The sequence below is a fragment of the Nicotiana tomentosiformis genome, chromosome 8, assembly GCF_000390325.3.
Source record: "Nicotiana tomentosiformis chromosome 8, ASM39032v3, whole genome shotgun sequence".
Taxonomy (NCBI): Eukaryota; Viridiplantae; Streptophyta; class Magnoliopsida; order Solanales; family Solanaceae; genus Nicotiana; species Nicotiana tomentosiformis.
The window spans coordinates 98,447,408-98,591,586 of NC_090819.1; the positions used below are offsets into that span (position 1 = coordinate 98,447,408).

The window sequence follows — 144,179 nt, forward strand, 5'->3', positions numbered from 1 at the left end:
TCTCCGCTAACCAAGGACGAACTGCATCCCCAAGTTCACACTTTTCCAGGTATTCTTTTGGCTCGACATCATCAAAGCTCAAGTATGTGTTCAGTGTGCTGATCAAATCGCACTTTGAGGTTTCGCACTTTTGTCACCTTTTTCCCCTTTTTGATATGCGCAAAATTAGCGTAGAATTCCCGGATAAGGTATTCCTTAGCATCCACCACACTTTGGGTAAACTATGTCCACCCTTTGCGTTCTCTAAACTGCCTCAGCACGGCCGGGTTGTACCTCTATAAATCTGTTAGTAAGAACTGTCGCTCAAGTGTTAGCGACCTTACTGGCCACCATGTACAGAAACTAGTGAAAACTGCTAGGCTGATGAATCGGTCCTCCCAAGCCTCTTTCTTCTTTGTTCTCTCAATCCCAACAGTTGTGGCATCTCCCCCTCTACCATCATAGGGTATGTCCTGAATGGGTGTATCTTATGTCATAGGGGCTGGTGCTGATGAAGGCTCAGAAACCTGACCAGCACTTTCCGATCTCTCGGAGGTGCTGTGTGATGAGGACGGCTCATCCCTAAGTTGAAATCTCCCTGACGGCCTGGACTGTACTGTCAGTTGTTCCTCAACAGATGCTGAGTTGCCCTTTGATACGTCCTTAGAAGGGGCGTATGAACTCGTCTCGGAGAGATCTGCACCTCTCCATCTCCTGGTTGTTGTCTTTTTTATGATTTACTGTTGTTGGGCAATAGGTAAAGCTCTTTTGCCTCATCCCCGAGAAGGTTCACCCCTCCCTTTGGAAGTGTCGCCTCTGCCTCTAGATCGAACCATTGTTTGTATCAAGCAAATGCGGTTGTTAGTTTTAATTCAATGTTAAGGCATACACAGGAAATAGGCAAGAATACACCAAAACATACAGTGAGGGTCACAGACACAGTATGCTTGCATGGTAAGGATCTGCGGTCCGCACAATTTTATTGCGGTCGCAGATGAGGCCCTATGGAACACACATTTTAGCTTTGTGGCCGCAAAAGTGAAGTGCGGTCCGCATAATTTCACTTGCAGTCGCATTTCAGAAACCCAAAATATGCCAACTCTCTAATGATAGAGAATTGGCAGATGTGCGGCCGCAACATGATTTCTGTGGTCCGCACAATTTGACCTGTGGCCGCACATTTGAGTCACAAAATGTAGACTCTCTGAAGATAGTGAAAGGGTTGTTCTACGGCTGCAATGGGAATTCTGTGGTCCGCACAATTTTGTTGCGGCCATAGACCCATTCTTAACTAAAGTTGTCCTAGAGTCAACTTCTGCGGACCGCACAATTTCAGGTGTGGCTGCAGAATTTAAAATATACGAACAATCCAGTTATTTCAATCTAGGGTTTGCAATTTTTTTGTGCAAAATTTGATATGGTAACAGTATAAAGGCATGAAAATACGTTTACCCGGTCCCCATAGAACAAGTACTAGTTATCCCAATACTGATTTACCCCCACATGTATGTACAATTGAATTATATTGACAAATGGCCTAAAATTGACTAAAAATCTACAAATTAAAAGAAAAAGGTTAACAAGACATTGAAGCATACCAAATGAATGAGTGTGATGAGTGATTGATCAAAGATGTTGTATGAGTGCAGAGGTAGATTCAGCAAGAAACTTCAAAAAATTACTGTGATTTTGCTCATAGAGGGAAAAAACATAACAGTAGTCCCTAGCCTTCTATTTATAGTACTTGGTTTCTTCAAGGGCAAGAGAGGCGAGTGTGGTCGCACAATATCATGTGCGGTCGGCACTCTGTTACCTGAGGCTTCAATTGTGGTTCTCCATCTGCGGTCCAAAAAATTCAACGTATGGCCGCCGATTTCTTGTTGTGGCCGCAAATTTCCTCTTGCAGTCGCACATTGACCTTTTCTCTAACAGACTAACTTCAGAGAGTTTGTATTTTGGCACCCTTTATTTGTGCGGTCCGCAAGGAAATTGTGCGGCCGCAGTGTTTTTTTTATAACAGCAGTCCAGATTATGCGGTCTGCATAAATCAATTGCGGTCCGCACTTCTTTCAATACTTAGCCTCATTTTTGTCCACAGTCCCTATAAGTCACAGTCAGCCCTGCAGCACACTTCAAATCAAGTTAGCACAAAAAATAACACCTAACTACAAAAGCAAAATAGGCGAAAGGAATAGAAACATGGGTTGCCACCCAAGAAGCGCCTGATTTAACATTGCGGCACGATGCAGAATACCATCAATTGAAATGAATGACTGCCACGATGTGACCATCTCCAACTTTTCTCAAATATTGCTTCACCCAGTGATCATTGACTCGGAATACCTCATTGTTTTTGTTCTTCAAGTCCAATGCACCCAAAGGCGTCACACCCACAATTTCAAAAGGACCCCTCCATTTGGACTTTAACTTCCCGAAAAACATCCTCAACCTTGAGTTAAACAACAACACAAGATCACCCACCTTGAACTCTTTGTTCCAAATGTATTTGTCAAGAAGATATTTCATATTTTCTTTGTACAAGAACGAACTTGCATAAGCATGATACCATAACTCATCCAATTCATTCAAATGTGCAACCCTCAAGTTAGCGGCTACATCCCAATCAAGATTCAACTTATTTAGAGCCCACATACCTTTGTGCTCAAGTTCCACCAGAAGATGATAAACTTTTACGAACACCAACTGGTATGGCGACATACCGATAGATGTTTTGTAAATCATCTGATAAGCTCATAATGCATAATCAAGCTTCTTGGACCAATCAGTCCGATTAGCATTCATTGTTTTGGAAATAATACACTTTATCTCCCGGTTGGAGACTTCCACTTGACCGCGAGCTTGTGGATGATAGGGAGTTGTGACTTTATAAGTAACACCATACTTGATAAGTAAAGTGTCGAAAGCCTTGTTGAAAAAATGTGACCTCTCATTGCTTATAATAGCCCGCGGAGTACCAAACCTTGTGAAAATATTCTTCTTCAAGAACTCCACCACACTTATCGCTTCATTGTTGGGTAGAGCAATGGCCTCTACCCATTTGGACACATAATCCACCGCGAACAATATGTAGGTGTGTCCACAACAACTCACAAAAGGATCCATGAAGTCAATACCCCACACATCAGAAATATCAATCTCCAAAATGGTGTTGAGGGGCATTTTATATTTCTTTGAGATTCTACCGGCCCTTTGACATTCATCACATCTTTTCACTAATTCACTTGCATCCTTGTAAAGAGTGGGCCAATAAAAACTACAACTAAGCACTTTGGTTGTCTTTCTTGCTCCACCATGATGACCATCATATGGCGAAGAATGACAAGCCCCAAGAATTTCACCTTGATCTTATGCTGGTACACATCTTCTAATCACCATATCCGTATAAATCCGGAAAAGGTATGGTTCATCCTAATAATTCTCTTGATAATCCTGTTTGAGTTTCTTTCTTTAGTTTGAAGAGAACTCATCCGTGATGATTCCACATACAAGGAAATTTGCTAGATCCGCAAACAATGGCACCTCTTTCATTGAAATAGCCAAGAGTTGCTCATCAGGGAAGGAGTCATTGATTTCAAGGCCATCATGCGGCCTCCCCTCATCCTCCAAACGAGACAAGTGGTCTGCCACTTGATTTTCACTCCCTTTTCTATCTTGGATGTCAATATCAAACTCTTGCAACAAAATCACCCATCTCATCAACCGAGCTTTGGAATCTTTCTTGCTCATAAGATAACGAAGTGCGCATGATCCGTGTGGACAATAACTTTTGCACCCATCAAGTACGAGCGTAACTTCTCAATTGCAAACACAATGGCAATGAGCTCTTTCTCCGTAACGGTATAGTTGACTTGGGAACCATTCATGGTCTTACTAGCATAGTAGACCGGATGAAAAATCTTGCTGATGCGTTGCCCCAAAACAACCCCAACCACTACGTCACTTGCATCACACGTGAGTTCAAAAGGGATGCTCCAATTTGGAGCGGTGATGATGGGAGTAATTGTCAACTTGAACTTTAACAATTCAAAGTCTCTCATGCAATCATCATTGAAGTTAAACTTATCCTTTTTCTCAAGCAGCTTGTACAACGGGTTTACCACCTTAGATAAATCTTTGAAGAAACGCCGGTAAAAACCTGCGTGGCCTAAGAAACTCCGCACACCCTTCACCGAAGTTGGAGTTCAAAGTTTAGAAATTACCTCAATCTTTGCCTTGTCAACTTCAATTCCATTCTTTGATATTTTGTGGCCAAGGATAATGCCTTCCTCGACTATGAAATGACACTTCTCCCAATTGAGCACCAAATTTGTTTCTTCACATCTTGCCAATACTTTATCTAAATTTGCAAGACAATCATCAAAAGAATATCCAACCACAGAGAAGTCATCCATGAAAACTTCAAGGTAGTCCTCCACCATGTCCGTGAACATAGACATCATACACCTTTGAAAAGTCGTTGGTGCATTGCACAAACTAAATGACATCCGCTTGAAGGTGAAAGTACCATAGGGACATGTAAAGGTTATTGTTTTCTTGGTCTTCCGGAGCAATAAGGATTTGGTTGTAGCCCGAATACCCATCAAGAAAGCAATAGAAGCACGGCCGGCCAATCTATCAAGTATTTGATCTAAGAAAGAAAGTGGGAAATGATCCTTCTTTGTGACTTTGTTAAGATTGCGATAATCCATACACACTCTCCAACCAGTCACCTTTCTTGTAGGAATCAACTCATTCTTGTCATTGGTGACCACCATCATGCCCCCTTCTTCGACACACATTGAACCGGAAAAGTCCACAAACTATAAGAAATGGGTTAGACAACCTCGGCATCAACCACGTGATAATCTCCTTTTTAACTTCTTGCATAGACTCATTGAGTCTCCTTTGATGTTCAATAGATGGTTTGGCGCCTTCCTCCAAGTTGATCTTATACATGCAAAATGCGGGGCTTATCCCCCGAATATCCGCCAATGTCCACCCAATAGCCTTCTTCTTCTTATGTAGCACCGCCAATGTAGAATCTACATGCACGTTAGTCAAATAAGAGGAATGAATAACCGGTAAATTAGAACAAGGGCCAAGAAATTCATATCGAAGATGTGAAGGCAATGGCTTCAACTCCAAGGTAGGAGGCTCTTCAATGGAAGTCTTTGTGGAAGGAGTTGTCCTATTTTTAAGATCCAAAGATAGTTTCTGTGGTGCATAATTGTACGACCCCATTCTGTGCAAGGAGTTCACATATTCCATGAAGCCATCCATCTCATCATTATCAAAGTTGAGAAAGACGACCTCCAACATATCACCAACATTGATTGTGGCACTTGTATCATCAACAATAACATCGATCACCAAGTCCACAAAAGAGCACACCTCGTTGCTATTTAGTTGTCGCATGGACTTACACACATGGAATACCATTTTTTCATCACCTACCCTGAAGGTGAGTTCTCTCGCTTCAACATCACAAAGAGCCTTCCCCGTAGCAAGGAAAGGTCGTCCAAGAATAATCGGCACCTCATAATCAACTTCACAATCTAGAATGACAAAATTCGCCGGAAGAATGAATTTATCAACACGAACCAAGACATCTTCAATCACTCCAAAAGGTCTCTTCATGGTACGATCGGCCATTTTCAATCTCATAGAGGTGGGTCTTGGTTTCCCAATTCCCAAGGTCTTAGAAACCTAATAGGCCATCAAATTGATATTTTCCCAAGATCACAAAGATCTTTAGCAAACTCCACACTTCCAATTGTACAAGGAATTGTGAAAGCATTGGGATCCTCCAACTTAGGAGCCATTGAATGCACAATTGAACTCACTTGATGAGTGACTTTGATAGTTTCAAAATTCATTGACCGTTTTTTCATTACGAGATCTTTCATAAACTTTGCATAACGGGGTATTTGTTCCAAAGCTTCAACTAATGGCACATTGATTGAGAGACTCTTCATCATTTGAATGAACTTTTTGAATTGATTCTCGCCATTTTGTTTGGCAAGTCTTTGAGGGTATGGAGGTGGAGTATTAGGCAATGGTGCCTTAGCCTTTTGCACTATCGGCTCCGGTATGTCAATAATGTGATCCCTAGACGGGTTCACCTCCTCTTGAGTCTCTTCCACACTATCATCAATATCAATCCGAACATCATCATTTGATTGCACCACATTGTTCAGGACGTCTTCTTCTTTTACCACTTTCTCATCATCTACAAGTTGCTTTTGACTTGAGGTGGGTGCATTCCCACCTCTTCCACTTCTTGTAGTAACGTCCATGGCATGTCCCGTGTTGTTTCCACCCTTTGGGTTTACCATAGGGTCACTTGGTAGTGCCCCCTTAGGACGGGAATTTAGAGCTTGATAGATTTTCCCCATTTGAACTTCTAAATTGCGAATCGGCATTCTTTTCCATCATTTGCTTGAACATGTTCTCAAATTGCCACATCTCATTGTTTGAAGAACTAGTACCATGGGAAGTATAAGGAGGCGGGTTGCTCGGTTATTGATACATCGTGGGCCTTTGAAAACCCGACCCCCGATTGCCTTGATTATTGTTCCATCCGTCTTGATTGCTACCCCCCCCCCAATTTCCTTGATTATTGCCACTCCAATTTTCTTGATTGTTGTTGTTATTCCAATTACCTTGATTATTTCCACCATTCCAGTTTCCTTGATTGTTAGAATTTCAATTGTCTTGATTGTTTTGAGGTCGCCATTGTTGTTGGTTTGGGCCTTGGAAGTTGTTTCGATGCCCTTGAAAGTTGCTCACATATTACACCTCTTCTTCTTGTTCATTGTAAGAATCATCTTGATCAAAACCACTATTCTCTTGCACATAATTCTCCACTCTATGTTGCACTTATGGACCCTTGGTCCTCCTTTTGCTCACCATTATGTTCACTCCCTCCATGGCATTGACTTGCTTAGGATTTTGCACTTTTTGAAGTTGAGCCTTTGCTAATTGATTCATGGTGGTAGTGAATTCGGCAATGGCTTGCCCATGGTCATTCAACTCTTTTTGAAGGTGGATCATGTTGGGATCACCTTGTGGAATATTAGCCCGGGATTGCCATGCCAATGATGTTTCCCCCATTTCATCTAAAATCTCATACGCCTCAGCATAAGGCATAGTCATGAAGTTCTCACCAACAAGTTGATTCACTACTCATTGGTTGGTTGTGTTGATCCCATGATAAAAAGTTTTTTGAATCATATTCTTCTTCATATCGTTGTTGGGACATTCCTTAACCATTATTCTATAGCGTTCCCATATCTCGTGTAGGGGTTTATTTGGATCTTGCTTGAATGCCAAAATCTCATCCCAAAGTGTAGCCATATGCCTCGGAGAGAAGAATTTAGAAATAAACGTTTCTGCTATCTCATCCCAAGTGTGAATGGAATGGTTCGGCAACCGTTCCAACCAATCTAAAGCTTTCCCTCGTAGAGAGAAGGGAAATGGCCTTAGCCTCAATGCATCCTCAAAGACATTTATTTGTTTGCTCCCCCAACAAGTGTCCACAAACCCCTTCAAATGTTTGTATGCATTTTGACTTGGAGCACCGGTGAAGAAACCTCGTTGCTCTAGCAAAGTGAGCATCACATTGGTGATTTAAAAGTTGCTCGCCTTAATACGAGGAGGGACTATTACACTATCATATCCTTCATTAGGTAACACCCGGTGTTGAGCCGCTCGTGGTGGAGGTGGGGGTGGAACGGGGACATTGTCATGAGGCACTCGGCCTTTTCTATTGGCTTGAGGTTCAAGAGGAACCTCATCCACTTGCTCTTCCTCAACGTCCACATACCCCAAAGCAATATTTTCGAGCTCATTGTTTTCCATGTTATAGCTACGATTTCTCAAACAAGTTAGTAACACGGAAGAAAAAGAAGATATTCCAAATATACACACAAATATATAGCTAATACCGTTTTTAACTCCCCGGCAATGGCGCCAAAAATTACGCCCAAAGCACACCTCAATAGAGATATAAAACGGTCTTATGCAATAATCAAAACCCAACTAAGAGTCGGGGTCGAATCCACAGGGATCTAAGATGTGAGTTAGGGGTATATATTACAATTTGCGCAATTGGATTATCTAGATTGAACTTCCACACAAAATTTTGTTTTCAATTTCTAATTTTACTCTAATGATTGCAAAATAAAGGAATAAGACTAGAGAAAATTATTTTTTAAGGTTTTTCCAAATGGATAAAAATCCTAGGGATGTGACCTTGACCTAGATGGTTGCCTAATGAGATAAAGACTTTAATACTTATTTTGTTGATTGGGGTGTATTATAGCTATCAACTCTAAATTACCCACTCATTACCTCTCGGTCAGAGAGTGGTTTTACCCACTTTGGCTTTCTCAAGACCAAATGAGTATCCCCCAAAACAGTTGATAAATGCTTAAGTCGAGTTATTACTATCTCTAGGTTGAACCCTTTAATTGGGTTAATCAATATCTTGATTGACCCAATTCCTTGTTAGCTAAGTTATCCTAGACTAGGTTTCTCATTCTCAAGTAGAGACTAAGTCAAATAGGCATGAATCAATTTTTGCAACCATTAATTCTAAAATTAAGCATGAACTAAGCTAAATAATCAACACCCAATCATAAACAAGCAATAAATTAGATACCCATAAGGTTTACACTCTAGGGTTGGGTCACAACCCTAGTAAAAATCTAGCTACTCATAATTGGGTTTGAAGAAAATAAAGAAGAAAGATTAATTAAACTCATAATGGAAGCTTAAAATGATTAAATCTATTGTAAATATACCAAAGCAAAGTAAAACCGCCTAAAATAGTAAAGAAAACGGCTACAACAACTTCAGAGGTTCAAACTTAACCTAATTTTATAAAACTCGTCAATTTATACAAGGCTGAAAATCTCAGACAAAAATCCCCCTCAGGAGGTTCTACGGCCGCACATTTCCATGTGCGGTCCACAACATTCTTCATCTTGCAAGAGCTGGAGTTTTACGACCGCACGTTTTTGAACTGCGACCGCAAGGTAACCTTTCTGCGGTCCGCAAATTTAGAACTGTGGCCGCAAGGCACTCTTCTGCGGTACGCAGATTTAGGACTGCAGCCGTACAATTCTTGTGCGGTTCACACTTTGCGTAAATGTCTTCTACATTTTTTCTCTTTGTTTGTGGCCGCGGATGGAATTCTACGGTCCGCAATTTTTTCTGCAACGGCAGAATTCCTTCTGCAGACCGCACATTTGTGTTTTCGCGGCCTTTATTGCCTTATGCTTCGGATTACTCCTTTTTTAGTCGGGTTTCATCTCGGGAGACCAACTTCCAGCATTCCTGCAATTTTGCATAATTTCATTAGTTTCGGGAACACAATTCAATGTTTTTAGACTAAACCTAAAGCTAAAAGGTGTTAGTAAGCAGTCAAAATTCCCACTTATCAGGAGCAAGCAAACTAATGTTTCCGAGGATGCATTGAAGCTAAGGCTATTTTACTTCTCTCTATGGGAAAAAGCTTTAGATTGGTTGGAACGATTGCCGAACCACTCAATTCAAATTTGGGATGAGTTGGCAGAAACGTTCATTGCTAAGTTTTTCTCTCCCGGGTACATAGCTACACTTCGAGATGAGATCTTGGCATTCAAGCAAGAGCCGAATGAACCACTACACGAAATATGGGAGCGCTATAGAACAATGGTTAAGGAATGTCCTAACAACGATATGACGGAAAACATGATTCAAAATACCTTCTATCGTGTGATTAACACAACCAACCAATGTGTAGTGAATCAACTAGCTCGTGGGAACTTTATGACTACGCCTTATGCGGAGGCATGTGAAATTTTGATTGAGATGGCAGAAATATAGTAGGCTTGGCAATCCCGTGCAAAGAATTGCAAGACCGTGGGCAAGCCATTGTCGAATTGACCACTACCATGACTCAACTAGCAAAGGCCCAACTAAATCAAGTGCAAGCTCCTAATCAAGTTAATGCTATGAAGGGGGTGAACATGATGGTAAACAAGAGAAGGACCAAGGGTCCACAAGTGCAAACTCGAGTAGAGAACTATGTGCAAGATGATGGTGGTTTTGAGCAAGATGATTCCTATAATGAACAAAAGGAGAAAGTGCAATATGTGAACAATTTTCAAAGGCAAAAAAATAACTTCCAAGGCCCAAACCAACAACAATGGTGATCACAAACAATCATGGCAATTGGAATTATAACAATCAAGGGAATTGGAGTAACAACAATCAAGAAAATTGGAGTGGAAAGAACCAAAGAAATTGGGGAGGCAACAATCAAGGTGGATGGAGTAACAATCAAGGCAACCGGGGTCGGGTTTTCAAAATCCCCCGATGTACCAACAACCACGCAATTCACCTTCTTATCCTTCCCATAGTTCAAGTTCATCAAACAATAAAATGGGACGTATTGAAAGTATATTCAAGCAAATGATGGAAAAGAGTGCTGATTCGGATGCCCAACTTTCCTCACACAACATATCAATCCGCAACATAGAAGTTCAAATGGGGAAAATCTCTCAAGCTCTAAATTATCGTCCTAAAGGGGCACTACCAAGTGACACGGTGGTAAACCCAAAGGGTGGTAACAATACGGGGCATACCATTGCGGTTATCACAAAAAGTGGTAGAGCCGGGAATGCACCCACCTTAAGTGGAAGGCGACTTGTTGATGATGATCAAGTGATGCAAGAATAAGAGATCCCGAACAATGTTGTGCAACCTAATGAGGAAGTTCGGATTGATATTGATGATAGTGTGGAAGAGACGCACAAGGAGGTGAGCCTTTCTAGGGAACACATTATTGACATACCAAAGCCGATAGTGCAAAAGGCTAAGTCACCATAGCCTAAGCCTACACCTCCATACCCTCAAATACTTGCCAAGTAAAATGGTGAGAATCAATTCAAGAAGTTCATTCAAATGATGAAGAGTCTTTCAATAAATGTGCCATTGGTCGAAGCTTTGGAACAAATGACCCATTATGCAAAGTTTATGAAAGATCTTGTGAAAAAGAAGCGTTCAATAAATTTTGAGACTATCAAAGTCACTCATCAAGTGAGTGCAATTGTTCATTCAATGGATCCTAAGTTAGAGGATCCCGGTGCTTTCACGATTCCTTGTACAATATTGGAAGTGCCGAGTTTGCTAAAACTCTCTGTGATCTTGGGGAAAGTATAAATTTGATTCCCTATTCAATTTTCAAGACTTTGGGAATTGGGCAACCAAGACCCATCTCCATGAGATTGCAAATGGCCGATCGTACCATGAAAAGGTTGTTGGGTGTGATTGAAGATGTTTTGGTCCGGGTTGATAAATTCATTCTTCTGATGGATTTTGTCATTCTAGATTGTGAGGTTGATTATGAAGTGCCACTTATTCTTGGGAAAACTTTCCTTGCTACGGGTAAGGCTCTTTGTAATGTTGAAGCCGGAGAACTCACTTTCTGGGTTGGTGATGAAAACGTGGTATTCCATGTGTGTAATTCCATACGGCAACCAAATAGCAATGAGGTGTGTTTTTTGTGGATTTGGTGACCGATGTTATTGTTGATGATACAATTGCTACAATCAATGTTGGTGATATGTTAGAGGCTATCTTGCTCAACTTTGATGATGATGAGATGGATGGCTTCATGGAATGTGTGAACTCTTTGCAAGGAATGGGGTCATACAACTATGCACCCCAGAAATTATCCTTGGATATTGAAGAGCCACCTAACTTGGAGTTGAATCCATTGCCTTTACATCTTTGGTATGAATTTCTTGGCCCTTGTTCTACTTTACCCGTTATTCTTTCCTTTTGTTTGATTAACGTGCAAGTAGATTCCACCTTGGCGATGCTACAAAAGATGAAGAAGGCTATTGGGTGGACCTTGACGGATATTCGGGGTGTAAGCTCTGCCTTTTGCATGTATAAAATCAAGTTGAAGGATGGAGCTAAACCATCTATTGAACATCAAAGGATACTTAATGAGGCTATGCAAGAAGTTGTCAAGAAGGAGATTATCAAGTGGTTGGATGTCAGGGTTGTCTACCCCATCTCTGATAGTTCATGGACTTCTCCGGTTCAATGTATCCCAAAGAAGGGGGCATGACGGTGGTCACCAACAACAAGATTGAATTGATTCCTACAAGAACGGTGACCGGTTGGAGGGTGTGTATGGACTATCGCAAGCTCAAAAAAGCCACAAGGAAAGATCACTTTCCACTTCCTTTACAAGATCAAATGCTCGATAGATTGGCCGGTCGTGCTTTCTATTGCTTTCTTAATGGGTACTCGGGCTACAACCAAATTCTCATTGCTCCGAAAAATCAAAAGAAGACAACCTTTACATGTCCCTATGGTACTTTTGCTTTCAAGCGGATGCCATTTGGTTTGTGCAATGCACGGGCGACTTTTCAAAGGTGTATGATGGATATTTTTCACGGACATGGTAGAGGACTATCTTGAAGTTTTCATGGATGACTTATCAGTGGTTGGAGATTCTTTTGATGATTGTCTTGCAAATTTGGACAAATTGTTGGCAAGATGTGAAGAAACCAATAAGATGCTCAATTGGGAGAAATGCCATTTCATGGTCGAGGAAGGTATTGTCCGTGGCCACAAAATCTCAAGGAATGAAATTGAAGTTGACAAGGCAAAGATTGAGGTGATTTCTAAGCTTCCATCACAAACTTCAGTGAAGGGTGTGCGGAGTTTCTTAGGCCATGCGGGTTTTTACCGGTGCTTCATCAAAGATTTCTCTAAGGTGGTGAACCCGTCGTGCAAGCTTCTTGAGAAGGATGCTAAGTTTAATTTCAATGATGATTGCATGAGATCTTTTGAATTGTTGAAGCTCAAGTTGACAACTACTCCATCATCACAGCTCCAAATTGGAGTATGCCTTTTGAACTCATATGTGATGCAAGTGACGTAGCAGTTGGGGCTGTTTTAGGGCAACGTATCAACAAGATTTTCCATCCGGTCTAATATGCTAGCAAGACCATAAATAGTGCTCAAGTCAAATATACCGTTATAGAGAAAGAGCTCTTTGCTATTGTGTTTGTAATTGAGAAGTTCCGCTCGTACTTGATGGGTGCAAAAGTTATTGTCCACACAGATCATGCGGTGCTTTGTTATCTTATGAGAAAAAAGGACTCCAAAGCTCGGTTGATGATATTGGTGCTCTTGTTACAAGAATTTGATATTGACCCACAAGCTAGTGGGCAAGTGGAAGTTCCAACCAGGAGATAAAGAGTATCTTGTCTAAAACGGTGAATGTTAATTGGACGGATTGGTCCAAGAAGCTTGATGATGCATTATGGGCTTATTGGATGGCTTACAAAACCCCTATCGGAATGTCGCCATACTGGTTGGTGTTCAGAAAATCTTGTCATCTTCCGGTGGAACTAGAGCACAAGGAAATGCGGGCTCTAAAGAAGTTGAATCATGATTGGGATGTAGCCTCTAATTTAAGGGTTGCACATTTGAATGAACTGGATGAGTTCCGGTACCATGCTTATGCGAGTTCGTCCTTGTACAAAGAAAAGATAAAATATCTTCATGACAAATACATTCGGAACAAAGAATTCAAGGTAGGCGATCTTATATTATTGTTTAACTCAAGATTGAGGATATTTCTCGGGAAGCTAAAATCCAAGTGGAGTGGTCCTTTTGAAATTGTTGGTGTGACATCTTTTGGTGCATTAGACTTGAAGAACAAAAATAATGAAGTATTGTGAATCAACGATCACCGAGTGAAGCATTATTTGGTCAAGGTTGGAGATAGCCACGTGGTGGCGGTTATTCATTTCACTTGAGGGTATTTTGCATCGTGCCGCTACGTTAAATCAGGAGCTTCTTGGGAGGCAACCCATGTTCTTTTCCTTTTTCTTTTGTAGTTAGGTGTTATTTATGTTCTAACTTGATTTGAAGTGTGCTACAGGGATGAGTGTGACTTACAAAAAAGTGGGAAAAATATGGCTAAGTGTTCAAGATTGTGCGTACCACACTATATTTGTGCGGACCGCACTTTTCTATGTGCCATAGCAGAAGAGCATTGTGGCCGCACATTTCTTTTGCGAGCCACAGATTTGAAATGTCAAAATACCAACTCTCTGAAGTTTAAGCTTGTCAGTGCAGAAGTCGATCTGCGGCCGCACGTGAAATCTATGGTTGCACCTGAAAATGTGCGAACCACAGATTAAGTTCTAAGACGAGACAACCCAGGTGATAGGTTGCGGACCGCACATGAAAATGTGTGGCCGCACTCGTCTCTTTTCCCTTCTCAAAATGGTTGGTATAAATATAATAGTAGATCTCATTTTACCTTTTTCCCTCTCTGAATAAAACATTGTTGCTCTGTTGATTTTCTTGGAGATTTCTAACTATCCTCACACACCACTACCTTGATAATTCACTCATTACACTCACTCTATCTGGTATGCTTCAATTTCATGTTAAATTTTTTGTGTTAGTTTAATTTTTAGAGTTTTAGTTCTTTTTAGGCCATTTGTTATTAGAGTTCAATGTGTTCGTGTGGGGTAGATCTGAACTGGGTAAACATAATACGTGCTCTAATGGGGTTGGGTTAGTGTAATTTCATGTTTTAACCATGTTGCCATGCCTATTTGGGAAAAAAATGAAAAAACTAAGTAGAAAAAAATAGTTTGCTCGTAACTTTTTAAAATCTGCGGCCACACTTGAATTTGTGCGGTCTGCAAATGTTGAAATTGGGAAACGTAGTGAAGAAGGAATATGCGGCCGCAAGTGAGTGTGGACCGCACTTCCATTCTGCGGCCGCACACACCAGACTTTTACGGACCGCAACCCACTTTTGCGGCCACACATCAAAAATATGCGGACCGCATATCCCTTTTACCTACAGACATGTATTGCATGCATAACCCCACTGTGTACAATTGTCTTTCCTTTTCCTACAATAGTCCTGAATATGTTGAACAATGAATTGCAACTAACAATCTTCTTTGCTTTGATACAGACAATGGTTCGATCAAGAGGCTGAGGCGACACTTCAAAGGGAAGAGGTGAATTTTCTCAGGGTCGAGGTAAAGGTACCTTGCCCTTGGCCAGCCTAAGACAATCAGGAAGAAAACCACATCCGGCAGAGAGAGAGGTGTAGACCTCTCCGAGTCTAGCTCCTATGTCCCGTCTAGGGAGGTGTCATACGACAACTCAACCTCTATTCAGGAGAAGCAGACGGCCACACAATCGAGGCCACATGGGAGATACCAGCTCAGGGATGAGCCTTCTTTATCTCACAGCAACTCCGAGGGATCGGAGAGTGCTAGCCAGGCTTCTGAGCCATCATCCATACCAGTCCCTGTGGCACAGGTTATACATGACATCCCAGATGATGGTAGAGGGGGAGATGCTACATCTACAAGTCTGGAGAGATCAAAGAAGAAGGAGGTCTGGGAGTATCAATTTGTCAGCTTGGCCGCCTTCACTAATTTTTGTATGTGGTGGCCAGTGAGGTCGTTGACTCTTGAGCACCAGTTCTTATTGAAAGATTTAGAGAGATACAACCCGGCAATCTTGAGTCAGTTCAGAGCACGAAAGGGTTAGATGTGGTTCACCAAGAAAGTGGAGGATGCCAAAGAATACCTCGTCCGAGAGTTCTACGCCAATGTTGCTCATAGAAAAATGGGACGAAGGTGACCAAAGTGCGCAACCTTAAGGTGAGGTTTGATTAGCATACGCTAAATACGTACTTAGGTTTCGAGGATGTTGAGCCAAAGGAGTATCTAGAGAAGTGCGCAATGAAGGAGGAAGTCCGACCTTGGATGGCTGAGATCTTAGCACCACCAGGTCCACCACCACTATGGATTACCGCTGGGGTTCCCTTTCAGCGAAACACTTTGAGTTTTGAGGCAATGGGGCATACCTTTGTTTGTAGCAAATTGGATGCATGCCAGAACGAGACTCGCCTTCCTATTCCTCGGGCAGTTAATTGTGGCTTCCATCATGGACAGGTACCCAATTAATGTGGGTGCCATGATGTCGGCCAACATTTCATTTATAGCACGGCAAGATATCTCGGCCTACCCTTATCCCAACACTATCACAGAGTACCTCACTGATGCAAAGGTAGAGCTGAGAGATTTTGTCACCAAGGTGAATCCGAAGAATTCATTCGGCTGGTATTCGCTGATGGATATGAGCAACCCAAAGAAGAAAGTCCAGCCTTTTGTCACCACAGGCCAGTCTGATGAGCCAACAGTGGTAGTTTCTGAGACAGCTAATCTTCCATCCGCCTCTACTGAGCCTTCTTCCAGTGCCACTGCTATGCCTCCGCCATCATCCTCATCCCCTACCACAACCCCTAGAGCAGCTCTGAATCCAGTGTCCATGCCAACAGTTCCACTATCTGCTCTGCGAGTCTCCCAGACATTGGCGAGTCTTAACAACTGGATGCAGACAGCTACTTCTAAGTTGTCTGACTTGTCTAGTATTGTTGCAGCGCAGTCCACTACTCAGGCACCACATGCTCTTTCTGATATTGATGAGACACTGAAGAATATTCTAGAAAATCAAAAGACAATCATGGGCACCTTGGTACAACACGGGTCAGTTATTGAGGAGCTGCGAAAGGAAGTGAAGAAGATGAGGAAGTCTCACGCAAACAAGAAATCAATGGACAAGCTCCGAAAGGAGGTGACTAGACTTGCCACAGCTGGAGACCTCCCCTTTAATATGCTGCTTGACCCGCACCAGTCCTCCCCAAATCCTTCAGCACTATTAGCACCGGTAGCACCAACTGGCCAGTCTGAGGAGCCACACCTTGCTGCCGACACTACCGAGGCAGTGCGTGCGATGTTTGCCACTCCATCCACGCCTAGATATGATGATGATGAGATTCAGTTGGCTGACACTGAGGGAGATGATGTTGTTGGGGACACTGAGATGTCGAAGGATCCTTAGGGATTTTTCTTCACCCTCTCTTATTTTACTCTTATTTTGCTAAGCATTGGGGATAATGCTTACTTTTATTTGGGGGTGGAGTTTATTTGATACATTGACACACTTTGGATACATTTGGTCTGTAATAATTTGATGATTCTCTCTCTCTTTTCTTATTTGTATTTATCTATCTTCTCTCTCTTTTCTTATGTGTATTTATCTATATTTAGTAGTTATTATTCATTAGCTTCTTTATTTTTTCCATCTTAGTTTTTGTTTTGTTAAGTAGCTTCTTTTTTGTGCTTTCGTAGATAATAAGCCTTTGGTTTTCTTAATGCCACAATTGTTTTCAAAGGTAGTTTTTGTATTAACCGAGTGACTCGTCCCAACGATGGATGGCGTGACAACCTTCTTAAGGTAATGAGTCCGTTTTTGTGTTTAAATAATAATAGTAGTAGTAGTAGTAGTAGTAGTAGTAGTAGTAGTAATGAATAAAAAGGCCTAATCAAGTCATTCTCGAAGATTAATCATGCTTCATTTGGTACTAACACACTTAACTACGGGCTTATGGTTAGAGACAAAGTTTTTGAAAGAAATAGCTTTAGTTAGTGACTTTGTGACTCTTGAGTTGACTTTGGTAATCATTGAGTGATTTATTGGACCATAGTGATCTTAAAACTTAAATGTGGTCGTTGTAGGATCTCGACTCTATCCTCTTTTACAATCTAGTTGCGTGAAGTGTGAGATGAATTGTTGCTAGTCCAAGTATCCGTGCGAATGGTCTAGCACTTGCCCCGAATGTGTTTCACGGTGAAATCCTAAGTTTTGCTTGATTTAAGAAGTGATCGTAGGCTTTCCTTGGTCCGTTTGAGCTTTTTATTACCAACCAATGTCATTATCTCTAGTAAAACCCCTTTGAGCCTCTAGCCTTTCTCATTTGATAACCATGTGATAAGCCTTTACCCGTTTTGTCGTGGCCTTCTCTTGGCACCAGGACTTTTCTTGACACTCTTGTGAAATAAGTGGCTTAAAGCATAAGTTTGGGGGAGAGATGAGGAATTTGAAAAAGATATCAAGGCACAAAAAGAAAAAATAAATTATCTCTATGAAAAGAGAAGAAAATAAAAAGAATAAAATGCAAAAACAAAAAAGAATAAATGGAAGGGTTGATGGACTCAAAAAGAGGTAATGATCCCTTAACATGAGCATCAAGAAGGGAGAAAAAGAATGAAATGAACAAGAAATAGTGATGTCAAGTCTCTCTAGCCCTTAATGAAAAGAAAATGCATCTAAGAATTGGTAATTGTGAGCCGAGAAATGAAAATGTGGAGTGCTTAAGAAAAGGTGTAACCACTTACCCATATGGTATCCTACCCTAATCCAAAAGCCTTCATTACAACCCAAAAGAAGTCCTACTTGATTTTGAATCGAGTGAGCTTACATTAGTGTTGATCTACATGAGGAGTGAGCCTATGATACTTGAAGCCGCACTTGTGAGATATGAGAGATGAGTGAACCTTTCATGAATCTTAAGATTGAGTGCTAACTTTTTAAGTGAGCTTGGCAAATGGAAAGTAGAGGAGGAAGAGTTTGGAGTCCACCGTGACCTACATGATAGAACAAGAGTCTTTGATGAGTAAAGTCAATTCTTGAATCTCAAATGTCACATTAGAACTATATGTGCATGAATATTTGACTTGTCACCTTGTTGATAATGCATGAGTAGTGTGGGTAATTGTTAGTCCTATATGATGTATGAATAGCTCACCATTGACTCGTTGAAATTACCTTTAACTTTGAAGAGGTGGGAACTAATTTATTTGCTTGAGGATAAGCAAAGACTTAAGTTTGGGTGAGTTGATAAGTGTGGATTTTGACCACTTATTAGCACCTTTTTGCTTCTGTTTTAGTCCAAAAGTATTGATTTGTGTTCCCAACACTAATGAAAGTGTGCAAATTGCAGGAATATTGGAAATTCGGGCTCCCATGATGAAATCCTACTCAAAAATGAGTGTTCCAACTCACAAGACAAGAAGGGGCACAAGACACAAGAAGTGCGGTCCATAGAGGTATTTCTGCGGTCGCAGAAGAAAGTGCGGACCGCAAAATTTTCTTTGTGGCCGCAGAACAAGTGGAGAAGCCCATCAGACTTTTAGCAAATGTGTAGAATGCAAATTAATTGTGCGACCGCACAACAAGGTCCGTACCGATAAAGAATTCAAAGTTTAGAGAGTGTGCAAATGACCAAGACTTGAAGCATTTCCTGAAGTGCGGACCGCACTAAGAATTGTGCGGCCACAGAAGATGCATTGCAGCCACAGACCAAATTGTGCGGTTGCAAAATCCAAGTCCTTGCAAGCTGAAGCAATCTGCGGACCGCACATGAAATTGTGCGGCCGCAGAACCTCCCAAGGGTCATTTCTGTCAGCGAATTTTGGGTCACTATAAATAGATGAGAATCATATTTTTAGGTTAAGTTTCGAAGTTTGAGTTGTTGTAGTCATTGTATTTTGTATTTTAGGAAGTTTGTGACTATTTTGGGATTTAAACATTATATTTTATCATTTTAATCTTAGATTATGAGTTGAATTAGCATTTTTTTTTTATTTTCTTCATTTCTCACTATAAGTAGCTCGATTCTTACTAGGGTTATGACCCAACCCTAGTGTGTAAACCTTATGGGTATTTAATTTAATGTTTGTTTGTGATTGGGTGTTGATTATTTAGCCTAGTTTATGATTTAATTTTAGAATTAATGGTTGCAAACATTGATTCATGCCTTTTTGACTTGGTCTTTGCTTAAGAAAGAGAGACCTAATCTAGGAAAACTTGGCTAACAAGAAATTGGTTTAGTTAAGAGTTTGATTAGCCTAATTAAAGGGTTTAAACTAGAGATAGTGAAAACCCGACTTGAGCTCATATCAACTATTTAGCTCGATACCCATTTGTGCTTGAGAAAGCCAAATTGGACAAAATACACTCCGATCAATAAAATAATTATTAATGTATTTAACCCATTAGGCGAACACCTAGGTTAAGGTCACATCTCTATGCTTTTTAACCATTTGGAAAAACAACAAAAACAATCATTTGCTTTCTAGTTTCTTCTCTTAGCTTATAATTATTAGAGTTAATTTAGAAGTAGAAATCAAAATCCTTTGTTGGAAGTGTAATTTAGTTCTTCCATTTGCTCTCATCAAGTGTATACCCTGAACACCCATATTAAACTCCCTGTGAAAATCGACCCCGACTCTTGTTGGGTACTATTCTTCCAACGACCATTTCCACTCACTACTGAGTGTGGATTGGACGTGGATCAGGTATGCTACAACAGAGTTCTCGTGCCATGGTTTCGGCACCAGTTGCTTCACCGCCTGCTCAGACAATTAGAGGCGGGGGTTAGGATGTCAGAGGTGGAGGTCAGGCCATTAGAGGTGGAGGTCAGGCCGTTAGAGGTGGAGGCCAGCCAGATAGAGGTCGTCCGAGAGGCGGAGGTCAGAGTGGCCAGGGCCAGCCCTATTTTCATGCATTCCCAGCTAGACCTGAGGCTGAGTCATCTGACGTTGTTATCACAGGTATTGTTCTAGTTTGCCATAGAGATGCTTTCGTTCTATTTTATCTGGGCTCTACTTATTCCTACGTGCCATCCTATTTTGATTCATAGTTGTTTGTGCCTCGTGATTCTTTGAGTGCTCTTGTGTATGTGTCCACGCATGTGGAAGATTATATTATTGTAGATCATGTTTATCGATCGTGTATGATTACTATTGGGAGTCATGATACTAGTGCAGACCTCCTGCTTCTTGATATGGTAGACTTTGATGTTATTTTGTGCATGGATTGTTTGTCACCTTATCATGCTATATTGGAATGTCACGCTAAGACGGTGACCTTCGCCATGCTGAGGTTGCCTCAATTAGAGTGGAGAGGGACTCCTGGCCATTCTACCAACAGGTTTATTTCTTATAAATGCTCGGTGCATGGTCGAGAAGGGATGTCTAGCTTATTTGACTTATATTCATGATTCTAGTGCGGAGGTTCCTTCCATGGATTCAATACCAGTTATGCGTGAGTTTCTAGAGATATTTCCTACAGATCTGGCGGGGATGCTACCCGATAGAGATATTGACTTCTTATTGACTTGGCTCTGGGCACTCAACCCATTTCTATTCTACCATATCATATGGCCTTGCCTAAATTGAAGGAACCGAAGCAACAGTTGCAGGATTTGCTTGATAAATGATTCATTATACCTAGTGTCTTACCTTGGGGTGCGCTCGTGTTGTTCGTGAAGAAGAAGGATGGTTCGATGAGAATGTGTATAGACTATCGGCAGTTGAACAAAGTCACCATCAAGAATAAGTATCCGTTGCCGAGAATTGATGACTTATTTGATCATCTTCAAGGTTCCAAGTGTTTTAGAAGATTGATTTGAGATTTGGCTACCATCAGTTGAAGATAAGGGCATCGGATGTCACTAAGATAACTTTTCGGACTCAGTATAGGCATTATGAGTTCCTAGTTATGTCATTTGGGTTGGCAAATACCCCAACAGCATTTATGGATTTGATGAACCGGGTATTTAAGACCTATTTGAATTCTTTTGTGATCGTATTCATTGATGATATCTTTATGCACTACCGCAGTCGAGAGTAGCATGAGCAGCATCTTCAAGTTGTACTTCAGACTCTGAGAGATAGTCAGTTATATGCCAAGTTTTCAAAGCGTGAGTTTTGGTTGGATTCAGTCGCCTTTTTGGGACATGTTGTATCAGTCGAGGGAATTAAAGTGGATCCTAAGAAGATTGAGATAGTTCAGAACTTGCCTAGACCTACTTCAGCTACAGAGATTCGAAGTTTCCTAAGTTCAGCAGGTTATTATCGCCGGTTCGTAGAGGGATTTTTATCCATAGCATCCTCATTGACTAGATTGACCCAGAAGTGTGCCTCATTCAGATGGTCCGATGAGTATTATTTGAGCTTTCAAAAGCTCAAGATTGTTTCCCACAGGTTCGGGATCCTACACGGTGTATTGTGATGCATCACGTATTGGGCTCAGTGTATTATTGATCCAGGATGGCAGGGTGATTGCATACACATCGCGGCAGTTGAAGGTTTATGAGAAGACTTACCCTATTCACGACTTAGAGTTGGCATACATTGTTCATGCATTGAAGATTTGGAGGCATTACCTATACAGCATGTCGTACGAGGTATTCATGGATCATCGGAGTCTATAGTATTTGTTCAAGCAAAAGGATATCAATTTGAGGCAGCGGAGGTGGTTGAACATGTTAAAAGACTATGATATCACCATTTTGTATCATCTCGGGAAGGACAATATGGTGGTCGATGCCTTGAGTAGAAAGTTTGTAAGTATGGGTAGCCTTTCGTATATTCCAGTTGGTGAGAGACTGCTAACATCAGAAGTTCAGGCCTTGGCCAGTCAGTTCGTGAGGTTAGATGTTTCGGAGCCTAGTCGGGTCCTAGCTTGCACGGTCTCTCGGTCCTCTTTATATGAGCGTATTAGAGAGCGTTAGTATGAAGACCCCCATTTACTTGTACGTAAGGGAACAGTGAGGCACAATGATGTCAAGTAGGTTGCTATTGAAGATGATGGGGTGTTACGGATGCAGGGTTAGATTTGTGTGCCCAACGTGGATGGGCTTCGTGAGTTGATTCTTTAGGAGGCCCACAGTTCGCGGTATTCCATTCATCCTGGTGCTGCTAAGATGCATCAGGATTTGAGGTAGTATTATTGGAAGAGAAGAATGAAGAAAGATATAGTTGCATATGTGGCTCAGTATTTGAATTGCCAGCAGGTAAAGTTTGAGCATCAAAGGCCTGGCGGTTTGCTTCAGAGGCTTGAGATTCTCGAGTGGAAGTGGGAGCATATTACCATGGATTTTGTTATTGGGCTCCCATGGACTTCGAAGATATTCAATGCAATATGGGTCATTGTGGACAGGTTGACCAAGTCGGCACATTTCATTCCAGTAGAAGTTACCTATTTTTCAGAGCGGTTGGATGAGATCTATATCCGTGAGATCGTTCGTCTTCACAGTGTGGCAGTGTCCATTATTTTTGATCGGGGTACGCAGTTCACATCGCACTTCTGGAGGGCCGTACAACGTGAGTTAGGCACACGGGTTAAGTTGAGTATAGCATTTCACCCCCAGACAGACGGACAGTCCGAGCGCACTATTCAGATATTAGAGGATATGTTTTGTGCCTAGGTTATGGATTTCGGGGGTTCTTGGGATCAGTTCTTTCCACTTGCGCAATTTGCCTACAACAATATCTACCAATTGAGCATTCAGATGGCTCCTTATGAGGCAATATATAGGAGGCGGTATCATTTGCTAGTTTGTTGGTTTAAGCTGGGAGAGGCCCAGTTTTGGGTACCGATTTGGTTCAAGATGCCTTGGAAAAGGTCAAGATGATTCAGAATCGACTTCGCACAGCTCAGTCTAGGTAGAAGAATTGTGTCGATCGTAGAGTTCGTGATGTTAAATTCATGATTGGAGAGAGGGTTTTACTCCGGGTTTCACCCATGAAGGGTGTGATGAGGTTCATAAAGAAGGGCAAGTTGAGCCCTAAGTATATCAGACCCTTTGATATTCTTGAGAGAGTTGGTGAGGTGGCCTGCAAGCTTGCATTGCCAACTAGCTTATCAGCAGTTCACCCGGTGTTCCATGTCATGCTCCGAAAGAACCACGGTGATCCGTCCCATGTATTAGATTTCAGCTCGGTCCAATTGGACAAGGATTTGACTTACGAGGAGGAGCCGGTGGCCATTCTAACACGGCAGGTCAGGAAGTTGAGGTCTAAGAGTTATTCTTCTGTTAGAGTGCAATGGAGAGGTTGTCCGATCGAGGCAGCTACATGGGAGTCTGAATCCAAAATCACCATAGGAAGTTATTGGAACCATCAAAACTTCATTCTGAAGTCGTCTACATATAAGTCAAACTCCGGTCAACATTTTCGATTTAAGCTTCCAACCTTGGGACTAAGTGTCCCAATTCACCCCAAAACTTTTTCGAAGCCAATCCAAACCACCCCAGCAAGTTACATAACAATAAATGAACATAGAAGAGGCAATAGATAGGGGAACGTGGATACAATATTCAAAATAACCAGCCAAATCGTTACATCATAGGAAATCCAAATGATGGAATGAAAATCAGAGGAGCTCTTAAGAAAAAGGCTAACATTGCACTTATTTCTCAAGTTGAACCAAAAAAGGTTTACGAATCCTTAAAATACTCATATTGGGTACAAGCTATGCAAGATGAACTTGATCAATTTGACAAAAATCAAGTATAGAAACTAGTGCCTAAGCCATCAAATGCCACAATCGTTGGAGCCAAATAGGTATTCAAAAACAAGTTAAATGAGGATGGAAAGGTGATTAGGAACAAAGCCAGATTAGTGGCTCAAGGCTACTCACAGCAAGAAGAAGTCGACTATGATGAAACATTCGCTCTGGTAGCCGGTTAGAATCAACTAGTATATTGCTTGCATATGCATCTTCTAAAGGTTTCAACCTTTTTCAAATTGACGTTAAGAGTGCTTTGATAAATGGTTTTATTGATGATGAGTTAAATGTAAAATAACCTCCTGGATTCGAGAACTCACAATTACCTTATCATGTGTATAAGTTGACTAAAGCCCTCTATGGACTTAAGCAAGCCCCTCGAGCCTGGTATGAAATCTTGAGTTCATTTCTATCTAATCATGGATTTACCAGAGGTAAAGTAGATACTACATTATTTATCAAAAGATCCTCTAAAGGTAATCTCATTATTCAGATTTACATTGATGATATTATTTTTGGTAGCACAAGCTCTCTTTTGTGCAAGGACTTCTCAAACCTCATGCAGAGTGAGTTTGAAATGAGTATGATGGGAGAACGGAATTCATTCAAAACGTTTGACATGAGCAATGCTATAGCAATTGGAATACCCATGAGTCCTTCAACAATTCTTGATAAAATGAGAAGGGAATCCAGTGGACGAAACTAAGTATCGTGGAATGATTGGATCTCTACTATACTTAACTGCTAATCGACCATATATTATGTTCAGTGTGTGCAAATGTGACAGGTTTCAGTTAGATCCTAAGGAGTCGCACTTAACTGTAGTAAAGCGAATGATTCGTTATCTTATTGGAACTACTTCTCATGGACTATGGCATCCGCGTTCTAACAAATTTAAACTTGAAAGATTTTCATATGTTGATCTTGCAAGTGACAAAGAGGATAGGAAAGGTACTAGTGGAACGTGTCAATTACTGGGAAGGGCATTAATCTCATGGAACAATAAGAAACAAGGATCGGTGGCCTTGTCCACAACCGAAGCAGAATACATTCCCATTGACAATGTTGTGCTCAACTACTATGTATGTCGCGTCATTTGGGTGACTATGAATTATTCCTTAAACCCATTCAAATATTTTATGATAACTCTAGTGCTATATGTCGCTCAAAAAAATCCCGTACATCATTCTAGGGCCAGGCACATAGATATCAAGCATCATTTTATTAGAGAACATATCCTTAAAGAAAATATATAATTAATGTTGTGAGCACTATTGATAAATTAGCAGATATTTTTACAAAGCCCTTACTTGAAGACAGATTTTGTGCTTTGCGGGACTCTCTAAGTATTATTTTTATTAATCCCAAAAATTAGGATCTATGTGACATTATTTACTTTTACAACCACATTATCTGCATGTTTCTTTATGTGTGTAAGTGTCATTAATGATGTGCCTCCTGTTTTTCCTTTTTTCACACCTTTTCATAACTCTTCAGAAGGCAGTCAATCATCACATCGTATCTCTGACGCCTTTTACCTTGTACACTCAACTGTCTAATTCGTTTCTTTTTAGTCTCTTTCCACCACTCTATTTCTCTCATGTTGTTTCTATCACCAAACCCTTTCCTTCATCCCAACAATGGCAAAACACTCAAAAAACCCTTCTGCTTCAACCCGAAAAAGCACTCATTCCAGAACAAAATCCTTTTCACAACCTCCTGAACTAGTCAATCTAGGGTCGAACCACTCTGAAGAATTTGCCTCCTCTCAAGCAGAACTCTCCGATGATGAGGGTAGTCTAAATGAAAAAGACCTAGGAAAGCATCCAATGGAAGACAACCTTGAGTCACTCACTCCCAAAAAGTCCAAAGCAGATCTCTCAGGTTCCGTAGACACAGACATCAACTTCTGGGACACCCCAAATAGAGATGCCTTCATCGCCTTCAAAGACAAACTCGTTGCCCATGGTAGAGTCATTGATCTGAACAACATGGAAAGCCTCAATTGCAAGGTTAAGGAACTCTTCGGCTTCCAGGGATGGAACTCTTTGAATATCTTGTCAAGATGTTTTATGCTAATCTTCGCTCTCCAAAACTTGACAAATTAGAGTCTCTAGTTCTTGGTAAGCACATTGTTCTAGATTGTGCCCTGTTTGATTCTATTTTTTAGTGTAAGTGTTCTGGTTTTTCTATATTGTTCAAAAATACCTGGCCAAAAGATTTTGAGATTTCTTTTTGATCAAGCGAAAATATGTATTGATGAGTCACCCACTAAGCCTCTTACCGGTCAGTTAGGACCTATTAATGTTAGTTTTGAAACTCGTGTTCAAGCGCACATTATGGCAACCACTCTTCTCCCGCGTACATGATCTTTTTCTACCTTCTCCCATAGGGATACCGTCCTTGTTTACTGCCTTCTTACAAAGCATAAGGTCAAATTGTGTTCATGTGTAATCAATTTCATGATTGAGAATGTCGATGATCCCACAAGTCATCCCTATGGAATAGTCATTACCCACCTGTTAGAAGCCTACAACATCTCCATTTCTAACTGTCCCTATGTCACTGTCACAAATTCCTTCAACTCTAGAGCTTTTGCTAGCATGGGATACGTTGTCGTGAAAGGCATATGGATAAAGAAGCAGGAAGGTGAAGCCAGAACCGCTCCAACAGACTCTAAAGCCAAAGCCTTTATTTCTCTTCCTGGTGTATGTGACCCTGATCGCATGGGAAAGCTAACCTCCATCAATGATATATTGATTGTATTGGTCTGCACACAAACCGCAATTGAAGACATCCATGGTGTGTCAAAGGAGACAGGCTCTGATGTGTCCAAGATAAGAGTTCAGATCCTAAGGACAGCAGAGAACGTGGTAAAGGCCTTCAATGAGGTGCATGACAGGATCGATGGGATATCAGTCATTGTTAATGCTAGCTTTGATCGCCTCAAGGAGGCTATTTGCAACACCCTTACTTATATTCGGTGTCGTTGATGAATGGTTCTTTAAGATAATTTTTTTTTTTTTTTTGGGACTGATTTTCAGTCGTAGAGTTGTACTGTTAAGATAATTACTTGCTTTTGCATGCTTAACTAGCTACTTATATCTTGTTTACTCCTATTGTTTTCCTATATGATGCCTTTTTGTTGATGCCAAAAGGGGAGAAAGATTAGGTAAAATTTCAGGAACAGAAGAAGCCTGCAGGTAAATTTGAAGGGGAGTCGACTACAATAGATGAAGAGTCGACTAATATACAAGGAAGTGCGCTAATGATTAATTGAGGGGGAGTCAACTACAATAGACGAAAAGTTGACTGACATATAGGGAAGTAAACTGATTTTATTCTTTTTTGTTATTTTGTCATCATAAAAAAGAGGGAGATTGTTAGATTCATGGTTTAATGATAAAAAATAGCATATCTTTGTTTGCATAAACACTCCAGAAGCAAAGGAAAGGAAGGGGAGAAAGGAAAAGAAGATCTTCAAGTATTAGCAATTGAAGACAAGAAAGGAAGAAGTAACGAAGAATAAGAGAAAAGATCTTCTTAAGACATGACATCCGATCGAAGGAAGTTATTAAAGGAAGGACCAAAATCAAAGGAAGACGAGACTGCTCGAAATCCGTTGTGTTTGTCTATCAGCGCACTGTAGATTGTTCTATCAAAGGAAAGTGGTTAACTTTCGAAATTAAGGGATCAACCTTAGGTTGTTCGAGTAATTGAAGGATTTCAAAGAAGGAAAGCTCTATCAACGACAACAAGTCAAGGCATATTAACGGAAGCTTCACACTTATTCTTGGAAAGAATCAATCTATGATTCATTCCAAGGATTAATTTCTTTGGGTCCGCAATCTCTCAAGATCTCCATCATCAAGAATCAAGGAAGCATCCTTGAAGTATATATATCAAGAGATGACCAAGAAAAGGGACACTTTGATCGAACCAACTTCGTGCTCTTTGTTCTACTCTAAACGAACATTGTAATTTGAGTGTAGTTTACTTTGTAACTAGTGGAGAGAAGAAAGAGAGAGAAATATTAGTGAAGCATTGTATCAAAACTACAACGAGTGTACTTAGAACCAAAAGGCAGTTAGTAATCGCTGTAACATCGACATATTGTACGATGTATTTCAAAAAGCTTTTAAGAGATAACACTCTTACAACCCAAGGGGACTGGAGGGATTCACATTGAATCCGAACAAGTATAAAATTTTTGGTGTCATTTAATTTCTGCACTTTACATTATCTTTAACTTTTACCGCAATTCTATCCTCAGTAGACTAATTGGAAAACTAGTCAACTACTTAGCTATAAAAAGAAAAATCGACAATCCCCTCCCCTTGCACTTTCAAATAGTTTCTATCTTAAGTCAACTATTTCCATATTTGATGACTTTTGGAACACGAATAACGAAAACGTAAAATTACTACTCATGAGTCATGATGAAATCGCTCTACAGATGTACCGGTCTGTAGGTGCGAAACTATGATGAATGAAAGTGTTAAAGGAGATGAATTAAACCTAAAATCATATGGAATGAAGTTATCTCGAAAGACCTACAAATCCTTACAATCAATGCGGACTTAACTAAAGATAGGACATAATGGAAGAAAAAAATCCATATATGTGATACTTACTAGTGAGGAATCGGGGCAATAAATAGGAAACATGGAAAGAGAATTGCTGAAAGGTTATATTCTAAAAGTGACCATTACCATAGTGGAACTATCTAGAATAGCAACACTATATGAATGTAGTTAGATTTTGCTCTATACACGCGATCATGTATGCATGAGGGTGGGGAGGAGTGTGTCTATTTTCGAGAACTAGTTTAGATTCATGCCGGGGCGATCGACCATGGAGGTCATTCATCCTGCAAGGAGATTGGTGGAGCGGTAAAGGGAGAGGAAGAGGAACTTGCACATGGTATTCATTGATTTGGAGAAAACATACGACAAAGCCCCAATAAAGATTTTATAGCGGTGTTTGGAGGCTAGAGGTGTTCATGTAGCATACATTAGGGAAATTAAGGACATGTATAATGGAGCTAAAATACGGGTAACGACAGTGGGAGGAGACTCGGCACACTCTCCAGTCGTGATGGGGTTGCACCAGGGGTCGGCTCTTAGCCCATACTTATTCACCTTGGCGATGGATGAATTGACATGACACATCCAAGGGGAGGTGTCATGGTGCATGTTATTTGCAGATGACATAGTGTTGATTGAGCAAGGTAAAGTTAGCGCTAGGTTGGAAGTTTGAAGACAGACCCTAGGGTCTAAAGGTTTCAAGTTTAGCATGATTTAAGCCGAATACTTGGAATGCAAGTTCAGTAATGTAACCCATAAAGCTGACGTAGAAGTGAGACTTGATACACAAGTCATCCCCAATATAGGAAGTTTTAAGCACTGTTTTAAAAGGCATTTTCGGGACGAGCCCCGGGGGGATGGTGTGGGAAAAAAGTCTCAAGAGGCGTACGCCCAGCAATTTGGGGCGTACGCCCGGGCGTTCGAGGCACGATTTTTAGTGAGGAGTAAACTCCAAAGACTTTTTCAAATTTAAACAAATTTGTTGAATAAGTCCTTCATATAATACCCAAATTCTCAAAAGTCGGTTTGGTAATTACTCAAAAGGTTTAAAAAGGAACTCAAAAGTATTAAATATAAAAGTCAAAACGTTTTTTTATTGATTGAAGCCATAATTCATGGTCTTTCCCAATTTTTTATCTTGTCCGCTAGTCTACTAATATCTCCCAAAAGCAACGAATATTTAATTTTTTTTACAAATATAAAGAGAACTACATTCTCCTTCATAGCAACAAGTTCAAAGTTCAAATTGCAGATTAATCATCATTTTTGTTCCTCCATATAGAAAACTTTATTCTTTTAGACTCAAATTACTTGTGCTTGTAAGTAGCGTATAATAGATTGTTTTGATTAGTTTTTTTGCGGGGATGGAGCACATGTATGTGTGTGTGTGTGTGTGTATGTATATATATATACAAGTAACGTATAATAGATTGTTTTGATTAATTTTTTGTGGGGATGGAACACACATATATATAGTTTTCTTCAATTTTTATGCAATTTTACCTGTTTATAAATATTTATTGTCATTATATTATTTTATAAAATATTAAAAATTAAATATCTATGGGGATTACGCCTCGTGCCTCAGGGTTTACGCCTCGTTGAGTCATATATAAAACGCCTCACCTTATACCCGCGCCTTTTAAAACACTGGTTTTAAGTAACTTGGATCAATAATCCAGGGTAAATAAGGAGATTGACGATGAGTCACACAATTTATTGGAGTCGGGTAAATAAAATGGAGTCTAGCGTCCGATATTTTATGTGATAAGAATATGCCACCAAGGCTTAAAGGTAAGTGCTACATAGTGGTAGTTACACCGACTATATTGTATGGGATGATATGTTGGCCAGTCAAGAACTCTCATATCCAAAAGATAAAGGTAGCGGAAATGAGGATGCTGAGATGGATGTATGCGCATACTATGAGAGATGGGTTCAGGAATGAAGATATCCGGACTAAGGTGGGGTTCCTGTGGAGGATAAGATGTGAGAAGTGAGACTGAAATGTTTGGGGATGTGAATAGAAGATGTGTAGATGCCCTAGTGAGGAAGTGTGACATGTTGAATATGGTGGGTCTAAGGAGAGGTAGAGGAAGGTCGAAGAAGTGTTGGGAGAGAGGTGATTAGGCACTACATGGCACATCTTCAGCTTACCAAGAACACTGGTTTTAGTAACTTGGATCAATAATCCAAGGTAAATAAGGAGATTGACGATGAGTCACACAATTTATTGGAGTCGGGTAAATGAAATGGAGTCTAGCGTCCGGTATCTTATGTGATAAGAATATGCCACCAAGGCTTAAAGGTAAGTACTACATAGTGGTAGTTACACTGACTATATTGTATGGGATGATATGTTGGCCAGTCAAGAACTCTCATATCCAAAAGATAAAGGTAGCGGAAATGAGGATGCTGAGATGGATGTCTGCGCATACTATGAGAGATGGGGTCAGGAATAAAGATATCCGGACTAAGATGGGGGTTCCTGTGGAGGATAAGATGCGAGAAGTAAGACTGAAATGTTTGGGCATGTGAATAAAAGATGTGTAGATCCCCTAGTGAGGGAGTGTGACATGTTGAATATGGTGGGTCTAAAGAGAGATAAAGGAAGGTCGAAGAAGTGTTGGGAGAGAGATGATTAGGCACTACATGGCACATCTTCAGCTTACCGAGAACACTGGTTTTAAGTAACTCGGGTCAATAATCCAAGGTAAATAAGGAGATTGACGATGAGTCACACAATTTATTGGAGTCGGGTAAATGAAATGGAGTCTAGCGTCCGGTATCTTATGTGATAAGAATATGCCACCAAGGCTTAAAGATAAGTGCTACATAGTGGTGGTTACACCGACTATATTGTATGGGATGATATGTTGGCCAGTCAAGAACTCTCATGTCCAAAAGATAAAGGTAGCAGAAATAAGAATGTTGAGATGGATGTATGCGCATACTATGAGACATGGGGTCAGGAATGAAGATATCTGGAATAAGGTGGGAGTTCCTATGGAGGATAAGATGCGAGAAGTGAGACTGAAATGTTTGGGCATGTGAATAGAAGATGTGTAGATGCCCTAGCGAGGAAGTGTGACATGTTGAATATGATGGGTCTAAGGAGAGGTAAAGGAAGGTCGAAGAAGTGTTGGGAGAGAGGTGATTAGGCACTACATGGCACATCTTCAGCTTACCGAGAACATAACCCTTGATAGGAGGTTGTGGAGGTCGAAAATTATGGCAAAAGATAAGTAAAGTGCAGAGCACGATTCCTTTCCATACCAGTAGTTTTAGTATTATTCTTATTTTATCTTATTCTTAGATTTCTATTACTACACCTAATGTTGCTTCAATGTTGGTTTTGTTGCTATCTTGATATTATTACAGCTTCTTTTCGTGACCTTCACTACTATGTTTCTTTTCCTTATTGCTGTGATTGTGCATGCCTTAAGCCGATGGTCTATCGTAAACATCCTCTCTACCTGCTCTAGGAAAGGGTAAAGCTGCATACACACTACCATCCCCAGAACCGACTTATGAAAATACACTAGAGATGTCATTGTTGTCATTGTTGTTGCACGCGATCATGTATGCATTTATGTCAAGTATAATGAAGGGAAACATAAGGGCTCTCTATGGGATATCATTGGTCACTTTGATCGTTTAATCGTGTTAGCTTACAATGGTTACCAAATCTGTAATAGCTACTATTATTGTAAACACAAACCAGCACCTAACCTTACAGGTGTAACCGGCAGTATTTACAGTGTGTAGGAGGTAACCACATAGAAGGGCAATGGTTCCAGCAACTATGATGCAGCAGCTTCCATTCCATTCCAGTTCAAACAAAAAACTATGATGCAGCAGCTTCTATGATTATGGATGTTAGCACTGGATGTATCAATAGTTCAGTGCTAATACTGGTCCTATAATTGGAATTGTACTAGCGAGTCAAGAAAATAAGTCTCGTTTTCTTTAGCCACTCTCTACACATGTCAAACAAGAAGAGCCAGAAGCTGTAAGATACAACAAAAATACTAAACAGCTCAACCGTGGGATGGTCTCATCCGTTGCACAAATCCTGAATTAATGATCACAAGGAAGCTAGCAAGTCTCGAATACAATATGCGTCAACACATGCACCATCTTCCGTTTACTATGTTTCCCTCTCAAATCAAAACCAAACTACACAAGCACCACAAAGCGTGAAAATATCACACAATTCAAATAAAACAATTTGCCTCTAAAAACTTTCCTCATACACAATAACAAGGCCAAGAGTTAAATCTCAATAAAAATTCAAAAAGCATCCAAAACTTGGAGTTATTTTGGACTTACAATACAAAACAAAGATAAACCGACAAAATTGATAGTAGGTACTCCAACCAAACAGGAAAATTACAGGTTCCATGGCGAATCATGGCACCTGCATTTCCCAATTCTAAGACCAATAGATATCTAACAAACCTAATAATAAGATATTAAATTACTTCATGTAAAGAAGAAATTCACCTCACAGAACCAAAACCACATCAAAGGAGATCGGCCACATTGGCTGGCAACTCCTCGATTACAACATTGTAAAACCTCTGAATATCAGAAAGCATCCTTTCGTCATCCTTTATGACAAAGTTGATAGCAACACCCTTCCTTCCAAATCGTCCACTACGACCAATACGATGCAGGTAGTTCTCTGGCTGAGTTGGAAGGTCATAGTTAATCACAAGGGAAACTTGCTGCACGTCAATACCACGTGCCAGAAGATCAGTGGTGATGAGCACACGAGATGACCCAGATCGGAACTCTCGCATAATGATATCTCTAGTGTTCTGGTCCATGTCTCCGTGAGTTGCAGATACTGTGTGATCACGGCTGCGCATTTTGTCAGTGAGCCAATCAACCTTACGCCTGGTGTTAACAAAGATGACACTCTGGGTGATGGCTAAGGTCTCGTAAAGATCGCAAAGAGTTTCAAGCTTCCACTCTTCCTTATCAACATTGACATAAAATTGCTTGATACCTTCAAGCGTAAGCTCATCACGCTTCACAAGAATCCTAACAGGCTTGTTCATGAACTTCCTAGTAATTTCAAGGGCTTCTGGCGGCATAGTGGCAGAGAAAACACCCACTTGAATCTTTGGTGGCAGCAGTTGAAAAATATCATAAATCTGGAAATAATAAAATCAAAGACACTGTTTGTGAGCCTTGGGAGCATAAATCAGCTTATAGGTTAGGCCCACAGGAGATACTATAGGAAATAAGGGAAAAAGAACCAGCAAAGTCCTGCAGAGATTCTAAAAGACATTAAAGCATAATAAGGCTAATAATGACAAGAATAGAACTCCCATAGAGAAGCTAATAACACATATGCAGAAATCTTTCCGGAACCTAGCATACGACTAAGAAAAGAAGCATATAAATACTTACTTTGTCCCCCAACCCCAAAAAAGAAAATCACATCCCCATTTTTGTGCACTACCAATACAGAAACCTAATAAATAAGAAAAATCCACCTGAATGACAGAAAAAGAAATAAAGCAGGAAATGAAAGGAGAAAACAGTAACCTGATCCTTGAAACCTCTTGAGAGCATTTCATCAGCTTCATCCAGAACAAACATCTTGATGTGGTCAGGGCGAAGAGACTGCCTGCGCAACATGTCAAAGACACGGCCAGGAGTACCAACCACCACATGAACACCACTTTGAAGGATACGCTGATCCTCACGGACACTGGTACCTCCTACACAAGCATGAACCTTCACACCGAGATAATCACCAAGTGCTCGCATAACCTTCTCAATCTGTTGGGCAAGCTCACGGGTTGGAGCCAGAACCAGAGCCTGACATTCGACTAAGCTGTAATCGAGCTGCTGGAGAACTCCAGAGCAGAAAGTTGCTGTCTTTCCGGTTCCAGATTGTGCCTGTTGGATCACATCAAGACCCTTGCAAAATGGAACAATACCCCTTTGCTGGATAGCAGATGGCTTCTCAAAACCTTCAAGCAAATTAAGCCAGGTGTTAAATGCCCTAGGTGTTAAATGCCCTGCTAAATCTAACGATGGAGAAGGAAAATCGCATGTGCTATTAAGAAGTGCATTTACCATAAGCATAGATGCCCCTAAGAAGGTTTTCTTGCAAACCCATGGCATCAAAACTGTCATAAACCTCATCATATGATGTGAAGAACTCCTCCTGCTCAGTCCCAAGCCTGTTTCAGCATGTCAAAACATCCAGAAAATTGAAAAATTAAATGAGCAAGCAAAGACAAGGAACACAACATAGTCGCAAGTGATAGCTAAAGAAAGGACGAAAATAAAACGCAAGTGTAGTTTTCTGCAACCAGATTAATATCCTATTGGTAGAGAATTGAGAGCAAACAACTTACAGCTCAGTCATTTTGGCATCATACTGACGAGCATCAAATTGAGAACCTTCCGGTGCCAAGCCAGCCATGACTGTAGAAAATAAAAGAACTATGGTATTACTTTAATGGAAATTCATTAAACAATCTTGAACTTAATAAAGAGGAAAAGCCAAAACCTTACTGCTGAAATATCACATTTTCCAATACTAGCACTAGCGATAATATTATCTGTTCTTCCTCTCGAATATTGAAAGGGGTGGAGGGCACGACAGAATGTATGTTTTCTTTCTTTATGAAGAAGCACAAAGCACATAAAGAGGAGATACACATGAAAAAAGTTGTTTGAACATACAGACTAAATTGCAGCCAACTGCCAGCCAACCTTTCCACATGTAATAGGTTTCCAACTATCCAGTTTTTCCAATGAGCAAATACATTCAGAACTGAGAGAACATCTAAGAAAACACCCATTACTTAAAATCAAATTAATGATAGTCTCATCCCATAAGTATCTCAACATACAAATCCAAGGTCCAAATGACCACCATTCACATTCCTTTCAAAATATAATCCTTTTGCACAATACTTTACAAAAAGGTTCTTTAATCTAAATACAAGCACTATGAGAATGAAATAGCTGATGTTACAAACAGATAATAAACAAAGACGATACTTTTACAATCAAGAATATCACATCAATCAGATCTCTATCCAAAGTAGTCAAAAAATATCACACATACAGAAACAGCTACATAACCCAAAACCCAGCTGTAGAAACCAATTCAGACCGACAACCAATCATCAAGATACAAAAACGAAGATTATATCATAGAAAAAAGGGAGAAAAAAACATAGCTAACCTGATAGAGACGAGGAAAAGATCTGAGGAATAGCAAACAGAGAGTTGAAAGGAAAAGTGGGTAAAAGCGATTGGAGAGTTAGGGTTTGCAAAGACTGCTGTTTTTGTCTGAAACTCCTCGGATCTACGCCGCAGGAGTTCAGAGGAAAAGAGAATAGAAAGATTAGAGACTCTTGCGTTGTGTTATGTGTTTTTTTTTTATGGTTTTTTTGTAATTGTGTTCTTTTATGGAATTGTATTTACTATTTTCTGTAACATCTTGTTTTGTCTTTTATTTTTTGAAATTCCTATTTTGACCCGAGAATGGGGTGGATTCTACAAAATTGAGGGCTAGATTTTTTATTGGGCTGCTTGGGCCAAATTTAGGTGAGTTACTTTATCTATACTATATTAAAAGTAGGAAAACTCTTATCGAAATGTCAATTGCTTTTTTTATCCTTTAAAACATAATTTTACATCGGATAATCTTGTTATTTAGCGCTTCTCCAAATATTTAGGACATTAAAATCAAATAAAATTTAATTTATTAAATTTTTCCTTATTTAAATTAGGCCTTTAAAATCAATTAAAAGATTTTCTTATTCTAATAAAAAGAGAAATAGAAAACTTTAAAAACTTACCTAACGTTAATTAGGTAAACATGGAAACTTGAAAAATTCTAATTTATTGCAATATAAATAACGACAAAATTGAATAGAGTTTCTTTAGTTAACTATAAATTCTAACAATTTATGAAGATTAAAGTGGCAGATCTCTTATTTAATTTAAATAAGGTTAAATTGGTTCTCTAATATCGGTAAAGCAATATCTTCCCATTGCAAATAACAATAGTAAAACATGTACAAGTTTAGGACTAAAATTATATATATATATATATAGGTTTTTAAAATTATATACCACCCACTTTAAATATGATTTTAAGCATCCATTGTTTTGATTAAATTATTGTTGTCCTTCTTTAGTTTTATCATATTTCTTAATTCATGAAAATTGAAATTATATGTTATTCTATAGATTAGTGTCAGTATTTGTCCGTTATTTTGTACATATTTTTTCAAGGTAACAGAAAGATGGTTCTTGCTACGAAAGAGTGCCCAATCAAGTGCCATAAAAATTTGATTTTGGTAGCAAAAGATATTACCATCAAAATCAGTTTGTATGTTATACTCACGGGTAATTTTTTAAATTTTCATTTATCTTTTTGTATTCTTAAAAGGAGTGAACTTATTCTACTTATGTTCTTATTTTAACTTGACATTAGTTTCAAGAGTAATTTTCTTCTCATTTGGAAAGGTGAAATTAGAATCTCAATGCCATAAGTTTACTCTCTTTTGGGGATGGCAGATAGAATTGATAAAAAATTAGAAGAAAAAAATTAAAAACTTGTTACTTGCATGTTTCTTTGTAAAATTCTAGGTGAGGATTGTTCAGTCAATGTGTTTCTATATTGATTTTTTTAATAATTTATTTATATTTGGTTTAGACCAAATCTAAAGTCAGTGGGCAAATAAGATTAAATTGTCATTACAATTAATTTTCTTTTTATTTTTGATTGTTTATACGTGTATGTTTATTTTTGATTTGTTTTACAGTAATTTGTTTAGGTTTTTCTTATTTAATTTATAATTTGTTTTATAATTTGTCTAGGTTTAGTTTAGAATGCATACCAAAGTCATTGAGGAGTCCAAACCTTGTGGTCATTAAGAAATTCGTTAACTTTAATTTGTTAAAACTGAAATAACAATGTATTATATGGAAGCTCACAGAGCAAACTTTAAATAACAATAAATCATACGAGAAAAGAGAAATATATAAAAAGAGATACAATAATATGATTTGGTCACCTCACCTATATATATATGAGCAATTCACGAAAAAAATAGTATACAAACCTTTTCCTCCAAAAAAGGAATAGCCAAATAAAGAATAGATTTATATTTTTCTTTTAAGAAAGTAACAAGAGAATTGTGGCAAATATTTGCCCATGCTTCAAAGGAAAAATAAAACTTAAATATAATAAATTAGGTCAGAAGCAACAACACAACATAGCATTATTTTATACAATAAAATATGTATAATTATAATTACTACTAAATAACTAACTCATTTCGTACATGAAGATTTAGAAAACATGCAATTACTTTGAACTCATCTTGTCTTAACGTAAAGTATTTATTTTTTATTCAAAAAATTATTGCATATATCTCAACATCAATTGTTATTTCACATAATTCATTCTTATTCTATATGATGTAGGACTTTTTAATAATAGACGCAAAACACACGTGCATCGCACGTACACTGAAACTAATCATAATTAAAAGTAAGAATTAACTTAAATAGCGTCCACTCAACGGCTTAAATTATAAATAGTTATCGAGTAAATATATAATATATGTATAAAATAATATGCAACACCGTATCCAACACCGCTTGGGCGGGAAATTGTAATAAATATACATATAAATAATATGCAAAATCAATCGGATATAGATAGTTTTATGAGAGTGGTTGGTACAGTAGCTCAAATTTTAGCCGCATTTGTTTGTTTTATAAATAAATAGGTAAAAATCGAGCTTTGGACTTCCCCATTATTGTAACCAGTAAGCCGAAGGAGCTCTAAAGGTTAATTGAGAGGGCATCTATCTAAAAAACAAATGGTCAAGAGTACTCTTAATACTCGTGTCAATTGGTTTTTTGGCTCTTTACAAACTTATTTTTAGTTTTATGAACCTACTTCCTTTTTTTTCACATGATAAATTTATTTTTACACGTAAAAGAGCCGTCTTTTACACATAAGAGATCTAAAAAGGTCATTTTCTTAAATTCAAAATTGTAAAGGGGCATGATGTACAAATAGCACTCTCCCTCCAATAGGTGCATTGCATAAAGAGCAAACCATATTGTCCAAACAACCCCATAGTGCCAAACTTTCTTCCATATGCAGCTAGATACAGAATATAAGCCCATTTTTGTGAGGAAACATTGTTACAAACCAATCTCCTCCAATACACCTTTTGAAAACCTCCTCTAAACTTCAGATATATATACCTGTTCTATAAAGAACTGCTCAATGTTCAACACATCACCTTCTAGCCAGCCAGCTTCCCCATAGTATTTTCTAGCCTTCAATATTTTCTGAACTAGCCATTAGGCCTGTTTGGGTAGTGCTTCCCATATTGTTTTCCAAAGAAATTGTTAAAGTTTCCTTAAAGTTAGAGCAACTGGTTTCTGTTTCTTATATTATATGATTTTCTTTAATTATTCTTCTTAGGTCATATATTATGGTAGGACGAAGACAGATCCAAAATTCAAACTGCAGAGCTCAAAATTTACTATTTATAATATTTTTCAGAATTATTCACACAACACACAAATAATACAAGAAGAAAATGACAGTTCTGATCCGTCTATCCTTAGAGATCTCGGGTTCGAGCCATGAAATTGTAAACTCATAGTAGGGACGCTTTACTCCTTTAGTGGTATAAATCCGGATTAATCAAGCCAATGAGTTGTGGATACTTGATGGTTAAACCAAAATAGAAAATGATAGGCTCAATTGGATGCATGTTCAAAACTATATAAGTCTGCTGGGTAATTAGGGAAGTCTAATGGCCTTTTCTTTCCTTTTACATGCTGGGATAATTATCACACAACGTCCCCGACTCCAGAAACCACATAGAGGGCAATGGTTCCAGCAACTTAATGCGGCAGCTTCTGTAATTGTGGACGGATCAGTAATAATCCTGGTCCTATACTTGAGATTGTACTTGTGAGTACAAAATAAGTCTCATTTTTTTTAACCACTATAGGGTTCGAACCGTGGAAACAGCCTCTTGCAGAAATGCAGAGTAAGGCTACGTACAATAGACCCTTGTGGTCCGACCCTTCCCGAACCCCACGCATAGCAGGAGCTTAGTGCACCGGGCGGCCCTTTTACTCACTACACATGTCATACAAGAGGAGGGAGAGGACATCCATTGCACCAATCCTGAATTAATGATCACATGGAAGCTAATAAGTCTCAAATACAATATACGTCAACACATGCACCATCTTCCATTTACAATGTCTCTCAAATCAAAAGCAAACTACACAAAAGCACCACAAAGCGTGAAACTATCACACAGTTCAAATAAAACAATTTGCCTCTAAAAGCTTCCTCATACACAATAACAAGGTCAAGAGTTAAATCTCAATAAAATTTCAAAGAACATCCAAAAACTGAAGTTATTGTAGACTTACAATACAAAAGGCAAACCGATAAAATTGATAGTAGATAGTCCAACCAAAGTTGAAGATTTACAGGTTCCATGGTGAATCATGGCACCTGCATTTCCCAATTCTAAACCTGGTAGAATTCTAACTAACCTAAGAATAAGATATTAAATTACTTCATGTAAGGAAGAATTCACCTCACATAACCAAAACAACCTCAAAGGAGATCGGCCACATTGGCTGGCAACTCCTCGATGACAACATTATAAAACTTCTGAATGTCAGAAAGCATCCTTTCATCATCCTTTGTGACAAAGTTGATAGCAACACCCTTCCTTCCAAAACGTCCACTACGACCAATACGATGCAGATAGTTCTCTGGCTGAGTTGGAAGGTCATAGTTAATCACAAGGGAAACTTGCTGCACGTCAATACCACGCGCCAGAAGATCAGTGGTGATGAGCACACGAGACGACCCAGATCGGAACTCTCGCATAATGATATCTCTAGTATTCTGGTCCATGTCTCCGTGAGTTGCAGATACTGTGTGATCACGGCTGCGCATTTTGTCAGTGAGCCAATCAACCTTACGCCTGGTGTTAACAAAGATGACACTCTGGGTGATGGCTAAGGTCTCGTAAAGATCGCAAAGAGTTTCAAGCTTCCACTCTTCCTTATCAACATTGACATAAAATTGCTTGATACCTTCAAGCGTAAGCTCATCACGCTTTACAAGAATCCTCACAGGCTTGTTCATGAACTTCCTAGTAATTTCAAGGGCCTCTGGCGGCATAGTGGCAGAGAAAACACCCACTTGAATCTTTGGTGGTAGCAATTGGAAAATATCATAAATCTGGAAATAATGAAAGACAACATTCGAATAAGACACTGTTTGTGAACCTTGGGAGCAATAAATCAGCTTATAGGTTAGGCCCAGAAGAGAAACTACAGGAAATAATGGGAAAAAACCAGCAAAGTCCTGTAGCAATTCTAAAAGACATTAAAGCATAATAACGACAAGAATAGAACTCACATGAAGAGGCTAATATTAGATATTGACAAATCTTTTTCGAACATAAAATATGACTAAGAAAAGAAGCATACATATACTTACTTTATCCCCTCCCCCCCCCCCCCCCCCCCCCAAAAAAAAAAAAAGAAAAACACATCCCCATATTTATGCACTACCCAACACAGAAACCTAATCGATAAGAAAATTCCACCAAAAGGACAGAAAAAAAATAAAGCAGAAAATGAGAGTAGTAAACAGCAACCTGATCCTTGAAACCTCTTGAGAGCATTTCATCAGCTTCATCCAGAACAAACATCTTGATGTGGTCAGGGCGAAGAGACTGCCTGCGCAACATGTCAAAGACACGGCCAGGAGTACCAACCACCACATGAACACCACTTTGAAGGATACGCTGATCTTCACGGACACTGGTACCTCCTACACAAGCATGAACCTTCACACCGAGATAGTCACCAAGTGCTCGCATAACCTTCTCAATCTGTTGGGCAAGCTCACGGGTTGGAGCCAGAACCAGAGCCTGACATTCGACTAAGCTGTAATCAAGCTGCTGGAGAACTCCAGAGCAGAAAGTTGCAGTCTTTCCGGTTCCGGATTGTGCCTGTTGGATCACATCAAGACCCTTGCAAAATGGGACAATACCCCTTTGCTGGATAGCAGATGGCTTCTCAAAACCTTCAAGCAATTTAAGAGAGGTGTTGAATGCCCAGCTAAATATAACAAGGGAGACGAATAGCATATGTGCTTTTAAGAAGTGCATTTACCATAAGCATAGATGCCCCTAAGCAGGTTTTCTTGCAAACCCATGGCATCAAAACTGTCATAAACCTCATCATATGATGTGAAGAACTCCTCCTGTTCAGTCCCAAGCCTGTTTCAGCATGTCAAACATCCAGAAAATTGAAAAATAAAATGAGCAAGCAAAAACAAACACAGAATAGCAGCAAGTGATAGCTAAAGCACTTTATGAGGAAAATAAAACGTAAGTGTAGTTTTCTGCTACCAGATTAGTAGCCTATTGGTATAGAATTGAGAGCAAACAACTTACAGCTCAGTCATTTTGGCATCATACTGACGAGCATCAAACTGAGAACCTTCCGGTGCCAAGCCAGCCATGACTGTAGCAAATAAAAGAACTATGGTATTACGCTTATGGAAATTCATGAAACAATCTTGAACTAAATAAAAAGGAAAAAACAAAACCTTACTATGAAAATATCACAGATGTCAAATACCTACAGCAGCAATAAAATTATCTGTTCTTCCTCTCTACCATTGAAAAAGGAGGAGAGCACAACCGAATGTATGTTTTCTTTCTTTTATGAAGAAGCACAAAGCACAAAAGGAGGAGATACACATGAAAATCAATTGTTTTAACATACAAGTTAAATAGCAGCCAACTGCTAACCAATCTTTCAGATTATATGATGCTGGGTCAATGTGACAAAGGCAGAAACGAGCAAGTGTCTAAGTGCTTCATTCTTAAAAGAATGTACGGTAGCGATGGCTATCTGACGAGAGGCATGCCAAGCTTTACACAAAATACAAAGAGCAGATGGCAGAGAAAGGCATTATAATCCCCACATTTACTTCCTATACATAATAAGTATCCAACTATCCAGTTTTCCCGAGTAGTAAAATACATCCAGAACTGCGTAGACTTCTTACAAAACACCTATTACTTAAAAGAACATATTGCATCAAAACAATGATAGTCTCATTCCTAGCATCTTTTTGCACAATACTTTCAGGTTTTTAATTCAAGAACTAGGAGAAATGAAATTGCTCATGTTCCAACCAGATATGAGATAACAAAGTAGGATGGTATTTTTATAATCAAGAACATCACATCAAACAGATCTCTATCCAAAATAGTTAAAAATAGTTACATAACACAAAACCCAGCTGTAGTCAGACCAACAATCAATCATCAAGATTCAATCTTCAATACACAAACAAATATTACAAGAAATACATTAAAATATTAAAGGGAAAAAAAACATAGCTAACCTGATAGAGATGAGGAAAAGATCTGAGGAATAGGAAAGAGAGAGTGAAATGAAAAGTGGGTAAAAGCGATTGGGGGGTTAGGGTTTTGTCTGAAACTCCTCGGATCTACGCCGCAGGAGTTCAGGAAAGAGGAAAAGAGAAAGATTGAGACTAGTGTTTTTTTTATGGTCTTTCTGAATACTGTTTTGGATTACTTTCCTTTTTTTTTTTTGGCTTCTGTATTTGAAATTCCTATTTTGACCCGAAATTGGGAGTTACAGGATCAATACGGAGCCGCTTCGGGTGGTAATGCAAGAAGTCGGTGACGTGGATTCCACAAAATTGAGGGCTAGATTTTCTATTGGGCCTCTTGGGCCTAATTTAGGTCTAACCTCTTTACAAAATTGGCACTAATACCCTCTTTTCCTTTCACTATATGTATAACTATGAGAAAATGGCACCAGGTGATAACACATGACAGGAATTGACAATTTTTTAGTCTTATATTAGGTTAGGAAAAGATAGCCCCAAAAAATTGACATTATATAGCCAAATCCTAAAAAAACTACTCTCTTATATATTCTCTCTCAAACAATTGGCCCCAAACCGTCTGCTCTCCCCCCCCCCCTCCTCTTCGCCGCTAACTTCTTTTTTTGTTCACTGCGTCCCTCCCCCTTTCTCTCCTTGTATTTCTTCTTCTATCTCTTTTCTTTCGCTCTCATAGTTTAGCAAAAATTCTTGCAAATTATGCAAAAAAAATCAATGGGGTGAAAAGGTAATCAGAAAAATTATAAGCAAAAACTAAGAGTGAAAAATTCATTTCAACTTGTTTTTCTTCTCTCTTCTTTTTTTTAGTTGGATTGAACGAGTGGTGTGAGTGAAATTGGTTGAAAATACCTAAACGGGGCTATATATAAAATTTGAGCAAGATTAGAAGTGATTTAGACTGGTTTCATGTAAAACATCAGACCTAAAATCCAACTGTGACATGTGTATATAGCGTTGCATATTGTGTACATCAGTGTATATCACACACATATTTTTAAGGACATCTGTGTATCACTTTGTATATCGTGTATACAACACAATTCTTTTATGGACGCCCATGTGTATCACATTATATATCGTATATATAACACAAATTTTCATGGATATGCACAAATACACATGATATCGTTGATGTACATAAAGATATACACGGGATACAATAGGGGATACACATGTGGAGTCGTCTTGAACTTGAGTTTTCAATCTGAAATGTGTTATACAAAGAAGAAAAATAAAATTTTAATATACTTTTTTGATATACACATTTTTATTATATTATACATTGTGATATAATAATATAATTATTATTGTGTTATATATATTTGAATATATAGATAAAAAATAGAAAAATAACTAAAAAATATTTGGGAGTTTTTCGGATACTATTAAAGGAAATAGAACCTAATTTGTAGGATGATAGTTGCTATGAGAGAATAGAGAGAGGGTTTTTAAAAAGAAATTATTTTTAAGGAAAATAATTTTGATGGGGCTTATTTTTAGAATGGTGGTTGAAGCATTAGAAGAGAGAGAATAACTTTAGACTACCATATGTCAAATCCTTATACGTTGTCTTTTTTATGCTAATTATTGGACCTAGTTATCATGCCATGCCAAATCCACTAACTATATATAATTTACGTATATTACTAGAAAAATAAACAGTAATTCTAATCGGCTAATTGTATAAAGATCCCCCTAAATTACTAGTGGAAAATCTCTGAACCGGGGCAATTTTATTGCATTTCCATCCGATGCGAATTGTTTTCAATAGTGACAATCTCTTTTGCACGATTAACTACTAATATTCCTTTGGTTTTATTTTATGTGAAAGAATAGATTGGATATGAAACTTAACACGTTTTGACTTATATAATATCTTGGTGATGATGAAAGAAAATATTAAAATATAGTCAAAACTATTTAATAAATTTAAATTGTTGAAAGTTGTATAGACATCATTTTGTGAAGTTTTAAATGAGAAAATGTCATATGAATTGGATGGAAGAAAGTAGCATAATTAACCTAATAATATTTAAAGCAAAACCTAAACCATTTACAATTGGTTTCATTGAGAAGCTAAATTACGACTAGAGGTGTACAAAGAAAACCGACAAATCGCACCAAACCGATAATCGGAGTCAAATCGGAAAAAAAATCCCTGATGTGGTTTGGTTTGGTATTGAAAAATAAAATCAGGCCATAATTGGTTTGATTTGGTTTTAACTAAAAAAAGTCAAACCGAAATCAAATCAACCCGATAGTACATTTATATAACTTTTAAAAATATTTTATGCATATAAATATTTATTGTAATGTAATTTATAAATATTTCTTAAACTTTTTCACAGTTTTATCTTTTAACGTATTATTTCAAATTTAGACTTAACATTCTTGAATGGTAAATAAATTTTATTACCCATAAATGTAATAACTCAAACAAAGTTCAAATCAATACTAATGTTAACAAAATTCAATTCAATTCAATACTAGGAATGACGATAGTGTTGGATAATTATTTTAGTTTTACATTGGTTTATAATGAAAATGCATGACTTAGTTTATCATTTTCTTTAGTGCTTAGTTATGTAATTAATATTAGTACTTATTAGCTATATTTATTTTAGCATGACCTATATAATATTTTTAGATTATGTTAATTTTTATTATGGCTTATTAATTAGCAATATTTATTTTATGTAATTTTATTATTTTATCTTTGTTATTGAATATTTTAGTATAATGCTATGACTTATCTCATATTATTGTGTTAGTTTCTTAGAAAACACATTATATAGTTGTATTTTACTAGGACTTAAAAAATATTTAGAGCACAAGTTACATATTTTATGTTATGAAGACTTTACCGGAAAAAAAATTCGAAAACCCGAAAAAACCCGAAAATCCGAGAAAAATCGATATTCAAAAACCCGACTTTGTTGGTTTGATTTGGTTTATAAATTTAAAAATCCGACATCAATGATTTGGTTTGATAATTAAAAAATCCGAACCAACCCGACCTATGTACACCCCTAATTATGAGAAAGCCAAATTACTGTTAGATATTATTCACATTTGCGATAATCAGATTTCGATTAAACTAAAAATTAATTGTTTTGACAGATGACTAATCTCAAAAAATTGTAGCATAAAATGCTTCAGTTTTAGCAGTTAGAATTTTGACTACCAGATGATGGATTATAATGCACCCTTTAAGCTGTTCGAATTTCATCACGTTAACTTTTGGGAACAGTTGACTTAATTCAATTGTGGAAGGAACATTATTTCTTTATTATGGATTTGTTATCATCAGCATTTTGTTCTTCTTCTTATTCTGTTTTTTTCCCTAGCAATTTCTTCTTTTATCTGTAAAATATTTCTCAGACATGTCCACTGGGCACTAACGTTGTAAAGCTTCATGATCACGTCCAATTATACCTTATAAAAAGGATTAAGCGGTCGCTGCAAAAATAATCCGGTTCAAGAGTCCGGAGTCGAATCCTACATGGAACTAACCTATTTGCTAACACCTTTCAGTATCACTAATGATAAGCTCAGACAACTTTCAGAGTTCAAGATTTAATTTGTGATTTAATAAAAATTACTTAACTAAGAAAAAATGACAATAAAAACTATCAACTAGCACGAATGAGGTTGAATCAAGGATAAAGAGATCTAGGGTTTATGATTTCCCCAATTACCGGATTAATTCATGACACGTTAGCTATAATCTCGCCGTAACACTCTCTAACGATGATGAGTTCTTATTTATCGCAATTATCTCTCGATCAATTATGATAATTTACTAAAAGTATTCTCTCGAACTACTCTAGCTGACAATTCGTACAACTCATAAATACCGCGCCAAAGTTTTGTTATCTCTGATCCCACTTTTAAATTCAAGTAATTAATCTCTTAACTTACTCGAAAGTGGCGTTGTTCAACAACAATCTAATCAAGTATTCTCTCTCAAGAAACACAAGATAACTAGATACGATTAATCAAGGGCTGTTCAATTAACCACAAGAAACACATAGTTGAACAATTAAAGAGTAAAAACAGCTCAATTATATCAAAACGCAATCAAGACTTCATCCAACAATTGATTCCATCAACTCTAGATAACAGGTTTAGCTACTCATAACTGTGTAAATAATCATAGTAATATCTAGAAGTATTAAACTATAAATTAAAGGAAAGCTGAGAGAAAAACTCGCGTGATTCGTGCTTTCAAAGTGTTCCGTGGCCTCTTGCCTCTCTAATGATGTCCTCCCCCTAAAAACTAAGCTTAAGAGGTATTTATAAGGTAGGGTTGAGGTCTACACGTCCAAACATAATAAGAAAATAAAAATGGCTCGGATAAGCATACGCCAATATTACACCGCGAGGCACTGTCAGAGGTGCCAACATCTTCACGCGAGGCACTGTCAGAGACGTCAATGACAATGCCCTGGACAAAGCCTTGCATTGTCTATGGCCATGACTTTTTATTGCCTTACACGTCTTCTTTTATTACTCCATTTTGTAGTTTTGAGGTACCATTTCGTGCAACTTTTCTCCACTTCATGTCCAAGCATTCCTACACATAAAATAAACTCTATTAAGCTCAATTATCGCAAAAATTAGCATTCAAACAACAAGCAAGTAGGGTAAATAACGTCAAAATATATGAAATTATAGCACGACATCAACACCCTACACTTAAATATTTCTCGCCCTCGAGTCAACCAACCAAACACTTCCTCTTCAAGGACCCAACAAGCTACACATTCACAACACACTACACATATGACAATGGTTGATAGTAACAATTAAGCTCTAGCATATGCGGTCAAAATACACTTACCATACTCATGCCCAATTTCAAAACATCCAACCCAGGAACAATATGATTATAACAATCCTAGCATCGATAACTAACTCAATGTCACAATGCACCCCGAGGCTTTAATGCTTAATCTAACAGAGAGGTTTAATAATGTTACCTATCCTTTGTGAAACTATGTGTCGTCGCAATAAAACAAAGAGTAAGCAGTCCACACATCCAAATCACATGATCGAATATATTTTAAGGACTCACACATATGAAGAAAATCACTTACTCTCTCAAAGAAGTCACGTGCACACAAAAGGTACCGTAGGCTTGCCCATTATGTAAACCTCTACTAATGTAGGCCTGCTCAGTTCGAAATTAATTAGGACTTTATTATGTTTGTAATGTGAGCTAAGGAATGGGTAGGATATATTTAGGATATAGTGGCTTACCCTCCTAAGCACTTTAACACATCACGTATTCAACTTTAAGCGCAAATTTCCTTCAATCCACTTTAATCATCACAAGATAGCTCATCCCAACATACTTTTCCTTCTTCTTTACGCACTACTTCAGATCACATCCACTAGCAAAAATAAGAACCTTTGTTTATTTTTTTATTTTTTTATTTTTTTATTTTATATTATTGCCTTGCCGCTAATGGAATTTTATTTTAAATACAAGTGCAAATTTCTTCCTTCTATTGGTTCCACTTAAAAGCTACCCCAAATTTCCTCATTACCTCTTTCTAGCGTTCTCTTTGGAATTCAAGTTCTGTAAGAGGTATAATGATCAAAATAATTTAATTAAGATCAAAAGGGGATAGGCTTGTAATGCGAGTGTCAGAAGAAAGGCTTATAGGCTCAAAAGGGTAACTAGGGATGACTTTATTTGTGATAAGCAACAAAACTCAAAAAGATCAAAGAAAGCCTAACATCACTTTTCAAACCGAGCAACACCTAGGATTTCGTTTCAATTCACATTCCGGACAAGTTCTAAACTCAACTACAATAACATGGACTATGCAAAGAACTCATTTTACACATGGCACATGACTCACTAAGGACGGTCCCATTCCGACTCTCAATCAAACAAGTATTCACAAAGCCAAGAGATATATTAAGCATAAAGCATCGAGACATAGGAATCATACCACATGCTATTCATTTTTATCAAGGCATCATCATATATTTAAAATCAAGGGAAGGTGAAACACATACCAGAACTTAAGTATGCAACCATCAAACAAGTCAAAAGATGTGAATCACATCATTTCTTCTCCTTTATTTCCTACATACTACTCTAAAAGTAAAAATAAAAAAAATTAAAACTACTACCCGATTCAAGTTACATCTCATAGAAAAGAACGAGGCACGAAAAAAAATCACGGGAGATTATTACTATCTAAGAAAAATAAAAGATATGTTTTTGAATTTTTCTATTTTCTCATTTTAGTTTTTGTATTTTTTATTAGACTTAAATCCCTTAAGAAAAATATCTAGAAGATCCATCATTGGGAAAAGTCCAAAAAAAAATTTGTCTAAAAAATCATCAATTAAACTAACACAACTAAAATAGCATAGAACAAGGCAATCCCCTCACCCCACACTTAAATTGTGCATTGTCCCCAGTGCACAACATAATTAATAATGAGGTTAAAAGAAACTCCCTGTAGACCAAAGGCTGAAGCACTAGCAGCTCATGAGGTACTCAGACTTCTCCCGGGGTATTTTACTTTGTGCAGGCACTCCACACTTAGTTCTAACCATCTGGCTTGTCGTTGCATCCTTCCAATGGCTTTGCTTCACATGCGCCTAAAATATAAAAAGTGACACTACAATAATAATAATAATAATAAAATACTTTTTAAAAAACTAAAAATAAAAAAAGTAGTAAAGTTGGGTTGTCTCCCAATAAGCGCCTAATTTAACGTCGCGGCACAATATGAACCACTTTCTGCCTCCACCTCGAGCTTATGAATTGAACCCCAAGTTTGATTCAAGCTTATGATTATGCTCCTCGGGCGGTACAAATTTTTGTGAGCCAAAAATTAAGTGAACTCTCATGCACCTTTTGGCTCTCGACCGAGGAGTGTCACCTTGCCTAGACGGCCTTGAAGATTTTAAAATATAAGGCTCATCTACCTCTTTCCTTGACTCCTTTTTACGCTCGTAAGGATCCATTCTCATTTCACCATCCGAACACAATATAGAGAAGTGTTTGGAATGAGGTCCGACACACTCAAATACGTGAACTTTAAAATTTTTGACCTCCTCAACACCAATCACACTAGAGTCAACTATATTTGTATCTTCAATATCCTTGGTTGACTCTAGTATTACTTCTTCAACATTGGTATCCTCAAATTCTAATTGGATAGATTGTTGGTGTTCTACTCTGACCTCCTCCATTAGCACCTCAATTTCAGTATCTACTTCATGCTCTTCTTGGCTACTATCCCAATATTCGCTTGTTGAGCATTAAATGCTTCAACCAACTAACTTACTTGTGCCTCCAGGTTGCAAATAGTAGCATCTTGCCTTTGTATGTGCAAATGTTTCTCATTATTTTATTCCACAAGGCACCTTAGCATATCCTTGATTCCTTTCAGGTCATCATCAAAAGGTTCTTTATTTCTATTAACTTCACAAGTAAAAGTAGAACCATCATAATAAGGAGTGGAGGGGGATAAGAAATATAAGCACAACCATAAAAGTGATCGTCTTGACCACCACACATATCACACATATTCCACACATGAGATTGAGTTGGTGTACATAACTCGCTCTCGAAAATATATTGATAGTTTTTGCACGAGTGATTTCCTCCACAATATGCATAAGGAAGATCAAAAGTAGAATTACCAACATCAAAACTCCCCTAATTCCAAGATGTCATGTTTCTCTAATCAACAAGTAAACTAAAATATAAAAAAATTCAAATACTAAAAAAACAAAATAAAAGTTCAAACTTGAAACCTAGCAATATGTAAAGCTACAACTACACCGTTAGTTCCCCGGCTACGGCGCCCAAATTTGATCATGCCCTAACTATGCCTTATGAAAAGGACTAAGCGGTCGCTGCAAAAATAATCCGTTTCAAGAGTCTGGAGTCTAATCCCACGGGGAACTAACCTATTTGCTACAACCTTTCAGTATTACTAATGATAAGCTCAGACAACTTTCAGAGTTCAAGATTTGATTTGTGATTTAATAAAAAAAATTTAACTAAGAAAAAATGACAATAAAAACTATCAACTAGCACGAATGAAGTTGAATCAAGGTAAAAAGATCTAGGATTTATGATTTTCCCAATTGCTAGATTAATTCATGACACGTTAGCTATAATCTCGCCGTAACACTCTCTAACGATGATGAGTTCTTATTTATCGCAATTATCTCTCGATCAATTACGATAATTTACTAGAAGTATTCTTTCGAACTACTCTATCTGACAATTCGTACAGCTCATAAATACCGCACCAAAGCATCATTATCTCTAATCCCGCTTTTAAATTCAAGTAAATAATATCTTAACTTACTTGAAAGTGGCGTTGTTCAACAACAATCTAATCAAGTATTCTCTCTCAAGCAACACAAGATAACTAGACATGATTAATCAAGGGCTCTTCAATTAACCACAAGAAAGACATAGTTGAACAATTAAAGAGTAAAAACGACTCAATTATATCAAAACACAATCAAGACTTCATCCAACAATTGGTTCCATCAATCCTAGATGACGGGTTTAGCTAATTATAACTGTGTAAATAATCATAGTAATATCTAGAAGTATTAAACTATAAATTAAAGGAAAGTGGAGAGAAAAACTCGAGTGATTCGTGCTTCCAAAGTGTTCCGTACCCTCATTCCTCTCTAATGATGTCCTCCCCCTAAAAACTAAGCTTATGAGATATTTATAAATATGGGTTGAGGTCTACACGTCCAAACATAATGATGAAATAAAAGTGGCTCGGATAAGTATCGTCGGTGCGGGGCATTGCCAGAAGCGCCAACATTACCCCGCGAGGCACTGTCAGAGGCACCAATATTTCCCTGCGAGGCACTGTCAGAGGCACCAACATTTCCCTGCGAGGCACTATCAGAGACGCCAATGACAGTGCCCTGGACAAAGCCTTGCACTGTCTATGACCATGATTTTTCATTGCCTTGCACGTCTTCTTTTATTGCTCCATTTTGTAGCTTGGAGGTACCATTTCGTGCAACTTTTCTTAACTTCATGTTCAAATATTCCTACACATAAAATAAACTCTATTAAGCTCAATTGTCGCACAAATTAGCATCCAAACAACAAGCAAGTAGGGTAAATAACATCAAAATATATGAAATTATAGCACGACATCACTTCACAGGGGTCTTAATTCTTCCTTTTCCAACTTAAAGGGGAACTTAACATTGTAAAGCTTTAGTTCTGCAACTAGTTTTAACATTTACTTTGTATTATTTAACTTTTCTAAATATTATAAATAAATAGTAATTTTTCGTAAAAAGGGGAGAAGAAATATTTTCTTCTACTTTTTCAATTTTTTTGTAGCGATAATAAACCAAGGAAAAAAATATTTGGAGTCAAATCCATATTTTGTGTGATAAACTCGCACAACTATCATAAAATTCAGAAATTTGTGCGATCGAGTAATACTTAATAGTGATAATATAACAACATAATTGAACGACTCGCAAGTAAAACTCATTAAGTAATGTGTCATATTTAAGAACGGGGCTTTTACATCTATACCCGATTTTGGGATCACAATTGAAGCTATACCCACTTTACAAAAATATTTGCAAGCCAACCCACTTTACGATCAACTTCAGACTTATCGTGTCTGTAGTTAAAAAAAATTAGTCTGAAGCGTAATGCACTTAAGGCTAATTAAGTCTAATGTGATGACTTGCCACGACACCATGCCACATAGGCACCATTTGGCATATGCTAATACAATGTGGAAGCTTACATAGGAGGAAATATAATATTTGTGAGAAGATTCTAGAGAAGTATGTACATTTCCTTTGAAAGACCCTAGATGCCTATGGATTTGCTAGGAAAGTCCTTGGAATCTTCTAGGTTTGTAAAGAATTCTAGAGAAAGCCTTTATCTTGTAAATATTAAGGACTTGTGTAACAATTAATATTTACACTTTAGCCCCTAAGAGACTAGTATATAAAGGGGGTCATCCAGTTGTAATTCACCAAGCAAACAATTCAAGTTCTCTCTAATACAAAACTTCCTTTAACAATTCTCTTGTGTTGTTTCTACCATTCTCTAAGCGATCTTGAGTGTGGTAAGACTGACTTGGCATAGCAAGAACGTGAGCAAGTTGTGCAAGATCATGAGCGAGTCGTCAAGTGTCGTACGTATACTTAGTTAACAACTAAGGACCTGACAACGTAGTATCAGAGCAAAGGTTGCAACTAAGGGAATGGCGAACGATGGAGAAATTAATTCTGCCAACACCCAACCCAGCGTCATCCAAGATGCTGCTGGCAAGAGTGGTCGTAACAAAAAGAGGAATGCCACCAATAAGAGCCAGGAGATGCCACCCGACGTTGTGTCAAACGAAGGGCTTACATCCCAAGAACTATCTGTCACTGAGGCGAGCGAGAATGAAGTGGAGGTCCTGCTCGAGGACGTCTCGCTCGGTAAAGAGTGGGTGATGAAGATGAACGCAGAGATGGACGCCGTTGAGATATTTGGCCAACGCTTGGGGAAGGTGGAAGGCACCCTTAGAGTTCTTGAGGGGCACACTCTTGAAGAGATTGAGAGTATCCAAAATGACTTGGAGGGACGTACACAGACCGAGATGGAACTAAGGTAAACCATCACTGCCTTAGAGTGCAGACTCATAGAGGCTTTGAGTACTATCGATGCTATGAAGGCAAATATAGAGTCACTCGAGGAGCATATTAGTGCTGGCGTGACCGAGGCATCCAATAATGTTATGGTGGCGAGGGAGGCCAAGATCGAGGCTCCCAAACCCTAGGTGTTCAAAGGTGTTCGTGATGCACAAGAAGTGGAAAATTTCCTTTGGCACTTGGAGAACTACTTCAGGCACGACAAAGTAAGGGACGATGAGGCCATGATCAACACTGCAGTGTTGTACCTCTCAGAGACTGCCATGCTATGGTGGAGACGGAAGATAACCGACGTGGATAAAGGTCTATGTACTATTGGCACATGGGATCAGTTCAAAGCCGAGTTCAAGCGATAGTTCTTTCCAAACAATGTCTTGTACCAGGCAAGGTACAAGCTTAGGGAGTTGAAGCAAACATGGAGTATACGTGTCTATGTCAAGGAGTTCACTACCCTTATGCTTCAAATCCCAAACCTGACCAATGATCACTTGTTGTTCCACTTCATAGACGAGTTGCAAAATTGGGCTAAGCAGGGGTTGCAACGCCGACAAGTCGTAGATATAGACCAAGCCATAGTGGAGGCCGAATCATTGATGGATTTCAGGCATGACAAGCACGACAAAGGCAAATGCAAAGAATCAAAGTTTAATAATGCCAAAGGTGGGGGAGACCATGGCAAAGGCAAGGAGATACAACAACAATACTACAAGACTCAAGATTCTAAAAAGTCGAGTGGCCATCAGGGCTATGCCGAGAAGAAGGCGCAGGCCGAGAAGAAGGGATGTTACATATGCGGACGGCCGCACAACTTTAGAAATTGTCCTGACCTAAAGAGCCTCATCTCCATGGTCTATTAACGGAAGGAGAAGCCGGAAGGAGAGAGTTCGGGAACCGCACAGTTAGGTATGATCGGATTATGTGGTGCTGTCACGAAGCAATCTATCCAACCTACCGAGAATGGCAATTAGTACGTGGATCTCACCATAAACAACAAGCATGCTCGTGCAATGGTAGATATTAGAGCAACTCATAATTTCGTGACTGAGGTTGCCACAAAGAGACTAGAATTGAAGCTTGCTCCAACCAACTCTCGCGTCAAGACCGTGAATGCGGAGGTACAGAATGCTCGTGGGGGTAGCTAATGGAGTTGGTGTCAAATTGGGAACTTGGAAAGGTATGACAAACTTTACCATAACCTCTATGGATATCTTTGACATCATATTGGGGCAAGAGTTCTTTAGGCATTGCCATACATTGATCGACCCCTACCTCCAACGTCTCTTGGTTATGGAGCGATAAGGATCTTGCATGGTACCTACAGTGACTATAACACACAGACAAAGCCAAGCCAACTTTCAGCTATGCAAGTTGTCAAGGGGATCAAGCAGGGGGATCCGATATTCGTGGCAACTATCGCAAGTCTGGAGGAAGCCAAGAGTTTTCAAGAGACACTGCCGCCTTGCATAGAGAAGTTGCTTGAGGAAAACAAAGATGTCATGCCCGAGGAGTTGCCTAAGCACTTGCCGCCTAGGCGAGAGGTGGATCACAAGATTGAGTTGGAGCCAGGGGCTAAGCCACCCGCATTTGCCCCATATCGTATGGCACCACCCGAGCTAGAGGAGCTCAGGAAAAAATTGAAAGAGCTGCTAGATGCTGGTCATATTCGCCCATCAAAGGCACCTTTCGGTGCACCAATATTATTCCAGAAGAAGAATGATAGACCGTTGCGCTTGTGCATAGACTACCGAGCACTTAATAAGGTCACAGTGAAGAATAAGTACCTGATCCCGCTCATTGCTGACTTTTTCGATAGACTTGGGCAAGCCAAGTACTTTACCAAGGTGGATATTCGCAAGGGCTACTACCGGGTTCGCATTGCATAAGGGGATGAACCGAAGACAACATGTGTGATGAGATATGGAGCCTTTGAGTGGTTGGTGATGCCCTTCGGCTTAACCAATACACCTGCCACATTTTGCACCCTTATGAACAAGATTTTCCATCCCTACCTTGATCATTCGTGGCAGTCTACCTAGACGACATAGTCATCTACAACAACACCTGAGAGGAGCATATAGAGTACTTAAGGAGGGTTTTCCAAGTCTTGCGGGAGAACGAGCTATACATCAAGAGGAAGAAATGCGAGTTTGCACAATCAAATGTGCACTTCTTAGGCCATGTTATTAGCAATGGCGAGCTTCGCATGGACGAGGCTAAGGTACGTGCTATCCAGGAGTGGGAGGCACCTATAAAGGTAACTAAATTAAGATCCTTCATTGGCCTTGTTAACTATTATCGTCGGTTCATCAGTGGCTACTCAGCAAAAGCCACACCATTGACTGAGTTGCTAAAGAAGAACAAGCCATGGGTTTGGACAGAGCATTGTCAAAAGGCATTTGAAGGCCTTAAGGCAACTGTAACAGAGGAGCCAGTCTTGGCACTACCTAACTTTGCCAGGACATTTGAGGTGCACACAGATGCCTCTGACTTTTCTATTGGGAGTGTCCTGATGCAGGATAAGCACCCCATAACATTTGAGAGCCATAAGTTAAATGAGACTGAGCGGCGTTACACGGTGCAAGAGAAGTAAAGGACTGCCATTGTGCATTTCCTTCGTACATGGAGACATTATTTTCTCGGGTCGAGGTTCGTGGTCAAGACAGAGAATATAGCTACTAGCTACTTTCAGACGCATAAGAAGCTCACACCAAAACAGGCTAGGTGGCAGGATTTCTTGGCCGAGTTTGATTATGTGCTGAAGTACAAGCCGGGCAAATGTAATGTTGTAGTTGATGTCTTGAGCCAGAAAGCCGAGCTTGCTACCATCACTTTAGCAAGTTGGGACATTCATGAGGCTATAAAAGAAGGCATGCAATATGATCCAGTAGCCAAACAGCTTATTGAGTTAGCCAACCAGGGCAAGACGAGACGTTTTTGGGTAGAAGACGACATATTGCTTACCACGGGTCGGCGAGTCTACGTGCCTAAGTTTTGAGACATTAGACGGCAGATCATAAGGGAGAGTCATGACACAATGTGGGCTGGTCATCCAGGCCAACGTCGCACTAAGGCCTTAGTTGAGTCAGTCTACTATTGGCCACACATGCGAGATGACATAGAATGTTATGTGCAGACTTATCTTGTCTGTCAGCTGGACAAGGTTGAGCAACAATAACCCGGAGGACTTTTGGGACCACTACCAGTCGTAGAGCGTCCATGGGAGAGCGTGACTATGTAATTTATCACTTGTCTACCGAAGTCTGATGGTTATGGTACTATTATGGTTGGCGTGGATAGATTTTCTAAATATTCCACCTTCATGCCCGCCTCACCAGGTTGCACTGCCAAGGAAGCCGCCAAGCTATTCTTTGAGAACGTGGTGAAGTATTAGGGGTTACCAAGGCATATTATCAGTGATCGAGACCCCCGCTTTACTGGGAACTTTTGGAGAGAGTTATTCGACATACTTGTCATAGAACTACACTTTTCCACTAGTTTCCACCCATAGACGGATGGACAGACGGAACGGGTCAATGCCTTACTGGAATGCTACTTGAGGCATTATATAAGTGCTCATCAGAAAGATTGGGCAAGGCTCCTAGACATCACCCAATTCTCTTATAACTTGCAGCGGAGTGAGTCCACGGGGCGGATACCATTTGAGCTAGTCACAGGCCAATATCAACAAACTCCACATTCATTACCAGTTGCGTTTGAGGGAAAGAGTTTGGGGGCTTATCATATGGCCAAAAGATGGGAGGAGCAGCTTGACACTGCTAAGTCCTACTTGGATAAGGTAGCTAAGAAGATGAAGAAGTTTGCAGACCGTAAGCGACGTCCCATGGACTATAGAGTTGGGGACATGGTAACAGTAAAATTTAACCCAAGACAGTTCAAGGCACTATGGGGGATGCATCAGAATCTGATTCGCAAGTATGAGGGGCCATTAAAGATATTCTCCAAGGTAGGCAAGATCCCATACAAGCTTGACATACCATCATATCTTAAGATCTATCATGTCTTCCATGACAGCATGCTTAAGCCATATCATGAAGACAAGGATGATCCGAGTAGGAGCCAATCAAGTCGAGTGCCTATTACTATCACCGCCTCACATGACCGGGAGATTGAGGCTATTATTGATTACCAAGCCAGGCGAAAATAAGGGCAGAAAGCCACCGTAATGTTCCTCGTCCATTGGAAGGGGCAATCTTCAGGGGAGGCCACGTAGGAACGATATAAAGACTTATGGCAATTCAAAGATAAGATCCGAGAGTTTATACAACAACATTGCACCGCGATCGTTGTAACATTAGGTGGGGGAGAGTGTGAAGACCCACCACATCACCATGCCACATAGGCACCATTTGGCATATATTAATACCATGTGGAAGCTTACATAGGAGGAAAGCTAGTATTTGTGAGAAGATTCCAGAGAAGTATGGATATTTCCCTTGGAAGACCCTAGATGCCTATGATTTTTCTAGGAAAGTCCTTGGAATCTTCTAGGCTTGTAGAGAATTCTAAAGAAAGCCCTTATCTTGTAAATAGTAAGGACTTGTGTAACAATTAATATTTACACTCTAGCCCTTAGGAGACTAGTAAATAAAGGGGGCCATCCATTTGTAATTTACCAAGCAAACAATTCAAGTTCTCTTTAATACAAAGCTTCCTTTAACAATTCTCTTGTATTTTTTCTACCATTCTCTTAGCGATCTTGAGTGTGCTAAGGCTAACTTGGCATAGCAAGAACGTGAGCAAGTTGTGCAAGATCGTAAGCGAGTTGTCAAGTGTCGTACGTGTACTTAGTTAACAACTAAGGACGTGACACTAAAGTACAAAAATGGCACTTAAGAAGCACTTAAGGCCAAGTAGGTCTGAAATACAATAAATATTTTCATGCACTTAAGGTCCAAGAGGTCTGAAGTGAAAAAATTGTACTTCGAATGTACTTAAGGCCAAATAGATCTAAAGTGCAACTAATGGTTTCATGCACTTAATGCCAAATAAGTCTGAAGTGAAATTGCACTTTAGATGCACTTAGGGCCAAACATGTCTGAAGTGCAAACAATGGTTTTATGCACTTAAGGCCAAAAAGTCTGAAGTAAAAAAATTACACTTCAGATACACTTAAGGCCAAATAGGTCTGAAGTGCAACCAACGTTTTCATGCACTTAAGACCAAATAGGTCTGAAGTGCAAATTGCCCAAAAACAGAAAGTTGTTCTTCGAATTTTAATAATCCAATATATGATTTAACACCTAAATCTACTCTATATGAGCTCAAATTTGAAACATAACCTCCAAATATCATCAAGAACAAACCCCAATCACCAATTCGTTAAAACAACAATAAATCTAACAAACTCATTTTACAATTAAGAAAAAGAAGAATAAGAAATCCTATGCAGTAGTAAAAAATAAAGCGCCACAACAGCTCACCATTGTAAAATATCATAAACTACCTTAAAATATGTTCACAAATACCATATAAAATTATTGTTACTCGAAGAAGAAAAAGAAGAAAAAGAAAAAGGCCTGAAGTTATTTAAACTTTGGGTACTAGTTTAAAAAAATTTAAAAAGTGGGTACATGTTAAATGGGGACAACCAAACAGGGCGCCTCGTGCAATTTTTACTTCAAGAATTATCTACTATCTCCTCTTTTTATTTGGACTTGGTAAATTGTTCATTTTCATATGAACATATATACTCCTTCGATTTTGCAATAGTCCAATCATCTTTTGCTAAAAGATTTAACCTTAGTAGTCACCATCCGGCCTACTAAACTAAAAATAGTCGATGAATGTATAATATATGTATAATCCATATATAACATGTGTATAACCATGAATAATCTTTATATATTCAATATATACTAGCTAGAAAAATAAACAATGAACTTGATCGGCTATTTGTATAAAGATCCTTGCAGATAGTACTGAGTAAAAATTGCCCGGGGCGCCCTATTTGTTCGCCCCCATTTAACCTGTATCCACTTTTTATTTTTATTTTTAAACTTGTACCCACTGTTTAAACAACTTCAGGCCTTTTTCTCATCTTTATTCTTCTTCAGGTAACAATGGTTTTATATGGTATTTGTGAACATATTTTAAGGTAGTTTATGATATTTTACAGTGGTAAGCTATTGTGGAGCTTTATTTTTTTTTACTATTGCTTAGGATTTTTTCTCTTTCTTTTTCTTAATTGCAAAATGGGTTCGTTAGATTTATTATTATTTTGACAAATTGATGATTGAGATTTGTTCTTGATGATATTTGGAGGTTATGTTTCAAATTTGAGCTCATTTGGAATAGATTTAGGTATTAAATCATATATTGGATTATTAAAATTCGAAAAACAAATTTCTGTTTCTCGGCATTTGCTTTTTTGAGGCCTATTTGGCCTTAAGTGCATGAAAACGTTGGTTGCACTTCATACCTTTTGGCTTTAAGTGCATCTGAAGTGTAGTTTTTTACTTCAGACCTATTGGCCTTAAGTATAGGAAAACGTTTGTTGCACTTCAGACCTTTTGGCCTTAAGTGCATCTGAAGTGCAATTTTTCACTTCAGACTCATTGGCCTTAAGTGCATGAAATCATAGGTTGCACTTCAGACCTATTTGGCCTTAAATGCATCTGAAGTATAATTTTTCACTTCAGAGTTATTGGCCTTAAGTGCATGAAACCATAGGTTGTACTTCAGACGTATTTGGCCTTAAGTGCATCTGAAGTGCAATTTTTCACTTCAGACTTATTGACCTTAAGTGTAGGAAAATATTTATTGTACTTCGAACCTTTTTGGCCTTAAGTACATCTGAAGTACAATTTTTCACTTTAGACTTATTGGCATTAAGTGCATAAAACTATTAATTGCACTTCAGACCTATTTGGCCTTAAGTGCATCTGAAGTGCAATATTTTTCACTTCAGATTAATTTTTTTTAAACTTCAGACCCGATAAGTCTGAAGTTGATCGTAAAGTGGGTAGGCTTGCAATTCTTTTTGCAAAATGGGTATAGGTTCAATTGTAACCCTAAAATCGAGTATGTCACGACCCCAATTTTTCTCTGTAGGATATCATGATATAACATAGTCTCTAAGACTAGGTAAGCCTAATATTTACGCAGAAATAACTGCATAATAATAAACTCTCAAATACTCAACATCTATATAGAATAAACTTCGCTGTTCAACATATATAATTCCCCCAAAACCTGGTGATATCGAGTCACAAGCTCTACAACGATATCATAGTCATCCCTATACAACTATATCTAATAAAAAGAGAAAAACATAGAAATAAATAGAAGGTGATTCCGAGGCATGCAGACGCCAGCAGGTGTACCTTGAAGTCTCCAAGTATGAACTCAAATCATTGATGTCTGGACTGGTAGGAGGTACCTGAATCTGCACAAAAGATGTGCAGAAATATAGCATGAGTACACCACAACGGTACCCAATAAGTGTCAAGCCTAACCTCAGTAGAGTAGTGACGAGGTCAGGTCAAGGCCCTATTTTAATAAATAAATAAATAAAAGTTAGAACGAGTAATTTAACAGTGCAATGATAATAATAAATGAAATAAAACAAGTAAGGAAGGTACCAAAATTTACTACACAGAACTCAAGCAATTAATGCATCACGGAAGAAAACAAGGAATGTTATGCCAAGGAAACAAAGTAACTAGGCACAAGTGAAGTAAAAGAGTAATACCAACAAAAGCCACTACCGAGGTACCGCCTCATAGTCTCAAATCACAATAATAAATCACAATCTTTCCATTGTCCCGCGTTTTAGCCCACCTTATCACACCGCATGGCTTCTAGTAGTTCCCCTACTAGCCACGCATATCAAGCTCACCTTATCTCACCGCATGCGTTTCAATACTAAAACCATATAGCACCGCATGCGTATCAATATCATAACGTATCACAAATCGCACCTCAATTGTCCAATATCACAACTTACCACAGAAACCGACAATAACAGTATTTTCACAATAAAGAGACCATGGCTCAACCACAATGTACACAAGAGTCTCAACAATAATAACCGATAGTGAATAACGCAACAAGAATAGTATTTCACAACTGAATAGTTTGCCCCAATGCGAATCACGACCTATATAACTTAATACCATTTTAACAGCAAGGTTCCAAGAATAACAACTTCAAGTAAAGAGTTCAACGGTTACACAATGAATACGGAATAAAGGAAACAAAAACTTCAACTAAACATGTAGAGCAATTAGTAAGTAAGAGATAAGTCAAGTAGAACATATGAAAATAGACTAATGATGATGAATATAACATGTTAAGATAACTCAATTAAGGCATGAAAGGAATCTACATAGCTAAAACCGTTAAATTTCCATATTTACACATCATAATTATCACAAAACAATACCAATCCTAAGGGGTAATTCCCGCACACAAAGTTAGGCAAGACACTTACCTCAAAACACGCTAACTCAATCCACTAATAGGCCTTTTCCTCGATTATCCAACTCTGAACGGCTCGAATCTAGTCAAGACAACTTCATAGCATAAATATAAACTATAGGAAACTAATTCGAGTAATAAAGTTATGATCTTTGCAAAGAAATAAAAAGTCAACTCAAAAATTCAATCCGGGTCCGCGTCTGGGAACCCGACCAAAATTATAAAATCCAAACACACATTCGATAATGAGTCCAACCATGCAAGATTTACTCAAATTCGACCTCAAATCACCTTTCAAAACTCAAAAATTTAGTCTAGGAAATTTTCACAATTTCCCCCCAAATTTTCAACTCAGATCCCTAATTAGATGATGAAAATAGTAATAGATTTATGAAATATAGTCCATTCCGAGTTAGATTCACTTACCCCAATAATTTCCTTGAATAATGCTCGAAAAATCACCTCACACCGAGCTCTCTAGGTCCAAATTATGAAAAATGAGATAGAACCCTCGTTTTGAAACTTAAATTCTGCTGCCCAGGTGCTCTTCTTTGCATACGCGGAATACGTCTCGCGTTCGCGAAGCACAAATATACTCAGCTGTCAAAATCCTCTTCGCGAACACGAGATCCCCCACGCGAACGCGATGAACACTGAGCCCAGGCCAACGTGAATGCGACCCCTCATACGCGAACGCGGCGAACAACTCCCTATACCTTTGCGAACGCGAAGAAAAAACCTCACCTACCTCCCAGATACCCTTCGCGAACGCATGACCTCTCTCGCGAACGTGAAGAAGGAAACCAGATATCAGAAAATTCAGCAGCTTCAGCAATTTTTCAAGGTTCCGAAATGCGCCGAACATGATTTGAATTACACTCGAGGCCCCCAGGACCTCAACTAAATATACCAACAAGTCCTAAAACATCATACGAACATGTTCAAAGCGTCAAAATCACATCAAACAATACCACAACCACGAATCGCGCATCGATTCAAGCCTAAGTAACTTATGAACTTGCGAATTTCAAAACAAATGCCGATTCATACCAAAACAACTCCGATTGACTCCAAGTTTTGCACACAAGTCATAAATGACATGAAGGACCTATTCCAACTTTCGGAATCGGATTCCTACTCCGATATCAATAAAGTCAACTCCCGGTCAAACTTTTCAATCTTTCAAACCTTCAACTTTCTAACTTTCGCCAATTCACGCCGAAATGACCTACAGACCTCCAAATCAACATCCGGATACACTCCTAAGTCTAAAATCACCATACGAAGATATTGAAACCGTCAAAATTTTATTCCGGAGTCATCTACACAATCAAACTACGGTCAATTCTTACAACTTAAACCTCCAACTTATGGACTATGTGTCCCATTTCACTCCGAAACTCACCCGAAAACAAAACCAAATACCCCGATAAGTCATATAATCACAATATAACATAAAGGAGGTAATAAATAGGGGATCGGGACTAAAATACTCAAAATGACTAGTCGAGTCGTTACAGAGTATAGATGCAAAAGCCCCTAGTACCGAAGGTTGATGAACCGTAATATAGACTAGCCGGAAAGCTACTTCTGGACATGTTTGATCTAATATTATACCTCTATACCATGGTCCAAAAAGTGTTGTTGACCCATTGCCACTACTCTGGTTAACATGCCCAAGTTAAAGCCCGTGAACATAAAGTTTGCTTAAATTTAGAGCAACTGGTTTCTGTTTTTATATGATTTTCTTTAATTGTTCTTCTTAGATCATACATTAGGATGGGACAAGGACAGATCCAAAATTTTAGATCTGTTTTTGTATTTTTTTTCTTGCCTCTATATATACACTGACAGGATCTATCAAATTAAAATTAGTGAATGTCGCGAATTAATTTCTGAATTTCATGGATGATAAATGAATGGATCAAAATGGAAGTCTTAGAGATATGTTATTTAATTCTGTATGAATAGAAGAACGACAAATATGAAAGCAACCATAGATAGCCTTCATTTACCTCTTCTCCCCCATCCCTTTTCCTTTTAAGGGGTTTGTGGTTCAAGGGGATGCGAGCATGGGATGAATCTAAGTTCGATTAATTAGAAAAGAAAAGAAACCAGAAAAGAAGAGTTGAAAATGTTACCCTACATATTCATTTTCTACACACAAAAAATAAAAAGAATACGGTTTAAATTAATCAAGATCACCAAGTTCTTGCAATTGTAAAGTGAAATTGTCATAGTGAGGCAATTAGTACAAACAATTCATCCTATGTCACAACGAGATTAATTTAAAGAATATCTTTTAGTTTAGGCTAGGAAGATTTGTATTTATTTATTAAAGTTACCCAGACATAGGCTGGATGGCGTTGTATTTCAAAAAAGCACAGTGAAGAGGGTTTAACCTGACCTCGGAAGAAGACAACAATGATGATTCCATCACCCAAAAAAAATTAGGTATATACAACGTCCTCCTAACTGAAAAGATTAGTATACAAGAGCCTAGCTTACAAAGAAATTGCACTTGTCTTACTTAGACCTTATGCTAGGTAACTGCCACTTATCTAAGAGGAAGGGAACTTTAGTAGACTTAGGAAGTTGCTGATAGGTATGACAGAGCAATCTCTAGTTAGATGTAGTAGTCAGTTTAGCTAAAGAATCTGCCACTTGATTTTCTTCTCTAAAGGAGTGCTTCACAGTCACTTTCGTAATCTCAATGATGTTGATAGTTCAGTCTATGACTATTTTGATCTTCATATTGTTAGTAGTCTTGTTTGTGAGCATGTTGGCGATGACCATAGAATCCAGTTCAAGAGCAAAATTAGTGTACCCCAAATGATTGCACCATTTCCCTCCAAACTCTACTGCAATTGCCTCAGCCATATTGTTGCTTTCGCAAGTAATAGGAACAGAGAAGGCCATAATTAAATTGCCCTTGCTATCCTTGATGATGCCTCCAATTCATGCTTTCCCACTTTCATTAATATAACTACCATCTGTGTTTACCTTGACGGTGCCACTTGAAGGAGGTTGCCACATGACTTGTATTGACACTCAATTTTGACCCTCTGTATTTAAAAATTAATTTCTGCAGTCTTCCTAGTAAAAAATGATAAAATATAATTTTTGCACATTATTCAGCTTTTATGCAATTTATTAATATTATTCCTATTTTCACAAAATATAGAATTTTTATCATTTTTACAATTAGTTAAATATTATAATTTTTGTGTTTTTTCCAAAAGTCAAATAATTTATTGATAATTGTCTTATTTTCAAAATATTAGGATATTTCTATCAATTCATTATCATTTAAAAAATATATAAAATAATTACTACAACAATACCGTAGTAGTTAGTATCTTCAAATAAATACCGGAAACCATAATTTTCAATTAAATAATAATTTTTAAATTTATAGCACGATCTAGTAATAATATGGTAGCCAGTTGAATTTATTTCAAAAATACGGATCAGGTCCAGTCAAATCAATATCTTGTCAGCGTCCGATGCGACAACACATTTGATGTGACATTTGACGTGACTAAACATCCGAGATGACAATACATATGACGCGACAAGTCATATTGATGTGATAATAAATAAGGCAAAATACATAAGTTACCCTTAAATTATGAGTTAAATCCCTGTTACACACTTTCTGACCACGAAAATCATATTACACACTCAACCTTTACAGAATATGTCTAGTACACACTACTTTTGACCAGGTATATTACACGTAAAAAGTGCGCGTGAGGAGGTGAAAAATATGTTTATGCATCTTTATATCAACAGTTCAAATTTAATAAAGTTGATCCTATGGTCCAACTTAATTGTTTTTCTATTTTTAATTTCTTTTATTTTCCTCTCCAATCCCATGACCAGCGAAACCCCCCATGTTCTCTTCCATCGAACCCCATCGTTTCATTTCAATCAATTACTCCAACAAGAAAATGCAAGATTTTTTTATGTTTATGGGTGACCCAATAAGTTTAAGACCCATAATTAATATTTAATTAATGAGCAAATCTTATCCGTCCGATCAGTTACTTGATGAACGTACCGGATCAAGTGAGAACCTCTATAAATTGGTCATCTCTCCACCCATTAAGGTTACCGTATTTTATTTTTCTCTTTTCCATCACTAAAGTCGGCGATAACGAAAGCTAAGGTAAGGGGCGAGAAACCAATTTGAATTAACGTTTCCGCTTCACAATGATGGCTTACGATTCAGGTATGTTTTTTGTACGATTTTGTATAAGATTATCATGTTCAAGATCCTGGTATGCAATTAAAATTTATGCTCACATGTGGTATCACGAGCCTGGATATTTGAACTGATAATCTTCGTAAAAGAAAGACTATATCTTTATGTTGATGCGTACTGTTCTAATTGGATTTGTAATAATCTCGTATCTGATTCCAGTTCTTTTAATTTGGGGATATCTAATAAAGTATGAAATTTCTTTTATGAACTGCTAGTAATAAATTATGTCAAATTTTCTATTTGAACGAAGAAAGGTCGGACGCCGTGATGAATTTTGCCCTGTGATGAATTTTGCTTAAGATTCACCAATAAAGTGTTACTACAGTTAACGAAATCTAATGAAGTTTTATATTGGGAATGAATATTTGTGAAATTAAATTACTCTACAATCCCACCTGAATGTACTTTTTTCTTTAAAGCAGTAACCTTCAATGTTTGATTCTTTATGTATTAGGTATCCATTTAAAGTTTGCCTCCAATATTTATGTTGTCTAAATTTCTCATTTTGAATGCCTTAAGGATATTATGTTCCAACGTTCTAAGCCATTATGAAAAATTCTTTTTTTATGAAAGATTTAAAAATTAGACCAGTTACTGTTTAACTTTAGGCTATGAAGTAATTTATTTTGGTTTATTTAATAATTTGTTTTGGGCTATTAGTTGATAAAGCTATTTATTGTTTATTTTATGTATGTGATTAATGTGTATATAGTTTGTTAGTCACCAAAGTGACCAAACTAGATTGTTTAAAGTAATCACATGCATAAAATCTTATGATCTCTATTTTGTGTGTGCACTTGTGTTATATAGTTTGTTAGTCACCAAAGTGGCCAAACTAGTTTGTTTATGAAAATATGCATATATAAAATTATAGTTTATTCATGAAATTAATAAAATGCTTATAATTAAAAATTAGTGGATAAATTAATTTTCACTATTGCTAGAACTTAAGGATTTTACCCAGAGGTGAATCAATTATTATATGAATAGTGAATATGATGAGGTAAATTAATATTCTTAGTCAAATATATATTGTCTGTCCAAAGATGGCATATATATATTTGGTTAAAAATATTTAATTACCTATTAAAGACTAAATAACATTTAAATTATGATAGTGTGTCGTAGTATTTACCCAAAGGAGAATTGCGATATGCTTTAACTATTTTGTTGAATCCATATTGATTTGTGAGAATGTATTATCTATTTTGCAGCTATTTCTTTTCATTCGCATGCTTCGTCTGTTACTGTGTTCAACGGATTAAACTTCTCTGAATGGCGTGAACAAGTCCAGTTCTACTTAGGTGTGATGGATCTTGACTTGGCTCTGCTGAATGATAAGCCCGCTGCCATTACTGATTCGAGCAGTGCGGATGAGAAGTCTTTCCATAAAGCATGGGAACGCTCTGACAGGCTAAGCCTTACGTTTATGCGAATGAATATTGCCAACAACATTAAGAGTACTATTCCACAAACTGAAAGTGCCAGGGAATACCTGAAGTTTGTGGAAGAACGTTTTCGTTCTGCAGATAAGTCTCTCGCTGGTACACTAATGGCCGAACTCACGACCATGAAGTTTGATGGGTCGCATAGTATGCAAAACAATATCATCGAGATGACTAACATTGCAGCAAGACTTCAGACCTTGGGGATGAAAGTGGATGATTCCTTCTTGGTTCAGTTTATTCTGAACTCGTTGCCTCCTAAGTATGGACCATTTCAAATTAACTATAACACTATTAAGGATAAGTAAAATGTTAGTGAATTGTCCAGTATGCTTACTCAGGAGGAGTCAGGACTTAAGAAGCAAGGGAGTCATTCAATCAACCTCATGGGACAAGGAGCTGGTAAAGGACTTAAAGTGAAGCCCAACAAGTTCAAAAAGAAGAAAGCACATGCTAAAGCTCCACAGGATGCTAAGAAAGAACATAAGGCAGATACGTGTCATTTCTGTAACAAGGAAGGACACTATCAGAAAGAAAGATTGCCTGAAACGTAAAGCTTGGTTCGAAAAGAAAGGTACAATTAATACTTTTATATGTTTCGAATCAAATTTAATAGAAGTTCCTAAAAATACTTGGTGGCTTGATTCTGGTGCAACTGCTCGTGTATCTACTACGTTGCAGGGATTCCTTACGATCCAAACTACAAATCCAAATAAGGATTTCTTGTTCATGGGAAATCGTATGAAGGCTCCAATTAAAGGCATAGGGACTTATCGTTTGACCATGGAGACTGGACGTCACCTTGATCTATTACAGACTCTTTATGTACCTTCAGTTTATAGGAATTTGATTTCTCTTTCAAGACTTGATGTTTATGGATTTGATTTAAAGTTTGGAAATGGATGTTTCAATTTATATAAGAATACTATTTTTTATGGTTCTGGTTTTCTTAGTGATGGTTTATATAAATTGAAACTCGATATTAGTTTTTCTGAATCCCTTCTTACTATTCAATATAATGTTGGAATTAAACGTAGTTCACTAGATGAAAGTTCTGCTTACTTGTGGCATAAACGTTTGGGTCATATATCCAAAGAAAGATTAAAAAGATTAGTAAAGAATGAGATTCTTCCGAATCTAAATTTTACTGATCTTACTATATGTTTGGATTGCATTAAGGGAAAGCAAACCAAGCAAAGTAAGAAAGGTGCCACAAGAAGCACCCAGCTTTTTGCAATTATATACACCGATATTTGTGGACCCTTTGATGTTCCATCTTTTGGTGGAGAAAAATATTTTATCACTTTTATCGATGACTTTTCACGTTATGGATACATCTATTTGCTGAAAGAAAAATCTCAAGCAACAGATGCTCTCAAAGTGTTTGTTAATGAGGTTGAAAGGCAATTAGATACAAAGGTGAAAATCATTAGGTCAGATAGAGGTGGTGAATATTATGAAAAATATAATGAATCAGGACAATGTCCAGGTCCATTTACGAAGTTTCTCGAGGAACATGGCATATGTGCACAGTATACTATGCCAGGAACACCTCAACAAAATGGTATTGCAGAAAAGCATAATCGAATACTTATGGATATGGTTAGGAGCATGATAAGTAATTCCTCATTATCCAAATCATTGTGGATGTATGCTCTTAAAACCGTTGTATATTAAGTAAGGCAGTTCCAAAGACCCATTTTGAACTGTGGACAAGAATGAAACATAGTTTAAGGCACCTGCATGTTTGAGGTTGCCCAGTGAAAGCTAAAGTTTATAATCCACAAGAAAAGATATTAGATTCTCAAACAGTAAGTGGTTACTTTATTGGTTACCCAGAAAAATCTAAAGGGTATGTGTTTTACTGTCCAAATCATAGTTCGAGAATTGTTGAAACCGGTAATGCAAGATTTATTGAGAATGGTGAAGTTAGTGGGAGTGTTGAAAAGCAAAGTGTGGAAATAAAAGAGGTGAGGGTCAATATTCTATTACCCACGAATGTGCCTACTTTCACACAAATATCAAATATTATTCCAGTTATTGAAGAACACTTTGACAACACTGAGCAACATTTGGATGAAACACTTCATGAAGAAACTAACTCACAAATATCTGACACAAATGAACCACAAGAAATGCCATTAAGAAAATCTCAAAGAGTTAGAAAATCGGCTATTTCGGATGATTACGTGGTTTATTTGCAAAAATCAGATTTTGACATTGGTCTTAATAAGGATCCGGTTTCATTTTCACAAGCCATAGAAAGTAACGAGTCTGACAATTGGATTGATGCCATGAAGGAAGAGCTAAAGTCCATGGAATACAATAAAGTCTTGGATCTCGTTGAATTGCCAGAAATTTCTAAAAGAATCGGGTGTAGATGGGTCTTTAAGACCAAACGTGATTCAAATGCCAATATTAAACGATACAAAACCAGACTTGTTGCCAAGGGTTATACTCAGAAAGGAGGCATTGATTATAAAGAGACCTTTTCACCGGTCTCAAAGAAAGACTCGTTAAGAATTATTAAGGCGTTGGTGGCTCATTATGATTTAGAGTTACACTAAATGGATATGAAAACTGCCTTTCTTAATGGAGAGCTCGAGGAGGAAGTTTATATGGACCAACCAGAGGGTTTCGAAACTTAAAGGAAAAGGTCAAATGGTGTGTAAACTGAAGAAGTCAATATATGGACTTAAACAAGCCTCACGACAATGGTATATAAAGTTTAATGATACCATAACATCTTTTGGATTTGTGAAAAATACCGTTGATCGATGTATATACCAAAAGATCAGTGGGAGCAAGTTTATATTTTTAGTCCTATATGTTGATGATATTCTAATTGCTGCTAATGATTTAGGCATATTGCGTGAGACTAAAGATTTTCTCTCTAAGAATTTTGAAATGAAAGATATGGGTGAGGCATCCTATGTGATAGGAATAGAAATATTCCGTGATAGATCACAAGGATTATTATGATTGTCTCAAAAAGGCTATATCGAAAGAGTTCTAGAGAGATTTAACATGAATAATTGTTCAGCAGGAATTGTTTCAATTCAAAAAGGGGACAAATTTAGTCACATGCAATGCCCTAAGAATAATGTAGAACGAAAGGAAATGGAATCAATTCCTTACTCTTCTATTGTTGGTAGTCTGATGTATGCTCATACTTGCACAAGACTGCATATTAGTTTTGTGGTCGGGATGCTGGGAAGATACCAGTGTAACCCAGGAATTGATCACTCGAAAGCTGCAAAGAAAGTTTTGAGGTACATGAAAGGAACGAAGGATTATATGCTTATGTATAGGAGATCCAAGCATTTGGAAGTTGTTGGATACTCGGATTCAGATTTCGCTGGATGTATTGACACTAGAAAGTCCACGTTTGGTTATTTCTTCCAATTAGCTGAAGGAGCAATATCGTGAAAGAGTGCCAAACAGTCTGTCATTGCTACATCTATAATGGAAGCAGAATTTGTGGCATGTTTTGAAGCCACAATTCATGTATTATGGTTGCGAAACTTTATTTCAGGACTTGGGGTTGTCGACATCATTACCAAGCCGTTGAAAATTAACTGTGATAATTTTGCAGCAGTATTCTTCTCCAAGAACGATAAGTACTCCAAAGGTGCCAGACATATGGAATTAAAATACTTTACCATTGAGGAGGAAGTTCAGAAACAAAGAGTGTCACTTTAGCATATTAGAACTGATCTCATGATTACAGATCCATTAACGAAAGGTTTACAGCCAAAGATATTTAAAGAACATGTACATAGAATGGGTCTTGGCTGTATTTATGATTGATGTATTTATGATGTTTTGACACTCTGAGCTCATTTATATGTTTCTGATATACATTAATGATTCATGTTTCTCATAATGGTGTACACATTATTATTTTGAGATGCTACAAGATAAGTCTTAATGAGATATTATTGCGGACCATAATATTTTATAGCTTATGGACCTGGTACGATGAGCTGCTAATGTTGTAGTATATGGAAGGGAGTATGTAGACAAATTATATATAACCACCATAACTCACATTTAGTAGTTTATCGTGTTATGAAATTTATGATAGACATTATAGAAGAAATTTGTTTATGCGCAACTAATGTTTATATGATTAAATATTAATGTTATGTGATTATTGGGCCAAGTGGGAGAATGTAAGATTTTTCTATGTTTATTGGTGGCCTAATAAGTTTAAGGCCCATAATTAATATTTAATTAATGAGCAAATCTCATCCGTTCGATCAGTTACTTGATGGACGTACCGGATTAAGTGAGAACCTCTATAAATTGGTCCTCTCCCCACCCATTAGGTTACCGTATTTTATTTTTCTATCTTCCATCACTAAAGTCGAAGGTAACGAAAGCTAGGGCAAGGGGCGAGAAACCAATTTGAATTAACGCTTCCACTTCACGATGATGGCTTACGATTCAGGTATGTTTTCTGTACGATTTTGTGTAAGATTATCATGTTCAAGATCTTGGTATGCAATTAAAGTTTATGCTCACAGAAAAAAGCCAGTAATCCTACACTATTAAATGTCCAAGAAAGTTCTATTAATTTCAATCCAAGAAAATTCTATTAATGTTAGTGCATGGCTTCTTTGCGACATATAATTAGCAAATACTCGAACACCCAATTTAGAGAAATGCTGCAAATGTACTTCCCATTCATGGGCATCTTCGAAAAAGCTAAAATTTAAACTTTCCAATTCATGATTTTTTAGTACGAGCAAACAAATGGATACCCAATTCGAAAAAAATGCTAACAGTTAGACCTCTCCATTGATGGCCTTAACATATAAGCATAAACCCCGTTTAGAATATACAAAAATGACAAAATAAGAGAGCTTAGAGATGAATTCAGTACGTCAAAACCCAGAAGATCAACTCGAATTTAAAAGTTTTAGTCAAGAAGGGGTCGTTACTGGCCTTTGTTTTCCGATGACGAGGTCATTTCCTTGCGATGGATAATATCAACGATGTATTGAAGATTGTGATTTGGATGGGACCTATTTTTCAGTTGATTATGGTTATGGCAATAGCCATGGAGTGGTATTGGTGGCAGCCATAGAAGAGGAAGATACGAGGAAGAAGCAGACGGACGGGTCGAGACTCTGAAGAAGATGAGAGACTTGTGTGTGTTTGGAGGGGGTGTTTTCTATTTTTTCTTTTAAATATTATAAGTATTTTTTTTCTTTGAGAGGACACATGTCACAGCCGTATTGATGCATGATAATACACATATTTTGAAGAACTGGTCAAGAAAAAAATGGTCTTAGACATACTTTAGAAAGATTGAATGTGTAAGATATTTTATGTGTCAGAAAGTATGTAATAGAAATTTGGTCCATAATTTATAGAGTAACTGATTCATCAAAAATATTTTTTTAAAAAGTAATTTTAAAAAATATATTTATTAAAATAAGCTAATTTTAGAAGCTAAACCAAACAGATTGGGGAGCGGCCCAACCTTCTCTCTCAAAATTTTTGCCCTCTATCTCTCTTTGTAAAGAGAGCAGCCTCCAGCGCTTTGGCTCTCTCGTCTCCCTCGTTTGAGAAGTTACCGGCAAACTCCGGCCAGCCACCCCCGTCCTAGGCTGTCTGATCTCGCTGCCCTACTCTCATCTCTCTCACCTCTCTCTCCGTTGCGACGAACTCATCGGGAATCGGTGAACCTGCAGATGGCGTTTCAGGTCTAACGAGATCTGGCCGGAAACGATGTTAAATCCGGCGACCTCGTTTGAAATCGACACCATGTTTATCTCATTTTGATGCTGACTTGTTTGTTATTGTTGTTGTGCTCGATTTTCTGGCAGCCTGTATTCCGATGACCGTCCGAGGAAGTAACGCCGGAAATAATACCGGTGAAGACTCCTCTTGCTCTGCCGTTTTCATTTTTTCCAGATCTGGACGGAGACTCAGATTTTGGCCCGAATTGTGCCGTTTCTGGTGACCATTGAGGCTTCTCTTACATATCTCGATGCTGCCTCTGTTTGGATCCTTGTTTACGCTGTTCTTTCGTCTGCTTTAATTACTTTGTTACTGTTGTTACTACATTATTTTGACGCGGTTTGGTTATATTTCCATTTTTTGCGTTCTTGATGCTTCTGTCTTTGTTGTTGCAATTGGGTTCCGTTTGGTTTGCTGTTGTTCTAAGGGACTTGTCCGGTTGTAATTTCCATGAGGCCGTAAAGCTCGTCGGAAATTGTCTCCGGACGTTGATGGTTTGCCACTGCCTCCGTCCAAAAATATTTTCAAAAAATAATCTTTCAAAAACATTTTCAAATAAAATCATTTCCAAAATAAATTAGTTTATTGTTTACTTTATACTTTACTAATAATTTCACTTTTCTTGTCTTGCGAGGTACTAGAACATGGAGTTGTTTTCGGGGACGTCACCCAAAGACGAAAAGACAAATCTCCTTTCAAGCTCCCCGCTTCACACTTCCTATTCTTGGATGTATCCAACACGTAAAGTATAGTAAAGTAGTAGATAAATAACATGTTTGCTTGCTTGCTGTGATGTTTATCTATTTGCCAAACACTTAGGGTGAGTTGTATCCGGTAATAATCCTGTTAAATTGTAACATTGTACATTAGATAATTCACATAATTTGTATAAACACTTAGGTTGACAAATATGTATATTAAACTTGGCCAATCAATTAGAATTAACATACACATAATCAATCAGGTTAGTTGTATACTAAAATAAAACATGTCATCCTCTTTTTCATGAAAAAATAAAAACAAATCATTTTATCGTATTTCCTTAAAGCTATACTAGCATGCCTTTCTGACCTCTCTATATGTAATTTATTATTCAGTTAACACATTTTGAGTAGACATAATTTGTAAAGACATTAGAATTGAAATGTTGTGCTTTTCTTTGAGCGACTTGGGTCTTGTAATCATTTGGGCTTGACTTACATAATTTGTATTTCAAGACCATGACTCTGAGAGATGGTTTTTAGCTACTCATTGAAAGATAATATACTTTTAGCGCGAATATCTCCTTGTACCGATGGTATAATTTTCTGTGTCATAAATATTTTGATACATTTTTCCTATACCATACTCATTCTATTTATCAAATTGATTCTTTTAGTTTATCTATGATCTATTAAGATTGTTCAAAGATTATTCTTTTCCATTCTTACCAACCATTTAGAGTAAATTTTATTTTAGTTTTTTTTACTTAAATAGTTAATCTTTGCACATAAATTAAATTCTTTCAAAGGGTATTCTTTAATTAATATTCATTTAGTCAATCTGTAATGATTCCACTTATCACTACATATTATCTTGCACTCTCATCCCTTAAACAATTTCTTGTACAGGTTCATTCATTTTAAAATGAAATTCTTTCATACTTCATTTATTAAACTAAAGTGTTAGACATAACGTTTGTATATCATTTAACCTTGTCTTGTTTGTTGTTATTGTTCCTTATTACATTTTATACTTTAGCTAAATACAAACATTATCCCATCTTCACGTATTCTCTAAAAATACCAAATTCTTCTTTTAAGTCTTGTGCACCGATTTCAAAGAATGTAAATTATTTCATACTCTTTGTTCATTTACTTTTGCTACATGTGCATGTGAATATAAACATTCTATTATTTGCTTGGTATAGCTAATTGTCCTCTATGTAATTTAACTTTTCAATTAATCTTGTGAATGACAACCAACTCTCTTCTTACCTTATTCATTACATAAAAACTATCCAAAGATAATTCTTCACCTTTTATTGTATGTGTGTTCAATCAAGACTAATCTAGTATAAGTAAATTGCTTGGCTTTAATTATAAGTCGAAGTTTCCTCCTATACTCTATTTTGAACCTAATTCTTTCAATCAAATCCCCAAAAAGATTTTGTTTATTAATTTGCTTTGCATAACTTGTTGTATATATTTTACCAGAAACGCAATAGTTATGCTTTGAATATTTATTCGCTACGTGGCAATTGTATTGACTACTCTTTGATAGAAATCCTTTGTGATGTAGTTAATCATTCTTTTGAACCTTCCCTCCCTTATTTGATTGAGTATGCAGGAACCACATTCTGTGGAGTTTGAGGGATGCTTAACACCTTTCCCTCGAGATAACTTGAACCCTTACCTAGAATCTCAATGGTTTCGCAGATTATAATTTAGTGCATATTGCATAGTGTAGTATATGTGTCCTAGTATACTTTAAATATTAGGTGTCTTGTGCAAAATATGGTGCAACAACTTGCTTCCCGGTATGAACTGGTTTTAGCTTCTCAATCTATTACATATCATAGGCCATTGAAAATTAACATCAATTCTAGGCATTTGTTTTGAAATAGCCGCTTTGATAGTCCAAATGCTTTGATGCTTAATGTGATTCAAATGAAATCTCTTTTGACTGTCGTATCTACATGAATTCCTTTGTTTCCAGATTTCCCAACATATCACAGTAGGCGCAATTTGGAGGATCAGTTTATGCACTCTATTTTGTTCTTCTCGTCCCACCATCTTTTGAATGTTCCTATGATAGTGCCAGACTCATGCTTAATACCCAGGGGATTGCCAATTTCATTCCAAATGTAAATCGCAGCATCACTATTCATGAAAGCATGTTCCATAGTTTTCACCTGTGCGAAGTTACACCAAGAACATCTAGAGGTAATGTTAGTACCAAACCTTCCTGCAGTATTATTAAAAGGTAATTTTCTTTTAAACAATCTCCAAGTAATAAAGGAAGTTTTAAAAGGAATAGAATTATGCCAAACCTTACTCATGAATTCATTTTTCTACCTTTTCATTCTGATGGAATGCCAGGCAAATTTATTAGAGTACTGACCGTCTTTTGAGATATTCGAAACATGGAAGTCCTTGTAACAATTACCAATATCTAAACTAATAATGGCATCAATTAGGTGAGAAAGGAGGATTTGGTTCAACTTATCAATATCCCATGCTCCATTGTGTAAAAAATTGTTCACTTTAAGTTTGACAGATTTCCCAGGGCCCTGTATTAGCCTAGCTAATGGACCATTACTTGTCCAATTATCCCACAAGAAGCTGGAATTACCACCTTGAATATTCCATGTGATATTAGGCTCTGCTTTGACCTTAGTCTTCATTAATTACTTCCATGTATGAGAATTAGATGATATGGGTACTTTGCTCATTGGGTGAGATCTTTTATATTTGTGATGACCCGATAGGTCATTTATAGTTTTAACCCTCAATTCTTTATTTTGAAACCTTGAATAGCTTCGTTTAACCTTTCTCGATTTACGTGCACAATTCGTGTCGTTTTCCCAAAGGTTTTATGTAAAAAATTGATGAAAATGTGAAATCGTGCCTTAAAACTCATTTGAGTTGACTTCGGTCAATATTTTGAGCAAACGGACCCAAATCAGTATTTTGACGGTCCGGTTGGGCGCATACCCGGAATCTAATTCAGAAGTCCTTAGCTCGAATTAACGCAATTTATTGAAAACTAAAAGCTTAAAGGTTTAAAGAATTAATAAGTTTGACCGTAGTTTGACTTTGTTGCTACCGGGTCCAAATTTTAGTTCCGAAATTTGGTATAAGTTCATTATTGTCTTTATGACTTGTCTACAACATTTGGTGCAAAACGGAGTTGATTCGACATGATTCGGATGTCCGGTTGGAAAACTTGAAAGTTCTTAAGTTTCATTGAAAATTTCATTCATTTTGGTGTCCGATTCATAGTTCTAGGTGTTATTTTGGTATTTTGATTGCGCGAGCGAGTTCGTATAATGTTTTGGACTTGTGTGCATGTTTGGTTTGGAGCCCCAAGGGTTCGGGTGAGTTTCGAATAGGATTCAGAGTGGTTTTGGACTTAGAAATCATAGCTGGTGCAAGTTTCATCTGGTGCTGGACTGCAGACTTTGCAAATGCGAGATTTGGCTCGCAAATGCGAGCCTCGCTTTTGCGAAGGATACTTCGCATTTGCGAGTATGGGCTGGGACTGAGGTTCTAGCATTTGCGATAGTATCATGTTTATGTTTGCAATTGCGACCCAATTGTTCACATTTGCGATGGCAACAAAGGTGTGAAACCTTCGCATTTGTGAAAACTTTTTTGCATTTGCGGGGTTCGCAATTGCGAACCCCAGGTCGCAATTGCGACGTCTACGCTTGGTCAAAAGCCGAGAAAGACGAGATTTTAGCTCATTCTTTTAAATTCTCAATCCTAAACTCCTTAGAGGCGATTTTTCCAAGAGCTTTTCTTCCTAAATTAATTGGTAAGTGACTCTAATCTACTTTCTTTCAATTACCCATTACATTTCATAAGATTTCAATATCAAATCTAGGATTTCCATTGTAGAATTAGAAATTTTTGTAAAATTGGGATTTAGACTTCGACTTGAGGTCGGATTTTGAATTAAATTGCATAACCGAGCTCGGGGTGAATGAGTGATCGGATTTTGGTCCGAACCTCAGGTTTGGATCAAGCGAGCCCGGGGTTGACTTTTGTTGATTTTTTCAATAATGATTTGAATTGAACCTTTTTCATTCGTGAGTAGTTTCTAAGTTTATTTTGAATCGTTTGGTCAATAATTTGCTTAGATTTGGTTGGTTTGGAGGCTTCTTCGAAAGGCAAGGCCGTGATTAAATTTTGAGTTGATTGCGGGGTGAGGTAAATATTGGGTTTAACCTTGATTTGAGGGAATTAGGAACTCTTGAGCTATGTGCTATGTGAAATTCATGTGTAGCGGCGTATATGCGAGGTGCTGAGTGTATATACGTCGCCAAAATACTTGTTTCCATGTTTTTTCTGTATTTCATTAATTATTTCATTTCATGTCTTAACTGTTACATGCTTTAAATGTTTCCCATGCCTTTATTTGCTACTTGTCGTTTATTATTCTCGTGTTAAAAATATTAGATTCTCCAATGCTTCCATAATTTACTACTATTTGCCTTAACTAACTTACTTGTACCCTTTATTTTTCATTTATTTGACTTGTCTAATAAGACAAAAGTGAGTTGCTCTAATGGTGAGTAGCTTTCACTTTCAATTAAGAGGTTGTGAGTTCGAGTCACTTCAAGAGCAATGTGGGGAGTTCATGGAGGGAGGGAGCCGAGGGTCTATCAGAAACAGCCTCTCTACCCCAGGGTCCCTCCCTCCATGAACTCCGAGGGTCCCACTAGTGGGATTATACTGAGTTGTTGTTGTTGTTGACTTGTCTTACTGCTTAGTATTAATCATAGTAAATTCTTAATTTGGGACGAGATTTCCTTTCTAGTTCTGCTTCATATCCGTTAATCGTAGAGATTCTTGTGATTCGAGTTGTTAAACTGATCTATTTATACTATACGGTGGGATCGGGTTACGCGCCGCAACAGGTAAAATAAGGATGGATTGATATGGTGAAATAATGGTGAATTTATATTGATACAGTGGGATCGGGTCGCGTACCGCAACATATGAACTAAGGGTGAATTGATATGGTGAAATAAAGGTGAATTATGATATTGATTCTGATTATATGGTGGGATCGGGTTGCGTGCTGCAATATATATTTACTTATTCTTATTGATATTTAAATGACGAAATAAGAGTGGATAGTGTTGTACGGTGGAATCGGGTTGCGAACCGCAACAGTTTATGTGTTTTTATTCCTTATTGTGCTGTGTTGGCTTCAGTACTTTCATATGAGACTCTAAGGATTGGTATTTCTGGCATTTACTAGTTTTCTTCGAAGATTGAGTTATTTTCATAAGTTAAATGCCTTATTTCGTTTTCATATTTTCCTTTCATGTAATTATTTTATACTGCATACATGTTATATTAAGTGACCTGCCTTAGCCTAATCACTATGCTCGGCACTTACAGAGTACATGTGATCGGTTGTACTCATACTATATTCTGCACTTCTTGTGAAGATTTTGGAGTCTGTCCCAATGGCGGTTAGTAGCTTGCTCGAGTTGACTATCAGTGTGGAGACTTGAGGTATAATTGCTCGGCGTTCGCAGCCCTGATGCCCCCTCCCACTTTATCTTAGCTGTGTATTTTTTCTTTCAGACAACTTTACGTTTATTCAGACCTTTATCTGTAGTATTTTAGTAGCTCGTGCACTTATGATATCAGATTCAGGGCTATATTTGATAATTCAGTTGCTATAGTTTTTCGCACTTATTTCAGAATTTACTTTAGTTATTTCAGTTTTTTTTAATATTATTATTATTTAATTTGAACTGTTAAAAATGGATAAACTATTCTAATATTGGCTTGCCTAGCAAGAGAAATATTAGGCGCCATCACGGTCTCAAGGGTTGGATTTCCAGGACGTGACAAGTTGGTATCAGAGCACTAGGTTGCCTAGGTCTCACGAGTCACGAACAAGCTTAGTAGAGTATGGAGGATCGGTACAGAGACGTCTGTACTTATCTTCTTGAGGCTATAGAGTTTAGTAAAAATGTTACTTCTTCTTACTCTGTCGTACGATTTTATTCTATCATTGATGATTGAACCCTTCTATTCTTGTTCTCTCGCAGATGGCGAGAACACGCACCGCATCTACCCCCAGACAGGAGTCGGAGCCCCCTGTGGCAGCTACGATTAGGGGTAGAGGTTGAGGTCGAGGTCGCGCCAGAGGCCGAGGCAGAGGCAGAGGCAGAGGCAGAGCTCAACCTAGAGCTCGAGCAGCACCACCACCAGTGGAGCCTCATGTATATTTTGATGAGCGGGTCCCAGCTCAGACTGTACCTGTTGTACCAGCTCAGGTCCCAGAGGAGTTTATAGCCACTCTAGTACTTCAGGACACTCTAGTCCATTTGGTGGGCCTTATGGAGAGTGTGGCCCAGACCAGTACCTTTCCGGTGGCACCATCTATCTCTCGGGCTGGGGGAGGAGCATAGATTCCCGCTACTCACACTCCAGAGTAGGTGGCTCCCTAGTTCCAGACTCCAGCAGCCCCGCCAGTTTGGGTAGTTCAGTCGGTTATTGCGGCACATGCCGGTAATAGGCCCGCTTTGTCTTCTGAGGCTATGTTGAGGTTGGATAAGTTCACCAAACTCTTTCATGTTCATTTCACTAGCGCACCTTCTGAGGACTCACGGGATTTTTTGGACCGTTGCCATGAAGTGCTGCGTAACATGGGTATAGTTGATACCAATGGGGTCGATGTTGCCGCATTTCAGATGTCTGGTTCCCCCAGAGATGGTGGAGGGATTATATATTGACTAGACTAGCTGAGTCGCCTGCACTTATCTGGGATCAGTTCTCACAGCTATTTCTAGACAAGTTCATCCTTGTCACCCTGAGAGAGGAGTATCGCAGGCAGTTTGAGCGACTTCAGCAGGGTGGTATGACTGTCACCTAGTACGAGACTCGATTTGTGGACTTAAACTAGGGAGGCAGGGGTGCTTTTGGTAGAGACCATCTTCCCAGGCCATTTCATTCAACTCTTCAGGCATCTCACAGTGCTTCAGGGAGTCGTGGTCCTTATGTGCCTTATTCTGGGCAGCCAGCCTATAGTGCATCATCAGCTCCTATCAGTGCGCCTCCGATTCAGAGCTATCACCGTGGTTATCCGACCCATTCGGTTTAGTTTCAATTTCAGCAGCCACACCAGCAGGATGGGTGTTTTGAGTGTGGTGGTATGGGGCACATCAGGAGGTCCTGTCCGAGGTTATTGGGCGTCATGCCATAATAGAGTTCTCGTGCCATGGTTCCGGCACCGGTTGCACCACCGCCCCCTCAGCCAGCCAGGTGCAGGGGTCAGGCAGCCAGAGGTGGGGGTTAGGCCGTTAGAGGCAGAGGCCAGCTAACTAGAGACCGTCCTAGAGATATAGTTCAGAGTGGTGGGCCCCAACCCCGATGTTATGCTTTCCTAGCTAGGCCTGAGACCGAGTCATCTGACGCCGTTATCACATGTATTGTTCCTAATTTAATCCGGGATCTACTTATTCCTACATGTCATCCTATTTTGCTGCATATCTGGTTGTGCCTCGTGACTCTTTGAATGCTCCTGTTTATGTGTCCACGCCTGTGAGAGATTCTATTATTGTTGATCATGTCTATCGCTCATGTGTGGTTACTTTTGGGAGTCTTGAGACTAGTGTAGATCTTCTACTTCTTGATATGGTAGATTTTAATGTCATCTTGGGTATGGATTGACTGTCACCTTATCATGCTATATTGGACTGTCACGCTAAGACAGTGACTTAGCCATGCCGGAGTTGCCTCGATTAGAGTGGAGGGGGACTCCTGGCCATTCTACCAGCAAAGTTATTTCTTATGTGAAGTGTCACGACCCTAATTCACCACCGTAGGATGTCGTGATGACACCTAGTCTCTAAGACTAGGTAAGTCTAACAAATTTGCGGAATAACATAATATAAAATTGAAGCTCAATTCTCAACCCATGAAATAAATATAAACCGCAAATCAATAATTACAACTCCAAAAACCCAGTGAAAGTAAGTCACAAGCTTCTAAGAGAAAGTAGTAAGTGTTTCTATCCATCAAAGTCTAAAGAGAATAAGGGAAACAACATAATAAGGATAGAGGGGGACTTCGAGGTCTGCGGACGCTGGCAGATATACCTTGAAGTCTCCACGTACAGTCCAGCTCACTAGTATCTGGCATGGTAGGAAGAACTTGGATCTGCACAAAAAGATGTGCAGAGTATAGTATGAGTACACCACAACGGTACCCAGTAAGTGCCAAGCCTAACCTCGGTAGAATAGTGACGAGGTCAGGTCAGTGCCTTACTGGTTTAAAAGAAAAGTAAGGCAGAAGATATAATAATATTTTGAAATGGCTGAGAATTTAAACAATGAGAAGTTTCAGAAAATAACAGCACAACAAATAGAGGTAAATAACAAGGGCACTCCCGAGATACCGCCTCGTAGTCCCAAATATAAGTATGCACGACATGGGGGATCTCCCGAGGTATCGCCCCGTAGTCCCAAAGTAAATATGCAAGACATGAGGATCTCCCAAGTAAACGCCTCATAGCCCCAAATTAAATATGCAGTACATGAGGATCTCCCGAGTAAACGCCTCGTAGTCCTAAAGTAAATATGCAGTACATGGGGATCTACCGAGGAACTGCCTCATAGTCCCAAAGTAAATATGCAGTACAAGGGGATCTCCCGAGGAACCGTCTCGTAGTCCCAAAGTAAATATACAGTACAAGGGGATCTCCCAAGGAACCGCCTCGTAGTCCCAAAGTAAATATGCAGCAGATAACTGAAGGAACAACGAATTTACAGCAAGAAATCTTACAGTTAAAGATTTAATTCAAATAAAGGGAAAGCAGGTAATTCAACTAAGCATGTTGCACAAATTGCAAGTAGGAGTTAAGGCACGTAGACATGCGATACTAGGCTAAACATGGTTACTACATATGCTAAGGCAACTCAGTTAAGGAATTTAAAAGAAGACAACTCGGCAAGAACCGAAATTTCCACATTTAGCCCGTATATGCACTCGTCACCTCGCGTACACGGTGCTCACATATCACATATTGTTATAACAATACCAAATTCTAAGGGGATTTCCCCCACACAAAGTTAGACAAGTCACTTATCTCAAATCTCGCTCAATCAATCTATAATGATTTTTTCTCTCAATTTTCCGACTCCGAATGACCCAAATCTAGCCAAAAGCAATTTCATATCATGAGTACAACTACAAGAAACTAATTGAAATCATAAATCTACGACTTTAGCAAAGAATCAAAAACAATCACCCTAAAAAGTCGACCCGGGCCCATGTCTCAGAATCGGGTAAAAGTCACAAAATACGAACACCCATTCAATATCGAGTTTACCCATACCAAAATTACCAAAATCCGCCACCAAGTCGCCTCAAACCCCTAAATTTAACTCTCCAAATCCCTAGTCTCAAACTCCCAAATTCTACCTTAAACACACACAATCTAGGTGGGAAATCAATGGGGAAATAAGATTATTGATCACAAATAAGTACAAGAGACTTACCTCAAGAAATTCTTCGAAAATGCATCAAAAATCGCCCTAGACCGAGTTTGCAAAGTCCAAAATGAGAGAAATCACGAAACCCTTCGGCTTTAAACACTGCCCAGGGGTTCCGCTTCTGCGATCCACTTAGCCGCACATGCGGCACCGCTTTTGCGGAAAACACGACCGCTTCTGTACTTAACCATTAGAGCTGGGCCTCCGCTTCTGCGGTCTTCACCCTCGCATATGCGCAACCACATGTGCGGAACTCCCCATTGCATCTGCGCACTCTTCGCATCTGCGCCCCCTCTTCTCGCTTCTGCAAGGCTATGACCGCATATGCGGGCTCATCTGGACAGTCCCAATTCCTCTTCTGCGGATCGAAGGCCGTTTCTGCGGTGCCGCACCTGCAGCCCAAAATGTGCAGGTGCGATTACACTAGACACAACAAAGCTTCAGCTATGCTCCAAATCTAAATTTTGATCCGTTAACCATCCGGAATCCATCCGAGGCCCCCGGGACCTCAACCAAACTTACCAACAAGTCCTAAAATATCATACTGACTTAGTCGAGCCTTTCGATCACATCAAACAATGCTAAATATTTGAATTGCACATCGATTCAAGCCTAATAAACTTTAAAACTTCAAACTTCTACATCCAACGCCGAAACCTATCAAATCAAGTCGGATTGACCTCAAATTTTGCACACAAGTCATAATTGACATTGCGGACCTACTCCAACTCCCTGAATCAAAATCTGACCCCGATATCAAAAAGTCCCCTCCCAGTCAAACCTTCCAAAATTCATCAAATTCCCAACTTTCGCTAATTGACGCTAAAATGACCTATAGACCTCCAATTCAACATCCGAACATGCCCCTAAGACCAAAATCACCCTACGGAGCTATTGTAACCATCAAAACTCCATTCTGGAGTAGTCTTCATATAGTTCAAACTACGGTCAATTCCTACGACTTAAACTTTCATTTCAGGGACTATGTGTCCCATTTTACTCTGAAACAAAAAACAAATCCTCCCGGCAAATTATATACCCACAAAATGAAGTAAAGAGAGCAATAAATTGGGATTCAGGTCTACTACTCTCAAAAGACCAGTCGGGTCGTTACATGAAGGCTCGACGTATGGTCGAGAAAGGATGTCTAGCTTATTTGGCCTATGTCTGTGATTCTAGTGCGGAGGTTCCATCCATGGATTCAGTACCAGTTGTTCGTGAGTTTCCTAAGGTGTTTTCTACAGACCTACCAGGTATTCCACCTGACAGGGATATTGATTTCTGTATTGATTTGGCTTCGGGCACTCAACCTATTTCTATTCTGCCATACCGTATGACCCCGTCGGAGATGAATGAGCAGTTACAAGATTTATTTGATAAGGGCTTCATTAGACCTAGTGTCTCGCCCTGGGGTGCGCCCTTGTTGTTCGTGAAAAAGAAAGATTGGTCGATGAGAATGTGCATAGACTATCGGCAATAGAACAAAGTCACTATTAAGAACAAGTATCCGTTGTCGAGGATTGATGACTTATTTGATCAGCTTCAGGGTGCCAAAGTCTTTTCGAAGATTAATTTGAGGTATGACTACTAGCAGTTGAGGATTAGGGCATCCGATGTCCCTAAGATGGCTTTTCAGACTCGGTATGGGCATTATGAGTTCCTAGTGATGTCATTTGGGATGACAAATTCCCCAGCAACATTTATGGATTTGAAGAACTGGGTGTTCAAACCCTACTTGGATTGTTTTGTGGTTGTATCCATTGATGATATCTTGATCTACTCCCGCAGTCGAGAGGAGCATGAGCAATATCTTCGGATTGTACTTCAGACTCTGAGAGATAGCCAGATATATGCCAAGTTTTCAAAGTGTGAGCTTGGTTAGACTCAGTTGCCTTTTTGGGACATGTTGTATCGACAAAGGGCATAAAGGTAGATCCTAAGAAGATTAAGGCAGTTCAGAACTGGCCTAAACCTACTTCAACTACAGAGATCTAGAGTTTCCTGGGTTTGGCGGATTATTATCGCCGGTTCGTGGAAGGATTTTCATCTATAGCAGCCCCATTGACCAGATTGACCCATAAGGGTGTCCCGTTTAGATGGTCGGACGAGTGTGAGTTGAGCTTTCAATAGCTCAAGACTGCTTTGACTACGACGCCAGTGTTGGTGTTACCCACCGGCTCAGGATCTTACACGGTGTATTGTGATGCATCTTGTATTGGGCTCTATGTAGTATTGATACAGGATGGCAATGTGATTGCATACACGTCGCGACAGTCGAAGGTTCATGAGAAGAATTACCTTGTCCATGACTTAGACTTGGCAACCATTGTTCACAGACTGAAGATTTTGAGGCACTATCTTTACGGCGTGCCGTGTGAGGTATTCACGGATCATCGAAGTCTACAATATTTGTTCAAACAAAAAGGATCACAAATTGAGGCAGAAGAGATGGTTGGAGCTGTTGAAAGATTATGATATCACCATTTTGTATCATCCCGAGAAGGCCAATGTGGTGGCCGATGCCTTGAGTAGAAAGGTTATAAGTATGGACAGCCTTGCGTATATTCTAATTGGTAAGAGGCCACTTGGTGCATATGTTCAGGCGTTGGCCAATCAGTTCGTGAGTTTAGGTGTTTCAGAACCCAGTCGTGTTTTAGCTTGCATAGTCGCTCGGTCTTCCTTGTATGAGCGCATCAGAGAGTGTCAGTAAGATGATCCTCATTTGCTTGTCCTTAAGGACACAGTGCGACACGGTGGTGCCAAGCAGGTTACGGTTGGATATGATGGGGTTTTGAGGATGCATGGCCGTATTTGTGTGTCCAATGTGGATGGTCTTCGTGAGTTGATCCTTGAGGAGGCCCACAGTTCCCGGTATTCTATTCACCCGGGTGCCACCAAGATGTACCACAACTTGCGGCAGCATTATTAGTGGAGGAGGATGAATAAGGATATAGTCTCATATGTAGCTCGGTGTCTAAATTGTCAGCAAGTTAAGTACGAGCATCAGAGGCCTGGATTTTTGCTTCAGAGGTTAGAGATTCCTGAGTGGAAGTGGGAGCGTATCACTCTGTATTTTGTTGTTGGACTCCCATGGACTCAGAGTAAGTTCGGCGCGATATGGGTCATTGCGGATAGGTTGACCAAGTCGGCACATTTCATTCTAGTGGCAGTTACATATTCTTCAGAGCGGTTAGCTGAGATCTACATCTGCGAGATCGTCCGTCTTCACGGTGTGCCCGTGTCTATCATTTCTGATCAAGGTACGTAGTTCACCTCGTAGTTCTGAAGGGCAGTACAATGTGAGTTGGGCATGCAGGTTGAGTTGAGCACAGCATTTCATCCCAGACGGACGGACAGTCCGAGTGCACTATTCAGATATTAGAGGATATGCTCCGCGCTTGTGTTATGGATTTTGGGGGTTCTTGGGATCAGTTCTTGTTGCTTGCGGAGTTTGCCTACAATAACAGCTACCAATCGAGCATTCAGATGGCTCCTTATAAGGAATTATACGGGAGGCGGTGCCGTTCTCCAGTTGGATGGTTCGAGCCGGGGGAGGCTCGGTTGTTGGGTACAGATTTGGTAAAGGACGCCTTGGATAAGGTTAAGATTATTCATGATCGACTATACACTGCTCAATCTAGGCAGAAGAGTTATGCCGACCGTAAAGTTCGTGATGTTGCATTCAAGGTCGGAGAGAGAGTGTTGCTCCGAGTTTCACCCATGAAAGGTGTAATGAGGTTCGAAAAGAAGGGAAAGTTGAGCCCTAGGTATATCAGACCCTTTGAGATTCTTGAGAGAGTGGGTGAGGTGGCCTACAAGCTCGCATTGCCACCTAGTTTATGATCTGTCCATCCAGTGTTCCATGTGTCCATGCTCCGAAATTATCACGGTGATCTGTCCCATGTGTTAGATTTTCGCTCAGTCTAATTAGATAAGGATTTGACTTATGAGGAGGAGCCGGTGGCTATTCTAGCCTGGCAGGTCCAACAGTTGAGGTCTAAGAGTTATCTTTCAGTGCAGTGGAGAGGTCAGCCAATCGAGACAATGACTTGGGAGTCCGATTCGGACAGGCAGAGTAGATATCCACACTTTTTATCAGTCCAGGTACTTTTCTATGTCCGTTCGAGGACGAACGTTTCTTTTAGAGGTAGAGAATGTGATGACTCGATAGGTCATTTATAGTTTTAACACTCAATTCTATATTCTGAAACCCTGAATAGTTTTGTTTAACCTTTCTCGATTTTCGTGTGCAATCCGTATCATTTTCTGGAAAGTTTTAAGTGAAAAATTGACGAAAATGTAAAATCGTGCCTTAAAACTCATTTGAGTTGACTTCGATCAATATTTTCAGCAAACGGACCTGGATCAGTATTTTGACGGTTCCTATGGATCTGTATCGTGATTTGGGACTTGGGCGTATGCCCGGAATCGAATTCGGAATTCCCTAGCTCGAATTATCGTAATTTATTGAAAATAAGAAGCTTAAAGGTTTAAACAATTAATAAGTTTGACCGTAGTTTGACTTTGTTACTATCGGGTTCAGATTTTAGTTCCGGAACTTGGTATATGTTCATTACTGTATTTATGACTTGTCTGCAAATTTTTGTGCAAAACAGAGTTGATTTGACGTGATTCGGACATCCGGTTGAAAAACTTTTAGGTTTTTAAGTTTCATAGAAAATTTCATTCGTTTTGGTGTTCGATTCGTAGTTCTAGGTATTATTTTGGTATTTTGATCATGCGAGCGAGTTCGTATGATATTTTTGGACTTGTGTGCATGTTTGGTTTGGAGCCCCGAGGGCTAGGGAGTTTCGGATAGGCTTCAGAGTGGTTTTGGACTTAGAATCATAGCTGGTGCAAGTTTCATCCGGTGCTGGACTGCAGACTTGGCAAATGCGAGGTCTTGCTTGCAAATGCGAGCCTCGCTTTTGCGAAGGACACTTCGCATTTGCGGCATGGGCTGGGACTGGGGTTCTCGCTTTTGCGAGATTTCTGTCACATTTGCGATAGTATAATGTTTGCAATTGCGAACAAATTGTTCACATTTGCGATGGCAACAGAGGTGTGAAACCTTCGCATTTGCAGGGTTCATAATTGCAATATCTACACTTGGTCAAAAGCTGAGAAAGACAGGATTTTGGCTCATTCTTTCAAATTCTCAACCCTAACACCTTAGAGACGATTTTCCCAAGAGATTTTCTTCCTAAATTCATTGGTAAGTGACTCTAATCTACTTTCTTTCAATTACCCATTACATTTCATAAGATTTCAACATCAAATCTAGGATTTCTATGGTAGAAATTAGGGATTTGGGTAGAATTAGGGATTTTTGTAAAATTGGGATTTAGACCTCAAATTGAGGTCGGATTTCGAATTGAATTGCATAACCGAGCCCAGGGGTGAATGGGTGATCAGGTTTTGGTCTGAACCTCGGGTTTTGACCAAGCGAGACCGAGGTTGACTTTTGTTAATTTTTTTAATATTGATCTAAATTGAACCTCATTCATTCGTGAGTAGTTTCTAAAGTTTATTTTGAATCGTTTGGTCAATAATTTGCTAGATTTGGTTGGTTTGGAGGTTTGTTCGAAAGGCAAGGCCGTGATTAAATTTTGAGTTGATTGCGGAGTGAGGTAAGTGTTGGGTTTAACCTTGATTTGAGAGAATTAGGAACCCTTGAGCTATGTGCTATGTGAAATTCATGTGTAGCGGTGTATATGCGAGGTGACGAGTGTATATACGCCCCCAAAATACTTGTTTACCTGTTTTTTCCGTATTTCATTAATTATTTCATTTCATGTCTTAACTGTTACATGCTTTAAATGTTTTCCATGCCTTTATTTGCTACTTGTCGTTTATTATTCTCGTGTTAAAAATGTTAGATTCTCCCATGCTTCCATGATTTACTGCTACTTGCCTTAACTGACTTACTTGTACCCTTTAGTTGTCATTTATTTGACTTGTCTTACTGCTTAGTATTAATCATAGTAAATTCTTAATTTGGGACGAGATTTCCTTTCTGGTTCTGCTTCATATCCGTTAATCGTAGAGATTTTTGTGATTTGAGTTGTTAAATTGATTGCACTTATTGATTTATTTATATTGTACGGTGGGATCGGGTTTTGCTCCATAACAAGTAAAATAAGGGTGGATTGATATGGTGAAATAAGGGTGAATTTATATTGATACGGCGGGATTGGGTCGCGCGACACAACAGGTGAAATAAAGGTTAATTGATATGGTGAAATAAGGGTGAATTATGATATTGATTATGATTATATAGTGGGATAGGGTTGCGCGCCACAACATATATTTACTTATTATCATTGATATTTATATGGTGAAATAAGAGAGGATAATATTGTACGGTGGAATCAGATTGCGCGCCGCAGCAGTTTATGTGTTTCTATTCCTTGTTGTGTTATGTTGGCTTCGGTACTTTCATACGAGACTCTAAGGATTGGTATTTCTAGATTTTACTGGTTTTCTTCGAAGATTGAGTTATTTTACGAGTTAACTGCCTTATTTCGTTTCCGTATTTTCCTTTCCTGTCATTATTTTATATTGCGTGCAAGTTATATTGGAAGTGACCCGCCTTAGCCTCGTCACCACTTCTTCGAGGTTAGGCTCGGCACTTACAGAGTACATGGGATCGGTTGTACTCATACTACACTCTGCACTTCTTGTGCAGATTTTGGAGTCGATCCCATCGGCGGTCAGTAGCTTGCTCGGGTTGACTATCAGTATGGAGACTTGAGGTACCGCTGCTCGACGTTCGTAGCCCTGAAGTCCCCTCCCACTTTATCTTAGTTGTGTATTTTTCTTTCAGGCAGCTTTTACTTTTATTCAGACCTTTATCTTTAGTATTCTAGTAGCTCGTGCACTTGTGACACCAGTTTTAAATTTATTTCAGTTATTTCAGTTTCTTTATTATTATTTAATTTGAACTGTTAAAAATGGATAAACTATTCTAACGTTGCTTGCCAAGCAAGTAAAATGTTAGGCGCCATCACGGTCCCGAGGGTGAAATTTTCGGGTCGTGACAACAATATTTATATTTGAGAAAATTGGCCCATAACGAAGGGTGAGTTCTGAATCTCCACCAACTCTTCATGTTGAAAGTTTCAATAATATCTTCCATCCTCCTTATCCCAATACCACCCTCTTCCTTGGATATGCACATATTATGCCAAGAACTCCAATGATACTTGTTCTTACCATCCACAGACCCCCAGAAGAAATTTGCAAAATGTTTCTCCATAAGCTTGATAGTACCTTTAGGAGGCTTCATAGCAGAGAGAATGTAGGTAAGCATAGATTGTAAGACATGTTTGATAAGAATAATTCTGCCTCCAGTCGACATCAACTTACCCTGCCAACCATTAAGCTTTTTAACAATCTTAGCAAGCATACCATTAAACAAACTAACATTCTTCCTACCATAATAAAAAAGACAACCAAGATATATAAAAGAAAAATTTTTATCAATAAATCCCGAGGTTTCTCTGATTTTGTAGGCAAAAGTGTTTGGAAAGGTGATGAAAAGACTTTTGTTGTTATTGATTTTTTGACCATAAGCTTTCTCATACCTCCTAATCTACTTTTTGATGAGTTTAATCGAGACAGTATTACCTCCACAAAAGATAACAATATCGTATGCATAAGCTAAATGGTTAATAATAGGGCCTCTGTGATCCATGGTAAAATGGGTGAACTTTTCATGGTGAATAAGGTTGTTAAGTGATCTGGAAAGAACTTCAGCTCCAATGATGAACAAGGATGGCGATAGATGATCATCTTGCTTAAGGCCTTGTGAGGAAGTGAAAAAACTTTTTCTGGCATCATTTATAATGATAGAGTACCAAACTTCATTAACCAGACCCCAAATAAGATCTATCCACTGTTTGAAAAAGTCAAATTTTCTCATTACTGATATGAGGAAGCTCCACGACATTCTATCATAAGCTTTAGCCATGTCTAGTTTAATAATTACATTGCCTCTTCTGTTACTTTGATTGATATTCTGGATGATTTCTTGAGCAAGTAAAATATTTTATGTGATCGATCTCCTTTGATGAAGCCACTTTGATTATCAGATATGAGTTTGTCAAGCATGGGGTTAAGCCTTCTAGAAAGAATCTTAGAAATAATCTTGCTCGTGAAGTTGCTCAAACTAATAGGCCCAAGTTGTGAGAAATTGGTTGGAGATTCCACTTTAGGTAACAGAACCAAACAAGTGTGAGAAAAAAACTTGGTCATCCTTTTCCCATTGAAGAAGTCTTGCACAAAGTCTTTAATATCATCCTTGATTATATCCCTGTATTTATGAAATAAAGTGCCATTATAACCATTAGGCCTAGCAGAGCTAGACACACTCATATTGAAAACAACCTCAGTAATTTCTTCCATGTCATGGATAGTAGTGAGATAAGTATTATCCTCTTCTGTAATACATTGAGGGATACAATTGAGAATGTCTTGATCTCGGAATTGATGGCTGGTGTTGAACAAATTCTGGAAATGATAAACTGCAGCCTTGCCAATGTTTTCATTACCTTCAACCCATCTATTTATGTGATCCATGATTCTATGAAGTTGGAGCTTCCTTCTTCTATCTCTTATAAGACCGTGAAAATAACTAGTATTGTAATCTCCATCTTCAAACCACTTAACTTTGGCTTTCTGCTTCAACAAAGAGTCTTGCATTCCCGTCCACTTAACATATTCAATATGGCCTTTATTTAGCGCCTCTCTAGAGAGGCCCACTGTTGCTGTTAAGATCCTGCTCCTCAAGGTTTTGCATCTTTGCTTTCCAATCTATAACCTGATCGAATACATTGCCAATCTCCTCTTTGGACCATTGAGTTAATCTTCTACTAAGAATTTTGAGCTTTTGTTGCAGTCTCCACATAGAATTCCTATGAACTTGAGTGTTCCGCACTTCTTCGACTAACTTTTTAAATGCTTGTTGTTCTGTCCAGAAATCCAAAAATCGAAAGTACTTAATCCCACTCTGAGTATTATTATGACATTTGAGAAGAATATGCCTATGATCCGAGCCTGTTCTTTCCAAATTCCTAACCATATTGTTCTGAAATAGTTGGCACCACTGATCATTAACAAAGATCCGGCTCAATCTTTTCCAAATTCTTCTTTGAGGTTCCTAATTGTTACACCAAGTGAAATTAGGACCAATATATCCCAGATACATAACCTCACAATTATCCATACAGCTGCAAAAGTCAAGGCTTTTGTACATTCTATAAGGTCGGCCTCCTTTTTTTCTCATCAGGATCCAATATGACATTGAAATCACCTCCAATGCACCATGGCCCGTTAACTTGCAAATGAATATTTTCTAAGCTACTCCATAAGTCTTTCCTTTCTTCTGTAGTGCATTTAGCATATACAATAGTTAGGAAGAGATTATAATTAGCAGCCCCATTATGCATTCCGATAGTAATTTATTGATCATCATTATCAATCACACTGGTCTGATTGTTCCCAGACCACATGAGCCATATTTGACCATTTTTATTAGAGATACAGTGTTGAAACCCAAGAAATTTCATATACCTCTCGATTTTGTTCATGTTGACAAAAGGTTCCATAATAACAACCAAATTGACTTTGTTGATGTCGATAAGTTTTTTAAGCCTAGGAATGGCTTTCTTGATATTGACTCCTCTAATATTCAAAAAAATCGCACTTACCATGGAAAAAACAGAGGGAATTAATTTGAATTTCCTCCAGGAGAAAAGTTAACTTTTTCTTTGGCCTTCTTCCATTCTTGTTGTTTCTTTTTCTTCCCCTTGTAACAGAAGAGAAACCAGTTTCATCATCCATATACCTTTGATCATTGTGATGTTGATGTTCAGCAGTCACGATCGTGAATTTATTTGGTGAGTTGACTTCAATATGTTGCTCAGGTTGTTTTTCTGCTTGCTGCTTTTTTATATGTTCCTGTTCTATTTCAGGATTTAAGTCTACCACCAAGTTGATACCTGGCATGGCCTTAACTTCGGATGGTACACTAGTAGATCCATTGGCATATTCCTGCCAGTTAGGAGCTTCCTGTTTCTTGGTATCTTGGATATTAGTCGATTCTTGAACAACCTCGTCAGAATTGTTGTTGATGGTGTTGTCCATTTCTTTATGACCAGCTTGATGTTTGCTAATATTGTCATAAGCCGGCCTAGTTTTATTGTTGCTGTGTATCCCGTAACTTTCTTATTTGTTGTCGTCCTCTTGCTCGTTATTTTATTCTTGTGCCTTTATTTCTATGACAATTCCTAATTTATTCTTATCTCCCTTGTTTCTAGAATGATAAGGATTTAGAATTGGGTTAAAAATCACTTTGGACTTTTTCGTATGGAGCTTCTTTGGATATCTATATTTCTTCTTCTTGCTAGTTCTCTTTTTTGATAGTTTGAGTCTCTATCTATTTGTCCTTGCCTTTCCCTGCTGCATCTTTGTGATTTGTATAGACATTTTGCAACTCTTTATTCTCATTAGTTCCATTGCTGCTTGTCTGACTTTGCTCCTTGTTCTCTAGTCTAAACTTGTTTTCTTTCTGTTTAGTCTCCTTTTTATTCTCCCCTTCCTTTATTTTGGTGTTGTCATCCCTACCTTCTTTATTGCCTTTAGAAATTTTTGTAGTGTCTACTACCTGCTCTTTGTTTTCTTTATTGATTTCCTTGTCATTACTTTCTGCAAGTTTTTTTCTTTCCAAGACTCTACAATTGATCATATTATGGCCAAACTTCCTACAGAATTTGCAATACTTGGGAATGCCTTCGTATTCTAGCTTTTGAACAAAACCTTTTTGTTGTGCATCTTCGTAAATCTGACCCACATAGATCAGCAGAACAATCTCAATTCTAACTTTAGCCATACCCGACCTAGTTCTTTCCCTTGTTGCTAAATCTATTTCTAGTGGTGTGCCAATAGAGCTAACTACTTGTTTGACATATTGCCAAGTATGCATATAAAAAGGAAGCCCGGGAAGCAGAACCCATACCGGTGCTACTGGGAGGTCTTCTTCTGGTTTGAAATCGGGAGACCACTTCTGTAGCCACATCTGTTGCCTCTCAATCTTAATCACTTTTCTGTACCAGACCATATTAAAATCATCCTCATTAGTGAAATCTAGGAATACATTGAAATTATCGTATACTCCTATCTTAGCAGATCCCTTCATAGAAATCAACTCCTTGAATTTTGACCTAATTCGGTCAATTTGGGATCTTGGCTTGAGAAATCTCCCAACGATGAGCTTGCATTCAACTACCATGATTCCGTAGTAATCCGACGCTTTAATAGCACCGCCGGCATCCCGTTGTGAGTAGCGTGTGTGGCAATTACAACTTCCCTGTCATGGTGATTTGGGGGTACCGACAAGTGAGTGAAGGTGGTGACTTTGGTTGCATATGAGAGCTTTCCATCAATTGCTTGTTTGTTATTGTTTGCTACACTATTGTGAGCATATTAGCCTTCCAGACGCGCCTGAGCGGCGCCATCCGACGGGTTTATAAGGTTGCACGTGTAGTCACTCTCGTAAAATTAGGAACTGTTAGTATATCGTAGAGAGAGAAAGAACCGTTAGCGAACGAAACATAGGCTAGGAAGATTAGTAGATGCACAATCCTCAACTCAGTTCTACGATCTTTTTCGAGATGAATAAAATGCTCTTTTGGTTTAGATATTTTTCAAAAGAAGTAACAATTTAACTAAAAGAGAAGTGCTAATAATTCTACTTAATTTTACATAAGATAAAGTATACAAGTAATAGTCATTATTTATCTACATAGGCTTGAAAGTTGGTTGTCCGATCGATCATAGAGAAAGTTGAAGGAAATAATGGAACAGTGAGGAATGCACGATCAAAAGGAAGATAGATAATCCTATAATTTTGGTATATATTTTATCTCGATTTTAGCTAATATTCACATCAACACCGGACAGAATCAAACTCGATTTTTATACTGTGATAATCTCCTATTCACTGTAACCAAATGACCCCTTAAAGTTATTTGCCAATCTATACGTGTATGATTGCATTTAATTGGCCAATGCTTCTTACCCTTATAATGAGATCATGTGATGGCTACCATTGATTGAAACCCTACATACAGAATTTCCCTTTTGGGAAGTTGCAATATGTTTAACAGGCACTAGACTCTACAAACCTTTCCCTTTTTGGAGTGATGGTTATGCTTGTGTATCGAGTTTCACCTTTATTCCACCTGCCACCCCCACCCCCACCCCCACACAGATCTGATTTGTTTTTCTCTTTTCAAACAAGAAAATTATTGCAAAAGAATTTAATTTATATATATTGATAGTATAAAAACGAGTTATACTATTATTGTATTTAGTCTATTATAACAAATGAAATGAGTTATTTTCAGATTATCTATTTAACATTTTATGAATATTGGCCTGTAATAATTGATTGTGTGAAATTTTATTTATGCTCTCTACATATAGTAAGTCAAAATTATCGAAGAAATATTAAAGTAGAAGTGGTACAAACCCTAGCTAGTCTAAAATGGTTCCCACATGGTGAACCAATCATGATAAGCATCTTGTGGGCCCCTTATCACTTATAGCATGGCAGGTAAAACACCGTTGAATCTTTGTTTGGAATCAAGAATCTTATCCCCTTTTTTTTTGCAATAGAAATATCTGCGTTATGTAGAGCATGCACCTTTATTTATTTTTAAAGTTTTTGTACTCTCTTACCCTCAGATTTAAAAGGTGTTTCTGGCAGAGTCGTATCAAAAATACCCCGGGCAATGGTGTAGGGCGAAAATTTCAGGAGGCGTACGTCCCGCAATTTGGGGCGTACGCCCGGATGTTTGGGACGTACACCCGGGCGTTCGGGGCGTGTTTTTTTAGTAAGGAGTAAGCCCTAGAGACTTTTTCAAATTAAAACAAAATTTGTTGAATTAGTCCTTCATATAATACCCAAATTCTCAAAAATCAGTTTGGTAATTATTCAAAAGGTTTAAAAAGAAACTCAAAAGTATTAAATTTAAAAGTAAAAATCTTTTTTTATTGGAAGTCTGCTAATATCTCCCAAAAGCATCAAATATATTTTTTTTTTTTACAAATACAAAGAGAACTATATTTTTCTTCATAGTAGCAAATTCAAAGTTCAAATTGCAGGTTAATCATCCTTTTTGTTCCTCTATATAGAAAACTTTATTCTTTTAGACTCAAATTACTTGTGCTTGTAAGTAACGTATAATAGATTATTTTGATTATTTTTTGTGGGGATGGAGCACACATATACATAATTTTCTTCAATTTTTATGCAATTTTACATGTTTATAAATATTAACTGCCATTATATTATTTTATAAAATATTAAAAATTAAATACCTATGGGGCTTACGCCCCGCTGAGGCATATGTAAAATGCCCCACCTTACGCCCACACCTTTTAAAACACTGCTCCTACCCAGTTGGAATTATAGATTATAGTGATTGCCCTTTGCGGGATAATGCTAGCAGTATAAAATATATGATGATTCTCATTTTGCAAGATCTACAAGTATAACGATTCAACCGGTCGTTTTAAGCCCTAGCGCGTCGTTCGATAGTTTGAGGCCTTGCGTAGCTTCACTTCAGGTATTATGACTTGTACGTGTGGTCGGAATTGAATTTCGGGAAGTTCGGAGTTGATTTGGAAAGAAAACTCTCATTTCAGAAGCCTTAAGTTGGAGGAATTTACTAAAGTGTGATTTTGGAGTAAACGACCTTGGAATCGGGATTTGAAGGTTCCAACAAGTTAATATGATGATTTTGGACTTGGGCGTATGTCAGGATCGAGTTTTGGATAACCCAGGAGTGTTTCGACGCCTATTATGGAAGTTGGCATTTTGGAAGAATTTCATAAATTTGGGTTGAAATGCATTGCAATGTTATCGATGTCCGTTTGGGATTTCGAATATGAAAATAGCTCCGTACGGTGATTCTGGTATTGGGAGCGCGTCCGAAAGTGGATTTGGAGGTCCGTAGGTCATTTCGGGGTCATTTGGCGAAAGTTAGAAATTGAAGGTTTTTGAGAAGTTTGATCGGAAGTGGACTTTTTGATATCGGGGTCGGACTCTGATTCCGGAAGTTGGACTAGGTCCGTAATGTCGAATGTGACTTGTGTGCAAAATTTGAGGTCAATCGGACGTGATTTGATAGGTTTCGGCATAAAATATAGAAGTTTGAAGTTCTAAAGTTCATTAAGCTTGAATTGGAGTGCGATTCATGATTTTAGCATTGTTTGATGTGACTTGAAGGATCGACTAAGTTCGTAATGTATTTTGAGAATTGTTGGTATATTTGGTTAAAGTTCCGGGGGCATCGGGTGGGTCCCGGTTGGTTCACGGAGCAAATTTTGGACTTATTGAATGGCTGAAGTGCACCAGTTCTCGTGTAATGGCACCTGCGCAAGTTTGACCGCAGAGGCGAGGAAATGGACGCATGTGCGGTTTGGGCGAAGCAGGGCAGTAATCGCAGGTGCGAAAGGTTGTCCGCACCTGCGAGGTCGGATATACGGTAAAGTGTCGTAGGTGCGAGAAAGCGAAAGGGGCAGCTGGGTCGCAGAAGCGGAAAGGCATCCGCATATGCGAAGGCGCAGAAGCGCGTGGAGGTCCGCAAAAGCGGATTTCTCCTAGCTTGGAGGGAACCACACTTGCGATGGATTTTTCGCAGGTGCGGAGCCGCAAGTGCGACTGGTGTACCGCAAATGCGGAAGGTCGGCTGGGCAGATTGTTTTAAAGACGGGACTTGGCCCATTTTCATCCATGTTTCACTTGGTTGGGGCGATTTTGGAGAGCTTTAAAGGGAGAGTTTCATCAAGCACCACAAGGTAAGTGATTCCCACTTATTATAGGTTAAATACATGGTTTGTATAAGGATTTAAACATGTAAATTAGTGGAAATTGTGGGATTTTTGGTAGAAAACCTAGAATTTGGTATTTTTGGATTTTGACCCCGAATTTGGGCATTTAATTGAGAATAAAGTATATATTTGAGTTCGTGAGGTTATGGGTAAAGTTTATCTTCGAAAATTTTCGAAATTCGGGCACGTGAGCCCGAGGGTGATTTTATCAACTTTTCGAGCGGAGTTGGAAATTTATTTAATTCAAATTGTTGTGAGTATTAGAGTATATTTTTATGGGTTTGTACATTTATTGACTAGTTTTGGAGCGTTGGGCATCGATTTGAGTTGTTGGAAAGGCTTGGGGAGCCGGCTATGGAACTTCGGAGCGAGGTAAGTCTCCCTTCTAACCGTGTAAGAGGGAAGTAACCCCATAGGTGAATCAAATCTTTATGTGCTTCTATTTGTGGGGGCTACGTACGTACGGGGTGACGAGAGTCCGTGCGTAGCTACTATTATGCTTATGTTCGAGTAGTCTAGGACCCATACCATGTTGTACTTGCGATATTGTGCCCTACTTCTTAAATTAATTGTTTAAAATATTTAGAAACTCGATAAAGGAATTGTGAAAAAAAGAGGTTAAACTTCATTTACTTGACCGTTAAATGGGAATTTGAAATTCTTGAAATATTTTCCCCTTAATTAATATTGAATTGGTTTTTTAATGTGTTTTCTCTTTTGTGGAGCGGGCCGAACGCCTCGGTAGTAGATAGATGCATCTATGGCTCGCGTCATTCGACCCTCGGCAGTGCGCAGTTTAAATATTTATGTTGAATCGGGCCGTACGGCCTCGACATGATTAGTACAAGTACACTATTTCAGTAAACTTCGCTTTCCGCATGATTGAATTGTTTGCTTTGGAATTTATGATAATTGATATTGCTTCATTGGCCTGGGATACAAAAATGATAAACGATGAAAAATAAATTTGGAGATTTCTTATTAACAAAAGAATTGTTTACTTATTTCATGATATTGAGCTTACATCCGCTCTACGTAATTCATGCTAAATTATATCATTGGTATCTTATTTATAGCCTATAGTAAGTGTCAGAGCCGACCCCTCATTACTATTTTTTCGAGGTTAGGTGGGATACTTACTGGGTACGCGTTGATTTACATACTCATACTACACTTGCTGCATATTTTTGTGCAGGTACATATATGTCTAGTGGCCCTGTGGGCGCAGAGGCGCGGTTATAGCGGGGACTTAGGTGAGCTGCACTCTATACTACGATCCGCAGCTAGCGGAGTCTCCTTCAGAGTATTTATATCTTTTTTTATCCTGTCCAATTTGTATTCCGGACAGATGATGTATTTTATTTTATATTCCTAATTGATGCTCATGCACTTGTGACACCGGATTTTGGGGTGATTAAGGGTTGTCCTGTATTGAAATTGTTAAAAATATTATTATTTACACTATAAATTTCATCTTTTACTATTTAATTGAAGGAAATATGATTTCAAAATTATTAAAATGAGAACCAAATTAAGTAATTATTTTTGGCTTGCCTGACAGCGGGGTCCGGCGCCATCGACCATTAATGAATTTTGGGTCGTGACAACATGGTATCAGAGCACTAGGTTTACTTAGGTCTCACGAGTCATGAGCAAGTCTAGTAGAGTCTTGCGGATCAGTACAGAGACGTTAGTACTTATCTTCGAAAGGCTACAGGGCCTTTAGGAGCACTTCCCTTCTTGATTCCTCTTCGTACGATTTGATTCCTTTGAGGCTTATGCCTTTGTTTCCTTCCTATTCAACCTTGCGCGGCGTGAAACGCTTGTTATAAATTGGGAATCGAGGAATTTTAATGGTACTACAGATGCGGTGCAGGATGTTTCTCCCTACGTATTTTCCTTGGGCTATTGTCGTCACCTTGTGGAATGTCGTTCTGTCGTTTGAGCTCAGTATCATTATTACCTAAGGTTTTGAGATTTGGCATTGATTTTTATGACGATTCGTGCGTTGCTATCGCACAATGTTTGTGTAATAGTAGGATGCTTGTCTATGCGTTAAGGGCAGTGAATGACTTGGAAGGAGATTTACTCAGTATATGATTCAGAGATTCAATATATTATTTTCGACGGAGGAAAGGCAATCAGACTATAAATGTTTAGGTTTAGGTTGATAGAGTAATGAGACTTGGTATTTTCGAGCGTGGTGGAATTTTCATCTGTGATGTGGTATCGTCGTCCTTGTTGAACGCGTTAAGGTTCGCCAGTGTCATGATCTTCATCAATTTGCCTTCGGGGCAGAGTAGTGTGAGATGGTGCTGGAGAAGCGGTTGTCAGAGACAACGAAGTGTAGTAATTCTGATATTTAAATAGGTATTTCTAATGTTGACGACTCGAGGAAGATGATCTTCGGAGGGGTTTAAAGTTGGTAGCGATCTATTGGTTTAAGTGCTGCATAGATGGATTTGACTTAAGGCAACAACTGGGTAGCGAAGGATGATGAAGGTCGTGAGGGAAGTGTTTGGCAGTGGATAAACTTCTAGAAGGCCAAGTGTGAGAAATATGAGTCGAGTAGTTGCTTAAAGGAGTGAGTTTGACCAAAGTGGGAGAGTGGCAGAGCGGTATATGAGTTATGTGGTAGGATGACTACACGCCTTGAGAAAGTTTAGAGTGATTTGGGATTCATGGTGGACAGTGACTCGGTCTACGAGCTTAATTTGGAATATTGGCTGCTATACAGAGGAAGGTTGGATACAACATAAAAGAGTTGCTTGATATGAAGAGGGATACAACAGGACTTTGGATTGGGATGTATTGTCGCATCTTTAATTGATGTCCATGAGGAGTGAACGAACTTGTACAATTGGTGAATGAGCACAAGCTCAGGATGGGTTACTAATTTCGTAGTAATTGTACCCAGTGCAGTGGCACTGGATGATGTCGGCATAGAATTTTCACAGGTGGGTTATCTCCTGTGAGCAGGTTAGCGGTTGCGTGATGTTGACAAAGCTTCTGCGAAGGATTCTATTGGCTATCCGGTAAGAGGTCGGATATGTAAATGTGGCTAGTGATTTAGAATGTTCATGAAGTGTTAACAAAAGGATTTCGAGAATTTTAGCGGGTTGATTGTGCAAAATCATGTCAATGGGGGATAAGGAGTCTTGGTGGGTCCAAGAGTTATGCAATGGCAGCTCCAAGCTAAGTGGAAGAGCCCCACCGTCTACAATTTGATTGCATGGTTTTCAACTGGTGAGGTTTCTGGTTATCGGCATATTGGTGGATTATTACGACTAAAGAAAAAGAACATCAGTGGTAATTTGAGCAAAGGATTTGAGGAATGTGTGTTGTAATTGGCCTTATCGATTCATGTTGAGGATTGGGGGAAACTCAGAGTTTATGCTTCGTGTAGATGTGAAGTACAAGGAAAATGATCTAGCCGGGTGCTTCTTTGAGAGAGTGTTCATGTGCTAGCAATTGGTTATATTCAGGACCAAGCTAGAGTGGGTGACTCTCAACAAAGGTCCTAGTGGATTCAAAAGTTAAAGTGCGGCGCCTCACGATTTCGAGTCCGTGGTATGGTTAAGTATCGAGATTTTGCAGTGGACTATGAAAGAGGCTTGGAGTATTCTATGTTATCTTCAGTCTGCTGTGTAGCATTGGAGGAATGAGAGAAAATACCTTCGGATTCGTAAAGGAATTATCGGAATGGGTTTATCAGTTGAAGATACGAATGTGCGCACAAGGAGGGTATGAGTTAGTTCTCGAGTTTTTAGGCAACGTGGTCTTGTGAAATAGGGTCACTCAGGATGAGTGCGGGTTAGGTTCGTTATATTTTGAATAGAGCTATTATTATTCCTAAGGCAAGTCCGGAGTAAATTAGAAGAAGTCGGATCCCTTAGCAATGGTTGAATTGGCATGATGGTGGCAATGATCAGTTCCTTCAGCGTGTTGAGTTATACATGTGATTTGTGATGGTACGTGTGAGGCTTGACATCCGCCATAATTTGATTTATTTGGAGGTATTCGATTATAATGGCCTGTTGTGTGAAAAATAGATCCCGGAACTGACATGGTGGATTAGACCACTACTTGGGGTTGTATTTTCTGCGGTTATGAGAATTGAGTCACGTGTTGTAATGGTTCTCTTGAAATGAGTCAAGTGAGAGGTTCCTATATGGTGAAGTGTGTATTCTATTAGTGGTTTAGGATTTATGATGAAATTCTTGTACTCTTGCGCATTGGCACGATTAGGTACAATGAGTAGCATGAGAATTGGAAGTTGAGGATCAAGGTTGCAGTTCGGTGTTGACAAGAATGACACAAGCTCGGATGAACAGGAAAAGGAATTCAGATGGTTAGAGTAAGCTGGTATTATCTTTAGCGTCACCTGAGATCGGTGTCCTGTGTAGGAGGCTTTGCGTACTGATTGCAGATTCTTAATTTGCTTTATAGCATTAGTATGGCCGGTGGTATGGATGTGTAGACTTGTTATCTGGTGCGGAAGGTCGTGGGAGCGTGTCCCACGGGAAGATTATATAAGTGTGACATGTAGTCACTTGGTTAATTGAAGATTGAAACCAAGTATGGAGATTGTGGTACTATCGCTAATTTGAGAATTTATGCCTTAAGGGTGCTCGGTTTATTTGATTGTGGACTGTGGAAGTTTGTTCCGGATTTGATGGTTGTTCTTGTGTGTTATGGAAATATGGATCCTTGAAAGGTTATCAGCCAAGTGCGGTACAATCAGAATCAGCTCGAGGTCCGTGGATGGATCTAAATGTGAATGTGGGCTCTATATCAGGCCGGATGTGTTCATTTCAGCATAGCGTTGCTTTCGAAGGGTTCTTCGGGCCTTGGATGTTATTTCTGTTGTCGGCCCTTCCGTGTAGTCTCTATTGTTCCATGTGGGTTGTAAGGCGGTTTGATTATTCGCACTCGTATTGAGATCCCGTATAGTTTATGGTGTTATATGAGTAGGATGGCTCTCGAGATGCAAGTCATTTATTGCACCTTTGTCGTGCTTGAGTTTTGTAGCTTATGGCGCTATCTGTCTTCCCAGGGATAATAATATGCACTTGGCGTGCTTGTGGTCGATATTCAAGTATTTCGTAGTTAAGAGCATTTTAGCTCGGGTAAAGTATCTCCTTATAGGGTATCATGTGTGGATCGGGTGGCACGCCGCTACGGGCATGCTGGTTGGACCAGGTGGCACGCCGCCACGGGTATGTTGTTTGGATTGGGTTGCATGCTGCAACGATATTATGTGTGGATCGGGTTGCACGCCTCAACAGTGTGATATGAGTACAGTTCCCCCTATATCTATTATTGTGTGTTTTGCTTCTCATTTTCTGAGGAAGGTTCATAACATCTTTTCGGTGGTTTAAATTAGTTACGTGGGTTGAGTAGATCCTTCCAGAGTTCATTTCCTTATGTATCATATTCGAGTTTGTAACTTGTGGGCACATTGTGGCATCATATGAGATTTTCGGCAGTGTCTGAGGTGGCTTATTGCCTGAGCATCTTGTACTGGGTGAGAAGAGATTATTGGACCTGGGATCAGTGCGATCAGATTTATATGAAGACTATTAAAGAGTAATTATTGTTATTCAGTCCAGAATGAGGTAATGGTTCTTGTCGGGAGGAGAGACTCCATAAATTATAATTCGGCAGGTGGCTATGAGTTCTACACATCTTCTCTGTCGTGGCATTTCAAGAATTGGAACAAGACTTATATGTGTCATGAGGTGTGTTGTGAGCATCAGATTCGTGGGATTTCGGCTATTGTTGTCAGAGGATGTTACTATGGTCATGTGAATAATGCAGTGCATGGTGTGAATTCAGTAAGAGTATACAATCATGTATTGGTACATCGTGTAGTGATTGAAACGGTGTTCGTATGTTGGAAGCAGGCCTAGTAGAGAATTTCGGATGTTAGAATTTGGCTCTAAGGATTATTTGCCTAAATAAAGGGGAAGATCTTCAGATTTGCTCGAGTTAATGTGCTCCACTGAGTTATGGTAGCACAGGTAGGTGCACAAGGTGTTAAATAGTGATTTCAGACAACTCCAGAGCAGTTCTTAGCACGTTCGAGGACGAATGTATGTTTAAGTGGGAGAGAATGTAATGACCCGACCGGTCGTTTTGAGCCGTAGTGCGTCATTCGGCGGTTTGAGTCCTTGAGTAGCTTCACTTCAGGTATTATGACTTGTACGTGTGGTCGGAATTGAATTTCGAGAAGTTCAGAGTTGATTTGGAAAGAAAACTCTTATTTCGGAAGCCTTAAGTTAGAGAAATTTACTAAAGTATGATTTTGGAGTAAATGACCTCGGAATCGGGATTTGAAGATTCCAACAGGTTCGTATAATAATTTTGGACTTGGGCGTATGTCCGTATCGAGTTTTGGATAACCTAGGAGCGTTTCGACGCCTATTATGGAAGTTGGTATTTTGGAAGAATTTCATAAATTTGGGTTGAAGTGCATTGCAATGTTATCGATGTCCGTTTCAGATTTCGAGTCTGGGAATAGTTCCGTATGGTGATTCTGGTATTGGAAGCGCGTCCGAAAGTGGATTTGGAGGTCCGTAGGTCATTTTGGGGTCATTTGGCGAAAGTTAGAAATTGAAGGTTTTTGAGAAGTTTGACCGAAAGTGGACTTTTTGATATCGGGGTCGGACTCCGATTCCAGAAGTTGAAGTAGGTCCGTAATGTCGAATGTGACTTGTGTGAAAAATATGAGGTCAATCGGACGTGATTTGATAGGTTTTGACATCGAATATAGAAGTTTGAAGTTCTAAAGTTTATTAAGCTTGAATTGGAGTGTGATTCATGGTTTTAGCGTTGTTTGATGTGACTTGAAGGCTCGACTAAGTTCGTAATGTGTTTTGGGACATGTTAGTATATTTGGTTAAGGTTCCGGGGGACTCGGGTAGGTCCCGGATGGTTAACGGAGCAAGTTTTGGACTTAAGGAATGGCTGAAGTGCACTAGTTCTAGTGTAATCGTACCTGCGCAAGTTTGACCGCATATGCGTGACCGCAGAGGCGAGAAAATGGCCGCATGTGCGGTTTGGGTGAATCATGACAGTAATTGCAGGTGTGAAGGGTTGTCCGCACCTGCGAGGTCGCAAATACGGTAAAGTGTCGCACGTGCAAGAATGCGAGAGGGGCAGCTGGGTCGCAGAAGCGGAAGGGCATCCGCATATGCAAAGGCGCAGAAACGCGTGGAGGACCGCAGAAGCGGATTTCGCCTAGATTGGAGGGAACCGCACCTGCGATGGATTTTCCGCAGGTGTGGCTGGTGTACCGCAGATCTGGAAGGTCGGCTGGGCAGATTGTTTTAAAGGCGGGACTTGGCCCATTTTCTTCCATTTTTCACTTGGTTGGGGTGATTTTGGAGAGCTTCAAAGGGAGGATTTCATCAAGCAACACAAGGTAAGTGATTCCCACTTATTATAGGTTAAATACATAGTTTGTATAAGGATTTAAACATGGAAATTAGTAAAAATTGTGGGATTTTTGGTAGAAAACCTAGAATTTGGTATTTTTGGATTTTGACCACGAATTTGGGCATTGAATTGGGAATAAATTATATATTTGAGTTCGTGAGGTTATAGGTAAAGTTTATCTTCAAAAAATTTCGGAATCCAGGCACGTGGGCCTGAGGGTGATTTTATCAACTTTTCGAGCGGAGTTGAAAATTTGTTTAAATCGAATTGTTGTGAGTATTAGAGTTTATTTTTATGGGTTTGCACATTTATTGACTAGTTTTGGGGCGTTGGACATCGGTTTAAGTTGTTGGAAAGGTTTGGGGAGCCGGCTATGGAACTTCGGAGCGAGGTAAGTCTCCTTTCTAACCTTGTATGAAGGAATTAACCCCATAGGTGAATCAAATCTTTAGGTGCTTCTATTTGTGGGGGCTACGTACACACGAGGTGACGAGAGTCCGTGTGTAGCTACTATTATGCTTGGCAGTCTAGGACCCATATCATGTTGTACTTGCGATGTTGTGCCCTACTTGTAATTCTATTTGTGGGGCTAGTACACACGAAGTAATTATTTTTGGATTGCGTGACAGCGAGGTCTAACGCCATCATGACCTATAATAGATTTTGGATCGTGACAACAAGATGGATCGAATTGTCTAGTCTATTTAACAACTGTTACCATTTCAAGCATTCGCATTCTTTCTTCTCACATAATCGAACAGATTCTAAATTCATACTCCTAGTTCCAAAAAATTCTGAACCACATAAAAGGCAGGTGAACATATAGTCTTTCTGAACCCCGACTTTCGTACAGAGTATGACTATTGTATATGTAAAAACTTATTAAAATCTCAATAAGTATTAGATTTAAACCCATAATATTAACGGTACAATAAATTTAACTTTAAAAAAGCTAAAAATTGAATCGATTAAATCTAAATCTTGTATCTACCCTGCCTTTGCTCAAGGTCCTCCACAAACCCTATCTTCTCTGATGCCTTGGTGTCTTTTTCATTGCTTTGTATTCCCTTGAATGAAAACCAATTAAGAATTTGTCATTGAAAAATATTATAGAAGACAATGTCAGAGGTATGGGCTATATGATGAGAACATGATAAAATTGCACGTTGTAGAAAAAGGAAAGATGGAATAATGGAATTTTTTTAATTGGTGTAGCATGTTCTCATCCTATCTTCTTTCTTTCACTTTCGGCAACAAATGGAGATTTTCTTTCGTTACCAAATGAAGATGAAATGTGTTGGTTGTTTCCTGCATAAGTGTCGAAGAGGGAATGAACTTTCTTTTAGTGGCTGAATCCCAACCACAACTTTCTTATCAGTGATCACATTCTTACTAATTTTGACTCGATCCCTTGGCCTTTAGCACTGGCTAACTTTTCCTCATTTGGACTATTCTAAAACTGAACTATCTGTTTTTTATTCCTTTTCTGGTTTAACTAGATGAGGTAATTAAGGCCCATATTGTTATGTAAAGAGAAAAAAGCTCAATGGTTCGATTGTCTAAATAAAATATACTATTAAGTTAAAGGGGTTATCGATAGGGGCAAAGCTACACCATTCTAAGGGTGGTCACCCCTTAGAAGAAACATTACACCATATATATATATATATATATATATATATATATATATATATATATATATATATATATATATATATATATATATATATATAGGTTAAATGGTACTTGGTTTTAGAGATATATAAAATATATTGAAAAAATTTTGTTGGGTAATTTTTTTTCATTTCATTAAGTTTGAACACTCTTAGAAAAATTTATAACTTTTCCACTGGCTTTTGATATATTATGCCAAAAATTTAAAAATGACAAACATCTAATTACTATTAAATATTAATGCTGAAACTATTTTGCGATGAAGTGAGCCGCGGAAACAGTGTCTTGCAGAAATGTAGAGTAATGTTGCGTACAATAAACCCATGTGGTCCGGTTCTACCCTGCGCATAGCGGGGGCCTAGTGCACCAGACTGCTTTTCTTTGTTAGAGGAGTGTCTAACATCAAAGTACAGAAAAAATGCCACTACAAAACTCACTAATCTAATACACCACTCGACAAGAAAAATCCAAGGGAAAATGTGGGGGGGGGGGGGGGGGGGTTAGTGGATGGATGAAGTATTACTGATTAAGAGGTTAAGAGATCGATTAATGATTGGGTTACTTAACAAGATAGGGCATAATATGATTACGTTAGATGGTACGCGTGCTGATGAAACAAATACTACTTCATTAAACCAACCAAATCAAGATTTTAAAATATTTTAAGTCTTTTATAAGGTAATCAAATCTAAGCCCCCACAAAGTGGAATTGAACACTTTAGAAAGGAATAGAGGAGTGCGTGACATATAGAATGCATAGTGGACAAATCTTTTCTAAAGAATTGTCAAAGATCCTTTTTATCTTTTCTTTCCCGTTGTTACTGTTTAATTAGTATAAAAAGCATATATATACTTTAAGCTGCCTTTTGCACAGTAGAAGATCCTCTGGTGGCTTCACGTTAGCGCACCTCTATGTTTCGATCTCCCATTGGTTAAGATATTCATAAATTATTTCTACTTAACTTTATCTTTATAAATTATAAAAGAAAAGGAGAAGTTATTTTGTAGAAGTCGAGCTGCTTTCACCAGAATATATCATGTGTCGTGGCAAGTGCAACTAACCGAATATTTTCTCCTTCTTCCTTCTTCTTTTCTTCAGTATGTTCTTTTTTTGCCTTAGATGTATATATGAATAGCTTTTATCTTCTTTGATTCGGAAAGGGGTAGTAGTACTCTCCTAATTACCTTTTTATTTTATTTTATTAAATCCATTCACCCAGGCTTTCATCTCTTGTAATTGTATGGGGTTTGGCATTAGGCATATGCTGTATATAAATATCATAATAAATAATACAGTGGATGAGGGCAGAAAACCAAAACCCCTCTCCCTAGTTACTTTAGTAACCTGAAGAACTGTTAAGAAGATTACACCCTACTTTCCAATTTATGTGATCCCCACTTTCTTTTTAATTTGTTTAATTTTAAAAAGAATTCAAAATTTTGGAAACGTTTAATTTATATTTTCTATTTTATCCTTAATAATAAACTTTTTTAACCACACAAATAATATGATATGTTATGTGTAGGTTCATAAATTTTAAAAATGTTATATCCATATAAATATCATAATTATTTTACACCAAAAAAAAAAAAAGGAATGAAATAAGTCAAATTCCATGCATAAATTCTAAAGATAACTACCAATAAATAGGTGCTTTGATTCTTTCATATACTAAATACAAGAGGGATCATTTCATCCATCATGAACAATATTCTAAGCCGAGCGTCTATAAAACTTAATGTTTTTATCTTCACAAGGTAAGGATAAGATCTGCGTAATAGATTTTACTTTGTAAAATTACACTACATTTGTTGTTGTTATTGTTAAACAAATATTTTGGGCTCTTCTAGTTTTAAGTAAAAAATAGGTTGATTAAAGATAGAAAGTGTATTTCTTACACTTTATTCGTTTTAATTTATGTAAGCATAATTTAATTGACATGGAACTTAAAAAACAAAATAATTACATTTGAAACTTATGATTTTAGATATGTCATGAAATTTTCGTGGTTATAAAAGCACACCATTATTGATAAACTAGAAACTTTTAAGTTGAGTTCTTTTTAAAACAAACTAATAAGAAAGTACTCACTCCGGTCTATAATAAGTTACTCCCTCCGTCTCATATTAACCTTCGTGGTTACTAAAAATAGTTGTCTCAAATTATCTGTCATTTTAGAAGTTCAAGACAAAACTGATTATTTTTTCCTTTTTACCCTTAGTAATAATTGTTCTTGAAGATGGAGATAACACATAAATAGAATAATATTCAACGAACAAAGATTATATCATATGACATAAATAAGGACAGAATAGTCCAGTCCCTTTCCTAATTAATATTTCTTAAGAGACGTGTAAAAAAAAAATACGACACATAATATGAGACAGAGGGAGTACTTTTTAGTATTTGACACACCTCTTAAAAAAATACGAACTTCTAGAGAAATAAAGGCCAAATAAGGGCACATCAGGATATGTAAATAAGGATAAATTTTGAAAAAATAAAATTAATTTTTTATTAATTATATAAAAAGATATTTATTTTGGACCAAAATAAAAATGTCAAAAAGTCACTTATTGTGGATAGGTCAGCTACGGTATAAAACTACAGTATTACATACGTGCTACAATTCAACTTGTCCAGTTTAAAAGAAGACATAAAACATCAGCTTTCACAAATATTGTCTTCATCACAAATATATATATGGAAATTGTAATCCTTCTGTCATGAACTGAGAAACCTCTTCTGGCCATATTAGGCAAATAAAGATACATGGAAAACGAACAAAAGAGGAAAGAGAAAAAAGAGAAGATCAATGATAAAGCTGCTCGTAAAAGGCAAAAGATATTTAAAATTACAAGAAGCATCGACAACAGTAGTAATTTGAATTTATGGTCTCTGGCAAGTTAGTTAGTTGAGTTATTGGGAAAATAAGATATCAACAAATTCAATGGTTTTTATCTTTTCTCTCTCATATATCCTGTCTGTTATGTTTAGACCTACTGTGGGAAGTTCCAAAGTAGTCCATCCGTTTCATCAATGTCTATGAATTTATTTGTGTTGGCACCAAGTTTAGAATTTGTTTTAATTTTGTTGTAAACATATTATTTTATATTTATTTTATGTGATATATTTTGATTGAGCACTATTTTAAGAAAAATAAAACTTTTTAACTTATGATCTTAAAATAAGACATAAATTTACGTGGCAATAGATCATGAGCAATGTATGCAAAATATTCATTGAGCTTAAAATAGTTACTCTTCTCTATCCATTTGAAAACTATTTACAATATTTATCTACCCAATTAAAACTAATTACCTAACTTACTACCCACCCATTCCAATTTTTTTAACCCACTTGACTTAACTTAGCTTGGCTTGAATGGGCAATTTAGTAACTTAGTCATTTGGCTGGGTTAAGAAAAAAATGGGTAGGAAAAAAAAAAAAAGATGGGTAGGGGCGAGTAATTATTTTCCATGGGTGGGTATTTGCTAAAGGTAGGGATAACGTCTGTGTACACACTGCCTTTCCCAGCAATTACTTGTGAAACTTTATTGAGTATGTTATTATTGTTGTGTTATAAAATACTCCCCTGTTTACTTTTAATTGTCCACTTTGAACTTTTTACGTCATTAAAAAATAATAAATATAATATGCATTTTACCTTATAACCCCCTCATAATGATAACATTTCAAAGAGTCTTGAAAAATAATTTTGAAAATGAGTAATTAATGATAAGGGTAAACAAGAAAAAAAATTTGTCTTTCTCTTAATTTGTTAAAATAGATAAATAATTTTTTTAATATTTTTAATACGTGAATAAGTAAATTTGAAAAGAGAAAGTATATCATAATATTTTTGCTACTATAATTTTTTTTACTAAAGACAAAATAAGAACTTTTAAGTTAAAATATTTTGAAATTATAAAAGGAGTCATACTTTTTGAAATGAGCTAAAAAGGAATAAGATTACGAAGGGAAACGGAAGGAGTATATTATACTATTTGGGGATAGGGTCTTTAAAGAAAGAGATAAACACACATTTATTCCTTACGTGAGTGGGGGTCTTGCTATATAAAGGCCAAGAGACTCTCCATCACTCCTCACACATCAAAATCACAAAATTACTTTTCTTCCATTCTAATGAAACAGTATCTGCTGCTATTCTTTAAAATCTAGGGTTCTTTCTCATGTCTTCTGTCGGCCGGAGAGAATTGAAGCCAACATTCAGGTTAACTATAGCTGGGGTAATAACAGGGAGGTGACAGAAGAGAGTGAGCACACATGGTCTTTTCTTGCATTGATATATATTTATATGCTTGAAGCTATGCGTGCTCACTCTCTATCTGTCACCCCCACCAATCTCTCTCTCTCTCTTCTTCTTTTCTCTCTCTAGATTTCATTCTGTTTTATGTTGTGCGTTTCTGTGTTTTTTCAGCGTCTAATATTGTTGGAAAGGTACTCAGGGACGGATCTAGGAGACGGAAGGGATAACCCTTTCATCGAAAAAATTAGACTGTTTATTACAAGTCCATAATTACTTATTATGTATATAGTAGTTGTTGAATCCCATTCGCTTCATGCATTTGTCTAATAATACTCATTCGCTTCATGCATTTGTCTAATAATACTCATCATATATATATCGGATGAGTTTGAGTTAATTGCTTGTTCAGGATCATTCATTCATGCTGATTGGGTTTTACTGATGGTGGATCTGGTAATTAATAAACTTTTTCTTCATTTATTTGTATATTTGTGTACTATAATACTTTTCGTCTTCTCGACCGATGGCCTTTCGGAAACAGTATCTTTACTCTTCGGGTAAGTGTAAGGTTTGCGTAAACAGTACCCTCCCCAGATCTTACTAGTGTGCATATTTTTCTGCAGAAATGATTCACCTCATGTTTTAGTGGTTTCCTTAATCACTCACCATTTTCTCTATTACTATTGTTTATACGGTCTTTTGATAATTTCTTGCACTTTCATCAGGAAAAAATCAAGATATATATAGTTTTTGCCTTTCTAGTTTAAATGGATTTATCCCAATCTGACTCTTGTATTCGCGTTTCAAGAAGATCCATTACCTAGTTAGTTTTAGGATTTTCTGCAAGATTTTATATTATCCTTTCTACAGTACTACGCAGTTCTTTAGATAAATTTCTAATATGTTATTTACAAAATATTCGCACGCAAATGTAAAAAGGAACCATTTAGTACTCTATTAACGTTTTCTAGATATCTTGATCAGTGTCCAATAGTATTCAAGGTTAGTTTATGAACATGGAAACTAATTACTATTTTTGATTTAAACAAGTACAATAGGAAGGGGAACCATGGATTAATTTCTAGTTTAGTTTAATCCATCATTTTCAAGCTTAGCTTCCGTTTTTGGTTGATACAAGTTTTAATATACAAGTCAATCTGGGTTCTTTGTTCCTCTCTTATCTCTTTTTTCTGTTCTGTCATCAAGCTATTGGCTTGTTGTATTTGTGAAGCCATTTTTATGAAAGTTTATTTACTAGTTTTTGTGCCTGTTTTACGAAGTGACTGACCGTTAGCCTGAACTGTTGTTTGTATGACTCTTTCATATTGAAATTCCAACACTCGTGAAGTGCTAAGTAGTTTCCCTATTTTGTAATTCTAGACCAGAAGCCTGTTTACTTATTTCAAGAATTTGGGCAACAATATTTCTTTTGGATTATTTTAGATTTCCTTACCTGTTGAGTGTACTTGTTGTGGTATCCTTACATTTTCTTGATTCATCCTCACTTCATCAATTAGTTTTCGCGATTGAGTTGAATCAAGTATCTGTTTTTATTTATATGGTATCACAGCCAGACCAATTTCTTTATTTCTTGGTTATCCTATATGTGCTTTTATGTTATATTAGATTCCCATATTGGTTGAGAATGTTTGAGCAATTGTATCCTTATTATTCTTAAAAATAATTCGCAACTCATAAGCTAACTGTTGGGTGTTGGGGTTGAGTTAGACTCGAAAGCCAAGGTTTCACAAATTATCAAAAAGTTTGCAAATGTTTTTGTTGTTACTTCCAAGTTCTAGCAATACTAGTTGATGGTAACTATTCCCATGTTACATTGTGGTGGTGGCGGGCCGGTTGATTTTAAGGTTAATGGTGTTTAATTCTCAGGTTAATCTTGGAAACATGTGTGTCCATAGCCTGAAGCAGTTTACTCCTTTCTACATATGCCATTAACCCACTCTTTCAAGGTTTATCTTTTGCATAGAAAGCATCTTAGTGGTTATTTTGACTTGCTTAGAGCCTCCGATAGTGCAGCTGAAACAGCGATGAGTTGTACTATCAAAACAGCGACGAGTTCTTTGTTCTATTTTGAAGAGTCACCAATGTTCTTGCTAAATGGGGAGTAGAAGAGGGGGAAGCTATCATTTATTCATCTGCAAATCTGCCCAAATATGCAATTGGAACCTATTTTCTTGACAAATTAAGCTCAAATGCCTCCTGTCAAGTACAAAGAAAGGAGGAATTTTTGTACATGGTATACACTGATTCTTTTGTCTTTTGGTACTGCCCATAGAATTGGATCCTCACTTGATCTTTTTTGTTGTCTTCCGATAAGGAACAATCCCATAAGTAGATTATTTTTATATCTTAGAAGAACCATCAATAGCTGATGGTATTAATTAAATGTAAGTATTGCTCAATTAGTAGAGGTTTGGTTTATTAATAAAAAAAAGGAGTGGCGTGACTTATAATTTGAAGAAGGATATAAAAAAATTGATGTACGAAAGTGTTTCACAGTTTAAACCTAACTGTCAAGGTATTATTCGCTTTAGTCTGACTCTTCTAGGCTACCTCAAGGTTTTTGGGCCACACAATTTTGTGCCCTTGAGCTTTAACCTAGAAGGTGGCTCAATAGTTGAATTCTAAACTCGCCCTTATCTTTACTCTAACTTATTTTTCTCAAGTGTAGGATTTGCCTCAAAGGCAAGTTTCACAAAAAATCTCATTTCGAGTTCAATCGCCGCTGGTCCATTGGCGGTACGAAGTGGAAAATGGAAGAACTGCAATCCAATCAAAGATTCAAACTGCTTATTGACACAGTCGAACAAATGCGGCATGTTTGGGTGAAAAACGTTTGAATAGAGCCAGATCTAAGGGAAGTGTTTGAGTGAGCTAAAAAGTTTGAGTAAAGCCAGATGTAACCTTGTTTTGCAGTGAGTAGTAGTTATGAATCCTGTAGCAAAATTGGAACTGAGGGTTGGGAGGTAGAAGTACTTTTATACATTAAAAATTCCATATATTTCTCTATTTTATTTTTTCCTTTTTCCTCCTCTCCTTTGGGTAGGATGATGTGGCGTGCAGTCCACAGTTTGAGATAGTTCTCTTTTTCTTTTTTCTTTTTTGTCTCCTTGCCTGTTGAAGGAGCGCACCTACATTTTACATAGTACATACCAAAGAGGGAAAGATGCTACTAATATTCCCTTAAGTTTCTTTTGGTTTTCCTTTTACCATAATTGCAAGTTCCAAAATGGTTCAGTACGTCCTTGGTAATATATGTACGTAAAGTGGTACTTCTTGAGCAACTTTATGGTGTAACGATATCTATGTTCAGATTTGAGTAATGATGCCAGCCACGTGTAGGGGAGACTGGGTACCGTTCTGTTTTGGCTGTTTCAGTGTACAAAAGCTATATTTTTTAAGATTATTTAATGAATGGAGTTAGAATTTGAAATTTAAAGATTTTGAATTGTTACTGGCTCATAACTTGTTTTAGTTACTGTGCATATAATTAAATTTTTATATATATTTAATAAATTTTTCAGCACAATTACAAGATCTAAAAACAATTACTGGAAAAAAAATCTTTCTTTCTTCTAAGCAAATCCCGATATCTCTCGGGGGCAGAAAACCTAAAAAGTGTCCGCCGTCACTGTAGCAGTGAAAAGTGCCAAACAGTACCGTGAACAGTGACATCGTCACTGTTCATCGCGGACAAAGCTGGAGCTTTAGGCTTCAATGGCCACAATGGCCGGCGACCAACCAGCTTTTCCGGCTGGTCCGCCCTCTCCCAGCATTGCACAACAACATACAACAACTAACTCCAACCCAGCTCCTCTAGATTACTTGAAGATTTTGAAACCAAATTCTTTAAATCCTCCAGCGATGGCTACTGCTGCAGCTTCAATTCAACCCATTCCACTGCGACGAGCAATGTATTTGAATGGCCAACCAGTGGTTAAATTCACAGAGGCAGAAGTAGATAGAATGAACGTGATTGGAGGCCTCCAATATGCTGTCGTTGGCAAGCTTTCATATGGTTCTCCGGAGATTCACGAGCTTCGCCGAATAATTCCAACTCAATGTGGTATCAAAGGTGAGTCTAATATCGGATTCCTTAGAGATCGTCATGTGTTAATTAGATTAACTCTATGGCAAGATTTTCTCGATTTCACATCGAAGAGTACTACTACATCAAAGCCAAAGATGGGTACGAATACCAATTGCGTACTCTTATCTATGATGCAAAATTTAAGGCGGGTAAAGAAACTCCGATGGCGATGGCGTGGATTTTTTTTTCTGGACTGCTGCCTACCTTTTTTGTAAAGAAAACTCTGTTTTCTTTGGCTACAGCTGTGGGAAGGCCAGTGTGTCTTGACGCGGCAACTACAAACAAAACTAGGCCGAGTTACGCAAGAGTAAAAGTTCTTGTTGATTTGTTGGCCGAACTACCTAAAAAGGTGCGATTGGATATTGATGATGAAGCTTCTAGTGGTGTTCGAACAGAATGGGTGAGAATTCAGTATGACATGCTACCAAAATATTGTAAGGAGTGTAAACTACAAGGACATGATGAAATTGAATGTTGGTATTTGCACTACTGAGCTTATTGAGAATCGAAGCAACAAGAAAAGGAATGATCTTGCTGAGTTGAACAACTGGAATTCTGCTGCTGATGAACAAGGAAAAACCAAAAATCACATTACCCCTTTAATGATTCTCACGAGTGAAAAAGTAGTCGGGAACGTAGGTGCACAGTGGAAGGAAGTTCGGGATAATCGGGGAACCATCAAAAATAACAAAACCCAAGTACAAGGGAAAACTGGCAATGCAATCATGCCAGTGAATGCTGGTGTACAACAGGTGCACAATAACTTTGCACTGATGGAGGTCGAAGAAGATCAGACAAACAAGGATTAAATTTGCAGTATTAGAGGAGGAACAAAGTGATATAAACGAGAACAACCAACTGGTTTTGGTGGGGGGAAAACCAGTCTTCAGTTCTAAAGATGGTCCTACTCCTTCTGGGGTTCAGTCCACAATTGACTGGGTTCATAGAAGGTTTGGGACTAGCAAAGAGGAGCTAAAACAACTCAATATGACCACAAACAAATCTTGTCATGCGATTCCATCTCAAACTTTTAAAGATTCTGGGCGGATGGAGGATCTTGATGAGGTAAACTCTACAAAGGTCTTATGGAGCGATGCAGTTGAGGTTAAGAATGATCAGCTGGGCAAAACAAAGACAATAGAAGACAAGGTGAAGAAGGACAACAATCCAAGCTCACCTGGCGATAGGCTGGCGACGCCAGACCTAAAGCCAGGCTCACCGGGCGATAGGCTGGTGATGCCAGGCCTAAAGCCAGGCTCACCTGGCGACGCCAGGCCTAAAGCCAGGCTCACCTGGCGATAGGTTGGCGACGCCAGGCCTAAAACCAGGTTCACCTGATGAGGCAGCTACAGTAAAAGCCAACCTTAGAGCCACTGGAGAGATTGTGGCCTATGTAGATGGTGTTCCGGCATATGTCCATGAGCTACAATTCAAGAAGTATGAACAGGCTGATGAGCGGGCAATTGTTCCAAGAGCATCCGGAAAAATAGAGGAAGTGCCTATGGAATCTGGCACTGATCAAACCATGCAACTACATCTTAATGTTCTAACTAAGACTCCTCTACAACATTTACATGATTTAGTTACACACAATGTGACACCAATTGATGAAGACTTATTGAGACAAAATCCAATGGAGTATGAAGGAGATGATGAATCAACTGCCGAAAACTTCAAACAAGTGGCTAGGGAAGGGGATTTATCACCCACAACTAGTGCTAAAGGAGGTAAAAAAACTAAGAAGAATCAGAGTAAAGATCCACCACAACTTTCAAGAATAATGCCCAAGAGGGCAGCTTCTCTATCTAGATGATGGTCAAAACATTAATATGGAACATAAGGTCTGTGAATACACAACATGCCTTTCCTAGGATGATCAATATGAATAGGAAGCATAATTTTTGTGTAGTTGCATTGATGGAGCCTTTTCAAAAGAAGGGACTCATTGAGAGATATAAAATGAGGTTGAATATGGAGACTGCTTATACAAATATTAATGGGCAAATATGGTTGTTCTTCGATGCGGTGGTGGAATGGGAATTAGTGGAGGATACTGAGCAACAGGTGACTGTGAGAGTGTTTCACCATGACCTGGGGCAGCACATGATGATGACATTTGTTTATGTAAAATGTTCAGCAATGGAGAGGTTGGATTTGTGGGATCACTTGTATTATTTAGCAAGTGATATGGAATTACCATGGTTGGTAGGAGGGGATTTCAATGTGTTATTGCATGAAGATGAGAAAATAGGGGGACTTCCAGTACACCCTCCTGAATATGAGGATTTTGCTTTTTGTGTACACTCTTGTGGTTTGTTTGAGCAAGGCTACAAAGGAAGTCCATTCACATGGTGGAATGGGAGATCCAATGCCGAGTGTATATTCAAGAGATTGGATAGGATTTTTGTGAATTTGCCGTTTCAGAACATGTTGCCAACTATTGAACTTGAGCATCTAATCAGAACTGGATCAGATCATGCACCATTGGTAATGACATGTGGGGTGCAAACAACCAAGTTTGTCAAGCCTTTCAGATTCTTGAACTTTTGGACAAAGCATGCTACATTTATGGATGTGGTGAGGCAGAATTGGGAAGCTGATTTCATAGGGGATCAGTTTTTGATATTCAAGTAGAATATCAAGAGGGTGAAGGCAGCACTCTCAAAATGGAATAGGGAAACATTTGGTGATATCTTCAAGCAATTGGCTATTTTGGAGGACATTGTTAGGTTGAAGGAGATGTTGTTTGAAGAAGAGCCTACAACTGAGAATAGGATTGTGCTTCAAAAGGCTCAATCTGAATTGAAGAAATACTTGAATATTGAGGAGCAATATTGGAAGCAAAAAGCAGGGATGAATTGGTTTGCTGAAGGAGATAGGAATACAAGTTTCTTTCACAACCATGTCAATGGCAAAAGAAAGAAATTGCAACTGAAGAGGATCAAAAGTGGCAGTGGGGTATGGATTGAAGACCAGGAGCAATTGGCTACAGCTACAGTGGACTTCTATCAAAAACAGTTCACAAATGAAGGCGATGCTTCTAAATTTCCCTTGCTCAATAATGTACCTTCAATGGTCACTATTGATCATAATTTGGAACTTAGCAGATTGCCAACAATTGAAGAAGTAAGGTCAGCAGTTTTTGAGCTTAGTGGGGAGAGTGCTAGTGGCCCTGATGGATTCACTGGCTTGTTTTATCAAACATGCTGGGATATTATTGGTGCTGATATACACAACATAGTGCTACACTTCTATGGAGGAGCTGCATTGCCTAAATCCATCACTCACACCAATCTAGTGTTGCTGCCCAAGAAACCTATAGTCGAGACCTTCTCTGACTTAAGACCTATTAGTTTGAGCAACTTCATTAACAAGGTTTTGTCTAGGGTGTTACATGACAGATTGGAGATTTTTTTGCCATCTCTAATAGCTCCTAATCAATCCGGATTTGTAAAGGGTAGGAGTATATTTGAGAACATCTTATTGACTTAAGAAATTGTCACTGACATAAGGTTAAGGGGAAAGCCAGCTAAGTGGTGATCAAGCTTGATATGGCTAAGGCCTATGATAGGGTCTCATGGAAGTACTTATTGCATGTGCTAAGGAAGATGGGATTTTCTGAACACTTCATCAACATGGTGTGGAACTTGATGTCAAATAACTGGTATTCAGTATTGGTGAATGGGCAGTCCTCAGGGTTCTTTAAGTCGACAAGGGGTGTGAAACAAGGGGATCCCCTATCTCCAGCATTGTTCATTCTGTCAGCTGAGGTACTTTCCAGGTCTTTGAATAAGCTTTTAGAAGACAAGTCATTTGTGGGATTTGGAATGCCTAAGTGGTCTGATTATTTAAACCACTTGGCGTATGCTGATGATACGATAATCTTTGCATCTGCTTATCCTCCCTCTTTGAGCAAGATTATGGCAGTGCTGGGGAACTATGAGAAGATATCAGGTCAGATGATCAACAAAGATAAGAGTTCATACTACATGTATTCAAAGGTTGCTAATGGATTGTTTCAGGCAGTTGGAGCTATTACAGGATTTGCAAGAGGTAAATTCCCCTTCACATATCTAGGGTGTCCTATTTTTTACACTAGAAGGAGGAAGGACTATTATGAGGAGCTTATCAAGAAGGTGAAGGCTAAACTGCATTCATGGAAAGGAAAACTGCTGTCATTTGGAGGAAAGGCAACACTCATCTCTAGTGTATTGCAAAGTATTCCAGTTCATATGTTATCAGTCCTTGATCCACCAAACAGCATCCTGGGGCATCTACATAAGACTTTTGCTAGGTTCTTTTGGAGCACAAAGGAAGAAGGGAGAAGCAGACACTGAGCTTCATGGAAAAATCTTTGCCTTCCTAAAGAGGAAGGGGGGATAGGTTTTAGGTCCTTAAATGATGTCTCAAGGGCACTGTTTGCTAAACTATGGTGGAGGTTTAGGACCACAAAATCTTTGTGGTCTAATTTTATGTGGAATAAGTATTGCAAGAAGGAGCCACCAACTGTGGTGCATTTTAGGGGAAGGTCTCATGTTTGGAGACAAATGCTGAATGCTAGGGAAGAAGTAGAACATGAGATCGTATGGGAATTGAAGAGTGGAACAACTAATATTTGGCATGAAAATTGGACTGGATTGGGTGCACTTTATCATGTATTGCCTGAAGACTTTCCAATCAATGAAGGTCTTCAGGAGGTGGAAGAACTGCGGCAAGGGGAAACATGGGATGATCAGCTGCTAGATCAAACTTTCAATGAGTAAATTGCAGAACATATAAGGCTAAATGTGCACTATGAAGGCAGTGAGGGATATTGGGATAAGCCATACTGGATGCCAACTCCTTCAGGCAAGTTCAGTGTTAGCAGTGCTTGGCAAATATTAAGGCATAGGGCAGATCCTAATCAGGAATTCAAGTTAATGTGGATTAAAGGTTTGCCATTCAAGATATCCTTCTTCTTGTGGAGATTGTGGAGGCAGAAAATAGCCATCGATGACATGTGGAGGAGGCAAGGGCAAATGGTGATGTCTAGGTGTTGGTGTTGTCAGCAGCCTCAAGAGGAATCCATTGAGCATATATTTGTCACAAGTCCTACTGCCTCTAAGGTATGGAACTTGTTCATGGGGGTTGCTGGAATTTCTGTGCAATTGATTCAATTGAAGCAGATTATAAGGCATTGGTGGTATGCTCAGTGTTGTCCGAAATTAAAGCCACTATTTCAAGCAGTACCAGCTATCATCACTTGGGAGCTGTGGAAGAGAAGAAATGCAGGTAAACATGGTGGTTCAATGTCCACAAATAGGGTGATTCATGAGATAAATAGGACATTGCATCAACTGGGAAGGGTGAGGTATGCTTGGATCCCTAATATTTCATTGTTATGGCCAGACATGATTCAATACTTTGAAGGATATAAACCTATATTGATCACTACAAGAGTAATATGGCAGCTTCCTTGTCATGGTTGGTACAAATGTAATACTGATGGAGCTTCAAAGGGCAATCCTGGACCTAGCTCCCTAGGCTTTTATGTGAGGGATGATGAAGGTGATGTGGTGTATGCTAGGGCAGTAGACCTGGGAGTTACAACTAATATGGTGGCTGAAGCTAAGGCTATTCTTCAAGGGTTGGAATATTGTGTGGAGCATGATTTTCACCCTCTCATACTGGAGACTGATTCATTGGTGATGAAGAAGGCGATAAAAGGGGAATGGGATCCTCCTTGGGTAATTGCACAGGATGTGAAGAAAATTATAGAGATGAAGGACAACTTCAATGTGATCTTTCAACATGTGTTCAGAGAAGGCAACTCAGTGGCGGATTTTATAGCTAACATTGTGTTCTCTTTTGCAGGTACATCTGAGTTTCATTCATTCTCTGAACTGCCTAGTGCAGGGAGGAGGTTGATCAATCTAGACAAATCTCAATCATCTAACCTTAGGATTAGGATAGAAAAGAGAAGAACCCCAGACTGATGGCTTCACAAGATTGGACTCTGAACAAACTGATACGTCCAAATGCTAAGGAAGATGCTGAACCCATCATATGGTATTTTTGGAGATTGTTGAATCATTTCTCAGTGGTATTAGCATGCTTTCAAGCTCAATATGAGGATGGTTTAGCAATGTTTTGAATGATGTCTACATTAAAGGTTCTAGTAGGGAAGGATCTGAGCTCACAAGATCACAAAAGGCACAGGCTGGCCTTTGCCTTGCAAAGTCTTCTTAAAGCCAGATCATGCCTGGCTTTTGCCTTGTAAAGCCTGGCTAAAGCCAGTTCATGCCTGGCTTTTGCCTTGTAAAGCCTGGCTAAAGCCAGTTCATGCCTGGCTTTTGCCTTGTAAAGCCTGCCTAAAGCGAGTTCATGCCTGGCCTTTGGCCTGCAAAGCCTGCCTAAAGCCAGCTCATACCTGGCTTTTGCCTTGCAAAGCCTGCCTAAAGCCAGCGCATGCCTGGCCTTTGCCTTGTAAAGCCTGCCTAAAGCCAGCTCAAGCCTGGCTTTTGCCTTGCAAAGCCTGCCTAAAGCCAGGCTCCTCTTCTACACATTAATCTTGATGAGTGAGCACATGATTAATACTTGAACAAAATTAATCCACTGCATATGGAGATCATATAGTAGTGACACTTGGAGGACGATGCGGACTTCAACTCTGCGGTGGAGATGTTTGGAATTCATTTTAGCCTATGGACAATATACCCTGGCGCCTGTGAGAGCTTGATAGGTGCTGCTTGGTATTTGCCAATGACAATTGGATTCACATACACTAATAGGAGAAGGAAGCATTCAACTTATCATGTTGTAATAGTTAGTTCATTAGATTTTAGCTTTTCTATCTTTTTTAATAGCTAGTAGCTTCATGCAACTTCTATTTTGGTTTGGACATCTTGTAAGCATTGGACCCATTTTTGGGATTTTATTTATATATTAGCCCTTAGGCAAAAAAATAAATAAAATTACTGGGTTCGCCCCTGTATATCTAAAGGAAGTTGAGGGTACAATAATGCAGGTGTTTTTTATATTTTGGTGATTAAAATAACTTTTATTATCTTCTTTAGAAGTATGCCTATTTTTCTTGTTAAAAAAAAGTATTTCCTATTTTGTATCTTATGTGCAATATTGTGCTGGAAAGTGGTAAAACCATACAAACATGCATAAAAGTTCCTCAGTTTTTCTAATATGTCGAAGAAAAATTACAGGAAGCAATGCTAGAGGTTAAAGGTTGTGTACGGGTAAAATTGGGGTTAAAGTCGATTTCCTGATGAAGAGAAGAGATAACGTGGTTCGACGCTGGCGTGGGTAAAGTCGAGGGCGCCCACAAGTCAGAGTCCGGGGGGACGAATGACACGTCAAGAATTGGGCATGGCCAAACATAGGAAGAATCTATCTCAAGCAGAACAAAGAATCGAGGTTAAAGGGAAAACGGTTAGAGAGGACGAACGGGGAGCCGAAATATCCGCCATCAACCGGATATTACGGTGCGGATCACGCTTGATATCAACGGCGAATCGTGTTTTACTAGAAGAAAAGGATTTTTACCTTATTTAGACTTGTACTAGGATTGAAACTCCCTTATTATATAGAGGGAATAACCTTTTCATTTTTTCACCACGATTGACACGCATAACAAAGAAAAAAAGTTTACTTTTGTCTTTAGCTATTGTTCAAGTGTTCTTCAGCTATTCATCTCTTTAATTACAACCGAGCTCCATATCGAGGGCTCGATCCGAACCGATTCTAACGTTCAAACCTAATGCCAGGCCTAACTATTTCATCTTATATATTTGGTTTGATCGTCTTGTTTTCCTTTAATTTAATTACTTGTTGTTCTTAGATCACTCGTGTTAAATTAAATCACGTATCCTTTAAATTGCGTACAAATTTAATTGTTACTCATCTTAAGGGTAAATAATTTGGTGTCCACCGCGGGGCTAAGGATAGTAGTGGTGATTTAATATGAATCTTTATAACACACCCTATTTTTCACTTGTTCTTTGAAGTCTAATTTCAGAATTATACAAAATGTCAAATTCTCAGTCTGCTCACTTGAATGTTGACGCCGATTCAGGCCACCACGGTAAAAATAATAACGTGGTACCAAGCAACGACGTACCCCCTGTCGACCCTAATGGCGTTCCATTTACTGACCCAGACGACGTCAATTCACAAGTTGCTATCAATATCAACCTACCGACTGATCCCGAAAACAACATTCATGGGCACCTCGGGTTTCGGCTCTAGAAGTGCCCGAAAGGGGAGGTGATGAAGTTAGCTAACGTTTAATTTTTGAGATGTTACAAGTTCAGCAAGTGGCAATAACACAAATGCAGAGTCAACATCACACACAGAACGTTGGCCAACCCAAGCAGGTTGGAGAAGATACTCGAAGAAAAGAACGGAACCAGATGGGTTCAGACCTGGGAAAACTTCTAAGGTTATGAAAATTCTCGAAGCACTGACAAAACGGGTGGAGTCCGACGAAAAGAAGATAGAGGCAAATGACAAGAGGGTGGAGACTTACAATTTGAGGGTCGATCAAATCCCGGGAGCGCCTCCAATGTTGAAGGGACCAGATTCCAAAATGTTCGTTCAGAAACCTTTCCCCTAAGTGTGACACCGAAGCTAATTCTGAAAAGGTTACGGATGCCCGATATTTCCAAATATAACAAAACCACAGATCCAAACGAGCATGTGACCTCCTACACTTGTGCAATAAAATGCAACGACCTCGAGGACGACTAGATCGAGTCGGTGTTGCTGAAAATATTTGCGGACCTTATTCAAGGGAGCAATGATATGGTACCATAACTTACCCCAAAATTTTATTGATTCATTTGCTATGCTTGCAGACGCCTTCATTAAAGCCCATGCCGGCACTATCAAAATTGAGACGAGGAAATCAGACATGTTTAAAGTCAAGTAAAGGGATAACGAGATGCTTAGAGAGTTCGTGTCGAGGTTCCAGATGGAACGGATGGACCTCCCTCCGGTTGTAGACACTTGGGCTGTTTAGGCATTTACTCAAGGATTCAACCCCCGAAGTTCGGTTTATTTTTAACAGTTGATGCAAAACTTGGTAGAATACCCTGCGGTCACCTGGGCCAATGTCTACAACAGGTACCAGTCAAAGATCAAAGTCGAGGATGATCAGCTCGGATAGAAGGGGAAACAGATCCAATCGCCACCCGACCAAGAATGATAGGAGAGGAGAACATGGTCAAAACAACCGAGGTTTGGTGAATAGAAACGATTTCGATAGATCACCCGAAGGCAGAGATTCCCCAACTATTAGAATATAACTTCAACGTGGATACATCGAGTATAGTGTCAGCCATCAGTCGCATCAAGGAGACCAAATAGCCAAGGCCACTCTAGTCCGATCCCACACAGAGGGATCACAACTTGATATGTAAATATCACGGTACTCACGGTCACAAAACCGAGGATTGTAGATAGTTAAGAGAAGAACTGACTCGTCTATTCAATAGTGGGCATCTTCGAGAATTCCTAAGCGAGCGGGACAAAAACCATTTCAAAAATAGGGACGGCAACAAAAAAATCGAGCTAGAAGAACCTCAATATGTGATTAACATGATCATTGGAGGAGCAGATGTTCCACAAGGGTCAATGATAAAACGTACCAAAGTTTCTATCACAAGAGAAATATGAACCTGAAACTATGTTTTGAAGGGATCCATCTCGTTCAGCGACGAAGACGCCGAGGGAATCATTCAACCTCACAATGATTCACTGGTAATATTTGTAACTATTAATAAATCTCGAGTTAAGCGTGTATTAATTGATCCAGGTAACTCGGGTAACATCATCCGATGGAGAGTCGTGGAATAACTAGGCCTGTTGGATCAGTTCGTACCAACATTTCGAGTATTAAACGAGTTCAATATGGAGTGCGAGATCACGAAGGGCGAAATCACCCTATCGGTCAACACAGCCGAAACCACCCAGGAGACAAAGTTCTATGTAGTAGAGGGGGATATGAGATACAATGCCTTGTTCGGGAGATCACGGGTCCACAGCATGAGGGCGGCGCCGTCGAACTTGCATCAAGCATTGAAGTTTCCAACCCCAAGTGGAATCAAAATGGTCTACAGGGAACAACCGATCACAAAGGAGATGTTTGCTGTCGAGGAAGTACGACATGAAAAAGTGGGGAACTAGTCGAAGAGAAAGGAACCAAATAGCAACCACCAATCCCGACCCCGATCGTGCCGAAAAAACATAAGGAATGCCCAACGGAATAGGAAGATGACTTTGGGGACCCGAGATCCTTCGTAGCACCCGATGATACCGATGCCTCCAAGTCGACGATCGAGGAACTGGAATAAGTCATATTGATCAAGCACCTACTGGATAGAAAGGTATACTTGGGCACGGGATTAACCCCTAGCTAAGGAAAAAATTCATTGATTACCTTAAATCTAATGCCGATTGTTTTGTCTGGTCCTACTTAGATATGACAGGGATCCCACCAGAGATAACAACTCATAAATTGAGCTTGGATCCGAAATTCCACCTGGTCAAACAGAATAGGAGGATGCAGTCCAAATTCAAGCACGTATTCATCAAAGACGAGGTATCTAAACTCTTAAAATTAGGTTCCATTCGGGATGTTAAATACCCGGATTGGCTAGATAATGTAGTAGTCATACCTAAAAAAGGAAACGAGCTTAGAATGTGTGTAGATTATAAGGACTTGAATAAGGCACGCCCGAATGATCGATGCAATGGCTGGGCACGAGACGCTGAGTTTTCTCGATGCCTATTCTGAGTACAACCAAATACGGATGGATCCGGGTGACCAAGAGAAGACTTCTTTCATAACTAAGTTTGGCACTTATTGTTATAAGGTGATGTCGTTTAGGTTAAAAAATGCCGGTGCCACATATCAACGCATAGTTAACCGAATGTTAGAGGAACAGATAGGAAAATCAATAGAGGTTTATATTGACGATATGCAAGTTAATTCCCTGAGATCAGAGGACCATTTGAAACATTTGCAGGAAACCTTTGACATACTAAGGGAATACAACATGAAGCTGAACCCAGAGAAGTGTGCCTTCGGAGTCGGCTCGGATAAGTTTCTCGGTTCTATGGTATCTAACCGAGGAATAGAGATCAACCCAGATAAAATAAAGACCATAGAAGATATCACCGTGGCCGGCAACGTCAAGGCAATACAGAGACTGACCAGGCGGATAGCCGCATTGGACCGATTTATTTCTAGGTCATCGGATAAGAGACATTGATTCTTCTCGTTACTAAAAGAAAAAGAACGACTTCTCTTGGACCCCAGAATGTCAACAAGATTTAGAAGATCTTAAACGATATTTATCAAGTCCTCCTTTGCAGCACACCCTGAAGGCTAACGAGCAGTTATACCTCTACTTGGCAGTCTCCGAGGTAGCGGTAGGTGGTGTTCTGGTCCGGGAAGAAGAAGGTACGCAATTTCCTATCTATTTTGTTAGTAGAACCCTAGGTGATGCGGAAACGAGGTATCCATACGTAGAGAAATTAGTTATTGCCTTATAAAGAGCATCTAGGAAACTAAAACCATACTTTCAATATCACCATATATGTGCCGTGGCCTCGTATCCACTAAGGAATGTCATGCATAGACCTGAGCTTTCAGATTGGCTAGCAAATTGGGTCGTAAAGGTCAGCGGGTACGATATTGAGTATAAACCCTGAATAGCTATAAAATCTCAGATTTTGGCAAACTTGGCGGCCGACATCACACCGACCTTGATCCCCGAGGTGGAGAAAGAATTATTACTTGCCTCGGGGACCAGCTTAGGGGTTTGGACCCTATTTACGGATGATGCTTCTAATGCGGAAGGGTCCGGGTTGGGAATCATACTAAAACCACCCGTGGGTAATGATATAAGGCAGTCTATTAGAACTGTGAATTTGACTAATAATGAAGCCGAATATGAGGCTATGATTGCAGGTCTAGAACAGGCTAAGAGCCCGGGGGCTGAGGTAATCGAAGCCAAGTGAGATTCCCTCCTCGTTGTTAACCAAGTTAATAGAACATTTGAAGTAAAATAAGACCGGATGCCGAGATACTTGGATAAATTAGAAGTAACGTTACATCAGTTCAAGGAACCGACTCTACAACATGTGCCCCAAGATTAGAATAACGAGGCCGATGCATTGGCTAATCTAGGGTCGTCTGTCTACTCTGATGAATTTAATTCCGGAACAGTAGTGCAATTGATGAGCTTGGTGATAGAGGAAGGCCATGCCGAGGTAAACTCAACAAGCTTGACTTGGGATTGAAGAAACAAATACATAGACTACCTTCAATAAGGGAAATTGCCATCGAATGCCAAAGAATCAAGGGCCCTTCGAACTAAGGTTTCCAAGTTTAGCTTAGTTGAAGGAAAACTATACCGAAGATAATTTTAAGATCGTTAGAGAGGTAATTGGGTGTTGGGGAGACCGATTACTTGATGAGGGAAATCCACGAGGGTACTTGCGGAAACCATTTAGGGGCAGAATTGCTGCTTTGGAAATTAATTAGAGCCGGTTATTACTGTAATTAGATGGAAAATGATGCAAAGGAATTTGTTAAAAAATGCAACAAATGCCAAAGGCATGCCTCGAAGATCTACCAACCGGAGGAGATGCTTCACCCAGTCCTTTCCCCTTACCCGTTTATGAAATGGGGAATGGACATCATAGGTCGTTTTGCCATTGTAACCCGGTAAGGCCCAATATATCTTACTTTTGACTGATTACTTATCCAAGTGGGTTGAAGAACATGCGTTCCAGAAAGTTAGAGAAAAGGAGGTCATCAACTTCATCTGGGATCATATAATATTCCAGCTCGGAATATCGACCAAAATCACGTGTGACAAGGGGAGACAGTTCATCAGTGGCAAGGTCAATAAGATCTTCGAAGATCAAAAAGTAAAACAAATTCTATCGACCCCTTACCACCAGAGTGCAAACGGTCAAGGGAGTCAACAAACAAAACTATATTGCAGAAGTTGAAGAAAAGATTGACCAACTCAAAACAAAAGTGGAACGAAATCCTACCCGAGGTCCTGTAGGCATATCAAATAACTTCAAAGTCAAGTACCGGTGAAACACCATTCTCTTTAGTCTACGGTGTAGAGTCTTTGATTCTGGTAGAAGTGGGAAGACCGAGCTTAAGATTCCAATATGCTATTGAGACATCGAACAACGAGGCCATGGGCAGGAGCCTAAATATAGCAGACGAAAGGCGAGAAGCTGCCCTAGTCTAGTTAGCGTCTCAAAAGTAGTGAATGAGAAGATACTACAATCGAAGGGCAAACCTTCGACACTACCAAGTATGTGTTCATACCTTAGAAGTAGTGTCTCTTTAAGTGTGCCTCATTCCAATTGTTGGGTAGTTGTACACCATTTCCGGACTCGAGGTGGTACGCGCCTTTCCCGGTTATATCGTTGACTATGTGCGGTCCCTCCCAGTTCGGGCCTAGTTTTCCGTCATTCGGGTTCTTGGTATGCAATGTTACATTCCTCAACATTAAGTCCTCGATTTCCTTGTGAATTATCCAAGTCTTGAGCAAAGATTGATGAACAATTAGCTTAGGAATCCCCCTCTCACTCTAGAAAACTTTCCTCTCTAAAATATCAGTTAGAACCAACCAAAATAAACCCCAAGTTGTTTTTATAAAAATGGGAACGGGTGAAGTTTTCCAATACTTAAACTCTACGAAGTCGGGTCTGCGGTTATAGACCAGTCCTCAAAATAGGTTTTCCGCCCGCAAAAGGGACCGCAGAAAGGGTCCCAAAAACTGGACAGGGCTGGACAGGTCTACGATGGATCTGCGGTCCGCAGATCAATTCTGCGGTCCACAGATCAGTTCTGCGATCGCATAATGGACCGCAGAACCTCATTCCGAAGTTTTCTCATGATGGATATGCGATGGATTGTGCGGCCCACAAAATGGTTATGCAGTCGCATAATGGGCCGCATAATGGTCCTCAAAATTAACTCAAGTTCTGTATCACTCTGCAGCCGATCTGCGGCCCATAAAGTGGTTCCGCGGTCGCATAGTAGACCGCAAAAATGCCATGGTCTGCAAAATGATTCAGTCAACTCCTGATGTACAGTACAACCCACAAAGTCCGTACTCAATCACATTACTCTACCTCGGCGCCACGAAAGCCCGAATTCTAGGTGAAACTTTTCGGGGTCTTACACCTTCTATGTTTCTGAATTTAGGATTTTGGTTCTTGACTCAGGGTGTGATAGCCCCCTAGTATTCGAGACTAAATTTTGAGGGCTCGAATACTATCAATCTGATATGGATGATATGTAGTCTCCGGTCTTAGACAGGGTCTTGAAAACTAGGGTAGCACACTTATTGTTGCCTCATTGAAAACCTTGTCCTAAAACCCACTTAGAAAAAAAAAATGGTCGAAGGGAAAAAAAAAGTGCAACACATACTTTTAGACCTAATCCTTGGATTTGACTTCGATTCAGTACCTGCATGAGTTAATTCAAAGCTTAATAAACCATAAAAAATGTAAAATTGAATCCATGATGTCCTTGTAAGTTGTAGTTATGATTTGATCAAGCTCTTATGTCTCATGTTCCGAGTTGTTTCTTATAAACTTGACTCTTCCGAACAAACTATGTGTCAAAAGTTATATGCTCAAAATGTATACCGAATGCTCTTATCATATTGTGTTATCCTTCGAGATTGTATTCAAATGTGACCATGTGTCAAAATATTATGAATTCAATTATGTCTCAAATGCTAGTTATTATGCCAAATTGTGGAAAAAAACCTAAGGTTTCTAAGACTCTTATTTGCTCATATGTGTACTAAAGGCCGTGATTAGAGATGATTTGTTGTTGCTAATCCATGATGATGTTTGAAAGTGAAAGGGGTGATCATGGCGTAAGAAATACGGCCACTGTGCCAAGAATGATATTACAATTGTGGCCACTAGTGACAATTAAATGAAAAGATAAGGAAATGACTATGAAATGTTATATAATAAACATTTGGGAGTATTGTTAGCCACCAAGGAAGGGTAAGTTGAAATGACCTAACCCCAAAACTACACGTGTTAGGTGTGTATTGTGATTATTCCCCTTATTTGGTATGAGATTGATGTGATGATATTATCCCCCTTAAATGGGATGAGATGATTGCTAGAAAAGGGTGATGTCGATCCACATGGCTTTATGGTGAGACAGCCTAGCCGGTCGGGTCGAGATCGGACTCCATGCCGCATACATAGTGGTGATTGTGCTTGAGATTGTGATTGAGACAATGATTGAGATCTTTATAGTGATTGTGATTGTGGTTGATGTATTTGGGTGAGACGGACTAACCAATCGGGCCGTGATCGAACTCCATGCCAAAATTGCGGTGGTATATCGGTGCTAAACATCTCCCAACCTAATATATGTAATTTACTTGAAATCTTATCTTGCTCCCAACTTGGTTTCTTGGTATTGTTTGAGGCTTCCATTGATGCTATGATTGTTCTTCCTTGTTTTATAACTTGTTCTACTGAGAGGGTGTTTATTCATTCATCCTAGTACTATTCCATATGTACTAACATCCCTTTTACCGGGGGAACTGCATCTTTAATAGATGCAGGTGGTTCCACAACAAGAGGCTTTGATCAATGATAGCGGTATACCCTCTTCCCAGCTGACTTGGTGAGCCCCACTTTATTTCGGGGTCATGTATCTTTTGTTCCTTGTGTATTATGTTTTGAGGTATAGCCGGGGCCTTGTTGCCGACACTATCATATACTCTTTTGTATATATTAGAGGCTCCGTAGACATAGTATGGGTTGTATGTTGGTGTTGGGAGAGTCAAACTTGTAAGGTTGTATTTGTACCATATGTTCCACTTCAAACTATGAAAATGTATGTATTTTGAGATTTATAAATGATGTAACTAGTGATAATGAATTGGTGTTGTTCACATGATCCTCTTCATTGTCTAATTAATAAAATAGATCTTCTCTTTATTCAGGAGTGAGTTCGGGTAGAAGGTATTGTACAAGCTTGCTCGACCGAGTTATCTCGGTTGAGGGCTGGTCGCACTCCCTGAAATCGACCAACCATTATATATATATATATATATTGAATGATGAACACATATTTACATTAAACCCACGTAGGATTCACAACCTTAGTATTTAAAATTAGCTACTAATACTAGAATACAAAAACAATGTAATAAATAAAGTCATGAAGCTTACAAATATAGACAAAGTCTTGGAGTTTCTCTCACAAACTTCCAAAATAATGGTGCATTCAATTCTCTAAGTGTAGCCTCTATCCGTCAGACCAATTCCAACACAAAAACCCTAATTATTCTATTTATAATGGTCTAAAAGTCATGGTAAAAAAATGACAAAAATAACCCTGCAGATAGATTCTACGACCGCAGAAGGCTTTCGCGGTCCGCAGATCTTCAGTTTCACCGCAGAATTGATCGAACAATCTTCCAGTGTTTCCTTCGCATTTTGGTTATACGGTCCGCATATCACTTTTGCGGCCGCATAACACATCGCATAATCATATTAAGTGGAATTCTGTTAATATTATGTGATCAATATGCGGTCCGCACAAACGTTTTGCGACCGCATAATGGATCGCAGACTTGGCTATCAGCAACTGGACCTTTCTGCTTCATTCTGCGATGAGTCTGCGGCCCGCACATCACTTTTGTGGCCGCAGACCAGCCGCATTTCTGCCTTTCATAGGTTTTTGACATCTTCTTTTATGGTCTTGGTTCTTCAAGTATGGTCTCCTACAAAACACCAAATCTATATAAGAAATGACTTATAATGCTATAAAAAATGAGTTAAAGTCTATATAATTAGTGTCAAAAGTGTCGCATTTGTACGACATATCAACACCCCCAACTTAGACTCTTGCTTTCCCTCAGGAAACAAACAAGAAATAATATATATCAATTGACCAAATGCTAATCTACTTCCGACTGATCACAAAGCAACAATGACTATGGATGGTGCTGACTGTTAGCTAACAAGCATAGAACCCCCTTTTATATTCGCTCTTCTTTAAGGACACATATCATGTAACAGTTTGAATAATCAGTTTGTGAGCTTCGAGCCTCTAGAACAGTGACAGAGTGCTACTCATAGCTAGATATGCACTTGTATCCTACTTTAAAAAGCCTAATTTCTGCTAAATCTTGCAATTCATGCATGCTCACATCAAAGAAAATCCCCAACTCAACACATATGTACATGGGATATAATCAAACACTTTTGTACTAAAAAAGAAGGCTAAGTGCTACAAGTATCAGTCCATATGCTTGCCCTTATTTTAACTTATTACTACCCCAGGAATAATTGGTTGTAGATTAAAAAGGACTTTTCAAGGGTTGTAGTGTAGGCTTCGGTACATGTTGGATGAATATTTGAGAATATAGTGACTATACCCTCTTTGAACGCTACACGCACACATTGTTTTATGAACTTTTTGCATTTTACTTCTTTTTAAACCACATGGCCCTTATTGACCTCTAGTGCCAACATAGAACCACCTTAAAGTACCTCTCTAATTTTCTCAAAACTCCATACATATATATACATATATTTTCTTATTATTTATTTATTTATTTTTAATTTATTGGAGCTTGAGTTTATTCATCTAACACAATTTTGAGGTATTTGCTTCTACACAGAATGAACATCTTCTCCATTTTCCCATTGATACCAACACCCCTAACTTAGACTTTTAGCTTCATTCTCAACATTCAAGGAGGGACGGGTTCAAACGAGGGAATTATTTCACAAAAGGGTAAAGGTTTATAATGTAGTAGCCAAATAAAAGGTTAGAGGCTCAACGTGAGATAACTAGGATAATACATGCACCAGGGAGGTAAATTTGGTCAAGAACTAGTTAGCAATCACAAAGAGAGCCTAAGATCATTTCGACACCCAATCAGCAACATGAGATTTGCATTAAGGAACCAACCAGGCAAGTTCTAGACATTACAAGTTGAGCATATGCATTATTTACATAAATTTTCACCACTCACAATGCATTAATTGCTCAAATCGGCATGATTTTAGCTCTCAAGTGAATACAAGGCAATTCAATGCTTCATCAAATTATATTTGAGATTCTAAGTAAGCACAAAGTCAAAGAGCGAGCCTCGATTTCACAAGAATGACTAACTATTTATTCACAAAATTGAAGGGTGCAATTTATTCCACAAAAACTTATCATATGCTTGAATATAGAACAAAAGCACCAAACAAATCAAAACGTTTTATGCCACGGCCATGGTTCTACTATTACACCTTGGAAAAAAACCCCCTCAAAGAAAAACCAAGGGGAATTCATTACTATATACAAATCTACACTAGTGGGACTAAGAGTCTATATACAAGTTGCAAAAGTCTGTCGAATACCCCACCCCAAGTTAAGAACATGCAGTGTCCCCAATGCATTAAAAACAAAATAAGAACAAAGTTTAGGAGCTTCGTGGGGCGCACTAGACGCTTGGAATATCTTAGGCGATTGTGGAGCCTGGAGCTGAAACTGTGGAGGTAGTGGGTGGATCATCTAACTGGGCAGCGATGTATGAGACCAAAGTAGGAAGCACCGCCTGTTGCGGAGCCGGGTCATGGACCTGTGAGCTGCTGGCCTTACCCGATGAAAGCTATGTGGTTGTGGTAGTAGCTCTGGCAGCCATATCTGCAAGTGAATGTGCGATAGATGTCTACATATCAACCTCCAGTTCCCTTGTAACAACAACAACCTGTTTGCCTCTGTTATCCCTATGATCATCACTCTCTTCAAATATCCGCTCCTCATAGGTTTATTCACGAGACTCTCCAGATTCCTCATCTGAATGATCATTGTTTTGTGCAACGGAACCCGGAGTTTATGAGATGTCAGTACCGTGTGCCTCCTCAGTTGATGGGAAGTTTGTGAAATCCAAATCAAGACTTAGTACATGGGAGGTACCGATGCCCTGCTCCCCTTCCACCAGAAAATGGGTGGTCAAACTCTAGTGTCTGCATCTTATGCATCTCCATATTGAGCTCAGCTACATCTCTTTTAAGCTGAGGCATGTCCCCAACTCCTCCTCGCTCAACCTTCTTGAGGCGTGCTTCAAAGTGCTTGAGTCAATCCTCATATGATAGATGTTGCTTTTGAAGATTACTTACTGAGGTTTGGAGTGGGGCCAATGCTTGTCGAATGAGAGATGGAAGTTCTTTCGTCAATTTGTCTACTTTGGCATTTGCATGTTGTGCCAGTAGACCAAGCTTGGAGAGTGCAGGCAGTGATGCAGATGGTGTTGAAATGGCTGGTCTGGGAGTGGATATGGATGTGGCACGTGCCGAAGAAGTGTCTGGCACTGATAAGGCAGCAGATGTTGCTGAGATGGAAGTGGCCGGAGGGAGAGTGAGTGATTGCTTTGGTGGATCTTCGACCACATTATCCGTAGCATCATTGATCCGGGTGATGTTAATGTCTTGAACAAATTTTTCTATATGGTCATGTTTGGGGAATGGAGTAAATGCCGCGTCTCTACACAGAGCATGGATTAAGCATGGAAAAGGGAGCGAGGTTTCTTTTTGGTTTGCCCTGATCCCAATCTCAGGAAATATAAGCTCTCCCATATTAATATTGATACCCGACATGATGCAAGTGATAAGGATTGCCTTCTCAAAACTGATGTCGGTCTCATTTCTCATAGGCAATATACGAGAACAGACAAAACTTAGCCAATACCGGCCCTCTTGGGTGAAATCCCTCTTGTGAATTTTCTAGCGCGGTGCAATCCAGGGCGGCGTTCCTTTGGCTATGACAGAGGCTATCCAAGCACGCTCAGATTCCTTATTTGCAATTTTTGCCTTATATTCTGCCATGCCTGGCTCCCACTCTTCGAAATATACATCATTGATGGATGGGGAATCACAAAGTATTTCAAGTCCCCGGACTAAGATAGATTTCAAGTATTGACGATTTCTCTTTTGTTCTGAATTCCTGGATGTAGCATACATAACATTAAATTCCATAACAAATGTCTCGTTGTACTCTCCCGGAACTTTAGTGAAGAACTCACTTCTCCTCTTTTTGATGTTTTCTAGAACATGGGGATAGTATTCTTTAAAACTGTTCAAACTCAGCTGCTTTTCTTCGAGGATCTTTCTCTTTGCCAGACCATATCTGTACAGAGTCCAAGAGCTGGGAATCTTAAACCTGAGATCCTCATCACTCTTTCTGCGTGCTTCAGTCTGGAGGTCAACTGGTGGTAAAAGGTCAAGCTGTGCCTCCTTCTCTTCAGATTGAGAGGTAGGCTCGGATGAATTTATGGATGTGCTAGGACATTTGTGTTGGGATTGCTGTGATTGTGGGCTTATAGCTGCAATCCCTCTCTTTCCTCAAGTGGTGGGTGTTCACGATGCTAAGGATTTCTTTAGTTCCATTCCTGCCAATTAATTGAAGAATTAGTATAAGGAAGGGAATGTGTAACATCTGGCATAGAAATGAGAGAAACAAATTGTTCTGCGAGCTGGTATGCGATAACATATCAACTTTGCGGACCACGAACCATAACACAGAACAAGACTGATATGTCGGAAGAAATACTTATGTGGGCCGCAGAAGTGGTCGTAGAACAAGTGTGCGATCGCAGAACAAGTGTGCGACCGCAAATCGATCGCATTTTTCATCTTGAACTTAAGTTGATTCTGCCTAATTCTGCAATCACTATATGGACCGCAAACAAGTTCTGCGGTCTTAGACTTTGTCTTCTCCATGTACTTTCCATCACATGCAATATTATGTGCAAAACTACGTAGCTAAATCACAACTCGTGATAGACAAATTTACTCTCAATCATGAGGTCGATTTCATGCTTAGCCTTACACAAGTTACCAACCCCTAGACCTCAAATCAGTAACTCCAAAATACGGTCCCCCATAGTTAATTTAACCATAGTAAATATATTCCCCCAAAGTTGATTCCCTGTACAGAAGATAAAAAAACTAAATTGGGGAAATAAAGACGGGTATCATAGATGAGGTGGGAGAATGAGGTGAGTGAAAGCACACAATAATTTTTACTTAAACTGAGTAGGAGAAACGTTGTAAATTTACATACCAGATGACAAATGATTTAACAAGCCAAGTTGGTGTAAATTCGCGACCAAGGTGATCCGTTTCAGTTCAATTTCTTGCTATTTTGCTCAATGTGATATCTTTTGTATTATTCTTTGTGTCTGTGTGCTCGAGGTTAGAGAAGAGAGATGGCAGGAGGAAAGAGAAAGAGTCATTTTTATTACCTAAGGGTTTGCGTCTAAGGTGTGCATCATATGTGCGACGCATTCTGCGGTCGCAGAATGTTTATGCGGGCCGCAAAATTTGAACATCCTACGCATTTTTAAAGTCCAATTAGACTGGTATTCTGCCTAATTCTGTGATCTTTATGCGGTCCACAAACCTCTTATGCGTTCGCATAAGTTGCTGCAGAACAACAGCTGGAGCTCAACCTGCTTTCCTTAATTTTCCCTCTGCCTTTGCATCCTATCTCTTTGTATTTTGGGTAGCCTGCATTCTAATACACATGTCAAACTGTCCAACACTCATAAATAAACCTACCAAAATTAAAATCTATTTTTTTTATGTTACCGCTTTTTGGGTTGCCTCCCAAAAAGCGCTTGATTTAATGTCCCGACACGACGATATTGCCCCGATTTTGGCTAATGATTGGTGGGGATTGGCACAGGACTATCCTTGAGTGCGAATTGTTCTACCAGTTTTCTTTCTCCATTAGTTCTGAGGTAGTGCTTGACTCTTTGGCCATTTACTTTGAAAGTTCGAGTCCCATTATCGGACCCTAATTCAATAGCACCATAGGAAGACACACTCATAATTTTGAACGGGCTTGACCATTTGGATTTAAGTTTTCCTAGAAAGAACTTCAATCTTGAGTTGAAGAGTAAGACCAAGTCACCGGATTTTAATTCCCACTTCAAAATATTCTTGTCATGAACAAACTTCATTCTTTCTTTATACATGGCTGCTTTCTCGTAGGCATGGAAACAAAACTCTTCCATCTCGTTGAGTTGTGTCTTCCTTAGATCAGCAACTTCGGTCCAGTCAAGGTTTAACTTTTCAATGCTCACATGGCTTTGTGTTCAAGTTCCACTGGCAAGTGACAAGCCTTACCAAAAACTAACCGGTAAGGTGAAGTGCCAATGGGTGTCTTAAATGCCGTTAGATAGGCCCACAATGCATCGTCTAACTTCTTTGACTAGTCGGTCCTGTTTGCATTAACAGTTTTTGCTAGTATGTTTTTGATCTCCCGGTTGGAGACTTAAACTTAACCTCTTGAGCGAGGATGATAAGGGGTGGCCACCTTGTGCTTAACTCCATATTTTTCGAGCAATCCGGAAAAATCTTTGTTGCAAAAGTGAGAACCACCATCATTAAGGATGACCCTTGGGGTTCCAAACCGAGTACATATATTCTTCTTCAAGAAGGAAGTTACACTTCTTGCCTCATTGTTCGGCAAGGCAATTGCTTCAACCCATTTGGATACATAATCTACTACCACCAAGATATATGTCATGCCGTAAGATCTTACGAACGTAACCGTGAAATCTATCCCCCACACATCAAAGATCTCGACCTCCATCACAAAGTTCATAGGTATCTCATGCTTTCTAGAAATTGACCCTTGTCTTTGACATTGATCATATGCCTTGACCATTTGTTTTGCATCTTGGTATAGCAAAGGCCAATAATAACCACATTCAAGCACTTTTTTCACAGTACGATTTCCACCGTGGTGACCCCTAACTGGAGAGTCATTACATGCTTTGAGAATTTGAATTACCTCATCTTCTGGAACACAATGCCGAATGATGTTGTCAGTGCAAATCCGGAACAGAAAGGGTTCCTCCCAATAGTATTGCCTACACTCCCGCAAGAACCTTTTCTTTTGATAAGCTTCCTATCCATCGGGAAAAAGGTCACTAACCAAGAAGTTAGCGATGTCGGCATACCAAGGAGTGGAGGTTCTAGATATTGCCAATAAGTGCTCATCTGGGAAGGCATCATTAATTTTAAGATCTTCTTTTGGTCTCCCTGCCTCTTCAAGCCTAGATAGGTGATCCGCAACTTGATTCTCTATTGCTTTTCGATCTTTGACTTCAAAGTCAAACTCTTATAACAAAAGAACCCACCTAATCAATCTTGGTTTAGCATCCTTCTTCTCCATAAGATAGCGGAGAGCAGCATGATCGATGTAGACTATCACATTGGATCACAACAAATAGGCTCGAAAATTTTCAAAAGCATAGACAACAACAAACAGTTCTTGCTCAGTTATAATGTAGTTCATTTGTGCACCATTGAGTGTCTTGTTTGCATAGTAGACAAGATGAAGAATCTTGTTATGTAGTTGACCAAGTACTTCTCCAATAGCTACACCACTGGTGTCACACATGAGTTAAAATGGAAAAGGCCAATCATGTGTGACAATAATAGGTGCCATGGTGAGCCTTGCTTTCAATTCCTCAAAATCTTTGAGGCACTTCTTATCGAACTCAAACTTAGCATAATTTTCAAGGAGCTTGCACATGGGACTTGCAATTTTTGAGAAGTCTTTGATAAATTACATGTAAAAACCAGCATTTCCCAAAACGCTCTGAACACCCTTTACCGAAGTGGGAGGAGGAATCTTGGAAATGATCTCGATCTTTGCCCGATCAACCTTTATGCCTCGCTTGGAAATTTTGTGGCCAAGAACAATACCCTCGTCCACCATGAAGTGACATTTTTCCCAATTGAGTACAAGGTTTGTTTCCTCACATATTTTGAGCACTTGCCTAAGATTGGCAAGGCAATGCTCAAAGGAATCACCAACTACAGAGAAGTCATCCATGAATACCTCTAAGAATTCCTCCGCCATGTCTGAGAAGATTGACATCATGCATCATTGAAAAGTAGCCTGGGCATTGCATAGCCCAAATGGCATCCGGCTAAAGGAAAAGGTCCTATACGGACATGTGAATGTCGTCTTCTCTTGGTCCTCTAAGGCGATGTTGATTTGTTTGTAGCCGGAATAACCATCCAAATAAAATGACCTTCTTGCTAGCCGATCAAGCATTTGATCAATGAAGGGCATAAGGAAATGGTCTTTGAAAGTAGCACTATTGTGCTTACGGTAATCCATGCAAACTCTCCACCTGGTCACCGTCCTCGTTGGTATGAGTTCATTTTTGTCGTTTTGAATCACGGTCATGCCTCCTTTCTTTGGCACACATTGTACCGGACTCACCCAAGGACTATCAGCAATGGGGTAGACAACCCCGACATCCAACCATTTTATGATTTCTTTCTTCACCACCTTTTGTATTGAAGGATTTAACCTTCTTTAATACTCCATGCTAGGTTTTATCTCTTGCTCCAATTGTATCTTGTTTTCACAAATTCCGACGGGAATACCTTGGATATCCTCTATAGTCCAACCAATGGGTTGTCTGTGCTCTCTTAAGATATTCAATAAGTGTTCAACCTGCACATCATTCAACAAAGAAGAAACAATTACAAGTAGAGTTTCATTAGAGCCAGGAAATTTATACCTTAAGTGCGGCGAAAGTGGCTTGAGCTCAAGTTACGGCAGCTCGATAATTGAAGGCTTAGCAGGAGGTTGACTCTATTCTCTAAGTCAAGAGAAAGCTTCTTTGGTGCATAAGTGTATGACCCATTCCCTTCCAGTGCATTCACCGATTCCATATATCCTTCCATGTTCTCACCATCAAAATTCACCAAAATAGCCGCCAATGCTTCACCAAGTTAGTCCTCTTCCATCTTCACATCGACTGCATCCTCTACCTCATCAACAATATCAATGACTAAGATACTTTCGTATGCATGTGGCAATTTCGTACCCTTACTCGCTTGAAAGGTAACTTCTTCGTCATTAACTCGGAACTTGATCTCATTTCGTTCCGAGTCCATGAGTGCCCTCTTGGTAGAAAGGAATGGTCTCCCAAAGATTATAGGGATCTCTTTATCAACAACACAATTGAGAATAACAAAGTCGGCAGGGAGGATAAACTTCCCCACTTTCACAAGCACATCATCAACTATTCCCACTGGTCGCTTTATTGAACGGTCGGCCATTTGCAACCACATAATTGTAGGCCTAGGCATACCTAGTCCCGCTTTCTTGTAAATAGGAAGGAGAATTAAGTTTATGCTAGCCCCATTATCACAAAGGGCTCGTGCAAAATTACGCAATCCAATAGTGCATGGAATGGTGAAGGCTCCCAAGTCCTCTTTCTTTTGGATGACGGTTGTTGCAATGATGGAACTAACCCGGTGAGTCACATTCTCCACTTCATTCTTAGTGGTTTTCTTTTTAGTGATAGAGTCCTTCAAATACTTAGCAAAACCCTGCATCTCTTAAAATGCTTCCACAAATGTAATATCCACCAATAAATGATTTAGGATGTCATAGAACTTCTCAAGTTTGCTATCATCAACCTTTCTATCAAGTATTTGAGGGAAAGGAGGATGGGGTCTAGGAATTGGTGCTAGAGTTTTTGGTGCCTCTATTACCTTTTCCTTCACCTTTTCATGGTTCACTTCTTGAGTTCTCATCTTCTTCGAGAGTCTTTCAACTTCAACAACAATTGGCACCTCAACTTATGCCTCGACTTATTGTTCAAAATATTCCACTTCGACTACTTGTTCATTCTCTCCTTGAAGTAGTTTCCCACTCCGAGTTGTGATTTCCATACAATGAGAAGTTGGACCACTTTCACTACCTTTTTGGTTTGCAATTGTATTACTTGGGAGCGTCCCTTTTTGCTTCGGATTTTGATCTCTTGAAAGATCCCTCATTTGCATCTCCAACTTTTGAATAGATGCGGTGTGAGAACCCACAAGCTCGGTCATATTCTTCATTGAACTGTCGGATCTCTCTTGATTTTTCAATACTCTTTCGAGCATGTTTTCCAACTTGGACTCACTTGAAGAACTTTCCTTCCAATGTGGAGAGTTAAACATTGTCCCTTTGGTGGAACATAGGGGTTTGAACTCTGATTTGAAAAGTTGTTATTGTTACTCCAATTTCCTTGATTTGAACTACCTTGGTCGTTTCGCCACTGTTGGTTGCCTTGCCCTTGCGGGTTAGACCTCCATTGGTGTTGTTGTCCTGAACCTTGGTAGGGTTGTCTTTGATATCCTCCTTAAGGATTGTTGACATAATTTTCTTCTTTGTATTCTTCATTTGACATGGGTCGCCGAGCTTTCCACCATTGTCAACGTGTTGACAAAAATGTTCACTAAAATCTAACTTCGAGTTGTGATTTCCATACAATAAGAAGTTGGACCACTCTCAGTACCTTTTGGGTTTGCAATTATATCACTTAGGAGCGTGCCTTTTTGCATTGGATTTTGATCTTTTGAAAGATCCCTCATTTGCATCTCTAACGTTTGAACAGATATGGTGTGAGAACCCACAAGCTCGGTCATATTTTTTATTGAAGTGTCGGATCTCTCTTGAATTTTCAATACACTTTTGAGCATGTTTTCCAACTTGGACTCACTTGAAGAACTTTCCTCCCAATGTGGATAGTTAAACATTGTCCATTTGGTGGAACATAGGGGTTTGAACTCTGATTTGAAAAGTTGTTATTGTTACTCCAATTTCCTTGATTTGAACTACCTTGGTCGTTTCACCACTGTTGGTTGCCTTGCCCTTGCAGGTTAGACCTCCAATGGTGTTGTTGTCCTGAACCTTGGTAGGGTTGGTTTTGATATCCTCATTGAGGATTGTTGACATAATTTGCTTCTTCGTATTCTTCATTTGACATGGGTCTCCGAGCTTTCCACCAATGTCAACGTGTTGACGAAAATGTTCACTGAAATCCAACTTCGAGTTGTGATTGCCATACAATGAGAAGTTGGACCACTCCCACTACCTTTTGGGTTTGCAATTGTATCACTTGGGAGCGTGCCTTTTTTCTTTGGATTTTGATCTTTTGAAAGATCCCTCCTCATTTGCATCTCCAATTTTTGAACAGTTACGGTGTGAGAACCCACACGCTCAGTCATATTTTTCATTGAAGTGTCAGATCTCTCTTGATTTTTCAATACTCCTTCGAGCATGTTTTCCAACTTGGACTCACTTGAAGAACTTTCCTTCCAATACGGAGAGTTAGAATATTGTCCCTTTGGTGGAACATAGGGGTTTGAACTCCGATTTAAAAAGTTATTGTTGTTGTTACTCCAATTTCCTTGCTTTGAACTACATAGGTCGTTTCGCCTCTGTTGGTTGCCTTTCCCTTGCGGGTTAGACCTCCATTAGTGTTGTTGTCCTGAACCTTGGTAGGGTTGTCTTTGATATCCTCCTTGAGGATTGTTGACATAATTTTATTCTTCGTATTCCTCATTTGACATGGGTTGCACATCTTCCACAACATTTACCTTTTTTGTTTGGCTTTTAGTGAACATTTTCGTTAACACGTTGACATTGGTGGCAAGCCCGGAAATTACTTGATCTCTTTCTTGGTTCTCCTTAATCATGTTGGTCAAGGAAGGAGTACCATATGCAATTCCACCCGTGGTGTCTTTCGAGTGCCAAGCTTGGTTATGTTCTGCCATCTTGTCAAGGATT

At 38.8% G+C, this 144,179-nt stretch overlaps 5 protein-coding genes and 2 long non-coding RNA genes across 13 annotated transcripts; 4 read left to right on the forward strand and 3 right to left on the reverse strand.

The window, feature by feature from the left end:
• Positions 1–33,044: 33,044 nt before the first annotated feature.
• On the reverse strand, positions 33,045–43,408 carry LOC104099457 (eukaryotic initiation factor 4A-7). 2 transcript variants are annotated; one of them, XM_009606462.4, is made up of 5 exons: positions 43,291–43,408; positions 35,195–35,264; positions 34,911–35,017; positions 34,374–34,804; positions 33,045–33,976 (listed from the first exon to the last, which is right to left on the reverse strand). In XM_009606462.4, exons 2-5 carry the CDS (start codon positions 35,260–35,262, stop codon positions 33,341–33,343), a joined length of 1,242 nt encoding a protein of 413 aa, XP_009604757.1. In that variant the 5' UTR covers positions 35,263–35,264; positions 43,291–43,408; the 3' UTR covers positions 33,045–33,340. The 2 variants fall into 2 exon arrangements, with proteins under 2 accessions (XP_009604757.1, XP_009604756.1); XM_009606461.4 differs by lacking the exon at positions 43,291–43,408 and adding an exon at positions 36,034–36,236.
• On the reverse strand, positions 40,163–43,427 carry LOC104099459 (eukaryotic initiation factor 4A-10). The gene is made up of 5 exons (XM_009606463.4): positions 43,291–43,427; positions 42,329–42,398; positions 42,045–42,151; positions 41,525–41,955; positions 40,163–41,103 (listed from the first exon to the last, which is right to left on the reverse strand). The coding sequence occupies exons 2-5, from the start codon at positions 42,394–42,396 to the stop codon at positions 40,468–40,470; spliced, it is 1,242 nt and encodes a 413-aa protein (XP_009604758.1). The 5' UTR covers positions 42,397–42,398; positions 43,291–43,427; the 3' UTR covers positions 40,163–40,467.
• A 23,230-nt stretch (positions 43,428–66,657) lies between these two features.
• Positions 66,658–68,459, forward strand: LOC104099463 (uncharacterized). Its single transcript, XM_009606469.3, has 2 exons — positions 66,658–66,673; positions 67,921–68,459. The coding sequence occupies exons 1-2, from the start codon at positions 66,658–66,660 to the stop codon at positions 68,457–68,459; spliced, it is 555 nt and encodes a 184-aa protein (XP_009604764.3).
• Positions 68,460–71,178: 2,719 nt separating this feature from the next.
• LOC138897874 (secreted RxLR effector protein 161-like) lies at positions 71,179–71,580 on the forward strand. Its single transcript, XM_070183894.1, has one exon. The coding sequence runs from the start codon at positions 71,179–71,181 to the stop codon at positions 71,578–71,580; it is 402 nt and encodes a 133-aa protein (XP_070039995.1).
• Positions 71,581–72,525: 945 nt separating this feature from the next.
• On the forward strand, positions 72,526–82,192 carry LOC104099456 (uncharacterized). Of its 6 annotated transcripts, none has more exons than XR_687010.4 (3): positions 73,605–76,831; positions 80,016–80,132; positions 80,678–82,192. It is a non-coding gene; the product is annotated as an uncharacterized lncRNA (long non-coding RNA). The 6 variants fall into 6 exon arrangements; XR_687012.4 differs by having other exon boundaries at positions 80,066–80,132; XR_687008.4 differs by having other exon boundaries at positions 73,605–76,826.
• A 30,019-nt stretch (positions 82,193–112,211) lies between these two features.
• LOC104099455 (uncharacterized) lies at positions 112,212–115,617 on the forward strand. The gene is made up of 2 exons (XR_687007.4): positions 112,212–114,661; positions 115,097–115,617. It is a non-coding gene; the product is annotated as an uncharacterized lncRNA (long non-coding RNA).
• Positions 115,618–141,349: 25,732 nt separating this feature from the next.
• Positions 141,350–141,958, reverse strand: LOC104090298 (uncharacterized). The gene has a single exon (XM_009595364.1). The coding sequence runs from the start codon at positions 141,956–141,958 to the stop codon at positions 141,350–141,352; it is 609 nt and encodes a 202-aa protein (XP_009593659.1).
• Positions 141,959–144,179: the final 2,221 nt, after the last annotated feature.

Coding starts and splice junctions, on each gene's coding strand:
- LOC104090298 (XM_009595364.1), bottom strand. CDS start 141,958: ATGCAGGGTTTTGCTAAGTATTTGAAGGACTCTATCACTAAAAAGAAA.
- LOC104099457 (XM_009606462.4), bottom strand. CDS start 35,262: ATGGCTGGCTTGGCACCGGAAGGTTCTCAATTTGATGCTCGTCAGTAT. Junction 34,805..34,910: donor TAGGGGCATCTATGCTTATG/GTAAATGCACTT, acceptor ATTTGCTTGAAG/GTTTTGAGAAGCCATCTGCT. Junction 33,977..34,373: donor CAAGAGGTTTCAAGGATCAG/GTTACTGTTTTC, acceptor TATTATTTCCAG/ATTTATGATATTTTTCAACT.
- LOC104099459 (XM_009606463.4), bottom strand. CDS start 42,396: ATGGCTGGCTTGGCACCGGAAGGTTCTCAGTTTGATGCTCGTCAGTAT. Junction 42,152..42,328: donor GATGCCAAAATGACTGAGCT/GTAAGTTGTTTG, acceptor ATGCTGAAACAG/GCTTGGGACTGAACAGGAGG. Junction 41,956..42,044: donor TAGGGGCATCTATGCTTATG/GTAAATGCACTT, acceptor AATTGCTTGAAG/GTTTTGAGAAGCCATCTGCT.
- LOC138897874 (XM_070183894.1), top strand. CDS start 71,179: ATGAATAATTGTTCAGCAGGAATTGTTTCAATTCAAAAAGGGGACAAA.